Raw genomic sequence first — 144,179 nt, forward strand, 5'->3', positions numbered from 1 at the left:
ATAGTTTGACAGATACAGAAACAGTTTACCCTTTTGTACAGCAGAAAGGTCAAAATGCATGGCTTTCGGGAAGATACAAGCAGATGTATCTATTATAGATGATAACCTTTAGCTAAGTTGTAAACTTCATGCTTATTAAATAATTGATAGGACATCAAAGCTTCAGGAAAGCCATGTTCAACATTCTGACTTTAAGTAAAATGGCTTGTGACGATGATTTTTTGTACAACACAATATGAAGTACAAATATTGACACAGAGACCAATAGGATTAAACATTTCCATTTTATTAAACAGTTTATTATGTCTAAAATAGTGCTGAACCTCCCTAAAATCTCTAGAAGAGGGAAATTAACTATGTTAGCACTGTAAAATATCACTTCAACTTTGTATTTGCATCAGAAAGCTTGTTGAGGGTTTCTTCTCTTTAAAAATGCAGCTTAAATGCTGCGCAGAGTGCTCATAACCACAGAGTGACATAGGCAGCTTTAAAGGAAATGATGAGCTGATTCTTAACTGATGTAAATCACCAGAGCTCTGCTAGAGTAAGTGGAAATCTACTCAATGGACAATTTTAATTTTAAATAAGATACAGACTGCCGATCCACCAAAATAGTTTCCATACGCTTTCTTCAAATCGCAATGAGAAGAGGAAAATTCACTTCCAGTTTCCATAGGTGTCTGTGAGACTACATGCTCATTCAGCAGAAGGAAATGCAAAAAAGTTTCCTTGTTTTCCTTTCTGTCACGCTCAAGTAAATCACTGGTAAGTTTAGAAAGGTTGCACTACTGCAAAAAACACATAGTCAGTAGCAGCATGTAGTTAAAGGCAGAAATACCTCATCTCGGAGTGCTCTGTCTGCATCTTTTATGCCATGTAGGAGGGTGAAAGCAGTGCAAGTGCTACACTTCTGCCCTGAAAAAGAGTACTGCCAGCTGCTGAAGCAGAAGTGGGACTCCAGCAAGCACTTTTTTAATCCTTTCAGGGTTAAAGATAAGAAGCCACTACGGATATGAGGCTTATGCCAGGGCTTTACCCACCGCAGTCACCACCTGGAGCAGGAGTGCCCTGCACTTGTCCTGCCCTTCACCCTTTGGCCCCTTGAGTCCCTTCAAAGGCCACTCTAGAAACTGACCTGTGGGACTTAGGTACCATGTGAGTTTTTTTCTTCAAATGTGGAAAATCCTAAAGCAAAGGTAATATCCAAAGTGCTTATTGAAAAGAAATAAAGGCTAATTTCAGATACTTCTAAGATTATTTCTTGTTAACTGTTATAATCCAACTTCTTTCTTGTGTCAAAGCCTGTCCAGCTGTCATCAGGGTCAGCCTGAGTTTTACGTAGGCTCTTTGTCATAGCTGCAAACCCCAGCCTCTACCCAAGCACATATTTTCTTTGCTCTTAAATTGTTAACAATGTCGAATTTTAGACACAAAACCATTTTGCACCCATTAGAGAGGCTTTGTGCATTGAACAGGCTCCACATGACGTTCCTCGCCAACAATTCCAGACCAGGAGGAGGAAACCACTGCAATTCCCATTTCCAAGCTGTGAAGCAGCTTTCAGCACCACCAGCTGACTACTCTCTGCATTTGAATTAGCTCGGGAACGTTCCCAGGCCACCGCGTCGGAATGAAATGTGCACACAACTGAAATTGCTCATCAGCAATCAGATTTTAAGTTACTGGGCCTGCCAAGTTCTCTCTGCAGAGCAGAGCCGCTTCTTCAAAAGGGGTGATATTCCTCTAGGGGCAAGGGAAAAAAAAAGCTATATTTTTGCATAATCACAGCTTTCAGTAGTACAAAATTCACTGCTCTGTGGGAAATTGCAAAACAAAAAGTCTTAGTAAGTCTCAAAGCACAAAGTCCTCAGTGCTCTGACATGTTAATGCAAGGGAAAAATTGCCTTGCACAAAAGAGATTATGAGGGCTATTTGGCACCATTTTTCTGTTGCCAGGTCTTTATTCAGGGTGTCATCGCAGTTATGGAGCACAGCATCACAATCTGAAGGGCTCTGTGAGCAATATAGTTCAAAAAAGCGCTTTCTCCTGCTGCTCAGCCCTCCTTCGGCAGAAGTCTCTCCCACTCCCAGAAAACCCAGGTTATAGCATGATGTGTTTTAGCCCCTGCTGGCAGTCTCAGTATTGTTTTACTAAATTTTTCAAATTTATTGTGATTTCTTGCAGATCCAGCATAAACGCAGCATCTTGGCTACTGCAAAGCTGAAAATGAGAAATTTTGCAGAAAAAACTACTTGCATTTACTACCACTTACACAGTGAAAATATATTGCTTTTGTCTACTAGTATGCACCATAAAGAGAGGAATAATACATTTTTATTTTTCAGCTTGCTTGAATTTAGAGGCTAATTTGTGTCTGTCATGTAATTTTTTCTATAGATTTATTTTTATATATTGGCAAATACGGTCAAAAATTAGGCAGTTTAAAATCCATCTGTGTACAGGTCCAGTCTTACAACAGAGATTACAAGTAGAGGATGACTGCGTAAGACTTGCCTAAACTTTGGTAATGAAGAATACAGAAAACTTGAACTTGAAAATACAGAACTTGAGCTGGGCATGAAGAAGCCATCGATCAAAAATCAACTGATCATTTCAATCACAGTTTAGGGTGTGAGTGGTGCAGATCTTGAGCATGCTCCTCGGGACAAGCGTTAGCCTTGGCTGAGTCCCTGAGCAGGGCTGGGCGAGAGTCTCCAGGGGGGTCACAACACCCCAAGCTAAGCATGTACCGAAATTTCTACAAAATTCAAAAAGGCAACTCTCCCAGCAAGAGACCACAAATCAGATCTTCACTAACACAGCAATGGTACACTGAGAGCAAACGCAGAAAAAAAAGCCATTCTATAGCATGCTGGGTTTCAGCTGTATCCTCCTGAATTCAGCTGTATTTTCTGAATCACTCCAAGAAACTCAGGCATTAATTTGTTTTTTTTTCTTTTTTTAAAAGAGAATTTGGCCTGGTTTCTCAAGCCAAGTAGACCACAGTCTCAAAATGACGGGCCTCCAGGGAGCCAAGAGCAACTGAGCTAAGTCAAGAGACTAGCAAAATTTATTATTTTGTGGAGTCTTAAAGGTTTTCTCCAGATATAAGTGAAACATGTATTTATTCAATTTTTGTTGGCTCTGCCACTGGTGTCACAAGAAATTAATGCATTTTTATTTACAGCTCTGCAGTCACTGCTGAATTCTTAAAAGGAAGATGATCTTGCATTTCCTGTGTTTCAAGTAGTGGCAAAGAAAGAATTGGAGCTTGGTGAGAAATTCTTTCTCCTTATGAGCATTGCATGTGGCTATACAGCTTTTTTTTTTTATACAGGCACATTCTTTCCTAACTGCACAGCATTTCAATGTAATTAAGCACAGTCACTTGTAAGCAAGATCTTGAAGCATATAGCATAAATAGATCTCTGTCAACCTCTTAGGTCCACAAAAAATGATACCATAATTTTTAAATGGTTTTACAGAACCGTTTTCAAGTAACAATGTGTTTGGTTTAGAATATTTTACTGTCTCCCTGAATTATAAAGTTACTTAAAGCACTACCAGAAAGTTGTCTCTTGAATTGTTTTATCTCATTAATAGTTATGATCCCAAGCAGAATTAAGCAGAGTTAGCTGGCTTGTAGCAAGCCCAAAACCCACGGTCTTTTATTAAAGTCTTTTATACGTAGGAGACATATTATCACATATTGAGATGTAATTTCATCACCCTGTTATGCGTATCCAGAAGATGTACCCATTCATTCATTGCTGTCCCACTTTCACAACAACAGCTGACCTGGTTTGTATTTGGTTTACTTTCATTTTTATCAGTTTAATCAACTTAGTTGCAAACAGCATTTTTAAAAAAAAAACAAAACGTACCCAATCCTCGTACTCTCTAGCCAAGCTAGATCCAGGAAACCTATCCTGAATTGTGCTGCTTAACTGATATTTAATCAGGGACAGAATCACTGGAGACCACTACATAAATTACTGGATGGACAGGTAAGAGGAAACTTGAACGTTATTCCCAAATTAGGTATGGACCCTCTGGAAGGTCAGCTACGCTTCCTTGGGCCTCTATTTCCCTGTAACCTTGCTTTTTGGAAAGTGATCCAAAGCCTTCAGTTGAGAAATACTCTGCAAGTGTTATGTATCACTAATAAAAGTAGGCCTAATGACACAACTTCTTCCCTTAAATGCTCCCCATGGAGCCAACATCACCCGTGCAGCATTTCACTGGTGGTTTTGTCCTATGAATCATTGGAAGATGGGCTCCAGTTACTGGTTTATCATTATAAGCCTGTGCAGAGACTTGTGCATCTAAATACTGGTGAAAATCCAATCACTGCTGTAAATTTTCTTATTACCTGTGCTCTGTACATTGCCAAATAAGCATTTGCCTCCTGATTGCTGCAATGACATTTTTTTACAAGACGCTGCTGCCTGTGAGACCAGATGACAGCACTAATGACCCGTGTCCTTGTTCTCTGCTTCCTTTGCTTACACCTCTTGTTTCTCCACACTCGATTAAGGAAAGGAATTGAGGTTAATATTCCTGTCCTTGAAATTAAATCTATCTTTGCCCCACAGTGCAATTAATGAAAACAATTTGGATACAGAGCCTTTCATCTCTCGGTCACTGGCTTATTTAGTAGGAGCTGACAATGACTTATGCCATTAATTTGTCTGCTGGTGTTGTGGTTTTGTTTAGTGAGGGGGGGCCTAAGGTGGTAGCTTCTGTAGGAAACTGCTAGAAGTTGCTCCCCTCTGTTCAGCGGACTTGGCCGGGCCTAGGGCGGACTCACTGCTGGCCAAGGCCGAGCCAATTGGCAGCAGAATGTTCCGTGATAACGCCTCTGCGATAACGTATTTAACAGGGGGAAAACAGGAAAAAAAAGGAGAGAAGATGTGAAGCAGCTGAGTGGGGGCAGAGGCAGAGAGAGGGAGGCACAGGCCTCATGGGCCTTGCAGGTCTCACCCTCTGGCCTCTTGCCAGGCGGCTGACTGGGCCTGACTCAGCCTGGCCCAGCTGCAAGAAGTGGAGAGGAGATGAGCTGGATGATGTGAAGAGATTCTGAGAGGTGTCTGCCAGCCTGTTGTGAAGAACTTTTCTTGTGACAGGCTGAAAAGAACGGCTGCAGACGCCAAGGTCAGTTCAGAAGGAGGGGGAGGAGTAATGCGGCTCCTGGCCAAGATTCCCCTGCAGCCTGTGGTGATGACCATGGTGGAGCAGGTTGTCCCCCTGCAGCCCACGGAGGTCCATGGAGGAGCAGAGATCCACTTGGAGCCCATGAAGGACCCCGTACTGGGGGAGGTGGATGCCTGAAGGCAGCTGTGGCCCGTGGAGGGCCCGCTGGGACAGCTGTTCTAGAGGGACTGCACCCGTGGAAGAGATGACCCACGCCAGAGCAGGTCCACGAAGGACTGTGGCCCATGGGAGGGACCCCACGATGGAGCAGAGGAGGAATGTGAGGAGTTCTTCCCCTGACCATGAAGCAGCGGCATAAAACAACGCGTGAAGAACTGACCACAACACTCATTCCCTCTTCCCCCCTGTGCCGCTCAGGGGTGGGGGAAGGTAGTAGAGATAATGTTAAGCTTGGGAAGAGGGAGGGGTGGGGGGAGGTTATCTTGTTCTCTATCTCATTATCCTGCTTTTTTTTTTAGTAATAAATGAATAGTTTTCCCCAAGTAGAGACTGTTTTGCCCGTAACGGTAACTTTAAGGTTTTTCTCCCTGTCCTTATCTCAAACCTCGAGCCGTTTTTCCTTATATTTTCTCTCCCTGTTCTCTCGGAGGGTGGGGGGAGTGAGAGAGAGACTGTGTAGTCTGGTCCTGATCAGGGCTGAACTACGGCAGTTGGGTGGCAAACACAGAGTGAATCGGCAATGTTAGCCTAGATTACAACCACTCACCTCACAAAACCACTGCCACAACTTAGCACCCCTGCTGCTCTTTGAGGTGAAAAGTTGTGGTGGCTACAAGACCTCTCCTTGTATCAGAGGTCCTCTTGCTGCCTGCCTGCAGAAACACCAAGGTGCTGCTCTTGATGCTACCAGTTCTAGGGATAATTAGATAAACCTGGCGGTTATATGTCAAACATTAGCCTTGGTCCAAATAATAGGGCAAGTTATGCTACGCACTCTTGCTGTGAGAACTGTGTATCTGGCTATTAAACGATTTTACAGTCCAGAACATGTTCAGCAGCACAAACACAACAGATGGGTCAAAACGGGTGTAGGTAGCATCTCTGATTTTCCTCATTGGCAGATACTGACAAATAGGGAGTTCTGGGGGTACTTGCAAATACTGAACTTCAGGCATCTGAGAGCAATCTCTCCCAGATCCATCTGTGTAGCCTATGAGGATGCTGACTTGCAAGAGGTGTATGTTCTGCATTCTCCACCTCAGGAGCTTAAATTCAAGCTCATGGCTTGAATGACTGTGGAGGAAGACCTCTCCCTTGCCTGTCTTTGTGAATACTTCTACCACTGCTCCAGTTACCCGCTCTGAGAACGTGGTGAGAATGGGAAAAATAGTCATATACGGAGTAAAGACAGCATCATCCCTCTACAACACCGATCCTTGTTACAGAGAAGGCTGCCTATCTTCAAGCTCACAGCAACAGGAACTTCTTCCATCCGCTCCTGTCCTAGATACACTGGAGTAGACTTTCCAGCCCTGAAAAGCACACTCAGCTCTTGAAAATAAAAAAGAAAAAACTGCAGTTTTCTTTTCCTTGTCTCTTCAGAACACAACAAAAAAAGATCCCCAGAGTCACAGCTTACTTATAATAACACAGAAAAGTTTTGAACTCTGCTGTGCCTGAAAGAAAGTGGAGTCGGCATTAGTACATTATCATCACTCACACAGCAACCATTAGGTCTGGGCAGATCCCGCAGGAAACATTAGTCCAAGTGAATATCAGACATCAGATCATAAAGGTTCAGGAGAGCTCAAAGTGCTTAGTGTTCATCATCCGACTCTGAAGGGATTTGTGTTTATGCCAAGTTAATAAGTGAATGGCACAGCCTGCGATTCACTGCCATACTGTACAGCAATATTTTTATGCAACCGACTGCAAGAATGTTGATGTCGCATTCAATTTTTGACTGGTTTGTGGAGGCGCCCACTTTTCTTCTCATGACATGCTCAGGCTGGACCGCAGGGCAGACGATGGAGTTGATAGCATTGAGATTTGAGAAGTCTGTTGTGATGATCTTGCAAAAACCTTCACAACGTAGAGTGCTGCAGTGGTGGCTTGAATACAGATGAATAAATGCCTAGCCTGAAAGCTTCTGTATTTCAGGGGTATTTTAGAGCTACCACACACTTGTCCATTACACAGCGGGAGGGACACTGAACCAGAACATAATCAGTCAACGCTTCAGAACTTCTTTTAAGCACTTTTAAAAACATCCAGCTCATTCATCCTGCAAGCAAAAATGGCTCTTGGGACCTGGCAGCACCGCCTGACAGAGGGCTACTATAGATAATTTTATATTACACTGGCAGCAGAGACAGGTCTTTTGTTTTAACAAATGATCTAAACCCCAGATTTCTTAAATATGAATTTACCGATTACCTTTTAATTGATTCTAATATGTTTTCTTTAGGAGAGGGGGAAATAAGTAGTTATGAGAAGTACTGTCTTTCCATGCAAGGAGCCAATTCAAAGGAAGAAAGCTTAAGCAGCAACTTGCTTATCACTATAAACCGTTTGTAAAAAACTTGGCCACTGCAACTGCTGCTGTAATATTGGCAAGACTTTCCTGGGAAACGTGGAAGAACAGACCCTCTTCCGATGCCTGCACGCGCTGTTACGGATCAAGGATTGTACTGTCATGGGAGCCTGGTGTTTGTTAAGAGAGCAAAGAGTGCGATACTGTCTGTAGCTGTGACAGCGAAAGGGTCTCAGCCAGGCATGGTTTGCTGGAAGAGTAACAACCTCTCAGACCAACTGACAGAGCTGGAAAAAACCAAATTTTTTTGAGCACCATTTCCCTCCTGCAGGCGTAAGGGCAATACACCATTTGCTTCCCTGCCCAGCCAGTTTTAGACATACGGATTAACACGCCAAATTGACTGCAAATTAATTTTCTTGCTGGCATTCTCCTTCATTTTTCTTGCAAATTTTTGAGATTTCAGCATTTTGTTTGATTTCAGAAAGGGACTTCACAGGTTCACTTTCTGTGAACCCAAAGCTCTGCCTTCCCCCAGCAACTTCAACAGCCAGCCCAGAAGTAACCACTCAGGCAAACGAAGACACGGCGCTGCTTAAGAACCTGGAACATCAACACCTGCCATGAGACTGATGTTCTCTCTACTAAAGATATCCTGAAAATTACTCCCTTCTCTATTACAAAATCTGCTCCCAAATCAATCAAGTAAAGGCTAAACTTCTCTAGTGCCATCTCCTTTGTAATTAGATTTTATGATTTTCTTTAGCAACTGTTTAATCTCTGTATATGAGCCACTGACTTGGAGAAAAGTTGCTGCTGCTGGTAGCTCTCACAAAAGCACACCGGCTCCTTCCAGTCTTGGAAAGGCACAGACCTTTCAGCTGTACCTGCTCAAAGCCAGTGAAGGCTGAGGTTTGCTCAGGAGGTGCAGGTTACATGGTCCTAAAACCACAGAATTAAAGCAGCTGAGACTGAAAACTCAGTTTGACCTATAGCACTTTTTTTTTTTTGTGGGGGGGGCAGGGGGCATGCCATAGTATACAGAATAAACAAAAAACCAGCCACATTCAGATTGCCAGTCGTGTTGGTCTGAGAACTCAGAGCACTCAGGAAAGCAACCACGAAAGCCTCCACCAGCCAGCTTGTTTCACTGCGTAGTTCCTTTGGTAGAGCACTCAGAGGCAGGCTCATGCCAAGGCTACAGGTGTGTTTCCCTGATGCAGAGATGTGGGATACAGTGCACTCAATGACACTCACTGTCATGTTTTGTTTTTTTTCCCCTTTCCCCCAAAAACAAATAAAACAAATCCCTCCTCAGCCATCTCTTGGTACCTAGGGTTTTTGATGAGCATAGAAAGATCATCCCAGACTTCACACTTTGCTACAGTTTTGGTGTCTGCCAGCACTCAAGGGCAGCTGGAGTGGTGGCTGAAGACCTCTAATGAGAAACAGCAGCACAGCTCTCATCAGCAGTTCTGCTAACATTCGGCCATGGCCCTGTGCTCTGATGTAAAGCACAGCTGCACCGACCAAAATGGCTCCTTGTTCCGTCTCTGCCTCTTAGATCCTATCCAAGCCCTTTACTGACAGAAGCAGTTTGTGCCTGGCAGCGCCAGAGACCTCAGGCATCCCTCAGAGAACGAGCTAAATTAGCTTCACCTCCTACCTTGGGAACAATTCCCGGCTATGATCTAGCTGTGTTCCTAATGATGATGCAAGAAACTTTTATAAGAGTCTGATTTGCATGCACCAGGTTTAACTTTTTGGAGACAGCTGTTTGAGGAGTCCTCTGGTGACAGGCACAGGCAGGATCTTCTGCGGCCTGGGAGAACAGTTCCAGGAACACTTCCGCAGCGGCGGCTTGGCAAATATGGACATCCTCAGATGACAGGACAATTTATTGACTCTCTTAGCTGAATCTTTGTAACTTTGCTTGTTTTTGGAAGGGAATCTTAGTCCAGGGAGAGATTAGTCTTAAACATGTATCAACACCAGCAATGCTGCATAAAAGTGCAAACTCCTCTCCTCCTTTTCTTAAGCAGCTTTTTGGTCACCCCTCTTTTCACACTGCAGAAGCTACCAGGACAGTCACAGTGGCTTTACAAATCACTCAAAGATGGCTCAACAAGGGATGTCCACCTTGCTGTTCCTCATGAAAAAGGAGAGGAACAGACCCAGACAGAGCTTAGACATATCCACCTCATCATATGGTCTTTAAGTCTCCTACAACTAGGGATTCTTTTCTGCTATAAGCTAAAAGGGTGTCTCATCGCACGTGCTGTGCCCATAGGTCATAAGAATGCAAGTCAGTCCTTGGTCCTCTGCCTAAATACCACAGCAGAGCAGCCTACATGCAGCTGCTCCACAGCCTCTCCCATTCAAACACCAGTAGGAGGGAAAAACACGGCCAGGAAAAGGGAAGACCATTGCATTTCCACCAGTCTGCAGTGTGTTCTTCACAGGCACGGAGACAGTTAAGAGGTTGCCTCTGTCTGTGGTACAGCAATGGTAACTCTCAAGAAGTAAAATTCGTTATGAACAAAATAGAGAAGTTCCAGGGAATGGAATTTGTCTGAACTGAACAATGAAAGATGAGCGCTTATCTTTTTGCGGAGCATCCGTATGAAAGATGTGGCATTCTCAAAATATCTTGATACTCAGTTATGAGTAGGACTATTCATCCTACACCCTACTTCTGCACACAGGAAGGGAAGAGCTAATAGCAGAAGAATTTTCTTTCGGCAGTGGGAACAACTGCATGATGAATATCCCCCACCCTGTGTGGGATTCCATCAGAGATCAAGGATGCCCTGGCAAGCGCTGGGGCATTACTACATGTTTGTGGAAGTCTCTCAGCTTTTATTAATTAGATTCCTGACAACGCAATAAAACCCTGTAGCAGAAAGCCACACTGCTCATTCCTGAATTATATGAAATCATTCACCATTTTATGTACAAGTTTTGAATTACAGTCTTCAATTTCTCATCAGAAAAAAACCAAAAAGCCTAAAAAAAAAAGCATTTTTGGCAGAACTGCACAGGGTACAGAACCATACCTTCAATTACACAGTATCTTACAGAACATACACTATAACAAAAAAGCAGAGCTTGTTACTTTTTCTGAGAAGGTAGTGCCCAGACAAAACTAGATGTTTCACCTCCATTAGTAGAGGAAAAGCTTTAACTGGACAAAAAGAGTACATGAAAAAATTCCTGAACACTCCAGACAGTTAACAGAAAAATAAAAGTTTGTAAACAATTTTAAAACAAGAGCCTTATGAAAATAATAAAGGTCACTGAAAGTTAAGCTGTTAAACTCTTCCTTAGCCCAAACCACTACTCTACTCTTACAGAGCTGGTTTTTTTTTGGTTTTTTTTTTTTTTTTTTTTATGATACACAGATTTTGTCACACAGAACACTTCAGTGAGAAAACTCGGCAAATAATTCCACCAAAAATTTTAAAAGTAAGAAAGGGAGAATTTGAAGTTAAAAGGTAAAACTCCAAATTCCCTTTGAAAATTACAAGAGTAACATAAACTGACTACTGAATGGAGCAGAGTTCAACAGTGCATGGAAGCCCAGTACTTCTTTTACAATCTGAGACCCTTTTTAATGTAAACCCTGAAAACTCATAAGTAACCATTAGAATGGACTTTTGTTTATGTACCATTAAGTTAGCATTGCATTCACTTTCATTATTCAAATGTTGCCATAAAGTGACTTTTCAGATACAATACTGATTTACCTTGAGCATATCTGTTTTACGAGAAGGTAAATTGTAAAAACTGTCCTGGGAAGTGATTTTGCAATTATCAATCATGCATCTGAAGTTGAGCACTAGTATTTATGCTGCCCTACTTCAAGCTTCAGCATATGTTAAGTAAGCTGCTGACCACCAAGCGTGTCCATTTTGGTAGACAGACAGATGTATGTGAACAGCAATGCTTTGGATAACTTGTGCTATTCCTAATACTACAGTTATTTTCTCTGCCAATTACATTTTGCTATAAATATGTGTGCCCTTAGGTTGATCCCAATATCAGTTTCAGCTAACTAATCAAATTATCTGCTAAGGTTTTGGGAATGATAACCCTTTCTTTATTTAAATAAAATGAGGGAAGTGTTTCTAACTCCTAAAGGTTTGCCGACAATAGATTTATTTTCAAGATAGGATGTCACTGTTCAGTAAACTGTTTGTCATCTTTGTTGTCACAGGTAAGCACAATAGTATTCGTGGTTTTTATCAGGTAGGCAGGAAAGGGAAGAGAAAACACTGTGAGGTTTTTAAACAATGTTTTTCCAATTTCTGCTCATGGGCTCTTATGAATAATTATTCATTTGAAAAAAGGGTAAGTCGAATTTCAGATTACTTCTATATTTTAAGGGCTCAGTGGATAAATTTAACTTTTCTATTTTCCTTTTGCAAAAGTGTCATATTAAAACCCTGCCCACAACTGATTACACCAAGACCTTATGTAAGGAATAACTTCTGATTATATTTAGAAGTGCCTCATTTTTATACCAGCTAAAAGTTAATTCATAATTCAAACAATCAATCTGCAATGTAAACAAGTGGTTATTTTCTCCCATGTAATAACAGTAAATGACGACACCGATATTACATAGTATGCTTGAGTTCATTAAATGCAATTCTTCAGTCGCAAAGGCATTCTGTGATGGATTTCCTTTGAACTATGTTCAAATGATTGGAAAATCTGAGATTCCTGATGGAGATCTAAGCCATTTCCCTCATTTTCTTAATACCTTCCGCTACTTGCATACTCAACTCAATTTGCTATTTAAAATAAACTCATTTCCCCAAACCCTTCTCTCCCTATCTAAAAAACCCCAAACCCAAACTTATTTACACTTATAGCAAATGCTTTTCAGCAAATAAATTTTAAGAATATAAAGGGAGTAAGTATTTAAAGTTTTGTATTAATTTGCCTTCTGAATTTCCTTCCAAAGATGTAACAGGGACAAAAGTTTTAAAGGTTTAAAACACACTTTGAGACATTTTTGATTCTTTCTCTCTTTTACACAAGGGACCAACTTTGCCCAGTGAATCACCTTCATACATTTTTCCCAGTAACTAAATGAAACTGCATGTCATTCCCCCCAAGAAAGTAAAGAAAATACAACCTTTTACTTCAAATATTTTATGAATGTAAGATTACAAGAAATATATTAGTCAAAATGCAGGGCTATCAAGCACTGAACCAAGGATGCTGGCATCAGTTTGCCTACCATTTTGCATGTGGAAAAAATATACTATGTCTACAGGTAAAAGGCATCACTAATGCATCATGATTTACTCTGGTCAGCCAACATCACCTCTGCAGTTTGGCGCATGTTTAAGTCCTGAAAGTAATTGTCATATTAATAGTTTGAGATGAGACACTGGAACAAAACCATTCTTAAACAGGAAAGTTTCTGTTTTGCTCTTACCGAGGTAACACCAAAAACTAAAACCAAGATCTTAAAATTTAGCAGCCACTTTAACACTTGTTAGGCTAGCCTTCACACAAGGAGCATGCATACAGCCACTGTTCTTGCTTTAAATTGAGGGCTGTTGGTTAATTCAAGTCACTGTTTCCTCACCTTATTCAAATAACCTGTTGAACTGGATGTCCATCATAAGAAAAAGAAAATTAAATGATGTTAAGTGTAGCAGACAAATACAGATCACACCAAGAAGCTAACACTCATGAGTTGTCATACTAAGGGATAATAATAACAGTAAAAAAAAAAAATCAGTCTTTTCTGTGCATATTTTTCATTAGAAAGGTCCCAGGAAATCATGATGTGCCTGGCCGCTTCTGTTGCTGATTTCTGATGACCTCTAATTGTTTTTTGCATTGTTGATAGTAAGTTGAGAGACTTTTGTTTTCATCTAATAGCTTTTTATGTTCTTGTACCAGACGGGATGTGTTTTGCTGGTCTTTTTCATCCTGGTCCAGTTCTGCTATTAGTTCTTGTCTAAAACAAATTTAAAAAAGTAATTGTTATTTATAATCTACTTCTATTTGTGTGCAGATGACTTAATATGTTTCAAATCAGTATTTGATTATCAGTCTGAACTCATGGATAGTGATATTTTGTGCCAAAAAAAGTTGATTAAAAAAAAAAAAAAACAACAAACTTCCTCTTTACTGTATTCTGGGGAAAAAATACCGCCCAAGTCAAATCCACATTTAAACTTTAAAATAGCTGCAAGTCATAGCCTCAATTTCTAAAATTGTCTTTTATATAATGTGTTTCAGATGTAGTTCTACAGGTCACAGTAAAATATCTAAGGATCCGCACAAATTTCATAAACATATTCAACTCTGATTTTGCTTAACTACATTTAAAATCTCAAAAGGCAACTTAAAAGACAAAATTGCAATAATTTTGGAGACTTTTTAGTGAAGTTTGTCTTTCTATTTGGACTTGAACTTCTCAAAGCAGTGGAAAAGCAGAATCCAGCACATTATTTTGTAACTGTCATTTCACTTAATTTATATCATAAGTGTTCAATATGTTTTTCAGCAACAATTCTAGAGGAACAAACACACTGATAAACTTGCTATAAATTATCCCGCAAAACTGATGTAGCAGTTTGTTTTATTATTTGTTTATGAGGTGACAAGAAGGCAAGCTGCCAGCAATATTTTAGCAACAAAACAGTAGAGGAGAAAGTTCATGTTAATTAATTGTTGCCATATGGTTTGTAATTACAGATAAGGAAAACTTAATCATTCTATAAAGGCTGAACTAATAACTACCTTAACCAGCATTAAATTCATCAATCAAAACACTATTTCTTGTTTTAACACCTATGGGCAACTATGTTCCAACTAAGAAAAAAACGATTTGGGAGAAATGTATATGCAGACTTCCTAGGTAAAAAGATAAAGTAGGAATCTAAAGGTACAGAATTAACAGTTTTGAAACACAAACACATTTTAATATAATTTATTGACTCTTAGGGACAACAGAAATAAAACCAAAATTAAGATTTTTATGCTATCATGTATCTCCTTGTGAACTCTAAAAATTCTAGTTGCACTCATAAAAAAAATTGTTTTCAGGATGCTAAGCCAAAAGTGAACAGACGATAGGAGGTCAATCTTAATAGCAGCTTTTTGCTCTCTTGTGTGTGCTATTTCTAATACACAAGAGGTGTATACACACGTTTTTCTCATTAGCTCTTCGACAATCACCAAGGCAAGCTTCTTATTAACAACTGCTTGCCTGCAGCGGCTCAGACACTGGAGGCTAACAAGCTGGTTACTGGGTCTAGCATGGGAGTACATATGACCTCTCAGAACTGTTCCCCAGCGTCAGAAGAGAGAAACGATGAGAAGCAGAACACAACAGAATGTATGGCAAACTGAAGTTCTGAATCACAATAACTTTGGCCCTAATCCAGCAATACATGCAGTTGCTTTATTTATGTCTGTACCCAATATAGGAGGAACGAGTTTACTTCCAGTGCACAAGGATAAGTAGGTACAGAACAGCTTTTAAGTATTAGGTCCATCCTAAATCCTTGGTAAAAAAACCACAAGATGTGTGTTGATAATGCTATTGTAAATGTGATAACTGACAAAAGGCAGATATAAGACAAAAATTAACTACAAAATGAGTAACATTGACATATTACTCAAAATCCTACAACCCATTATCCAAGTGATTATCTACTAATTACAACTGAAAATCTTTTACTGGACAGTGTTGGAAATAAAATTCCAAGGTTCCTCAGCAGTCCAGGTCTTTCATTTGAGATGATACAAACAAACATTACTAGTATGTTACACACACAGACGTGCCACACTTTAAAGTAGGACTTGTCCTTGGTCTAAATATTTCACCTGTACTGACCAGCTCAGCATTTCTGAGAATAAGGCTTGAAATAATTATGCCCTATGAAATGTTACCTCATAAAGCCAGAAATAAGTCACAGATAACAGACTTTGTGTAAAATAAACATACAGAAAAACAGAAGAGGTTAAACACATTTCACTTACTTCCTCTGCAACAGCAATGCAATTTCTGTCTGAACTTTCATATATTCTTGTGCCATTTTGCAGTGCTGTTCAAACACAGCCATAGATTCTTTGGAGTTTGGGCATGGTGCTAGAGGCTGAAAATAAATCAGACATGTTAAAATCTAATGAACTGATATCTCAGTATATAGCGTGTTAAAATGTCTCTGTAGTGTATTTATAACACCTTTTAAAAGCCAGTAAGCTTTTAAAAATAAGTGTCAAACCATGCCCTGGAAAATGTTACTGCATTGATGTCAAAGGCAACTCAAGCCTCAAATTTGCAGTTATTAATCTGAAATTCTCTCTGTCACAAAAACCAAAGTAGTGTTTAATCCCCCACAGAACAAATAAAAGGAACACAACAATTTAATTCAGTAACACTCAAGCAAATAATGTCTTATTTTGACAGTCAAACTCAGATTACATTTGGTTTTAGGGATCATGTTTCCCAGACTTGTTTTTAATAGCTTGATCAAATCTGAGTCAACCAATCTCAGATTACGTAATATATTTTTTTAGCCTTGGTCAAAAGTTAGACAGAATAGAAACACAGGTAAATATGTGGCACTATATTTGGCAACTCCAAGTTCACACATTAGAATGAAATGTAAGATAAAGAATCTAATAAAGCATTTATTTATTACCTGCAACTGATGATCTAATGTGAGATATGCCATTGGGATGGAGTTATCTGACCCATTGGTCTCTGTAACAATACCAAGAAAACTTTCATGTATTTTCAGAGTTAGTTCTGTTCTTATTGGACAAAACCAAGAATTCTAAATCATTTCACAATACATGATCTGAATGTGGAAAGGCAAATGGAAATAGCAGCATTCCAATCCCAAGGCAGATGAGTAATTTTGTTTTTCTGATGAAGTTAAGAACTTCAGAAGTATGGTCTATCACACCAAGAAGAAATAAAGATTAAGGTTATCATTCTGCACCTCTAGAAGCCATGTAGAAGCACACAGATTTTAAAAATATTACTTTTGCACAGATTGCAATCATACTATTTATAAAAAAATTGCCATTTCATTCTTGTTTATGAAGGATCAGCCAGCCAGCCCATGCATCTAATGATTTTAAAATTAGAAGCTGTGCAAACCAGCTCTGCCAAAATAAAATAAGCACAACCTCCTGCTCAGTTTTGAAACCTGCTCCCAGTGAGGTCTGTAAGTATCTTCCTCACAACATGCTCTAGGGCATCTCCTCTGCTCTGTAGAGATACTTTGTGGGTAGCAATGAACCCAATAACCAATCTATCTCCTGGGCCTGGCTGTTCTCTTCTTACACTGCAATTACTCTGGATTTCTCTAGTGCTTTCATTCCAGATTTAACATGTTTCTGAATTCTTACAGATCCTATCTTTTAGTAGTCCATAATCTGGGGATCACTGCTAAGCTTTAAGAGACATAGGAGTAAAGACACATGGAGAAACTACTGATTTTATGGCTGCATTATTACTACTAGAGGATTATATGGAGGAGGGTAGGTGGGAGAAAAAAGGGGCTGCTTACCCATACCCCAAAAGCACCTGCCACAGAGTAGTCGTGGTAGAGAAACTAAGGTGTTGCCCTCAAAGACTATGCTATCTCCAAGAGCAGCTTCAAAAGGAAACAGAAATAAGAGGGTGGGAATGGAGAAAAAGTGGTTAAGTGTATGCTTGTAAGGAAACTGGAAGGTGGTGAAAAAAAAAAAAAAGAAAAATAAAACAACCCTAAAACCAGAGACTTAATCACCACAGTATCTTAAATCAGAACAATATAAAAAGTCCTTCCCTACATTAGACTATTGCCAATATGGAATACTGCTACAGTAAAGTCATTATTGCAATGTTTCAAATACATCAATACATGCACAATACTTCAGATTATATTCCTGAGTGTTTCAGTGCTTTGTCACAGAACTATAACTTTTCCTGTGATTGACCAGATTCGGCTGCATCCTCATTTTATCATTTTGCCCCATTAACTTAAAAGTGGACTGCATAAACTAAAAAGAAAAAACATACATGTGGTACATGCTGTATTTACCTGAGTATAAGGTGAGGGATTTCTGTGGGCCAGAAAACAGACCTGACTATTAGCTCTAGCGCTGTGCTGCATTTAAGGCCAAAGACTTGGGACAAACTGCCTTTGCATTGGCATATGATCAGCAACTTGCAGTTTCCAATGAACTATTGATGGGGTAAGAGCTTGCTTCCGTGGACGCAGCAATTCCCATAAGCGCTCACTGCCTAAAGCAACTCAGAACCCATGCTCCACAAAAGAGCGCACAGGGTGGGCTGTGGCACTGGGCAAGGGCTTTGGGAAACTATGAGTGACAAGGCATACAGTGTGATCAGGGAAAGTCACAGTGGACAAAAAGAAGAAAGCACAGAAGCAAAATACAAGAGTATGTTGCCCTCCTCCCACTATAAACAGGGGGAAAAAAAGTACAGATCTCACACACAGAGTCACTTTATATTGGGTAAAATACAAGTGTGCATATATGTACACACACATATATGTGTATATACATATGCTTCTGCGAGAGTCAGTCCACATGTGAGTTTCAATTTTGCAGTTGGTTACAGGAAAAGAATGAAAGTCTGATCAGCCAAAGATGAAACGGATCACAAGAAAAAGATTTCAGAATTTGAGGCACTAAGAAGTACCAGCTTGAGACTAAGTTTAAGATTCAACAAGTACATTTTGGTAGCAAAAATGGAATTCTTATTCATATTCTAAAAAGGCATTTGTAGGGATCCATTGTTTTCATGCAGTCCAGTACTGGTTCTATTCATAATAGAGTGCATTATGACTTTTAAAATTGAATTCAACTATTAAATTATGTTCATTCTTAATCCTATTTCATAACAAAAGAACAGTGATGCTACAGTAGAAGTATTTACAACACTTCCGCAGACACTTATGTTAGTTCATTAAAAAACACTAAGATTGTGTGCACATGTACATTCTGCATAAGTAAAATTACAACACAGATAAAAAATAGAATTAACGAATTTCAGCTGATACTCACCTACATAGTATTTCATTCCAGAAGTAAGAGCAACAAAAGCTTTAACTGTGCATTCACAATACAAATGCACAAGACTAAAATGCTCCAAGATGTCTATTCCCCTAATTTCCCCAAACCACACTACAGTCAAAACCTGGTACTATGAGATCTGCATTAAACACTGCTATCACTGCATATGTACAGTACTTTCTTACAAGCAAAATGCTTACAAGTTTATGTACTTTAATATAATCTATGTAAAAGAAGTTCTTAAAGCCGCAAAGCAGTAATGTAATGATTTAATTTAGGCAGAACTAAAATGGACTGTGGCTTTCACTGCTTAATTTTGTTGATGTCTAGGCACACACTCCACACCATAATCAAATAAATATTTTATATTTTCTACTGGCAAAAATTTAACTAATGAACAAAGGATTACCTGCATCATCAGGTGTCCATGGATTACGAGCTTGCTTTTCAGAGGTTGGTCCCGAGGTAGTGATCATTCTCACACTAGGACTAGATGATCTACTGCTGTTTCTACTCTCCTGAAATAATAATAATAAAAAAAAAAGTCAAGAAAAGTTAGCAGAAGATTTTTGAAGGGTTCATTTTAAAAAACAATATTAAAAGGAAAAATAAATGTGAAGAACCCTCCGAAATACCCTCCTCCCCAACCTTTTACCTTGAAAGCTCTCCAGATATTTTGATAAACTTTACATGCATTGCAGGGACAAGTTCATCCCCATTTCTACTCCACCTTTACTGTATAAAAAGAAATGGATATATTTTGGCTATTCAGCATATTAAAAAGCAGTGCTGAATAATGTGTTTGAGATATTTATATAAAAGTGCAACACTCTGTCTAGCAATTTTCACACCACCATTCAGCAAAATCTAGCAGATCCATAATATAAGGAAGAAATAAAGTTTGTTTCCAATGTTTCATCAATGAATGGAACGACATTCAACTAAAGGAATGCAGCTTAGTAACTGTACTAGACTGTGGTGTATTAATCTACAGTTTTCTTATGGTTCTTGTGTTAACTCAGAGGTTATGTGATTCATCTTCAGAAAACATGAAAAAAGCATATAACCAAAAAGGACCAATCAATTAAAGCAAAGCAATTAGAAAATGAGTACATTCTCTCTCACAAAGCAAATGGACTAAAACAGAGTTCTGTAGGAAGTTCCTTTATATACAGCTTGACTCCCCTAATCCTTTTGCTTACCAAAATACAAACACATAATACAGATCTAATTATTCTGCTGAGCTTCTTTTTCAGAATTTATATTTACAGTATCATAGAACAGAATCATAAAATAGTTTGGGTTGGAAGGGACCTTCAAAGGTCATCTAGTCCAACCCCCCTGCAAGGAGCAGGGACATCTCCAACCAGATCAGGTTGCTCAGAGCCCCATCCAACCTGGCCTTGAATGTTTCCAGGGACCAGGGCATCTACCACCTCTCTGGGCAACCTGTATAGGTTATTTTATTTCATATAACCTCTCACTGACATAAATTAACACAGTAAAGGACTTAAGACTACAAACCCAGGTGAGTTCTGCAAGTAAAAAGAAAAGATGCTATCAAAATACAACTATATTCAATATGGTGTATTTATAATGAAATTATTAATGAAATGTTCCTATTTTTCAAAAGAAGCACTCAAATATATGTTACCTGGAAATCGTATTTCCTTATGACTCTAACTTTCAAATATCCTATTTTAATTTAAGGCTAGGATTTCAGTCAAGTAAAAATCCACATAGTAACAAGATTCTAGACACTGAAATATCCATTAGTTCAACTGCATTATGTTTCTCCTGTAATTTTTATTAACCAATTAGCATTTTATGTTAGTAGCCAGAAACAGAGCAACAAATAAGCTACTGTAGGAATAATCCAATGGATTATGTTATCAGGATAGCATCGACATTTTGAAAAAGCTTTTGTGTTGGAGTCTTTGTTGACATTAAGCAAGGTTTAAGTTGCCCAGTTTACTGCTTACTGTTAAGTGTCCTCAGATATGAATGATAAACACACTGCTGATGTGAACGGTCGGAAGACAGAGCAAGCACTTTTAACAGCGTAAGTCCTTTAAGCAAAAAGAGATTTGTTGAGTATCTACAGTTGATAGCAAAGGACACCTGAGAAGTACTCTAGTTACAATAACATCTCAATGCTGTACTAGCTTGCTTGCTGTACCAAATTGTTTTGATCTATCAACAGAAAAAGACAATTTCCTTGATAATGTTATTTACAGAGAATTACTAGAGATAAAAATGAAGGATTCTTATCCGAAGCAGATCTAAAAAGCATTACGAAGTCCAGGGGAAGCTCCCAAAACTGAACACCTGTTAGATTGCAGTGTTTCAGTGTGTGTTGAGTGAGATACTTTAGGCCCCCTGGCCACCAGCCCCTCTGACTGGTAAACCAGTGACTGTTCTTTAGCAATCGGTTTCTGCTACCATTTGACAGATATCCTCTAATCCTTGCTTCCTTCAGGTACCTCAGTACGCTCAACAGACTTGTTACCAGGTTACTCTCAAATCATCTTTACCAGGTGACCAAATTCACATGGCACTGTTAGCTACTTAACTTCCATTTCTCAAAGACTTGCAGCTTTGAAAAGCTGGCATGCTTTGGGGAATAATCCCACCCTCAAGTTTAATTTAAATGAGGAACTCAATTTAAGCAAGTCATTGTTATGAGCCCTGTATGCTCATCTGTGGCTTTTATCTCTCTGGGAAAGGGGAGGAAAAAAAAAAAAAAAAAAGAAATGTGTATCTGTATCTGTGACCAATTTCACAATCTCACGGACAGAATGATTCATCTGTATAATACCAGATCTCTCAAATTATCACACTTAACTTGCATGCATGTGGGCACGTACATTCTGACCTTGCTTCTCAACTGTTCAATACAGTACACGGTTTACTTTAATACAGTAATTTTTTTTCCACTTCAAAGTAAACTGTAGGAGTTATGCAGTCCCAGCAACAGTTATATATAGAAAGGTTTAAAAGAGGTAGTTTTGATATTATGACAGCACTGTGAAGGATGATGTACTAAAACAACCAACCTAATAAAAGATACACATGGATACTTTACTAGGCATCCGATTGCAAACTGCAGTTCTTGAGTGATTATGCCAATATGCTTCTCAGTATCTGCATAAAATATCAAATTCTGTAAAGACTCTAGTCAGTGCAAATAGCAGGTTCGTTGTGTTCCTTCAAGCCCCTGGAAGTTTTTGTTACAAAGTTGTTTAGGCAAGAGCAGCAGTGCTGGACAGACAGCACAAGACAATGTTTTTAAAGGCATGTACAGGGAAATGGAAAGGCAAAAGAAACAATTCAGTGCAAAAAAAATTATGTGGAAAAACGAAGAGAGGATAGAATTATAGAATAGTTTAGGTCAGAAGGGACTTCAAAGCATCACAGTATACAGATGGAAACAAATGGAAATGTAGCATTTAACTGTACAGAGAGGGTTGCATCAGTGCCGCTGATGTCACTCAGAATAAGGCCCAGTCTAAGGTCACCAAGCATTAGAGAAATCCGTGAAAAATCAGACTTAAAACACATGTTCTCAACACCGAACCACTCCAACAGCTGATCCAATGATGGAAAACCTTTGGCTTAGCATATTTTCCTATCTAATCTATTGATGTGAATAGTTGATGTGAATAGTCAGTTGAGTAGTAAAATCATCTGCAAAGCACTATTATTGTCTGCTGTCGATACAATCAGTAAGAGCCATACTGGAAAATGCCTTAAGTGTCTCAACAACACAAACCAGCAATCATCAGCCATACAAACCACATCAAAAAAATCTTCTAACACTACACAGAAATAAAATACACATATAATCATAAAACATACAAGAAGTTCAGATTAAAACAGACCAGCAGTTAAGCAGGGAGACAAGAGTCTGGGTCTATGCTTCCGGGTAAGCACCTCAAACTTTGGTATATTTATTATTATGAAGTCCTGTGCTTTCCTCCACCTTAACAAAAATTCCATTCTGAACTGAATGGACCTTCTTGATTTAAAAAAATAGTTAGAACAATTTTCTATTGACATAGTGGCAATTTTCAGGAAAAACACGTTTAATAAAAACATTTCTGCTCAGCTTTAGTGTGGCAGTCAAATAGATTTAAAAAAAAAAGCAAAAAAAAAAAAAAGCAGCACTGTGGCAATCCTTCAATTTTCAGTGGAATAGAGGCTTACAAGGGCTGGGTGTCGGAGCGGAGGCACGCAATGCCATGGCAGCTCGGTGAAGAAGGCTGTGTCACAGGGTGGGTGTAAGACAGAATGGAATGTGGGGAAGAAGGATGTTTGCAATGAAGGGAGGGAGGGCGAAGGTGATTTTCACATCCGAAAGAATAACCTATATATGGTATGGTGCATATGGGGAGATATGATAAACTGACCAGAGTTACGCTAGTCACAGATATTTTTTTCTGCTTTGGCTGGTAGATCGCTTATGCAGATACCGGTTCAAGATTTTTAATAGAAATTCAAGGCAATGAGGTTGAGAGCTATAGACACTCATGGAGAGTAATCTTAAGTATTTCGCCATAATTATATTGTCCTTGCTTTCTTTTTTTCAGATTTATTTTTTTTAAATATGCAAACACATGTATGTAAAAAGTTAGCATTAGTTCAGCAAACTTTTCTACCTCTTCTCACACCAAAAATGGGATGAAAATTCATTATTCGTTTATATGGATAGCGCAAAAATTTCTTCCTAAGTGCATTTTTCATGCCTGTTAAAATATTACATTTTCCAGATTTTATCATAACGTTTCCAAAAACTGCTAGATAGAAGCAGATAATTGTAATTCTTCCACTTAGATTTCCAATACACAGACTATCAGAAGCAAGAAAGTAAAACGTGATTCTGGTACTTCTATAGATCCTCATCAGAAAATGGTGAGGTAAACAAAAACTTCTGTGTCCTCCTGGTCACAAGGACAACTTAGCTAGGACATCCATACAAGCAGCAAAACAGCTTTCAAAGAAAGAGTATTACAATAGTTATTAAAGATATGAAATAAATGCTGAAATTATCTATTTTTACATATTAGCCATTCATTAAAATGAACAGAATTAAAAATTTAAAAAAAAAAAAAAAAGCTATAACTAAATAGATTCATAAATCAATCACTGCAATTTGGTATAATTGATGTATTGGCACTTATTTTTTTTCCCCTGAAGTCTTGCATAATTTTAGTTCTACAATTAACTGAATAGGCTGATCTATTTCTTCACTAAATTTTGCATATTCATTTCTTTCTAACAAACCTGTCTTCTCTGAAGATATTAAAATGTATTTAAGACTCGTTTGTTATTTTTTGATAGATGTACATAGTAAATTCTACTAACAATATCTGGTGGATTGATGAGGCTTCTGTGGCTATCACATTCCATGGAATTAAAGAATGATCAAGTGTTGATCTCCCCAATAACTACACATTTTAAAAATTACCAGCTATTTTAGATTATTGCAGTAGGTTGTTTAATATGGAAACCTGATTAACCTGATGAATATGCTAAGCTCCAGTTTCCCACATCCAAATAGTAGGGATCTCAAAATTGCCAGTTCACCCTAACAACCAAGTAGCCTTTGTGAATTACTGAAACAGACAATGAAGCAATTAAAACCACAAACTAAACACATCTGAATCAAGCATTAGCTTGTAATTTTCCCATTTAACATGTTCCTACTTTAATTTCAATTTCATGTAGCTTACCACTGTGTCTGTTACCATGGCACTCAGGATACCAGATAAGAAGCTACGTTATTGTAAAATATCTTATAGAGATAGTATTTTTTTAAAGAAAACTTTGTGACAGCAGCCTCCTGTAAACCTTTCATAAGAAATGGAGATACTACTGTAAGTTTCTACTCAGGGTTCAGAGATTCATAATAAATACATTTATAATACTGATGCACATGCTTTGTATTTTTTATGCAAAAAAGTAAGTCTAATGTACACGTAACTGCCTCAGACAATCATGAGTAGTAATTACAATTGTTTTCTACAGATAGAGAGGTGAAAAGGCTTTCCTACGTAACACCTGCCCTCAACCAAATTAAGTGGTACACAAAACCTATGTGTACATAAAAATGACAAATGCTGCCTGAGCTATACAGAAAACACTTCTCAACTAGAGCTCATTCATAATTACCCTCATGGAATCTCTTTTAAAGGCAATACAAATGACACTACAGTCTGCCAAGCTTCCACACCGTTTCTATGAAAGCATCAAAGGTGAAGATTTCCAGACCAGTCTCCCTGTACAGATTTGGTGTCGACTTTACTGAAGGATAAAGGAGACTAGGAAGACATTACCTGACTGGACTCTGTTCCAGCAACGCTAAGGTCTTGAATGGATCTGCGCCTCTGCTGTCCGTTTCCTGCTGGGAAAAAAAACAAAACAAAAACAAACCAGTGAAATCTATTCAGAACAAAATAAGAAGGGTGCGACTGTTGCAGAGGAGCTTGGAATTTGTACAAATCCACAGAGAGAAAGTGAGAGAGGGGGAGAGAGAGAGACAGCTGCAGAATTTTAACTCAAAACATGCTGGCCTGTCAACAAAAAGTATATCCTAATACAATAACCACTCCTACCACATGAATAGCTGCCGCACTCTACTCCACCATCTTCTGTCACATGGATTTGGTCAGGCTTAGTACTTGGGGCAGGAGCTGGTGACGACATCTATTTCAAGTGCGTTACGTTATGGGGATTTCTAAAAGCTAGACCGTGAAGATAACAGGCTGCCAGCTTTAACCTGTTGCTCTTTGGCGTGCTCAAGGAACACAGCAAGGACTTCTGCCCACGTGCCACTCCCCTCATGAAAATTAAGAAGCGAAAGCGCTTCCTTCTGGTCTTTGTCTCCTTCAGATGAACAAAACTACACCCTATTCTCATGGTCTGAGAAGTGTGAAAAGGGGACTGTTCAGCTAAATCACATCTCACCATCAACCTACCGAGCACAATGCTGTAATCTTTTCCTCTTCTCCTTCCACCTGTTAGCAATTATCCACCAGTGACAGCTACACAAGACACTTTATATTTTAACACTGACACGCAATCAAAGGCATTTCCAGGAAACAAAGTCTCCTTAAAAATAAAAGGAGATTATGCAACGGAATCTCCCTGGCTACTTTGATTTTTATTACGGTGATTGTTTACATTGTCTCTTGAGAGCAGGTCAGCTGTCCAAAAGGAAACACCAAAATGTCCTGAGTAACAGCTGACAATGCTCAAAATTCTTGCTCTTAGCTCTGCATTACGTAACTTTTCTACTGGAGGGGAGCATCTGAAATATGTTCTGCATATGCCCCTCGCCCAGCAACCCTCCACGCAACAGCCAACCCAGCTCACTCAAAGCTTTCTAACAGGCATTACATTTTTAACCTTTTAGATACTTCTTATTCAGCATCATTTCCATGTGACTCCTTGACAAGTGGTTTGATTTGCAACAGTCAGTACAAAAATGTAAGATTACTTAAAAATTTTAAGTATGATACCATTTAATGTATTGATCAATATCAAATATAGGTACTATTACAAGTAGGAACACGTTACCACAAAACAGCAATATACAATTTAGCAATTTGTCATAACATTTTGTAGTCTAAAATCCATAGAAAGTACTATGGGAAACAAGCATATAAGAAAATCAAGAAGGATTCTAGAATGGGAATATATTCTTTACTCTGACTACACATGAATCTGAATTGCAACTTTTCTGTGGTCTTGATCTTTTGCTTCTGAAATTCAGGGAAAGTATATACTTACCTAAGGAACAAAGGCTAAATTATGCTTAATACTTCAATATTAGAGATTCTGTGAATGACAAATATGCACCAAAATTTCTGAACTTGTTCATTTGCAGTGAACTTTTTCACTACCTAATAATTTAACAAACAAAATTATACATTTAATAGAATACTGTGCTGTGGATACTTCATCTGGCTGCCACAGCTCATCTAAATATTCAAGATATGGGCAATCCACCCACAACGGATACAAAATTATGTGCACGTTTCATTCAACAACACTGTTCTAAAATTATCTCAGCTGAAACAGGCTTGCAAAAATATCTGAAATTCTCATTTCAGATTAGCAACATTTGTGAATTTAAAGAACCCGGCGCATGTGTCGCTGAAATATTAGAACATGGCTGCCAAAACATTAAAATAATCAGGGTGGGGTGCAAGAAGGAAAATAAAATGCCTTGGGGGGAGAAAGAGGGGCCAAAACTACTGTGTTGTAATAAATGAACACCTTTACATGAAATATCTTCAAGTTAGTAGCATGAGGGAAGAGCAAGCTCTACTAGGCAATGCCATTTTCATTAGTATAACTACTGCAGACATCTGGCAAATAGCTTAGACAAAGCAGAAACAGACTACGAATCAATAAATACTTATTGCTCCAGATTCAAGACGAATTTCAATTGAAAAATATACTATACCACATATAATCCTTATTTGAAATTATCACTGCTACTTCTCTATGCTTTCCTCTCACAGTGTTGATCTTGTTCTTACCTCTACATCCATTTAAAACTGATTTTTTCTCCTTATAAATACGAAGAGATTCTTAAATGCACAGAAGTTAACATACAATAGCTTGATGCACTGTGTCAGTATTTTAGTGCTTTACAGGATTTTAGGATTAAAAATCAAACATCACAAACATACTTCCTGGCCTCAAAAAAACCCATTTCGCATACTGTTGTTTAATTTCTAAAATTAAATTCAAAAGGAAATTTGACTACTTCCATCGTGTGCTGCCCCACATACCCCAGAAAAAACAAATTCTACAACTTACTAAGGCTTTTGATCACCCTCCCAAATACCCAGACCAGCTATGAACTCATCTCCCTGCCCTTTAGCAGATACTTGTGCCTGCTTTTACATTATCTTATTTGTGCATAGTACTCTCTCATTTGTGCACAGTACTCTGTTACACACCTACAAGACTCAAACCTCCCTCACAGTGCAGGATGATCAGTGAATGTAACAGTGCTAGAAGACATTTAAAGAAGTTAAGACATTGATCTGGAATTCCAGAAGAATTAAGTGATCTGGTGAGACAAAGGTGGGATTTCTGGCCTATATTTGTTTTAAAAGTAGATGAAAAAATTACAGACCTCAAGCATCTATAATTCCTATCTGCTTTCTAAAGACACTCAACAAAATGTGTGTATCCTTAAGTAATCATTTATGCAGTGTCAATGCTATAAAAATCTTTAACGCTGTGGCAGAGTTTCAGATGACAAAATTACAAAGCCAAACACATGCGTGCACACTATATGCATGAGTTGCCAGTGAAGAAAAGGCTGTACTTGAAGGTATGCTTGCTAGATGCTGCTTGACTAGTTCGTATCGAAAAGGTATGCTGATTATTTTTATTGATCACATTACAAACTATACTTAGATTTTTTTTTTTTGTTTCTTTAAACATATTGCTACTTAAGCTTTTTGTACTTACTAGGGTTTTTATTTTTCTCACATATATAAAAATGTTGGTGCTTATTATCTACACTATATATTATATATACTATAAATTTAAAAAAAAATATTGATACTTCACTTGGCTATCTGGTTGCAGGATACCACCACTGAAATCTCATTTGCCAAGCTGTTACACACACAAAAAAAATAGTTTTTTAATTTTCCAGTTTTTAAGTTTTGTAAGCTAGTAAGACAAAATAGCATCTTAAATTAAAGAAAGATTAATTCACCCTTATTTAAACCTATTTAGAAAGAAGAGCACATATATATTTAAAACTTCCACTTCTGCCAACATTTTACCTTCAACTGATAAAAATTTGTATTTTATGACCTCGGTAGCATAATCAGTTAACAGATGAAAAGCAGCCAAGGTAACACATTACGAAAAACCCCAATGATAGCAGATGTAGTACTCATACTATTAAAATAGCCCTGCCCCAAAGCAGCTGACTCATGCTAACATGCCTGCCTGGTGCCCTCCCCTCTCCGGGAAGCAGCTGCTTTACCATGTGCTCAGCAGAACTTCAGGCAACAGCATAGTCTGGGTCACACTGCTGCTGCCACAAGGACGGAGACGGGCTGCTCACCCTGCGGACGGACAGATGTACCCAGAGAAGTTTGGAGGAGCCCGGTACGTGGCAGAAGTGCTAAGGAACGCGACGAGTGGGATCGAGACAGAGGGGCCAGATGGGGATCTTGGAAGTGTAACTAGATGGGGAAAGGCGTGTTAAAAGGCCAGGACTGAAAGCCTTGTGCTGAGAGAGTAAGCAAACGAAAGAGGTGAGAAACAGGTCATGTTATATTGTCTTTAAAAGAATAACCAAGTAAGGTACTTTTGAACAACTGCTTTAAGTATAATTAGTTTACTGGGCAGATGATCATATCCCTGTCACATAATGATTAATCTCTTTTTTCTGTCCCTGTGATTCTTTTCTGGTCTGACAACCAGAAAACTTTTAATATATAGTCCAGACTTATTTGCATCCTTTTTAGCTTAAGTACTTTTCTCTTCCTAGTCTTTAGCTGCAGATTCACCTATAGAAAATAATTATTAATTTCTTGGCTTTCATTTGTGGGCTAAAAAACCACGCTTACAGATTCTTCCTTATATTCTCCATACCACCCCTAGTAGCTCTTCTTGCTATTATTTCAGAGCATACAAATGTTTCTTTTATATGGCTGCCCTGAATAGTCTGTTGAATTCCTGATTAAACCTCAACAAGGGCCTGTAAAATAGTGTTAGGACTTCCTTATCTTTCCTGGAAATGAAACTTAAGATTTCACATAGTATTTCACAACTGCATTATATTAGTGGCTTATACTACTTGAGATTATTCTGCATGCATCTGCTATGGTCCTTTGCACTCATCTTATTAAAAGAAATTGGTGCTAGAAATTGACCCACAGTGCATGACCCTGGATTTTACCCTATTTCTATTTTTTTTTATCTCAGTCACCACAAAATTCACCCTATATGATACTCTAATCTTCCTCTTTATGAATAGTCACTTTTGATCAAGCATTAACAGTGAACTTCATTTTTGCTCATTTAAGACTTAAATACCTTAAGAGTAAATTCTGAGAAAATTCATTAATATGCTTGCTCCAATCCTATACCTTCTTTGATTTCTACAGGTTGCTATTTTTCTTGTATCTATTCCAAATTCACCTTGGAATTCCCATCCTGTCAAGTTCAGCTAAAGTAGTCCAGGTGAAGAATATCTTACCGACTTCCTCTGCCTAAATAAGTAAAACCAGTAGGCTGGTACAATCTATTTTGGGAAAACCATTTGGCATTTCAGTTCACTGACTTTTTGATTAGTCTCTAGAATTTTCAAGATGTCTTGGAAGCCCCAGTGCTGTTACACGCAGACAATGTGCACAGATAAGAGGAACTCAGCTTCTTGAGCTTATTTACCAGGCTCTCATCACATGTCAACACTGCAAAACTTGACAGATCTCTTCACTTTCTCTTTCCTTGCTCTCTCAGGATTTCATTTATGTCATGACAGACCAGGACCATTTGAAAATTATAAGGGAAAGCTACACTAGTAGCTTGCTGGTTTCTTAGCTTCAATGCCAAATAGGTTTTCTTTTCATGGGCAGTGCTATTGTTCTTCGGAATCTACTTCTGGACATTCTGTATTTTCATATGTAAACTTCAATAAAGTTATTTGAAAGAAACTTTTGTACAAAATTATCTTTTACATTCAACTTTAAAAGACAGAAATCCACTCTCATTGCAAAAAATAAAAAAAAAAGTAATGGGAAAGGAAAATGATATGCTGCTAACTAAATATAGACACGGGATAGACGAGAATTATTCATTGAAGTCCCAGGTGGAATTACCAGATATGGTGCCTTTTTTTTTCCTGTCAGAAGCCTCTCCTAATAACTTTAGTTTTCATTAACTTAAACACAACAGAAATACCTCATGCAGACACATTTTAGCTCTAGAAAAGTGTAGTCAAATATAAGAATTACATAGATTAAATGTTAATTTTTTAAATCACAAGTGTCACATGAATTTGAAGTTCTGTATGTAGTGCATTAAGATTTTTATTCTACTAATATTTGGTTAGATTAAAAATGGGTGCTCAAACACAACAAAGGTCAGGGCAAGATAATTACCTAGACAGGAATTTGTCAATTAAGTCCAAATGATCCAAATATTTTCACCAAATGAGGTACTGTAATAAAAGACTGCATACATAGTTTTGCTCTATAAGAAGGCTCTTAACATCAAGGTCATAAAGGAAAAAATCCTTTATCAATGAAAGTAAATTTGAACTAGAAGATCAAATCCTTTACTGATAAAAGTAAGTTTGTACTACAATATCATGCTCCCCTTTACAGAGACATTATGAAAAAATGTTGGGATAATTTCTAGTTCTATCCTATAGCAACTGGAGCAAGAAGTATTTTTAGCAGTCTGATCATTATTCCGGCATCTTAACCAATTGACCCGTTCACCTGGTCTGCGATACCTGGTATGATGATCTCAGGGACATCCAGAATGTTGCCAAATGAAGCAGTTTTACGATGGCCTCGCTTAGGCTTGGAATAGGCTGAAAAAATACACATATACAATACACATGCAAAACACTAAAACGGCAATAGCAAAATTATTAAATTCCTAATATTGCATTTTTCAGAAGTTGGTTAAACTATAGTTCATGCAAAAATGTGTCATGCAGAATAAACTGCATTGCCTTCCACTCATGCTTACACATAGTAAAGCAACTGTTAAAAAGCAAAAAATGCAGAACTAGCCATCATTACAACACTGTGTAATTAGTTGTAGTTAGCAACACAAAAGTCAAACACAGAAAGCAGCATGGCAACAAGGAAGGGAAAATCAAATGTAATTTTCCAAACAGAGAAAAAATTAAATTATTTCAAATCACCTCTATATTCAGAATAAATTCTTGATTGCCTGAACTTATATAACATTTTCTTTTTAGAGTTGGGTACAAACTCTTTTATAAACAAGATTAATAGTTGGGTACTTCTGTTTCCTTAAATCATCTCCTTTTAAAGGAAATCTCATCTGCCTCTGAAAAAAATGCTTCCTCTTACTACATTTGACAATCATTCCTGCCTTCCATTCTTTTGTTCTGTTAGTGAAGATTTTTTGTTTTGTGACATGGATATCACTACCAACCTTTCCATTTTTGAACAATGTTCACATTATATATGATGGAATAAAATCTAATAATACATTTATTTTTATTTTACTACTTCTGTAGTTTAATATAAATAGTTCCCATTTAGAGAAAAGTCTGAATACATCTCCCAAGCGTAGAACATAGTAGCATATTCATCTCAAACTTAGTAAGTAATGGTGATGTGCATTACGTGATTTACTCTTCCACTTAAGCTAGCGACAGCTGGAACAAGATGATGAAATAATTCTTGGCCTGATTTACTCTTAACAACAACCCAATTCTCACCCAGCCACAAAATTTTTTTTTCAGGTTCACAGCGCATTATTTCTGTCACACAGTGAACGAGAACAAAAAACAAAGCAAAACCAATACAGTGCTGTTTCAGCTCTTTTTGAGTTATGATCAGATGGGTTTGACCTCATTTCTAGCAGTCCTCTACTGCCTAAACTGATTTCTTAAGAAAAACCCAAACAAACCTAATTCGTTCAATACATACTTTTGTTTCAAGAAAAAGAGACCCTACAGTCACAACAAAAAAAAAAAATCTTAGAATATTCTGAACAATTACTATTCAGAGCAATGTACTCAAGGAAGACAAACCAGAAAAATTAAAAAGTCACACAGAGGAGGGCCAGGTTATTTCCACTAATGTGGAAAACTTAGATTGACTTTAGAGTGTCAGTGACCAAAGTGAGTCCTGACGTATTTTAAAATAAACCCAGCATGTTATTATTATCAGGTAAGTACACAGCTGCCTTCTGTGTTAGGAAACCTTTAGAGATATTCAGGGTGAGATGTGCTACACAACCATCCAGTCAAAGACTGACAATACAAAAGACAAATATTGAAATAAGGCTTTAAAATAATATAAAAGTAAAAAGTACTTAGGGCAAGATAAATATTACTTCATGAGTAACTTCAGTATTTAGTAAAACAAGATCCTGGAGTAATCATAATACAATGAAGAACAAAAATGAAGTAGTCATGGTGCACAAGAAAGCCAGAATATGATGCATATTTCCTTATTAATTACAGTTACTCAATTATCCTAATTTTCAGATTGACAGAAAAATACTAGAACAGCTAAATAACCCGGGACTTCCCAAAGTTATTTTGTCTGATCATTTAAATCTGTGGTTATAGACCATAACAGAAAAAAAAGCTTCACATATGAAACTTAAAACCTGAAGTTTGCACAGATTAACAAACAAGATGAAAAAAAAGAGACAAGAAAGTGTTTGCCAAGTATACACATTTTTATTAATTTGCTCTTCTGGGAAGAACAAAGATTGCTTTCACCATAAAATTACGTAGTTATACTTACACATAAATTCCAATTCACTCAAGGATTCAACATTTAGACACAACAGTTTATAGCTACCTGAAGCAAACCTGGCAAAACACCTGTACTTTTTTTTTCCCCCAAGCAAAAGATACCAATGCTTTGTTAATCTGATTAAGAAAATCTAACTATGTTTCTCCTTCTGAGATCTGTCAAAGTGGATTTTAAAACTTACTTGGGAACATCTGAACTTTGGACTCACCTCCTAATTTCAAAATATTATAGGAATAACCTTGAAGGAAATGTTATTTTAGAAATAATTATGCTAGCAGAGATGGAATAATATTATTTCAGATGCAAAAAATAAAGTTGTGCATTTGGAATAGAATTAATATTGAGAAGCCTCATAATTTTTTTTTAAATGTAAAAGTCTAATTCAACAAAAGTAATCTCTTCCACAACCTTAAAAGTACCCAATTAAAATACTCAACTTTGTGAATGTACAACCATGAATGAAGCCATTTCCCCCCACAATTAATAAAAGACAATAAAGACTACATGAAAAGTTAAAGTATTTGCATACAGCTAATGTTATTAACCTTCTGTAAGACTAAGAATGTTTTATATCTTCCTTCCTCCTTTCCTTCCTTCTGATTCCTTAGTCTATTCCCCAAACATCCTTTAATTTTACCTGTGATGGAAGCTATTCTTGCTTCTATTTCAGACATATCAGCACTCATCCTTTTGGCTTCTCCTGAAACAAGGGCTGACGGTGGTCGTGCACGAACATCTGACAAGCTCTCCACACTGCTCCCACGAGATGGGGGTAAACTCAAACGGCCAGGATCACCCTGTTTCAACAATCACATTTTTAAAAAGAAAAAAAATTCTGCAGAAGCCCCTCAGGTATATATGACAATTTCTATTATTATTTCTATAATGTGCATTTTAAAAGTGACAAGATTTAAAATTTGTAATTTTAAAAAGGTAATAATTCAGCTATTATTGGCATACAAGAAACAAGTATCTGCAACTTTCAAAAGCATCTAACTTTACATAGGTAAAAATTTAACAGAATTAGACCAATATTGTCACACAAGAATCTTTGTATTTTTTTTCATCCTACTAGAAGCAAAACATAGTATTTTCAAAATTCACATAAATGTTTAATTCCTTCATGCATACTAACATTTTGGTTCTAAATTAAGGCAGCGATTTTCAAATATAATTTTTAAACCGAATTAATTATTTCAAATTAAATGAACTATTTTTTTTATTTCATTGGAGATCTTATTAGAGCCTTCCATTTGGAATTTTGGAATAATTCAGTATTTTTCCATCCCCTTTCATATTCTTTTCCTATAACTGTCTCCAATTTTGTACTTTTTTTGAAAGAAGACACTAATGTTCTGTAGCAGTTACAACAATTTTGACCATCTTTGTCCATTTCATTACTATGGTTCAAAATTGCAAACGCTGGCTTACCGGCTGCTTGGCTGTATTTTTCATTTGCTGTGCCAATTTTGACTCTAAACGTTTAATAGTGTCATTGGTAGAAGCTCCTTGGAAGTCACTTGGTTCCATGTTAGCATCACTCTTGTTACTTGTGTTTGTAGAAGTGATGTCCATGAATGAACCTAGAAATCAGTAACAAGCAAAAAACATTTGAGAATTTCCACTAAAAATACTAAAGTGCATCTCTTCATTTGAGCATTTTCAGAACCATAACTTTGCTTTAAATCAACTCTTTGGAAAACTTTTAACAAAAGGCAAGCTGCAAGATTGCAATGGATTAACGTAAAAAGTAAAAGGAGTGAAAAAGACAGAATGCACAACTAAGTACGACGATGACATTCCACAGTCAATCTTTAGCTTGCTCTGAAACTGTAGGGGTAGATTTTAGATTAACAACACAACCAGAAACCTCATTCACAATTAATGACAAAGTCCATCATTAACTATAAAGGAGCACAAATACCTGAAAAATAACAGACAATATATATTCACAGTTTAAATTGATAAATCACATCCTTAAATCATGTGCTGAGGGGTGGAGAACAGCTAGTAAAGTCAGTACAATGCTACAGCTGAAAAGATCTTGTAATATACAGGTCACTAAGTTTCAGAATAGCCAAGGAAACTTTATCCAAAGTAACAGCAATTTGTTTGGAGAGAGAAAACAAACCAACTAAGTAGTTGGTGAAGACACCTAAGATTAAAAACAACTATAGTTAGAAAACTGTACTCTAAAAAATGAGAAGATCAAATGATCTTTATTTATTGTTATTAAAAAGATTTCTCCAAGGGTAAGACTACCTGAAAGCCTAGCCCACATTTTGTTCCATTCACCTTTCTAGTGACTTCCTTGCTCTTAATTTAAATTACTGTATTAATTATTGCATCTTAACATAGAACAACTCCAAATTTAAATTGTGGAGATCTAACTGAAAGCAGGTGCAGCTTTCAAGAATAGTAAAAAATTTTAAAATGTCAACCCCTATGCATTACATATGAGTGAAAAAGTGTCAATTGCTATCAACCTTCGTGGGGAAAAAAGGAGGAGACCTTAAACCAGGACATCTGGAGACAGCTTTTATTATGTGCTTGCTGTCCATTAAAAGCACACTTCAGCAAAACCTTTTGGCTGAGAACACTAAACCTGATGTAGTATGAGACCTTAAGAAAAAAAAAAAAAACAAACAAACAAAAAAAAACAACAACTCCTGGCAATGCTTAAGATTTTGGAAAGGTTAACTTTCCCAATTTGAGTTCAAAATCAATATGAGAATATGTTTTACAATCCATCTGCATAATTTTATGTTGCTGTTCTTTTCTCTTATTTATACAAGTGTACCTGTACTAGTGGCAGAGTTGCTTTGGCCTTCATCTGAATACTGGCAAGGATACTGCAGAGGTTCATCAGCTCCTGGAAAGTACTGTGAAAAAAACAGCAATGATTTGACCAAAAAAAAAAAGTAATTAACAATTGTCTAAACAGTACCTCATAAAAGAATTTATAAAGATAAAATATATTATTTTTATAATAATTTATTTAGTAGACAATAAGTGCAATCTTTTTTAGTAATACATTAAAATACATCTATGACTATTTTAACTTATTTCACTAAATCTGTTGTGATCGTATACCTCTCACATAGGGAGAGGAATGATTTCCCTTCTGTACTGTAATAATTTGATAATCTTTAACACAAAGAGAGAGAAGGAGAGAGAATACATGCAAGCACACCTTTAGAGTGTCATAAAAGGCACACCTTTTATAATTCAATTTCCCAACTTAAGGGGTTATATTACGATACTTAAATACATTTTTATACCCGCATCAAGTGTGTCATTATTTTAACAATTTCCTCCATGGATGGTCGTTGTGAGGGATCCTTGGACCAACAACGGGTCATTAAACTCTCAATCGGTTTAGGTAAGTTTTTGATCAGTGGTGGCCGAGTACCTATAATTGAAATTAGAAAAAAACCCCTTAATTTCTTAAACAAACTAAGATGACTGACAGTGACTGGTCTCTCTCCAGTATTTTACTAAATAAATACAGGAAAACATATAGTTAATTGTAGTTTGAAAGAACTGGCCTGTACTTAATTTTCTATCTTACAAACAAAAAAAACCTGACAAAAATAGTTCCTCTGCACTATATACAACTGCATACAAACAAGTAGAAAGAAAATTAAACTTTTCCTTCACTAGTGGTTTGAATAAATTCACCAAATACAATGTATTACAATGGCTAACAAATATGTTACCACTTTCTGAAGAATAAAGCTCTAGACCAAACTAGGAAGCAAGTAGTAACAGTCTTCGTTCCTAATGCTGTACTCGCAAGGGGAAAAAAAAAAAAAAAAAAAAAGAAACATACATTTATGAGGGCTGATTTTGCTCTTACGAATGTTCTGAAAAGTTATTAAGCACTGAAAGCACCAATTTTGGGTGACTTTTTCACAGACTACACACATTTTTAATTACGTATTTTACTTCAACTGTTGCTGAAGTGTTCACCTGGTTTTTGGTTCAAGTTTCTACTCTTTTTACCATTTCAACAATGAGTAAAATTAATGGACATCCAATTGTGTTTAATACATGAGATGTAGTGACATTTTGCACAGAAAGCAGCAGGTATTTTAAAATGTATTGACCATAACAATTAATACATGAAATAATTGTGCCACAATGGTTCCAAGTGAGATGAAGTGCACTAACACTTCCTTCCTAAGAAGGAAAAGAAGAAGAAAAAAAAAATAGAAAAAAAGGAAAAAAGAGGAAAAAAAGAGAAAGACATTTTTAAAACAAAAGTAGGGACAGATAGGGAACTTGTCTTCCCCTAAAGGATACTTCTGCACCATACTGAGGCTTTCTGATTCATGACTATCATATTTACATTTACTTTTACAGTTAATGCTTTTATGTAAGGCACTCATCACTCCCAATCTCAATGACTTATGTCCTTGAAAAACTGAAATAGAGAATCCCTTTTCTCATTGAAAAATGCCATTTGCAAATATCTATCTTTGTGCATGATTATGACTATAAAGCTCACCCACGCTATCACTGTCTGCCCCTTTCTCTTCTTCATTGAAGAGGATGCCTGTGCTCACCTGAAGCTTCTATCACTTAGTACTGAAGCAATGACACTCAGGCAGAGTACCGGCCTTCATTGCTTGTTTGTTAATTACATCTTCCAAACAAGTTCATGCTTTCTTTGATGTTGTCTTTCACAAATGGCAGAAACTCTTTGCAGACATTCACTGAACTACTTCACTATCATTACTTTATTCTTCTTAAAATCTGCTTTGCCATGGTACCTAAAAACACACTGTTAAAAAAGTTACACCACTAGCATGAAGATACTATAGTTTATTATTCTGACCAATATTGTACCACTGCTTTCTTTTGTCTATTTGAATCCAACCATTGTCTCCTGTTTATACTGTAAGCTCCTGAGAACCTGTTCTGTATAGTACCTAGCACAATAGAGTCCTGCTCCATGACTGCAGATACCTAGATATAAAGGTAAAACAATTTAAACAGCAGAACAAAAAAAAAACCAAAAACAAACAAAAAAAAATCCCCTAGCAGATTAAAAATATAGTAACATTTTTAATGCCTAATGGTCCTGCAGGGATTTGTCAGTTTCTAGCATTTCTAAAGACAGGTCAAGTTACTGAAACTCACACATTTACTGCAGATACCAAATAAAAAAAGACAACTTGGGTAATAAAATAGTCATTCATCCAGACAGAAGTGTTGTGTGGTTTTTTATAGCACGATTGAGATCACACTTAAAACTTAGTGTCATAACAAAAGGAATATGGCTCTTTTCCCTTGTTTGTTCATATGCTAGTTACATGCAGCAGGAAATGCAAGCACTATAGCAGCCAAGTACCAGATAACCCACACAAAAGTGCCAGTGTCTACCATTAAGCCTTTATGACAAAAAAGCATATTTAATTAAGTATAAAATGGAAAAACTAGTAATTTAAAGCTGCACAGTTAAGAGTGTTTAGCAAATTTATAGGTCAAATACACAACTTCAAATGCAGTAAAGTATTTCCAACTCACCATTGTGAACTGCCCACATAATGCGGAAAGCTGGACCACCAATCTCATCAAAAGGTTTCCTACGGGTGATTACCTCCCAGAGAATAATACCCCAACTGAAAACGTCACATTTTTCACTGTAATTGCTACCTGGAAGAAAGCCATCAATATAATTTGTCTTTTTTTTCTATATAACACATTAAAAAGAAGTACAGTTTGAGCTGATAAATAACTCTATATGCTTCCTTTCACTTAACATTTTTTTTTTTTCCTGAGAAAAAAACATTTTTCTAAAGCTGGTTGATTCATGCTAACTTAAGTCTGAAATCATTCGACAGTAGGACTGTTAAGAATGTCTCTCTCTCATTTTCACTTGGAGTTGTCCTGGAATGATAAAACGCATCAGTTTTCTTATATAATACAAAATGCAATTTATTACATTTCAAAGATCTCTTGCATTCAGAATTTAACTGACTATGCTTGCTTCCTCTAAACATTCTTCTTCAACTCACTTCTTCCATGTTAGTCACACTATGCCAGTCAATAACATCTCTGTCATATAGATTGCTCTTTATTACTAACAGGTCTTTAGCAGAACTAGTAAGTTACCATATGAACTAATCAGCAGATTTCTCAATTCATCACCATTTTATTTCTTCCTTGTTTATTACTTTTGCTCTTTTTGTCACGTCATCATTAAGTAAAGTTCTTTGACCTAAGTTAAATACTTCTAAGACTCCTGTTAAAGTTACAGAACACATGTAGGTGATACGGAATAACGAAGAAAAGTGTTCAGAGACTGCAAAAAAAGTATGTAAGCTCCCTAACCATAAGTCATGCAAATACTAAAAAGAAATGTAAATGGCTAATGACATGAAAATAAATGATAGAGATTTGCTCATCTGTCTCCAAACAGGATCAAAACTGCCATTGAGTGGCCAAGAAATTTTTTTGTTAATACATAATCAGAAAGAATCGAGACAAATAATTTAATAAAGAGTGGAATTAAAGAAGCCTAGTTTCACGTGGATGCTCATCATATAGAAACCAGTTGCAACAGGTTCCATGAGCCATCTTGCTCTGCCACCATACCTCTGACAAACTGTGCAAGGAAAGCAGCATGTTCTCAGGTCAGTTCTTGCAGACCAGCCAGTTTGCAAGGCAGACAGGAGAGACAGGCTGCAGCATGAACCACAAGTCCTTTCTAAGTGAAGGCACTAATTTAGACTTCTCCTAGCTACTGATTTTACAAAACTCTAAGAATTTGTGATCTCCATAACTCTTTACACTTGTATCAAAGTAGCTGAATGTGGCTAACGAGTTCAGAAGTTACTGAAGGGGAATAATGAAGTCAGCTTTATCAGTCAGTTTATTTTCAAAGGTGCTGGGGAAAAAAAAAAGTATCTGTAAACAACGGCAGATTGCTAAGGGAAGCAAAACAGTCTATGCATCAACAGCACTTCTGTGACATACAGCCTATGACAGGGAAGTCATGTTATTCTCCTGTTTGAGAAAGGAAATTCTGTTTTGCAGCTGAGAAGTCTTGGACTAATTCTGAAAACTGACAGTCTAAAAGAAGTGAGAGGGTATGCTGTATTGTTTCACTGTGTAACAGACCAAGGCAGGATAACAGATGGACGCAGTCATTCCTTGATTTATTCAATTATCCCAAAGCAATTTTAAAATAGTTTATTCTAAAGGGAGTTCTGAGATTAGAGCACTTGCTCTCTTTATCCTGATCTAAATGATATTATTTTCATTCAGATGGCTTCATCTTTACAAGGCTTTAGGTACCCTAGTGCTTAAAATGGGGGGAAAAAAAAATCTTAATATTATGGCAATTACTTCAATGAGCACTCTGCCATCCACAACAGATAGTTCTTCTGCCTGTATTGTTCTAATCTAAAAATTTTAATACTAGAACAGTACTAAAATTTTCATTTATTCCATTGTTATATTCTGATGCAGCAGCATAAGCAAACAAATTTTTAATAATTTTGACATTTGACATCATAATTTCAGTAGTTTAATGGCCGTTTCAAGAGTAATTTGATATTCTACTTCACAGAAACTTCTAGACTCCTTTTCTTCCTTGATACTTGTTCTTTTATAAGATTTCATTGTTCTTCCTTGCCTAATTCATATATCAGTGGAATTAGGATACGCACTGTAAATCACTGCTACAATATACCTATTTCAAAAATCTGTTTTAAATTATATTTTTCACTAAAAAAAAAAATAGTTTTAACACTGACTGCCCAACTGATTATTTTTAAAAAATATATCTTATTTGTATAATTTCATTTAATAGTAAACAAACGTTAAAAAAAGAAGCATTCCTAGCCACAGTTAAAGAAATAGAGTAGGTGCCTCAATATAAAGTAACATAATGGAAAATTTTTAGGCAGCAGGGTGAAACTAATCAAATCAAAACAAAAGCTCCAAAAGTGGCGTTGGGAAGAAACGCCTCCTAAAATGTCCATATATAATTTGTTGCTCTTCTCTGGAATAAAACAATAAAAGAAAAGAGGCCACTTGGATCCAGAATCTGGGAAATGATTGCTGCACATAGGCACTTGACAAATGTATCAAAACCAGGACACTTGCTTCCTAAAGCAGGAAGATGACTTCTTCAGATCACCCTCCTAATTGCAATGATAAATTAAAGTAAAAAGCTGTTTGATTTCCAATCTAATATTGACTGGATTATTTATCTGATAACTGTGCAGCAATTATACCTATCTAATTATGAAGTATAACCAGTCTTCCCCACCTACACTCAAGAAATAGCTTGCTTTCCTACTTAACTAAATTAACTGTTAATACCAAATTCCTCAGAATAAGTACATAAAATCTCTAGATTACACAAAAAGCAGACGAAGATGGAGGTACAAGAAAGTGGGAGATTGAAAATGAAGGCAATTATGTTCAATTTAGAGACACTAACAGGGAAATGCTAAAGGTAAAAGCTGATCAGAATAGAGAGTGAAAGTAATAACAGTGTATTTAAATGTCAGAAGAGTTTGAAATGACTTAATCTCAGAAACAGAACAATCCTGGGGAAATAGCCCTCTGGCTGTGTTTTGGTTATAAAATAAGAAACAGCAGCTGTCTAAAGGTACTCCTTATGTAAATCTCAGAAACGACACAAGTAAAGGTTTCACTTAGGTAGTAGTCACCCAGGTAACTACAGGCCAGTCAGCCTCACCTCTGTGCCTGGCAAGGTCATGGAGCAGATTCTCCTGGAAACCATGCTAAGGCATATGGAGAGCAAGGAGGTGGTTGGTGACAGCCAACATGGCTTCACCAAGGGCAGATCGTGCCTGACCAATTTGGTGGCCTTCTATGACGGGGTGACGGCATCGGTGGACAAGGGACGAGCAACTGACATCATCTACCTGGACTTGTGCAAAGCTTTTGACACTGTCCCCCACGACATCCTTCTCTCTAAACTAGAGAGACATGGGTTTGATGGACGGACCACTCGGTGGATAAGGAGTTGGCTGGATGGCCGCACTCAGAGAGTGGTGGTCAACGGCTCGATGTCCAGGTGGAGACCGGTCACGAGTGGCGTCCCTCAGGGGTCCGTGCTGGGCCCGGCCCTGTTCAACATCTTTGCCGGCGACATGGATAGTGGAATACAGTGCACCCTCAGCAAGTTCGCCGACGACACGAAGTTGTGTGGTGCCGTCGACACGCTGGAAGGGAGGGATGCCATCCAGAGGGACCTTGACAGGCTGGAGAGGTGGGCCCATGCCAACCTCATGAAGTTCAACCAGGCCAAGTGCAAGGTCCTGCACCTGGGTCATGGCAATCCTAGGCACAAATACAGGCTGGGCGGGGAATGGATTGAGAGCAGCCCTGAGGAGAAGGACTTGGGAGTGCTGGTGGATGAGAAGCTTAACATGAGCAGGCAATGCGCCCTTGCGGCCCAGAAGGCCAACCGCATCCTGGGCTGCATCAAGAGAAGCGTGGCCAGCAGGTCGAGGGAGGTGATTCTCCCCCTCTACTCTGCCCTGGTGAGACCCCACCTGGAGTACTGTGTCCAGTTCTGGAGCCCCCAACACGAGAAGGACATGGACCAGTTGGAGAAGGTCCAGAGGAGGGCCACAAAGATGATAAAAGGGCTGGAGCACCTCTCTTATGAGGACAGGCTGAGAGAGTTGGGGCTGTTCAGCCTGCAGAAGAGGAGGCTCCGGGGAGACCTGATAGCGGTCTTCCAGTACCTCAAGGGGGCCTACAAGAAAGATGGGGAAAGGCTGTTTAGTAGGGCCTGTTGCGATAGGACGAGAGGTAATGGTTTTAAAATAGAGAGGGGTAGATTTAGATTAGAAATTAGGAAAAAATTTTTTACGATGCGGGTTATAGAACACTGGAACAGGTTGCCCAGAAAGGTGGTGGAGGCCCCATCTCTGGAAGCGTTCAAGGCCAGGCTGGATGAGGCTCTGAGCAACCTGACCTAGTCAGGGATGTCCCTGCTCCTTGCAGGGGGGTTGGACTAGATGACCTTTGAAGGTCCCTTCCAACCCTAACCATTCTATGATTCTATGATTCACATCTTTATGTAATAATTGTCTAATACTAACATGATAGAGACAATTAAGTGCTGCTCTTTGAAATTCTGCAATATTATTTAGCAATATACAATCATACAGATTTTAAAATAAATTTTAAGACTTCTGCCAAGACTCTTTCAGCTATTACCTCAACCTTTAGTACACTTATTGAAATAAAGATTACATGATGTTCTTATTTCCTATACCAAATTCAGTCACAGTTGCATCCCTGGAAAGAACACATAATACTGACACTGTAAATTATTGTTACCTTCAAAAACTTCAGGTGCCATCCAAGCAGCACTTCCCTTATTGTTGGTCATGTGTGTTTGAATATCACATGCTGTACCAAAATCGCAGATTTTTAGAACTGTCCCCCCAGCTACCAAGAGCAAACTGTCAGACAGAAAAAAAAAAAAAAAACGAACACATTAAATTGTAGGATGAAATAGTCTGGTAATAAATTACTGAATTTTTTTTAAATCCCAACAATTATCATTCTAATATAGTTGGATAGCTAAGGCATTGCTTCTCAGTGCTGTAGTTTTATAATTTCAGAAATAAGTAAGGTCTCTTGTGCCTAATCTGAATATATGAAATATTTTAAAATAATCAAATATATATTATTATTTAAAATCTAGCATGTAGAAATATTAATAAATTATCTTCAGTCATAGTAAAGCACTAAGCATATATTGACAAAATTAAGTCTTTCAGATGCCAGAGTCTGAAAAACAAGTGCTGTAACAATTTTACAAAAGAGGAATGATCAAGACTCCCATTACTGTCAGTCAACGTAGCAATTTATTTAAATGAAAGCACTCAAAGTTGCATGTGAACAGCTCTCTAAATCAAAATGAGGGATACAAGAAAGAATTCAAAATTTAAAGTGTGGCTTCATGTTATAATTTTATCTGGTAATAATTGCAGGCTACCACCAAAGTTCCCCTGCTGATCCCCAAATCTCTGTTTCCACCTGATCTGTGCAACCAGATCTGAAGCTGTAAAATGAGTCAGATCAACAAACTCACTTCACAGAAAACTAGTGGAACAGGCAGAAGGAGAGGATAGAGGATGATGGCCACATGGGGAAAGAGCTCTAATACACTAGATTAAATATGACATTAAAACCAAGCAACTAAACAAGCCTCCCACCTAATGTTCTCTTACTGAACACCAATAACACATTGTAAAGTATAAAAATTTAAATGCCTCTGATTAGAAGCCCTATCCTTATCAAAATCCTTTTCCACGATGCAGGGCAGGACTAGTATGTTTTTACAGTTTAGCAGAAAGTAATTGAGCACAGTTCATTTCCTGTAAGATGCACCATCATTCTGTAACTGAAGTCTCAAATGCACAGCTTTCATTTAGAATATAGTACATCCAATAAAGTTAGGATCAATTAAAGGTATTTATTTCAAATACAATGAAATTATTTTAAATGATCTTAAACTTCAATTGTAAGAAAATCTGAAATATGAGCCATAAACTTACTTCGGTGGTTTAAGGTCTCTGTGAATTAGAGCCTTTGGTTTCATACTGTGGAGATATGCCACCCCTTGGGAGCACTGTAAACACCAACTCATGGCATGTGCAGCAGTATAATGAGGCAGAGGTTCAGCACCATGCAGCACTGCAAAACAAAGGCACAAACTAAAAAGAACTTTATTGCATATTACAACAGATACAACAGAGTTAACAACATACCAGTCAGAAAGCTCTATGGAATCTAAGTAATTACCATGCCTCATCACTGCAACTGAAAATATCCTTCTGCAGACTGTTAAAAGAATGGAAATGTAAAAATATTTCAATTTTTTTTAGCATATTTTTCACAATGTTTCATGTTAAACTTCAATATGAAAGGTGCTGCTTGTTCTCAGCTATCCCTGGTAAAAGTCTGTGTCAAACAAATGCTCAGGGAATTTACAAGTTAACATCTTTTCAGATGTTCAACTGGAAAACCTTAAACGACTTGTATAAAATGTAACAACTTGATATCAAGAAACAAACCAGTGGACTGAAGTGTTTTTTAAAAGCACATTCCTTTCTCCTTAAATTTTTTTAAATAATTTCAAAGAACCACAGAACAGTTGAGGTTGCAAGGGACCTCTGGAGGTCCACCAAGCAGGCTCAAGCAGGCCATCTAGAGCCTGTTGCCCAGGACTGTCCAGGTAGCTTCTGAGTATCTCCAAGAATGGAGATATGTATGAAACAACTTTGTACTTCAGATCATGTTTTCCCTAACACTAGCACGTCAGCTCCAGGAAGACACTACGTCGAAATGATACTCACCATTGTATAGAGAACCTCCTTCAGCATACTCCATAACAAGACACACCTTTGGGGGTGGGGAGGGGACAAAAAATAGGGATGTTTTAAATGTAGGGGCGGAAAACAGCTTGTGTAAAATGAAAGGAAAGTTCTTCAAGAAGAACTGCAAAGTCTACATACCTAAGCTAATGGAAAATTTATCTATGAAATAAAGAATCAGTTTGAATGGTATATATTTAAGAATAAGAAACATAAATCAGTTTATACTTAGTTCCCACTGTAAGTTAGGATGACCTCCCTCCCCTCCAATCTTGAAAAGCAAATGCTGTCTTCAAACTGCAATTCATTTGCCTTTACTTTTTTTTTTTCAGTGAATTACAAAAAAATTTAAATGCCACATCAAAAGAATTTCACGAGTACTAAGAAAAAAAGGGATGCAGCATTATTTTAACCAATTAAACAGTCTACAGTAGTATTAGCTAAGCATATATTTGTTGTGCCACAGTACTTGCTTTTCTGCTTTGAGAATTTGTGGGACTGTTTGCAGCTGTGGCAGAAAAAAAGCAAATGCTGAAAATTGCCTATAGGAGAATAGGAACTGATTTACAAACTATGAATCACGTGCTCCCGATGTATTTTCTTTTCGTATTGCCGATTTGCACTTAATAGGACTGTAGATATGAATGACGCTACACGTGTAATATACCAGATGCCATTCCAACAAACTGAAGCATAATTGGTGTTTGGAAATAGCTTTGAAGTTATAATGAAAGAATTTATTTCTTATAGCGGGGAAAGAAAAAACGAAAAAAAAAAATCAACCAACCTACATATCTGTATATTTCCTTATTACAGTTAAAACAAAAAATATACTAAAATGTGTATTTTAGTATGCACATTTTGTGCATTGATGCTTGCATACATTAAGCTAGTCACTTTCTGTCATACTGACAAAGCTATAACTTACTGGGTTTAGACAGGCTCCATATAACTTGACAATATTGGGATGGTTTACTCGTGACAATTGTCGAAGCTGCAAAACAAATCATACTTTATTTCAAACCATGAGAAAAAAAAGGCTAATGCTTTACTTTCACATCTATAATTCACACACCCCAACAGTAATTACAGTTTTATATACCTGCATAACTCTAGATGGAGATTTTAGGAATTACAAGACTGATGCTCCTGTTTCTATTTTAATTTACATAATAAGTTCGTGTCTAACTGGAGCTGTATTTAAAAAAAAAAAATTAAAGAAATTAAATTTAAAGAAAGTATTGTTTTCATGGTGTAATAAAATTACTCAAGTCATAAGCATTGTGCAGCTATGACCTCTACAGGTTCCGTGCTCTTCCTGGAGCCAATTTTGGAATCCCCATTGTCTGACTACATAAAAAATCTGAATCATATTGCTTTATTCACAATAAAGAAAAGTACTGTTCTGGAAAAAAAAAATCTCCAAAACCACACACCCACAACCCTATAAAATAAGCCAGCCAGCTGAATATTAATGTGACATAGTTCCAAGAACCTAGTGCTGCTTGTACTAATTGTACTAATTGACAATCAGCCTATTTTGCACTGATTTTTTCTTTACTAGGAGGCTGCAGAAGAGAAGAAAAAAGGATTTTTTTTTTCCTTTACACAGACTTCTGAGGCAGCTTATGCTGTTCACCATCTAGGGAGCTAATGTTATTTTTCCTGTACATTTCAGAAGTTCTAAAAAATAGAATGGAGAATTATAACTGATGCTTGCACTGTGTAGGGTTTCCTGAATCTCACTAACTACAGAAGTATTTCTGGGATTATTTTCTCAGATTTCTTTCAAACACAAAAATGCTAAGAGACTGATCAGATCTACTCAGTATTAAATTAGACTCAGATTAACAACATTAAAAACTTTCCATGGGAACAAACAACTTATAAATATTTACACAGAGTGGCCTATTACAAATATACTTCCTATAACCCTTCAGCATGTTACATTTTTAGTTCTAAAATGAAGATACTTATTTTTAACATATTTTGTGTATCCTGAATATCCTACATTCCAACTGACTAAATACTAAGCACCATATCACAATATTTCTCATTTATATGACATGTCTAACTTTTGATTCAAGAAAATGTTATGTATCTTGGGAAGTTTTGTCAGTACATCTGAACTACTGAATATCTTTCTGAAGAAGTAGACGTTTAATGGGAAGAGTGATTGCCCTTAAATGACTTACATGTATTAATAAACTTATATGGAAGAAAAAAAACCCTGAAAATTGTTAGAACTGCTGGGAAAAAAAAAAAAAAAGAAACAGTTTCAAGCATGGGCCTGATGATATGAAGAACCTATGCTGTAGCCCCTGGAAGTTTTAATCAGCTCCAAGATTCTGGTGAGTCTTTCAGCTGCACCTTGACTCCACATCAGAACAGAATCCAGGAACTGGTATTTCCCCAACCTGTCTGCCCTCCTCTCTGCCCCCTTGCCTTCCAGTTTTTATCGGAAGCAAACTAAAGGAGCTGTAGTGTGCTCTGACAGGTGTCCTATTCTGCATGACAGGCAGTCCAGTCCAGTACCACAGGCTGCATTCACCTTGTAATACAGACACAGCTTTCAGTACACTAAATGCTTCCATGAATTTAAGAAAACAAGCACTACCAAACCTCATGTTTTCCAGCAAACTTACTGTACCTCTACAATGAAGGCTTTTCTTTCAGATTCACTTTCTATTTGTTTAATGGCTACATCTTTAGCTCGCCATTTTGCCTTGCAGACCACACCAAAGGCTCCTCTTCCAACAACCTAGAACAAGATAATATGAAACAACTGAGTTAAAACTTGAAATAGTTTCATTTGATGTGCAGGATTTCACAAACAGAGAAGAAATTTAGCTTAAAAAAATGAAGACACACAGAATAAGTTTTGCAGCAGCAATTTAATATCATGCCATCAAAGCGTAAGTGGTGCTTAGCTAAGCTTTCTCCGGAGATCACTTACAGAAGAATTGGAAAACACACATATAAAACATTTTACTATTAACATGCAGTAGCAGTATTTCAGAAAGATCTGATCTTAATTATTTCAAACAAGATTTGCTCAGAAGAAAATTAGGGGAACGATGGAAAATTTATTTTTCTAGATTTGATCAGTTAAATTATATCTATCTGCTGTATTCGTTTATGCTTGCTAGTAACAGGAATTCAAACTTCTGAAAGATATCCTTTCATTTTCTCACAGATGCATCAATAGTGCAAGAACAGTAAATTCTCCTGAGAGTCCTCCAAATAAGCACAGTGTCTGTATAAACTATGCTTTCTCTAGCTTTGTTGAAGTCTGCTTCCTAGTTTATTTGGAATTAACATTGCCTAAAAATACACAAAACCAGACAAGAATCATAACTCTTCACTGTAACTTCACCGAAGCAGTAGTAGCAGCTTCTGCACACTATATTATTCAAGAATCCTTTAACGTTTGCTGTGGAGATGCTCTAACACTATCATTATTTGGAGTAGTTCTTTGAAACCAAGCACAAAAAATGAAAGCAGGATACAAAGAAGTGTCCTTTTTCTAGGAGGTCACTTTCAGTTACTGGTGAGTTACAAACTAAGGCAGATGGAAATTTCACTTCTTTTAATTGCATTCTTCAGGAGAATGCAACATAACAGAAATAACAACAAAACATGCATATGCAAAGTGAAGTTGAAACTGGAAGGTCACCAAAACAGTGACTCCAGCTGCTACAGGAAAGCACAGATAAGCAAGTGCTGCACGCATACTGAAAAGAAAGGTGGAGAGAGAGGAAGAGGAAATGGAAGGCACACAAAGGCACAGAAGAAACTGAGGGACAGGACCTCCTCCAACTCCAAGAAATGCAAGGTAGGGCAGATAAGAAGGATGTGGTGGGGGAAGAAATGGACAAGGGACTAGGTGGGCTGGTCTCAGATTCTGTATTTGGCCCTAGGAGACTTTCTTCACCATTGGTTTTAACAGCATTCTGTGCTCATGTTCCTAGTCCTTGATTTCAAGTACCATCATATGTATCCTGAGGAACAAAGCAGACACTTCTAATGAAATAAACACTTTTTTTTGGAGGTGAATGAGAAAAGAAGGTAAAGAACGGGGAGTAGGGAGAGGGTGGAGTGAAAGCATTTACAGATGTGGTTACCATAGCAGTTTATTAATGCAAAAGTTAGTTTTACTGTCTTCCTTAAATGGGTAATGCACACACATGAATGTTATTTTGGACAGTATGCTCAACATTTTTCTAAGGTTACATATGGATATGAGAGTCAGCTGTTCTGGAATGGTGATCAACGGCATTTACCTCTTCTGGTTTCCTTAAAGCATACAAAGAAATATTTTTCTCTTTTATATTACAGCACCTGCTTAACCTTCTGGGATCTCCTGGCTTCTCTATCCTACACAATAGTGGTTCATAGACTGAATCTACCGGAAGATATCCACAGCAAATTGACAGAACATGTCCCATTCTGCCCCACACAGAAAGGGACCTGTTCATTGTGACCTCCTCCCCCAGCTAAAGTATAGGGCCTTGACTCTTCTCTTGATATAACAGACACCAACTATTTTATCTGCAGTACAGAACTGAGACTAGAAACACCAACCCATATGAATGGTAGTCAAGCAGCCTACGAAAATACTACATACAAACAAACTGGAAACAGTGAGTCACCTGAAGACCTAAAAGTCCCAAATAGTCTCCCTTGGTATTTCGTCTTCTCTCTCAGACCACATTTTGAATAAAATTTCCCAGTTTCTTGGAGTTGGCAGGCCTCCCTCCTTCTTTGACTGGCACAAGAGAGTTGTCCATTAAAATCATCCCTCTACCCGCCTCACACAGCACATGACCAGACCTACAGTTTAAGAAAAATCTCACCAGTCTGTGTGTGTGCCATAAGCCTGCATTTCACAGAAGTACTGACTTACTGAGCACACATAAACCATCCACTGTGCAAGCACACATAACTCAAATGGCAGCCTGCTCACACCTGAGAAGTACTAAGGACAGACAGTTAACACAGAGCAACTCTGGCAGGACAAACTGCACTGGCAGCAGCAACTCAAGGTCTGCTGCTCCCCTGCAATACGGAGGAACCCAAACTGGTTACGTAACTGGGAAAAACTCCCTCTGTTTAGGGAAAACGAGGTATGTAATGATTTCTCCTAGCTGGATACAAATGGCCTCATGGTGCAAGTCTGAGTGAGACTTCTTATAGAAGAATGTACCTTTTCTTACACTCTTTCATGGTTTTTGACCACGGCTCATGACCACATTTAATCCAGTGACACAGAAAAAAAAAAATTGCTATTTGAAAACAGTGCATATACATCAGTTAAAAGATTGGTCTTGGACACATCTGCTAAAATTTAATGAAGCAATTTTACTTTTTTTTCTTTGTTTACACTTTTTGGCTAGCCATATCTTTCCTTGCTTAAAAGACTTGTATGTGTCCATATGTACAAATAATATATGTATCACAGATATAATTTTAATATTATGATTATGCAATATATACTATATATATTTTGTATATTATATTTATTTTTCATACGTATATAAAAATAAAATTACATATATCACAAAAAAAATGAAAGCTCAATTATCTCTTACATTTGATTCCACATGGTCAAATTCAGCCTATAAGGCAAGACAATTACAAACTGCTCCCCTGAAGATAAATCCACAACCATTTGCAAGTTTAATGCCAAGAACTGGTACATGTATTTCCAGTTCACATACTAGAGAAACCATTATTTTTCAATCTTGCTGTATTTTTAAATAACATTTCTATTAAATTAAGAAACTAAGATAAACAAGTGTACCACCCAATGTGATGTTTTACATCGTGCCATGGATGTCACAATACTTGGGCTCTAGTTGAAAAGTGGAAAATTCTAAGAATCAGGTGCACTTTATGAAGTGCCGCTGATGATTTAAAAAACTAAATAAATAAATCAGTGTCAAGCACCAACAGGAAGAGCTTACCTGGCAATCTAAATCTTAATTATGTAACAGAAAACTGTGAGAGACCATCAGATATATGAATTGGTTGGTGAAAACAGTTTTATAAATGACTATGCTGTCAAAGTTTTGTAACAATTTATCAGTGACTTGGTGCCTGCTTAAGCAGAGGGTTGAACTTGAGAAGAGGACACGAATGCACTGAATATTTACCTAGGATACAGGGAAAACAGAGAAGAGCTGATCCTCTGTTAAAGCAGCTCAGCCTCTTGGACAGCATACAACAGGAGCAACCGTCAGAAGCAGTGACGGATCTGATACAAACTTGAAGTTTACCATATGTGACAGCCCAATATGTCTTTCCTACTTAATCTGGAAAAAGTATCTTACTCATCGTAAAAATATCCCTAATAATTGACAGAATGGAGCTTGTTGTGGATTCCACTTACATTTCATTTTCTTCCTTTAAGTTTTCACTGAACTCTAATTTAAAGGAGTAAGTCTTAGAATTTGTCAGAACAGTTTAAACACTACATAATTTCCCTCAACACTGTGTGCTGGAACTAAGTAACTTAATAGCACAGGAGGGAGGCGTTGCCTGAACTATAGTTTCTTCATGCTCATTCCTTCTTGTCCCCTGTTGTTGGTGCCACACCATATGTTTGGGCAGTAGTGCATATTCTGAATTATATGAAGCACTGTTAATGGAATTATTGACACAACAAATCAATAAATGGCAGTTGATCTGTAGCACTGTGTATGTTTGGAAAATGAGCTAAAAATAAACACATTCTTTTGGTAAAAGATTTTGGTTGTCTCAATATCTTCTAGGAGAAAAAAAGGAAAATATAGGGCAGACAACACGTTTAGAAATAGAACACCAGGGCTTCTACTTATTAAGTAGAAGTTTTAAAGAATTAAGTTTGCCAAGTATCAATCAGTTAATACATGATACTGACACATCTTAAACTGGCAGAAATGCTTAAAGAGCTTTAAAGATTAAGAAGTACATACAAATGTATTCCTCTCCCCATAAAATTCAAACCAGTAAAAAGTTATGCTTTACTGTGTGACAAAGCGACATGGCCAAAGGTAGTGCCATTTGCATGTTTTCCAGATAATGTACTTAGAGTCTTATTTAAAGAATATGAACCATACAAGAGCCCTGGAACAAACAGAACCTCTGCCTCTGTGTACAAATAGTATCAAATGCTGTACATAAACAAAGATACATGATACTGACTTGTTAAGTATGTAGACTATACTGACTGGTAAGTATGTAGACTAGAAATCAGGCAGGAAATAGAGACTGCAAATATGTTAAGCCTTTAAGGATGTATTTTGTCCTGAGGGATGCTACCAATAGTTTTTTTTTTTCCCCTCACACAGTAAACGAAGAAAGATGCATGTCTTTATTCAGCTCAAATGTCAAAACTTTGGAAGAATTCATTCCAACTTTGCCTTAACTGCACAGGTTTTCTATTCACTCAAAAATATATAGATACAAAGTTTTCATCTCAATTCATGAAGTTCCCACGTTAGTTTGCTCTACATGCTGGATATGCAGTGCTTTTCTTTCTAAAAAAGCCTTGCTGGCTATATACGACAGCAATAAAATATAATAGCTCCCTGGTTAGCAGATGTAGTATTCTTTGGAGAATTGTCTTCATAATTTGCAGTATCCACATGATATGTTTGTTTACAATTCTGGGAAGCAAGACAAGCAGTTAAAAAAAAAAAAAAAACAAAAAAAAACCCCACAAAAACAACAAAGCCTGTGCTTCCAAACAGACAGCAGTCTCTAAATGATCTTTAATACCTATGTCCCTTTAGTTAATGGCATATTTGCAAATGAAAGGCTTATGCAAACTGAACTTTTGGATCTCTCAAGCTTCAGTTGCAGTGCAAGTCAGGGGGGTGGAGGGAGGGTGGGAAAGAAGTTCTACAATGCTATGTAAACAGAAAAAAAAATAAATTAAATTTAGTTGCTTCTATTCTAACTACCAGAGTTCCAGCAGTACCAACAAAGCACACAAATATTTTCATTTTTTCACACATCTGCCCATATAACATATGGAAAGCACACAGATTAAAAAAATGAAGTGCCAAAAGAAGCCATGAACAACAGTTTATAGCCTCTAAAAATATATGCCTACATTTTCTATCATTCATTCAAGCAGTTTCAAATTCCAAGTTGCTCTGTGTGTGCTATGCTTTATTAAGCAGGTTGAAGCAAATCAGCCCCATGCCACAAATGACTGTGGCCAATACCCTGGCAGCACTTTTAGGAAGGAGTTCAGATCTGCCAGTTCTTACAGCTACCTTCTTTGACTGGTTGGTTAAGTTTATTTGCATTAGTGCTCAACTCAGTTCTAAATGTTGCCTTCCCTTTCTGGGATTCACATAGTAACGAAAAAAAAAACAACCCAACCAAAACCAAACTTCAACCTCTCCCCTCTAAAAAAAGCCCTGTAAGCAATCCCACTAATTTTAAGTAAACGAAGTAACTTTGTTTAGATTTAGTTTCCAAGTTTCAACTTAAATTAAAGTTACGTAAAACATCGTAAGAAAAAAAGATTTCTTAATGAAAAAATCAGTTATTAAAAATCAACTTAAAGTCTTAATAAATACATGGAACTTTGGCTTGCTACAAACTAACACAGTTGGTCCATATTTAGGGCATCATCAGTTAGAGCTGCACAACACCTTACAGCTACTATTTAGTGAATCGGCTCTCTGAATTTAGTTCCATTTTAATAAATCATTCTCTTTTCAACTTCTCCAGAATATGTTTATGGACTATCAAAGTACCATCATATATGTACCTAAAATTTTGCATGTTCCCAGAAATTCTTCCTTTTCTCTAAACACACAACCAACCCTCTTTGTATTTTGACAGCTCAGTCATTCTAAGAAATGCATGCACCTCAAGCAAAGATAACAGTTTATCAGGTTGTATTTTCATTCCAGCTTTTTACATACTGATAGCCTTTTACACATCTGTCTCAAGAACTGAACTTATTTTAGTTACTAGTAATTTAAAAACATTAACAAAACACCCGTCTGATGTTCTAGTATGAATCAATTTGTTCTGTTACAGCAGCCCAGACAGGCGATTCTAGTTTTAGACACAAAATGCTGGGTAATGAGGCACTTGGGGTGAAGGACTTCAACATGAGCTGGGCTTGCTGGGCTGGCATAGTCTAAAATTACTGGTCTTTGAAAAACAAATCATTATTCTGCAGTCAGTAAAGTACTGCTAGAATCCACGTGGTGGGATAAAAAAAAGGGATACGTGAAGGTTGTCCTGTTGTTTTAGGTTTTTTTTCTACGGCCATGAAGATGATCTAGGGCCACAAAGATGATCAGAGGGCTGGAGCACCTCTTCTATTGATGACAGGCTGAGAGAGTTGGGGCTGTTCAGCCTGGAGAAGAAAAGGCTCCGAAAAGACCTTATAGCGGCCTTTTGGTACTTTAAGGAGGCTTTTAAGAAAGATGGGGAAGAAACTCTTTAGCAGGGCCTGTTGTGATAGGACAAGGGGTAATGGTTTTAAAACAGAAGGAAGCAGATTTAGACTTGATATGAGGAAAAAGCTTTTTTACACTGAGGGCGGTGGAACACAGGAACAGGTTGCCCAGAGAGGTGGTAGATGCCTCATCCCTGGAAACATTCAAGGCCAGGTGGGATGAGGCTCTGAGCAACCTGATTTGGTTGGAGATGTCCCTGCTCCTTGCAGGGGGCGTTGGACTAGATGACTTTTAAAGGTCCCTTCCAACCCAAGCTATTCCATGATTCTGTGAATGGTCTTCCTCCTCACCCCTGGAATTTTTGATAACAGTTACACTGTCACCCAGTTGCAACCTTAGTTGCTGCCTTAGACATCGATTTTTATTATTATCTCATAAATAAGCATTTTGCTTTCATCACTGGAACAGAAGAGCCTGCATTCCCATGCATTCTTTGTAAGAGTAAAATAGAAGTTTACTTTACAGGATGCAAATTGATTCACTGAATAAATCTGCATGTGCAGAAATAAGTGCAAAGTTTTACATTAACAGTTTAACTAGCTTATTAGCCATTTTTTAACACTTACTGTACACTAAATTTCACCCACATGAAATTAGTGTTTTTTAACTTCTGCTATAAATTCACACTCCAGCTTACACTTCAGCTATTTTCTTATACAGATGAATGAAGATAATCCTTCACTGGTATAATTAAACAAAATTAAAATAGTGATTTGATTTAAATCAGACATGTATTTACAGTAAAATCACAGAAATTTTGGCTTATGTTTTCACCATGTACTAATATTTTGTCTTCGCTTCTGGATGCCCAACTTTGCACTTTAGGCTTACTTTCTGAAAAAGGCTAAGAAACTGTAGATGCGACTGACTTCAGACAGATTCCTAACTACCACCTTCGGCTCTTGAGAACCAAGCCTTTCATATGCACATCAGATATCCAAGAATATTGTTCAGATCTCAAGTCAAATCTGTGGTTCTCATGCAAATGCCTTCCAATTTTGCAGATTTTTAGAATGAGTATTCTACAACAGGATACAACCCCCAGGACATAAAAACAAGGATGTTTAATATTTGGAGGTAGTAACAATTCCATGTTCAGTAGTAATTTACACTACAAAGTAAAGCGGACTTGTGTAACGGTTACTGCACCTCATTCACTTTTTAAAAGTTAACTACTATAAAAGGGAGCAAAAACCAGTTGTTATGCTGTATTCCTCATTGTCTCGTCTCTGAATTGCTCTGCTCCATAGTTGTAAGGAACATATGCAATTCTCAGCACGCTTCTCAGGTAGTTAATCAAATTATTCAACTGTTTCAAAAATGTCTACAGTAGGCGAACATGCCATAAATTGCAGCTCCTTGGTTGCTGGCAGCTTAAGTAGGTTTTCTAAAACAAATATTTAGAAAGCTGACTTGTTCACCTTAAAGAAAACATTACCCTAAAATCCCCCTAGAATTTACTAATGTTGCCCAAATAGATTGTTGAAAATAAACCTCAGTGTATACTACAGTGTATCAGCAGAGCGTTAAACAACAGTTTTCAAATAATGTACACTTTCAGACTGTTAAAAAGTAACCTGCAAGTACACAAATATGGCAATGGTTTTCAGTGTGGCTACATCAGACAGCGGCTGGGCAGGGGCACAGCATACATGACCAGACATGCATCTTTTGGCTGGCCGATCCAAGGCATACACACATCATGTGATGAAGAGGTCTGCGTTTTGGTCATGTATGGGACTGTTATCAAGTTACACGTCGGAGGAAGGGCTGTGGGATTTTTAGGAAAGAGTGGCAGGGAGCAGGTTGCCAGAACAATTCAAAACCAAAGTCTGTTCCATTGCTTAGATTTGAAATCTCATCTGGGAAGAAGAGACAGCAGTATTTAGGCTAGATTTAAATATGAGATTTAAAAATGGGGCTATTAGGCTTTTTATTTTTAAGTTGATTTAAGTTATATGAAGTTTTCAGATAAATTCTATAGTTTTATTTATGCATTTTCCAATTATTTGTCTATCTAACATCAGAAAACTTAAGAGGGGGTATTGTCACAGTCAATTTCCATGGTATAGTAGGGAACACTTTTGTTGAACCTAAGTTTTATGTTGTTTTTCCCCTTGTAGTTTTGAAGATGCTCCCACTGTGTCACACCAATTCTGATTTGACTCCAACTCATTCATAATAATTACATCTGTATTTTAGTTCAATCTTAGCACTTTAAATAACGAAAAGGCAGCTTAAAGTTGGAGACATGTTTGGCTGGTGGGAAGTAACACTACAGTACAGTTAGTCATGTGCATGGTAGCTAGAATAAAATACAGTATATTCTTGGTATTATCCAGTAGAGTTCAGCCAAACCTAAATGAAAGCGCACTTATAGATCTTACATTTATTAGCAAGGACTCAGGGCCTGCAAGTATTCCAGAACTTCAATATCTATTAATAAACTAGTGGCAGAGTGGGACTGCTATCTGCTGACAAGACAGCCTTGATAATACAACAGCAAAGCTATGATTATACAAGCATTCGAGTTCCCAATGTAGATCTGTTGATACTCCATTTTGAAACATCTGAAGTTTACCAAGCAAGTACATTAAAATTTGACCATTTTGAACCCTTATGGCCATTTAAAAATCCTTGAAAACTTCTGAGCCTGTAGTGAGAGTACAGAAAATCCTCAGTAACCACATATGCTACGACTGCAGAGTTGACTATTTGCTCTGAAACTGCATCACGAGTAAGAGGTTAACACCCATAATTTAGAAAAGTAAGGTCTAAATATGGCTTCTAATTCACTTGTCTTATTGTATTTATCTTCTTTCTTTATCTACGCAATAATGTTCAGACTGTGTTCAGCACTGTGGTATCCCCATTGCCTACAAGAATTTCTGGTAGGACAGGTACACAGAGCATAACTCAAAATGATACACCGGCTGTCATCAGATTTTCTCATGGAAAGAACACTTTCAGAGCTCCCTTGTTTGTAGCACCTGAGTTTTGTCATCTCCAACGGAGATACTACTTTGAGGACAATCCAAGAATCACATTAAAGTATAAATAACTGCTTAGGTGTTGCCTCTACATACATTTTTTGCACATACAGTCCTGTCTCCGTGGGTGCTGGCAGGTACGTAGGACACAGACAAGCTCCAAACACTAACCCTTAGAATGATAAATTCCAGTTACAGCAATTACATACTATGCAGCTCCACATTTCCTACACGTAAAATAGCAATATAATCCTTGCTAATGGCCTTCCCAAAGGTGTTGTGAGGATTAAAGACTTGTATAGCATTTTATTCATTCAAAGTGCTCTGTCTAACAGATTACATGTGCTGCTCACTTCTATAAGCCATCACTGGGCACCTCTTTATGGATGGATACATTTCTATAAACTTTATTTTCTATTTCTCCCAAAACATGTGATTTGATCCCTGTTCATTAGTAAGGGTTGTAAAAACATCAACATATTATCAAATGCAAAAATACTTTCACTGTAAAATTTTTTCACTTCAGAACAATTAAATGCATAAAGGGAGGAGGAATGGTTAGACTTCCAGAGTAAAAAATCTTCACAATTGCCATACTCAAAGAAATGGGAAAAGGCAATATTTTGTAAGATATTGTCTTCTGAGAATTTCCAGTGTCTGCTGCGGCAAAAGCTGAACTTACCACAACACTACTTGAATACAGCAGACAGTACCCTTGTGTTCTATGTAAATACCGCAGATTTTATGGTCCATGAACTCTTCCAGGCCACAGGAGCCCAGCATAATAAATATGAACAAACCAGTATCTAGCAAACCACTTTAAAAATGTGAGATGTTGGTTGTCATATCTGTAAAAGCTACCACACAAAATCACATTCATTTTCACATAAACTTATTGAGAAAGTAATTATTATTGAAAGAGAAAGATGTTAATCTATGAATAAAAGCACAAAGACTGTTTCAGCAATCTGTTAGGTCCAGACTCTACAAGCTGGCCTCATCAAATTCAGTATGCATCTGCACGAAGCAACTTCATTCCTGTAGAGACCTTAGCAAGGGAGGAAGAAAAAAAAAATCCAACAGCAGCAATATTTTTGTGTGATTCTGAGAGTTAAACAATATTGTGGCATATACATGCTACTTGAGCCCTTTAGTAAAGCATGTATGCTATCCTACATCACACCCATCCTACTTTCACAGGAAATCCAGACAGACGAAAGGTACACATGAAATTCTGTGGAGAGGCCTGGCAAATTGATTACATCACACTACCACCTTAGGCCCCCCTACTAAACAAAACCACGACATGTACTTTATCCATCCCATTCCAGCCTCAAAGAATTTAAGGCAATAATTTTACTATGAAACTTCCTACAGAAGAAGAAGAAATACTTGCTTCCAACTATGTTATAAGATAACAGAGTATCACTTCCGCGGCAATGTACACAGGTCACAAATGAAATGTTACAGATCCATAAGCGCAACATCACTACCTATGCTAAGAAAAAAGAATAAGGAAAAAAAAAATCTGTATGCCCTGACAACTAACAGAGCTGTAAATTTAGCACATAATTAACACTGGTATGATGATTATATATACAACGGTTCACTTAGGTGGCAGAAGGAGAAAACAGGGGCATACAGCAATAGAGACCCGAAAGAAAAATTCAGAATTAACAGTTCCCTCTTGTGACAATGCTTGACAACTGTATTTGCCACTCATACTAAAGTGGGTGGCAAAATGGGCGGCGAAACTTGAATTTTAAAGTCCTGAATAAATCTATACACGGTTAAACAAAACCCACAGCGCAGCGCTCACTGCCAGGTTTGGTATCAGTAAGCCGGCACCTCCGCTCCCAGCCATACCGCCTTTGTTCTCCGGTGCCAACCGCTGCAGCGTCCAGACGAGAAGGGAACCCCCGGGCAGGTACACCGGGGGCGGAGGAGGAGGGGGTTCCGGCATCCCCGCGGACCCAGGAAGCTTCCGCGGCCCCTTCCGCCTGCGGGGGGACGGTACCGACGAGGGGAGGGCAGGGCCGGGGCCCAGGCGGGCCACTGCAGCCCGGCAGCAGGCCGCGCCCGGGGAGCGGGGGTGTGGGGGAGGCCCAGCGGCGGGGCCCTCGCTCACCTCTTCCACCTCGATCTCTTTGTAGTCGATTTCTTCGAAGTTGAGAACCGGGGGGGTTTCAATCATTTCAGCGGAGGCGGCAGCGGACATCCCTCCTCTTTCGCCTGGGGGAGGAGAGGCCGGGGCAGGCCGGGGGCGGAGGGCTCGGCGCCGGGCAGCCGAGGGCCTGGGCCGGGGCTACGCGGGGCGCGGCGGCGGCTCCTGCCCTGCGCGCGGGCGCAGGTCGGGGGGGGCCTGGCCGAGGCGCCGCCTGGGCCGCCGCGCGGGGCGAGGCCGCATCCGCGGCGGCCGCGGGCCTCAGTGGCGGCGGGCGGAGGGCCCGGCGGCGGCGGCGGCCCCGCCGCCGCTCCGCATCCCGCGCCCTCCCGCAGCCCCGGCTGCCCTAGGCCGCGGCCTCTGCGGAGCCTGGGAGCCGCCTCGGCCGCGCGTCTCCGGCGGAGGGAAGGGGGCGGCCCTGAGGCCGAAACCGGCCGCCTCCGCCAGCCCCGGTAGCAGCAGCAGCAGCGACGGAGCCGCAGCAGGGGTCGGGGAACCGCTCAGAGCCGCACCGCGGCCGCTGCCGCTGACATCAGAGCCGCTTCCTGCTGCCCCGGCCGGGGAGGCGGGGGGAAAGGAGCGCCGGGGGCGGGAAGGGGAAACGCGCCAGCACCGGCTGCTACTCAGGCGGCTGCGCCGGGGCCACGGCCTGGCGGCGGTCGCCCCGCCCCGCCGCCCGCCTCCGCCAGGGGGAGCGGCCGCCGCCGCGGGCCCGGCCCCGCTTCCTCTTCGTGCTGCCTCCGCTGGCCGCGGCAGGGCCAGGCTGAGGCCGGGAGCCGCTGGAGAAGCGCGGCAGCGGCGGGCGGCGCGGGCCGCCCCCGAGGCGGGAGAGGCGTCGCTGTCTCAGCGGCGGCGGATCTCACCTGAGCTGGAGGGGCAGAGGCAGGCGGGCTTCCTCGGGTTGCAGGCAGCCGCCAGGCCCGGTGCACCCCGGGGCCCTGCCAACTCCCCGCAGCCACAACCTGATCTGGTTGGTGATGTCCCTGCTCCTTGCAGGGGGGTTGGAGTAGATGACCTTTAAAGGTCCCTTTCAACCCCAAACTATTCTATGATTCTGTGATTTCCCCAGTGGAGAAGGTGTACGTATGGGGGGCATGCGTCTTGGGACGCGGTTTAGCTGAAGGCAGCGTTGGGTGGCCTGTGTCCTTGAGCGTGGGGGAAGCCTGTGTGTAGGAGGGTAGTTGGGGAGCAGAGAGCAAATAATAAAGTAAATGATGTAAACACATAGCAATAAGGGGATAGGACTTGGGAATTAACATATACCTTAACCGCTCCCTCTCCAGTCCCCAGCTAATTGGAATCTTGGCTACTCTTCCAACACCTAGCACCAGCTTCCACTTTCGGCTGGAACAACGTATCAGAGTTTTGGCGGTAAATCTCCCAGGCTGAGGCTTCAGGGTGATCCACGGTGTGAAATGAAGGCTGGGATGAGTGGGTATAGCTGCTGTGCTTCACTGAAACAGCTGTGCTTCATTTTGATATGTTTAGCCTCGGGGCTATATATAAAAAGTTATCTTATTGTACAATACTATTAATAGTCTGTAATTTTAGTAGATCTAGTAAGCTTTCCTAGATCTTCTTCTACTAAAATGCTAGTGGATGTCTGTACCTCACAGTGAAGTCTCGTAAATGGGAGACAGAGCTGGTTTACAGAGCTAGCCTGAGAAAGCCGCTTAAGCAATTCACAAGGAAAACGAAGATCAAGGATGAGTATGGGCAGTGACCTACTCTTGTGGTGGCTCAGCTGTTAGAAAAGCCGATGTGAAAGCACCTCTCTCAGAGCTACTGCAGTTTGTGACAAGCTGTCATTTTGGGTTCTTTCCTCTCTTACCTTTTTCTGTCAGCTTTAGTAATTTGTTCAGGCTTTCCAGATGTCTAGCAATCCAGAAATCCCAGACAAGCAGTCATGGTATGTGTACCAATTGACTGTGTTGCATGCAAAATGAAACCAGTCTCCAGAACAGGTTGGATTGGTGCGATGACATTGCCTGAGCAATCTGCATGTGTGTGGGGAGAAGACTTGTATCCTGAACGAGTTGAGTTCTTGTTGCTTTTTGATTTTCTGATAAGACTTGGTCTAGAAAGATCTAAAGAGTCTTCTGTTAGACATGAGAAGGCTCCAGCTACCACAAAATCTGGCTGATACTTGCTTCATTCAGCAATGGGATTATTTAGAGCCCCTAGTTTCTCAGAGGTGGTATATAGATTTGGATGTTCATATTGACTGGTGGTTTCCAGATATGCAATCTCTGTATGATTTGGATCTAGCACCCATCTATAGCCAGAGGTGCATTTGAGTTCCGTTTTTGTGAAAGCCACCATTAGTACACATCTTGATTATACTATGACATGGAGCACAAAGTACCACATTTGTACCTAGACCGGATGGCTCCTTAAAGGAAAGCCTATCACTTGTGTAAGCAGCTGCTACTGTCTCAGCTGTTGAGTGTGCAATATATTAGTTTTAGGAAGATGAAGAATGGATTTCTGAGGTATTGAAACTGCAGGTCAGACCAAAATTAGACTCCTGTCAGATAAGTTCATAGTGCTGGATGAATTGCTTCAGTTCTCTAAACACTTTTAACACTGGGATTCAAAGCAGCCAACACATAAAATCAAATGCAGACAAGGAACAGGAATTAATGAAAAAAAAGAATGTGTGAAAATCTGTCACTGCTGGTCTTGATACCGAGTTGCAGTCTTGAGCATGGTATCAGGCAGAATCCTGAGCTTAAAATGTTTCTTGTTTTTAGACTGGTATGTTGTGCATTGGGGAAGGTCAGCTACATCAGTGCTTTTTAGAAAGGTGACCAGGTAGATGGTGGTACTTTAGGTGGCAGTTGGTGATCTCTAGTAAAAGTAACTGAATATTTGGGTTTTTGTTATGTTTCACAGACTTCTCTTGGGGATATATATCAGGCAAGTGACAATTACAGTCTTCTATATTTTAGTGGTGAGATTTTTGTGTTACTTTTTTTTTTAATGTTGTTGATGAGAATTAAGAGCGCAGAGGAGAGCATTCCAATTGTAGTGGCTTGTAAGGTTCATTTCCTTTCAGAAACTGGTGTAGAAATATGTATCTCAAAAATAACGAGCTCTCTCTTTGTGAAGGCAGGGTCATCGTCATTAACAAAATGTCACTGTTGTGAAGATCAGGTGGGGTTTTAAGCATGTGGTAATTTTGATGTTGCTTCTTTTTGTTTTCTGACTGAAAACAGTCTTAATTAGCTGTGTTGGGAACTGGGAACTGGGAACCTGTACACCCCCAAAATAGAATATTTTAAATATTTATTCAACAAAGAGATCTGAAGGGTGAAGGGAAAGAAAAACTGCATCCACCACATGCTGTGTTTATCTCAGAGAAAAGCTACTCTTGTGTTTAGAAGACAAACCTAGAACCTGGGAAGCCCATGTTCTGGCTCTCAATCGCCTGTCTCTAACATCAGAAAGAGGTTACACTGCTGGGAAGGTGACCAATTAAAGACTGTTAGAAGTCTCAGGATACCATGGTCAGAGCGTGCACAAATGCTCAAACCTGAGATAACTGCTGTGGAGCTGTTTGTAGCTCCTGTTATAGAGCACACTTAAGAGCGATATTTTTTTCAGAAGATGAGGCAGTAGGTCTTCTGCAAAATAAAAAGTAAGTCTCCATGGCCAGCTTAACAGACTTGAGACTTAGCCCTAACATCTGCGTATCTTAGCTAAAATTTATCCAACATATGCAGAATCTTATAGTTTAGAATTTGGGCACATTTTCATAGGCACAGACAAAGGTGCAGATATAATTCTCCTGGCTACCCTCTGTCCAGCTTCCTTAAAATTATTCCATATAAAAGTTGTAGGAGTTTTTTTAAGAACAGCAAACCAGCATAATTTTTCTCTAACTTAATTTGGAAAAAAGCTGAGTGATTTCTTCTTTCAGAAGATTTCAACTTGTGTCATACTTTCAGTAGATGCAATTTTTTTTTTTCAGTTTGTTAAAATATCTCATTTTAAGCAATGGAAACAGAAGGTATTGGATAGTCTCAACAACTGGCATACCTACAACAAGAAAGGTTCCCTTCTAGTTTTAAGCGCAGGAATAGTTCAGGTTTCTGACAAGACTGACTCTTATTTTTTTTTCTTGTAAAATACTGTCTTGTAAATATGAAGTTATGTCATTTCAGTTTGTGGGAACCCTGTGTGATTAAAGACCTTGACACCAGCTGAAAGAACTGGTTGCGAGTCATCAGCCTCATCTCACCTTTGTGTTGGAAAGTGTCTGGATACCTGCTATTCATAGGAAACCTGCAGGTATTAAAATGAGAAGAATTAACCTGTATGACTGAGTGACAAGAACTGTTTTGTGCATTGCCTTGCAAGTGTGAGGTCAGAGCAGGTCCCTGGTGACCAGTAGTATGGAGTTACACCATGAAACACATGTGCTGTACAAATTCAGGTCCCAGCCAGGAGGGACTCTGGAGAAGCCCACTTCTTGTTCCAACGCAGGTACAGTGAAAATATCTCATGAGGACAAATCACTGTGATGATTTTGAAAGAATTCAGTTGCTCAGCATGGCAGACTTGTTGCCTAATCCACTTTTCTTATGTAGCTCCTTTGGCTCTTTTGCTTATGTTTCCCAAGAGCAGGTTGCCACATTTTGTGTGTCAGATTTCTCTATGAATCTCGATTATTTCACCAATTCTGTCTTGCATTAGTGGTTTCCAAGCTCTTGCAAAGCAGCACAAAGGGTGTCTTCTGCCAAATACACTGGGACAACAGCCCCAACATGCTTTGTGTTTTATTACTTCTTTCCCTTTCTGGGAAGACTTCCCCACTCTATGTAAAGTCTTGTAAAAGGCTATGAATTCCTTCAGTTGCAGTGTGCTTTATAATTTGTAATAAAATCCATGTATTAAAAAAAAAAAGCCTTGTGAAAGAAATGCATGAGGTGCTTTGCTAAATACCAAACACAGCTGTATGCAGGGAACTGTATTCACTTTGGTAAAAAGAAAAATAAATTCTCTTGTATGAATGTTATAGGAACTCAAATGGTTACAGTTGTATCTGAACCTTATTTTGCCTCCTGATCTGAGGCACGTTAGATCTCAAAGTTTTCCAGCAGCTGAAACCACCAGGAGAGCTAGGAAAGAGGTGTAATGCAGCCACTGTGCAGTAAGGGCAAAGTAAAGGTGAGAGATGATTTAGATGCAGTCCTGAAACCAAACTAACACATTTCCCCTGTTGCAGCTATCAGCAGCTGGGGTTGGCTGACTTAAGTGGGAAAAAGACACTGAAGAATTTAGCACAGGGAGAAGAAAGAGAGACAGGTGGCAATGGACTGGATGATCTTCAACTAAGAGGTCTTAAAGATGTGGTACGTGAAATTTCTGATAGAAGATGTGCTAGAGAAAGGCAGAAATGTTACCAGGTAACTGGAAAGTAGCAAAGGAATTTTAGAAATGATCCAGACATGGGAGTATGTTTTGGTCTGCTCTCCATATGTTTTAAAATAAAGCGAAGGAGAGAGTAATAAAGAGCATGGAGGTAAATGGAATGAAATGTCACATCTTTTTAATCAAAGGTAGATTATCTCAGATTAACAAAAGATCATTTTTGATAAATTCTGTGATATTTTTAGGCAAAGGGAATTGATAGAACTATTCTGTCTTGATTGTGTTTGATATATTGCCTTGTGGGAAATTATTAATTAAGTTGGACATGATAAGAATCATTAAAGGAACTGAAAGTTGGTAAGGAGAGTAGGGGAGTAGTCAGAAGACAAAGGGGACTGTCAGAAGGGAAGTATTGGAATGAAGTTACTAATAGATTTTTTTTTTAAAGATTCAATTTTGAGAGCAACCTTGTTAATCTTAATAATTTCATTAATGATGTTGATAAGAGAATTAGGAGAGTGACAGTGATTCTGGTGACACAAGTTTAGACAGCATAGTTAATGGAGAGGAGGATAAGAATATCAAATGGGAAAAATTAGATGACTCCAAGGACAAGAGAAATAAAGTGACTAATAGTTAAAATATTAGAGTGCGAGTTCATGAATTAATTTGCGAACTCATAACATCTTGTTATCCTATAACAGACTTATTGGGAAGAGATGAAGAAGAATACAACTTGCATATTTTAACTAGTTTTAGGAGGACTATGAGTCTTGTAGATAATGCGCCTAGAAAACAGTGCAAGCTTATATATCCTGTATGATACATCCAATAAAGCTATACAAGGTTATGCAGACCTCACCTGAAAGACTCTAGAGTGTTGGTTATATGCATTCCAAAAAAAACAAATTGAGACCTAACTAGTTGCAGAGAAAAGCTACAAAGATGGTCAAGATAAGAGAGGGCTTGCCACAGAAGGGAAAATAAAACAACTTGACTTGTTTCATCCTGCAAAGCAAAGACAGAGAGTATATATGCTGCCTCTTTTTAAAGAGATTGGAAAGATATTAGCAAGGTAAACAGTACTGGTGGAAAAGTGATGTTCAAGCAAAAGGAAACTTCTTTTGGCACAGGAATCCTGCTAATGCATACAGATTGGAAACTTGAAAGATATTTTTGCCATCAGAGCAAAAGTTTCTGCACTGGGTGGTACCTGGTCAGTGAAATAATTTATTTGTCGTGACTACCTGTGAGAGCAGAGTACTATATTAATTGTCTGAGGAGGTGTCTTCCGATCATATGTTGTCCAAACAAGAGCTATTAAAAGTGTAAATAATATAATGAATTGTTATCATGGTCTTTCTTTAGCTGAGTATGTATTGAAATGAACTGGTATGTTCTTAAGATGAAGTAAAAATTATATTGATAGAAGTACATGAGTAAGACCTTATTCTGACATACAATGTAAAGTTTGGAGGGAAGGGGGATTTTTAATTTTTATTTCTTTTTAATCTTTTAAAACTTCACACTCAGGAATTGGAGCAAGAAGAGAGAATCTTTTCAGCTATTATTTTAAAGCAATATTAGAAAAGGATGAAGGCCACTTTGTATGTTCTACACAAGACACGCAAGTGGGTGGAGTACCACAAAGCACTGGAGCAGTGGACTGGAAGCAGGAGGGGAGACTGTTCATTACTTTTATCATGCAGTGAGGATAAAGACTAATGTAGGCTGAGTGTGTGTACACTGGGGCTTCTGTGGATGAGGCATTTGTATTCAAAATTTTTCCATTCTAGAAGATCTATTCTGCTATCTAAATGAGAAACAGGAATAGGTGCTCTATGTGCTTGGTTTCTGGTTTTGTACCACCTAAAACTGACAGAAACAAGAAACATGTAGAGCTGTCGGTCAAATGGCGGACCTGCCCCATGTAGAAAATCTGAAGGAGCTGGGTCTTTTCTCCCTGGAGAAGAAAAGGCTCAGGAGAGGACCTCTTCAGAGTATTCCAGTACTTAAAGGGTGGCTACGAAGAGAATGGAGGCATTCTCTTTATAAAGAGCCATGTGGAGAAGATAAAGGGCAACAGGTACAAGTTGCACCAGGAGAGGTGTCATCTTGATACAAGAAAGTAATTTTTTACAGTGAGAACAATCAATCATTGACTGGAACAACCTCGCCGGGGGCATGGTGGAGTCCCCATCACTGGAGGTTTTCAAGATATGACTGGACAGGTTGCTAGATAATCTCATCGAGCCTCCCTTTGCAACACAAGTTTTAACTAGATGATCTTTTGAGATCCCTTCCAACCTGGGCTGTCCTGTATTTCTAGGAAATATGCTAGTGGGCTAGAAACATTTCTGAGAAGGCAACCTGATTATTGTGCAGCTTGCAGTCATCAGTGGTGTGAGCGCCAAACACAGACCTGCAGCTCCAGCCTGGTTCCTTGTGCAGGAGTGCCTTGTGCGTGGCTTTGCCTTCGGGTCTCTTGTGGATGTGTTTTTGGCTGACAACCTCTGTATGCATGTAGAGGACTCAAAGATGCCACCACATAGCCATATTTCTAATTGATATCTGATTCACGTGTTATATAAGCAATATGCTGAAAGTCAGTGTTTTATAATGTACAATAAAAATCACAAAGCTCTGACTCTTTTTAAAGAGGTACTTGTTAACATGCTTTGCCATGCATTGTTAGGATGGTATGTCTTTCTTGAAGGTATCTTAAAAAATGGTCAGTCAAAATAATCTGTAATCAAGAAAACACATTCTCACCAATGGAAGAATAAAGCAAATACAACCACAGAAGAAGGAAGTAAGTGGTTTATATCATTGTATCGCGTGCTTGGTAATGAAATACCAACGTTGTCTTGTGATTTACTGGGAGCACAAGATGCATGGTGCTCCCAATTAAATGAGATCAGATAGGAACAAAAGTCACAGTAAAACTGGAAGTGACAAATCACCAGAAATTTTCCTGTCCCCTCTAGACACTTCCAGTCAGGTGGTATTTGGCCACTGTCAGTAACGGAGTGTTTCATAAAGACAGTGGTTCTTCAGGCCATTACTTCAACTGCCAGATCAGTGTAATAGAATTGCTGAGACAATTAACTTGCAAAGGCCTAATTTCTGGCATAACCTCAACAAGTTCTAGTATCTAAGCATGTAATTCTTCAGTGATCATAAATATATCCATCTCTTGGTATCAGACCAGGAGGTTAAACGTTAATGACACTTGAAAGAATTTCTTCTCAGCATAGGTCAAGCTTCTGAATGTAAAATCATTACTCTCTTTTATACCTACTAGTTCATAAATCTACTCTCTGCAACAAGGCTCAATGTCCTTAAAATTTGAGATAATTTTAACCTATAGATGTTGCCTTCTAGTGGAGAATCCATCCCCAAAGACACTGAATGTTTTATGTGGGAGATGCTCTCAGTCACTCCCCTTGATGCTCTTTGACCCTGTGTGAGTTGCTGTTTATTGGAGCAAGGGGAGGAGTCCAAAGAACACGTTATTACTCCTTGACTCAATTGATTTTAAAGTATTTTACACAAAGTGGAACAAGAGAGGATGAAGAACACTTAATTCACAATGCCCTAAAAATCGTATTTAATGACGTCTTTGGGAGATGAGTGTTTGATGAATGTTTGAATCACCTTAGGCAGAGGAACGATTTGAATGGTGGCCTGTTGAACAAGAACTGAACTATTAGATAAGAAGGCCTTGTAACAGTGATACTTGTTTCTCTTCCATCTCCTGTTGGTCAGTCTAGCGTAGAATTTGGTTTGATTTTCTTGCAGAAGTCCTAAACTAGAATATTAAAGAAAATAAAAAAGCTGAAAATAACACAGCATGCACATATTTCAGGTCAGTGGCTAATTTGTCAAGTTGAGGAGCTTGTACTGCCTCACATTGTATGATGGAGGAGTGGAGGTGCAGCTGCAAGCCCTTTTGCTACTGCTGTGGCTGTATGGCACTGCAACTGTCCTCTTGCATCTAGTCTGAGTCTACACTGAAATGCAAAGAAATACCAGTGCCCACATCACTTTCTTTTGGAGTCAGGTAGATCAAATTCTCAAATACGTTTCATTGTCTAGTTCATAGGTTTCTCATAGAATCATTGCAGAATGGTTTGAGTTGGAAGGGACCTTCAAAGGTCACCTAGTCCAACCCCTCTGCAAGTAGCAGGGACATCACCAACTAGATCAGGTTGTTCAGAGCCCTATCCAACTTGACCTTGAGTGTTTCCAGGGATGGGACATATACAACCTCTCAGCAACCTGTTCCAGTGTTTCACCACCCTCATTGTAAAAAGTTTCTTCCTTATATCTAATTTGTTTACTTTGATGAGACATGGAGGCCTATGCCATCTTGGGAATGCAAATCTCTGTTAGCTGGTCCCTACTTGTGAAGACGAAGGAATATGAACTTTTGTAAAAAAAAATTAAATACATAGATCTCATGATTGTGGAGGAAAACTCCAAACATACCTGATGTCTAGATTCACAGCCAGCCTGAAATGGTAACTTTGAGACTTGCATATTTTTTCTCTTGAGAAAGACTCTTGACCTCCTGGACTGTGGGGCATGTATGGCCAGTGGCACAGCAGGCACTCCAAGGTAAGTCTGCCAGGTGATGGCAGCAGCCGTAGCTCTGCATTTTGTAGAAAGATATCTGCTTGTGAGATGTGTGACAGATCCACGCTGATGGAGATTATCCAAATTGTGTGTACCATGTGCAACCTGGAGTATATTATCAGGATGCAAGAGAGTCTGTAATCTGTTGTACATTAGATTTCGAATTAATTTCTTAATGTGATCACCTGAAAGTTAGACATCTGGTTTCCAAGTATGTTCTTTGGTCAGTAAGAAGAGATAGGCATCTTCAGAGGGTATTTCTTCCCATCTATCATAGACGTATATGTTAGGACGTGATGAATTACTATTTGGAGATGTCTTGTTCTCTATTGACTGTAGATGGAACCTATATGACAAACTTCAATTAGACATCTAGGGCTTGATTCATCTTCTCACTCTGCAGGGTGGTGACCCTGGCTGGACACCAGGTGCCCACCAAAGCTGCTCTGTGACTCCCCTCCTCAGCTGGACAACAGAGAGGAAATCTAAGAAAGGCTCGTGGGTCGAGGTAAGGATACAGAAAGATCATTTAGCAGTTACTATAATGGGCAAAACAGACTTTACCTGGGGAAATTAGTTTAATTTATTAGCAATCAAATGAGATTAGGATAATGAGAAAAAAACCCAAATCTTAAAAAAACACCTTCCCCCTATGCCTCCATTCTTCCTGGACTCAACTTAATTCCTGATTTTCTCTACTTCCTCCCCCTGAGTGGAATAGGGGAACGGGGAATGGGAGTTACAGTCAGTTCATCATATGTTGTCTCTGCCTCTCCTTCCTCCTCAGGGGAAGGACTCCTCAAACTCTTCCCCTGCTCCAGCGTGGGTCTCTTTCATGAGGTGCAGTCCCTCAGGAACAGACTGCTCCAGCACAGGTCCCCCCACGGGGTCACAAGTCCTGCCAGCAAACCTGCTCCAGCATGGGCTCTTCTCTCCACAGGTCCACAGGCCCTGCCAGGAGCCTGCTCCAACACGGGCTTTCCATGGGTCACAGCCTCCTTTGGGCATCCATATGCCCCAGCATGGGGTCCTCCATGGGCTGCAGCTGGATCTCTGCTCCTCTGTGGGCCTTCATGGGCTGCAGGGGGACAGCCTGCCTCATCATATGCTGCACCACAGGCTGCAGGGGAATCTTGGCCAGGAGCAACATTACTCCTCTCCCTCCTTCTTCACTGACCTTGGTGTCTGCAGAGTTGCTTCTGTCACATATTCTCACTCTTCTCTTTGACTACAGTTGTGCAGTTTTGTTTTTGTACTCCCTTATCTGTCCCTTAACTATGTTATTCTAGAGGTGCTACACCATCACTGATGGGTTTGGCCTTGGCCAGCAGCGGGTCCGTCATGGATCCAGCTGGCACTGGCTCTGTCAGACATGGAGGCAGCTTCTAGTAGCTTCTCAGAGAAGCCACCACTCTAGCCCCCATGCTACCAAAACCTGGCCACACAACCCAGTACACACCTGTAGCCATCTGGTGACTTTGCAGACCCCCAGAGATTTCTGAAACCTCTGCATGGGGCTGGCAAATGTGACGTAGGTCATGGGCTGAAGGTCCAGGAAGCATATCCAGGGGAACCTGAGATGACACTAGATACGTATGGACAGGCAACTGGACTGATTACCTAATTTCTGGTTACTTAAAGTGAAGTGAAAGGAGTCCCACCATCAGGATCTGACACCAACACAGCCAAAGCCAGCACTGATCTTTCAATAGAATATAGCTGCAGGTGGATCAGCCCCCAAACTGTAGATGTCTATATTCACAGCCTAGCTTTCTCTGAAGTGTAAACCTGAATACAATTTTGTTCTGTTTCTGATGGGTTTGATCCTGCACTGTTTCCATTAATGTGAGGTTTTCCAAAACATGAACACAACTGGGTTTAAACTTTATTTTAACATTGGAACAAAATAAAAAACAACCAAACAAAAATCCCCCCAAAGAATAATTCCTCCCCCCCCCAACAACAATGTTATATTAAACACTATTATACATTCTTTGGCACAGTTTATCCCAATTTGGCCCAACTATTGGTGTCCAGCAAAGAATACTCCAGAATGAAATGTCAGGAAGAGCTGATATTAAGAATGCTGCTCATTGGTAAAATGCAGAGAGAATGCTGCTTGTTGGTTTGACCAGCACTCAGACCACTTAAGAAAGAAAGAACTAGTTACTCTGCTTTATTAGGAGCATTAAATTCAGAGATGCCTCTAAGAAGTTATACTTGAAAGTGTGAAAATTACATTTAATAGAGCTCTTAAAATGTGATGACTGGGCAGCTGTTTCTTCTGACAGCCAGCAATTACTTAATCATACAAATTTCTTTCATGATGTGAAAGAAATAGAGAAAAGCAGGTGATAGTTCCCTTTGGGCATCTGAGGACTTGATTACCTTATTTCTTCAAATGTACTCAGGAATACTACTGTCTCTAATCTCTATATCGGTTACAGAAAAGCAATAAAAAAAGTAATCTCAAAGATCCTGGCATTAGTTTGTTTATGTCATAGCCTTTAATTTTATGAAGCATTTTGTTGGGGTGGAATTTGACATGCCTGCTGCAATTGTTCTCCTGATTCAATGTTACGAGAGAAATGAATTTGCGGCAAATGGGAGTCAGGAAAAGAATGCAAGCAAATGTAGAAGGAGACATTTTTCTTCCAGGAAGTTTTTACATTAGACTTCTGAAAGATTTTGAGGGGAACATGGATACTTCAAAAAAAGTAATGTGACACTGGGAGAAATCATGCCGTGCATACGTTGCTGGTGCCTGAGTCTGTTTTATTTGTCTTAGTTAGAATGTTTTGTTTATGTGATGGGTATTTCCTGAAACTGTGCAGTGGAAAAAGTCAATACCGAGGCCCCTTTTGTTTCCCCACAAGGTGGTACTGTGGTACTGACTATGGAACTCTTGGCTGCAGTTGATTTATTTCTGTAACCCTTCTGCAGATGTTTGAAAGACAGATTTTTGTCTGCGAAGAAGGCAGTTTTGGTGTTAGAATCAAATTTCTTAGCAGAATGGTCTGAAGTTTATTTTTTTTTTGGTGTGTTTTCTTTCCCTAACTTTTTTTGTCTCATTAAAAATAGGTTTAATTGCAAGTTGCAATTGTCAGAAAAACTCCATTATTTTTCTACCTTTTATTGCATTCTTTAAATCTGATGAGTGTACGTCAGACTTCCTTGTTTTTCAAACTAAAACAATAACTCTTTTAAATTTATTCAGAAATTAATCTTTTTTCCCCCCCTTCCATCACATCTAAGTAAAGAGGCACCTACAATTAATTACAGAATTTAAAATAAATTTAAAACATTAAATAGTCAGGACAATGCAGGTTTTCCCCTGGAAATAAACCTAACCACTGTCAAGCACAGAAACAAAACATGATTAGCTGCTTAAATCTGTCGCTGTGGCAGTACATGGGGTTCTTCCAGTTGCTTGTAGAGGACTGTAAGATCTGTTGTGTACAGCTCCATGCATTTGTGACTGTGCATAATTTCCTTGATCGTGCCTATACTACTACACTACTGTAGCTGATAGCTTATTTTAGAAAACAGAATCAGGCTAGGGTAGAGGCCTGAGCCGTAGTCCGGGGGTCTGCGTGCTGTTATATGGTCAGCGTAGTCCTTGGCAGGGCTTTGGCCTAGGACACCAAGTACTCCCCTAGACAGAGATTATCAGGGTTTGACTGTGGCCTGTGCTTTACAGGGAAGAGAATTAAGCTGTATTGATATGTGCTGTGCTGTAATTATAGGTCTCAAGACTAAAAGGCAGGCTGTAGTCCACTTTATTTGCCAGTATCTATGTAGCCCCTAGGAGCCACTGAGTCATGCTTGTGCTCCAAGCTACGCGTGCACTCAGGCAGGTTTGGCTCTGCTCAGTTCCAGAAATGTTAGCTCCTATTTTTTATGATCTAGCTTTTACATCCATTATTTTCCTGTGTGTGTTCTGTTTCTATTCACCTAATGTACATGGATACACCATAGATACCCTGAAAAAGCAGTTACTCTACAGATGCTGGTTGTATAAGGTATGAAGTGTCATGCGCAATCCATAGCTAAAAACAGAAGAGGACATCAGAATGGGGTCCAGTTCTATAAAATGCAGCTTTTTAATGCATTTGGAGGCTCACTTTTGACTGTTATTAAAAAAAAATATTAGAAAACAGTGATCTATGCTTTATTTAGTTATATCTAATGGCTTTTTCAAAAAGAAGTTATTTAGTTTTCGATAGGTTTTCTGTATAATCTTCATTAGTTCAAGAAATACATTTGAGAGCTGTGTGTGGCCATTATCTTTCAAACTTTCCTTTCAAATAACAACCCACTCCAGGTTCTTGTGCTTCATGGCGGGCCAGGGACATGCTTCAGGCAAGTGATAGAGAGACCCCAGGCAGGTCCCAAATTAAAGGTGTGCATCCATGTTGCACTATACAGTCCTTTATTGAGGCAGAGTGAATACCTGGAGGCCACAAGCAGACTAGCAGGCCTTGTTTGCCAAGGTCCACAGCCTGTACTTCACGGCCTCTAGGTCAGAGGATAGAGCTGGTCCTGCTGAGGTGAAAATTGGACAGAAGATACTTATTTTTTTAGGAGTATATGATTTATCAACACTGAGATGTGGACCTGGGAGGCATGGGAACAGCACACCAGGGCTAAAAGAAGAGCTGAAGGGCCACTAGTCCCCTGGCAAGTAATGCTTGCAAAGCAGATCACTGGGGTCTGCTGTCAATATTATGGTCGTATTATCCTACTGTTTTCCTCCATTACAAAGAAGTCTCCTATATACTGGGACTTTCCTACAAATGTGTATGCTTAAAATAACACTTTCGGTGGGTTCCTTTAGATCTCCATTTTTTTTTTCTTCATGGAGATAATGAATATTAATTCTACGTGAGAGAAAAATATACGCAATGCCCTGGGAAGGTGTTCTGGACCTGGGAGCAATGTCTCAAATGTGTTTGAATGAGATCTAACAAAGAAGAGTAAGCATGTGTCTTAGGAAAGCTCTTGAGACTTCAGGATGGGAGAAATATGCCTGAAGGGATCACACTGAAGTGGTTTGCCAGTAGAACATAGATAGGATTGCCGGTAGGGATATTTAGTAACATGGGTATGTTTCTAGGGCTAAGAGTTTGTAAAAAACAAGTGAAGAGAGATTAAATGCTTCTCTGACATCATTTTTCCATGTCAAAATCTGCTGTTGGTGCCACAAGTCATCTTTGCAGGGGGAAAAGTGAGCTACATTGCTGGAAGCAGGAAAGGGAGGTGTGCATATACCATATAAACTGGGAATCTTGTTTCCCATGACACTGGATCTCCGTAACAGTATTTCTTTGTTATAAAAAATGCACTTCAGAGACTGAATTGAAACCATACAAGACAATTTTAAGAATCATACTGAAAGCAGAGGAATATCACACAAAGAAGAGTAGCAGACACTGAAAGCCATAGTTGCCCTATGGCTTCCAGCTTTGGCTTCTGTTCCTAAATGCTCCTTTTCTGAAGCCTAAGAAAACTAAGCCAGACTCACCCCTTCACAGGCCAGACTGAGCTCACATGCACTCTGAAACATCTGCAGCCTCTGACGTAAAGCAGCCAGAAACCCCAGTGTTTTACGAGCCATTTTAGGCTTTAGGAAACCTTGACTAAATCGCAGCTTTGGTATTACTGAAAGAAAGCTAAGGGTCACCAATTTGAGGTGGCCATCAAAGGGGACTGTAGGATCAAGATTATAAGAAATCTTTTCGGAATGCATTTAAGAGGCAACAGAGCTGAGAAAACGACCTTTGGAAAATCTCTTATTCTCCTGTAATTTCTTTGTCAGTTGTTTTTGCCAGGTATGTTTACATGATGCTCAAAGGTGAAGTAGCTGACCCTCAAAGCTTGGGAGTCTGTGTACTATCCTCTTCTACTGCTTTATCTTTTTTTTTTGAAGAATTCAAACATATATTCTAGTCACCCACTGAAGAATGGATTGTAGTTTATCTAATAAATTATATAAATTGCTGGTCTGTTCTATCTGGACAAAAGAAATGAAAAAGACCTCAGATAAAAGCCTTTCTTTATTAAAGAGCCAAAGACATTTTAGATCTCATTTGGCCTTCATGCCCTACTCATTCCTCCTCTCTTTATCTAGTGGTGCTTTGCTGATACAGTTATTATCCTTTTCAACTACTCTAAACATATATTATTAATTCTGCAACTGGCTTTCTACCCCCAGCCCTTTTAATGGTAAGCTCACTAAAATCCTGTAAGGCTATATACCCTAGGGACACCCTGGTGTTTCTCACCTGAGCATGCATACTCCAGTTCCCTCTGAATGGCCCATTTGCAACATCGCCTTCTTGCTCTGTTTTGTTTCCTTGCCTTCTCCCTTCTCCTTGCTGTGCTTCACTATCTGCATCCCTTTTTCTCCTGTATCAGGAAAACCTTTTTGTCCTCATTTTATGAATGTTTTGTTTTTTTTTTTCCATTAACCAAAAGCCAAAAAAATATCAGGGAAATAGGCAGTAAGACTTGGAATTGAATCCCACCTGTGAGGTGGGTTCAGGACCTAGATTGAAATATTTCAGTGAGTGCCCATTTTGATATTATAGCCAGCTTTTTACATTGTGTAAAATGGTTGGCCTAGACTATCATAATGGTTATATTGCCTGGTTTTAAAATCCATGGGTTCTTCTTTAAAGGCTCACTTAAATAACCCACCGCTTCAAACAATTACTTCTCTCTTTCTTTCTTCATTAGTAATCTCCTCACACGCTCTTTGCCACAGTGTTGTTTCATCTTGTGTTTGTTTGTCCTAACTAATTTAGATATTAAGTCCTTGGTGACTGACAATGTGTCTATCTATGCAAAGCACACTTAAATAAATAAATTTAATAATAATTAATAATAAATATGCCAGCTGAAAGCTATGCATCTGAGCTAGCAAGGACGACACAGACATTGATGTATTCGATTCCAGGAGCTGCATTTGCAGTTCACCTGCCATGGCTCCTTGGGAAGGGTTGTTAAAGGCTGCTGTGCTCTGAGGGATGCCAGGTCCCCCTCTCAGAGAGGGGGGAGACTCTCCCCATTGGAGAGTCACTCAGAGAGTTATGCCTTGACTGTTGTCCCTCACCAATGTGAAATCCAGCCTTCAGAGAAAATACTCTCCTAAAGGTGGTCAAAATAGAAGAGGAGAGCATAGAATCTGTTTTGGGAGAGAGGATCCTGGAAATCCCTAGCATCTTCCAAAAGTCGCTATTCACAGCTAGTACCAGTCTCTTACAGACAGTAAAATTTTTATATCTTTATTCATCCTTCCGTGTGGGGCAAATTATTTTTTTTTCTCTTCATCCCTCAGTTTCCTATAGGTGAAAGGCTTGCAAAGCAAGTAAGTGCTTTTGTGAAACAGGCTTTTTAAACACTCAGGCAGAATCACTGAAGCTGGCAGGAAAGAATTCATGTGGTGTGCATTAACAATCGTCTAACCTAGAACATTTTAATCTGGTATTGCTGGTGGGCACTACCTTGTAAAAAAATAATGTTATTACAGATACAATCTTTCAGTTAGTAATAAATCTCTGGAGTGGTCTGGTGGAGAAAGGGGAGAATTGAGTCCTTCCTGAGCAGAGGTAAACTGGGCAAAAATTGCCCTTTGTGTGTCTACTTGAAGAATTATGAGTTCTGGTAGAAGCAAGTTGGTCACAGTATATATTGCCATTTAATTTCATTATGGGAAGAAGGGATTACTTTGCCTATACTTTCTCTGGTCCATCCCATCGCTAAACCTGCAATAAAAGTCAGGAAAAGAATAGCTGAATAAACTGTAGCAAAGGCAGAAGAATTGTTGTAATTTCTATTATTATTAATCCATCTGAACATGACAATTGTTATCAGAGATGGCAGTGCCTAGAATGTGTCCACTGTAGTTTTACTGCCATCAAAATAATAAAATATTTACTGGCACAAGTAACGTTTATCACTTGGGGTTTATTCTCCCAGTTCACCCCTGGGGGAGAGAGGTGAGTGCTCATGAGCTTTGGTTTTTGTAGAATCTTTAAATTTTTACGTAGGGATAAAATGCAGCTTGGAGGAGGTGGGGGGATGCTCTGTGGGACTGAGGAGCCGCAGACTAGATCACAAGGCAGTTCTTTCTCAGGCAAATAACTTTTCTTCTTACCCTGTAAGGCTTCATTGTGATAGAACTTTCCCAGGTCCAGGGAGTACTTTGAATGTAAACACTGCAATCTTGAGCTTAATTCAATATTTTGTGAAGTCAGTGGAGAAAGTAATATGATTTGTTCACTGTAATCAGCTAGTAGATGTCTCTGAAGGTCTGATTCCTTCATGTTCAAATAAAATGCACTGTTACAATCCAGATGGGAGTTAATGATGGCATATATAACTAAGATGGACTTGCTTAGGATGGAATCTGTTAACCAATCAGAGATAAAAGAAAGCATTATTGATGGATATGGCTCCTTGGGAGCTTGGTGTGAATGAGAAATCCAAACCTAAATTAAATACTGTGGGCATGCAGTGTCAAAGGAAGGATATTGCACAGGGACTAGAAACTTTCTGAAGTGCACTGCACATCCTCCAACATAACCTCTGTGTCTTTGAGGTTCCAGGTTATCCAGTCATTTTTCAAATGTTAGCTACTTTTCGCTCATGTGGTGATGCCAGTATATCCACCCTCCCCTCCCCTTTTCTCCATCTTTTCCCTTAACAATAGCAAAGATGCGGCCACTTATGGTGTTTTTTATACTTTATGGTGGTGTATGGCTCATTACCAGTTTGGAGATACAGTCAGTGGGCTCAGGCATCACTCATGTGCAGCTATGATTTGAGCAAAGTTGGAGGATAATGAAGGCTGTGCAGCACTGCGTGTCGTTGCTGGATTGTTGGCATTTCAGTCCATATTGTCTGACCCTAACATTTCATGGCTGCACGTAGATGCTGGCAAGGCCTTGAGAGAGAATTGTTTCTTGCAGGACTCTGTTTTTAAGAAATCTGTTGACGGTCAAGCATTTTTCTCATTAGTACTTGTTAGGTGCTTCTAACCCTGAAATAAGCAACTGTTTTAGCCTATTCCTCCTGATGACTTTCTGTTCTAGGCAGGACAGTAATACCTGTCAGACCCTTTAACAGGTTACGCTTGCAGCTTACCCCAGGATCTCATAGTCGCTATATTGAATATCCTCTGAGCTTTATGTGAAGCAGAGAAATGCTACACAATGGTCTTCTAATTTCTGTTTCTTTTGACAGCTAAATATCAATTCATTGTGAATGAGACATCTGCCCAAATGCAACTGTCTGTAGCTGAGCTAATCATCTTCCTTCATTAAGTAATGAAGAAAACTAGGCATTTCTGGGATGCAATTTGTTTTACACCAAAGGAGACACCTCAAACATACAAGAGATGTTAAGACCTGGAAGTTTCAAAATTTGTGACTTAATTAGGTCGCTAAAATTAGTTCAGGCCAGGGAACAGGCTATTTAGGCTTAGCAACAGCTGACTATTTATACCTTTATTTATTATTATTAAGAGGAGTCTCGGTAATCAATATTCCCCTGTTTTGCAGTACTTTACAGGAATTTTATTTCTCATAATTCCTCCTTTTTTTTCTGTTTCTAAGACGAGAGCCAGGATTCCTTTCTTTCCAATTCAAATGCGACTTCCATTCGTAGTTTTTGAAAGGCAATTCTACCCAGGGATCCCTTAGAATGAATGAGCTGAAACTGAAAGATGTGTGTTATTCAAACAAATACAATGAGCTCAAGACAGGACTAACAGGACTATTTTATGAGCAATACAGGAAGTCAGATTAAATGATTCAGTAGTCCCTTCTAGCCTTAAAATCTATTAAAAAACCTGAACAAGTTCAATAAAAATGTAATAGCTGTTTTACAGAAATTACTCTAAACCCCCTAAGAATTAAACAATAGTCATTAATAGCCTTTTTATGATGTTTTCGCTATATATTTCTAGAGCAACAAATCCTATGGAGAGGGATATGTTTCTCTTTAAATTGATGATTTGATGAGGAAAAAAAAAATCCTCACTCGAACAATCAGCCCTGGTATAGCAAAAAGCTTATTTCCTAGTATGGATGCTTCATATGCATTTGCAAATAGGAAGAACAATACTTTAGAAATGAGAGAAACATCTCATTTGAACGTGAATTTTCAAAGCATCACTCTGTGTATCATTTAGGCAACCCTTGGCTCTGGCTGCTGCGTACAAATGCATGAGCCAGTGTGTGTGGGCAGTGTGAGTCATTCAATTTCCCTACTATATAATAATAAAAAAACAAATGGTGTTGAAGGCAGCATTTAGGTCTAGAGAAGGAAGCTGTGATAATGCCATGAATCCTTGCACTCAGGGATCAACAGTGATGGCATACAAAGCAGACACAATGACAGGCAGTTTCTTGCTTACCGGGTGTTGATCTGAGCCACAGACATAGATTTATCCAATCTTATTTTTATCTCGCAGCTCATGTACCCCCAACTAATACCTTTGAGAAAATGAGTGGTGCTTTAAAACATGGTAACTCAAGCCTATAGGAATTAAACACATTTGAAAACAACTTAATTCATCCTAGTTAATATCAGAGATTTCTGGCCTTTCTTCCATCCTCTTATTCCCCTCAGTTATACCTGTTTTACATTTTAATGTAATATATTGTACTGTAGAGGCAGTAGTTTCAATTCATGCTAGTGAAAAAGAATAGAAACCCAGAACTGCTGCAATACCATGTGCCTTCTGGGGATCTCCGTAGCCAAATGTGTCTGGAGAACTTCCCTTCATAGGATATAGCTTCTGCATCATCCCTAGTAAGAAACATGATTACATGTCCCATAATGTGGTTAAACACCTACTTTGCACACAAACCCAAGTTTGTCATGACAGAAAGAAATACATTTTATTGCTTTTATTAGCATTATTGCACAAAGACTAGACTAAGAATTGTTTTTACAAATTTCATTTATGGTGAGGCATGGGTATTTAAAGAAGATCAAGTGTGGAAAGAGAAGATGATTTCAATAATTTTTAATAATGGGACCATCACATTCAGGTTTACAGTCTGTGTGGAGATAGTGTGATGGTCCAAATTAAGAGAATTGAAAATGATGACTGTCAGAAAGGGAGTATTAAATAGATGGGGAAAGAGTCAAACCTCTAATTCCATTACAATATTCACAGATAAAAAAATAGCCAATTCAATGGCACATAAAACACTGAGATGGTGACTCTGTAGAAACTTAGTAAGGCCATTCACATGAGTAAAATATTAATTCTGATGACAGAAATTCTGTATGTAAAATTGTCTCAAGAAAAAGTTTCCGAACTGCTCAAGACAAAAAAAAATTGATCTAAAGTGCTTTAAGGGTGAAGCGTTATTTTTAGGAGCGTATAACATACTGAACTACGGAGACCCTAAATGGTAGCAAAATGTAAGTATCTTTTAGTCATGGGATGATGGTGATACTTAGTGATGCAAAGAGAAATGTGGAAGTGCTCATAATGATATTCTTGCATAATTTTTTCTCTATTTAAAAGGGACAAGGATGTGAACCAGAAATGTGGGTATCTAATAGCGATATCCACAGTTCCTTCTTAACCCTACTGGGTTTGGAATACTGTAAATATTCCTGTGACATTTTGGTCCAAAATGGAGCACAAATTATAGGAGGACTGAAGATTGTTTATTGTTGCTGGAGCAGTAAGATACAAATTAATAAAGAAAGCAGCAGCAACAAAATGCTGCCGGTCACAATTTGTGATATAAAATTAAAGTAGACAGCCCAAAGGAGCTAGTGACAATAAGTAAATAACATTTACAAATATGCTGGAGGGGAAAAAAAAAAGGAAAAGCAAGAGAAGCAGTCAGTCTCTTGATAGATGACAAGAGTAATAAAAACCAGAGGGATGAGGCTTTGCACAATTCTCTTATCTTTCTGTCCTTGTTCTCACTCATGCATCCTAAGCTGGAAATGGGATCCTCTCAAGTCTAATGGGAAGGGACATGTAGGATAAAGGAAATAAGAAGAGCAGACATGTTCCAGTGCCTCCACTGCTGCTTGTGTGAGCTTATCACCATACGGGGAACACAAAATCTTCAACCTTGCAACAAAGCTCAGCCCGTATGTCTGGTAAGGCTCACAACACTGCAAAGCAAATCCTACCTTTCCTGCTTGGTCTTCGCATCTGGCCTCTCCATCTTCCCTCAGCACCTCCATCCTGGTATGGACAAACCCATCGCAACCCTGCGTGGGTGTTGTGGTTTTGTTTAGTGAGGGGGGGCCTAAGGTGGTAGCTTCTGTAGGAAACTACTGGAAGTCGCTCCCCTTTGTTCAGTGGACTCGGCCGGGCCTAGGGCGGACCCGCTGCTGGCCAAGGCCGAGCCGATTGGTAGCAGAATATTCCGTGATAACGCCTCTGTGATAACGTATTTAAGAAGGGGAAAACAGAAAAAAAAAAAAGAGAAGAGAAGATGTGAAGAAGCTGAGCGGGGCAGAGGCGCAGAGGGGGAGGCACAGGCCTCATGGGCCTTGGAGGCCTCACCCTCTGGCCTCTTGCCAGGTGGCCGACTGGGCCTGACTCGGCCCGGCCTTGCTGCAAGAAGTGGAGAGAAGATGAGCTGGATGATGTGAAGAGATTCTGAGAGGCGTCTGCCAGCCTGTTGTGAAGAACTTTTCTTGTGACAGGCTGAAAGGAACGGCTGCAGACGCCAAGGTCAGTTCAGAAGGAGGGGGAGGAGTAATGCGGCTCCTGGCCAAGATTCCCCTGCAGCCTGTGGTGATGGCCATGGTGGAGCAGGTTGTCCCCCTGCAGCCCATGGAGGTCCATGGAGAAGTAGATATCCACTTAGAGCCTGTGAAGGACCCCGTACTGGGGTAGGTGGATGCCTGAAGGAGGCTGTGGCCCATGGAGGGCCTACTGGGGCAGCCATTCTGGAGAGACTGAACTCCATGGAAGAGATGACCCACGCCGGAGCAGTTTCAGGAAGGACTGTGGCATATGGGTGGGACCCCACAATGGAGCAGGGGAAGGAAAGTGAGGAGTTCTTCCCCCAACCATGAAGCAGCGGCGTAAAACAACATGTGATGAACTGACCGCAACCCCCATTCCCTCTTCCCCCCTGTGCCGCTCGGGGGGAGGGAAGGTAGTAGAGATAATGTTAAGCTTGGGAAGAGAGAGGGGTGGAGGGAGGTTATTTTGTTCTCTATCTCATTATCCTACTGTTTGTAGTAATAAATGAATAGTTTTCCCCAAGTCGAGTCTGTTTTGCCCGTAACGGTAACTTTAAGGATTTTCTCCCTGTCCTTATCTCAAACCTCGAGCCGTTTTTCCTTATATTATGTCTCCCTATTCTCTCAGAGGGTGGGGGGAGTGAGAGACTGTGTAGTCTGGTCCCGATCGGGGCTGAACTACGACAGTGGGCTCTCCAGGACTAGACAGGCCAGGAGGAAGAAGCTCTGGAGCTTCTTTCTGCCTCTGCTCTAGTTCCTCAACAAAGAGTTTATCTGCCTTTCTCCTACCGTGTGCCCCTGCACTGCTGGCTGTCTAAAGCTCTTACACATCTGCTAGAGACGTGCGTCACACGAAAAGGACATGACATGCTTGAGTGACTTTTTTCAACTTCCCAGTTTTGTTTCTAGTCTAGCTGAGACTTATTCAGGGAAACAAACTACCAAACCAGTGCTCTGGTCCTTGTATTTCCCTACTGTGATCTCTCTGCGTGCCTTGACCTCAGCCACCTACTCTGGTGGGCTCTGCCAGGATTCCTATCACAGCACTCCCACAAAGCCTCCTTCACCAGTCTGTCTTCACTCCTCGCTTTCCCAGCTTTCTCCATTACTGCTTTCCCAGGACTCACATATTTTTCAGCGCCGCTCCTCTCTCCTCCCTGCCCTCTTCACTGTCCTTTTTTCCCCCCATTTTCCCAGCAGCAGCAGCCCCTGAATCCCTGTCAGGCCGGCGCCTCTGCCTGAGTTCAGTTGTTAACAGAAGTCACTGGCATAACATAAAATTAATGGTTATGGATTATGGGGCTCTATTTAGTAATCAAATCTTTGCTTTTCTCCAAGTGGCAGAATATAAGTAAACCTGAAGTTTTATCTTCTGTAGAAGTTTAACGACTGAGGCAGGGAGCCACATCTGTGTGGAAAGGAAAGATTTATGGAAGGAAGGTAACGAGAGCTTGACAAATAGGGGAATTATCCCGTGGAGGATCCCAGTGCTCCTCAGACTGCCTTCCTCGGAGCCAGAGCAGCGCTGGCCTCCAGAGCTGTTCAAAAGGGGTCTACAAACCCTCAGCACTGCGAGAGCATGAGAAATGCAGCCAGAAATGTGCTGGCAGCTGAGATCTCCCCGGGCCTGTAAGCTGCTTGTAGCCAGAGAAGAGCGGGATGGAAGGGCAAAGGAAATAAATTAGGGGGGAACTTCAGGTGAAGAAGGTGCCCGGGCTGGCTATGCGCTGAATGCTGGCACTGGATACGGACAGAGCCCAGGCAAGCTGTCCCAAATGGGATCCCCAAGGAAAGGGGTCGAGCCAGCGGCTGGGCGTGCTGGGCTGGCTCTGCAAGGGCTGGGTCCCCGTGGGCAGTCAGGAGGGAGCCGGTCACGTGCCCCCATGAACCTGAGCCACTGCCCGTGGGGACAGCCCCCAGGAGACTTTGCTGCCCGCAGCCCAGCCTCAGTGGACATGAGGGAGGAGTAGTTTTCCACACTAGCACGCCGTGTACACAGTTTATCCCTCTCTAGCTGCTACTAGCATAGCATGGATATGCTGCTCTTGCTAACATAGCAGATTTATTCAGAGCAGATTGCCAGCGCTGCGGCCTGGGTTAGCCTTAGGAGCCCACTCAGACAGTGAGATTTAGGAGAGCAGTGAGTGACCCTGGCAGCTGGCTGTTCATGCCTCCATAGGCTGACCCTCTGTGGCCTCCATCACCTTCACTCAGGGCAAATCTCGCAATAATCAGCAAGTAAAACCTGTAACACACTGAAGTAGATTAACTAAGGCAAAGTGCTTTTCCACCCCGATGCAATTATGAGCTATTGCTAGTTCTTCATTGAAATAAATACATAAATGTTTCCCCACTAACATGCAATACCTACAATTGCTTGTATAAAAGCTCTGGTTTGATCAGACATTCATATTCCTCGATCATGTGTTCAGAACATATATCACAGGTACATTGCTTTTGTCTTTAGAAAAAAATAAATGTAGGGAAAGAATTGTAGTGAAATGCAGCGAAGAATTTCATAAAGTGGAATTCCCACAACAACGTTGCTGAGCAGGACTAAGAGCACACACAATGTAAAAACCATTCCAGAAGAAAAAGATGTCACATGTATTACGCAATATAATAAAGCTAACATCTCTCTTGGAATCTTTAGTTTTGGACCTCGACATTTCTGTGTGTTTAGCATTTTCAGACTGTGTTGTGATAGCAATGTTTTACATTAATTTGCCATCTAGTTGAAAAACAAAGAACTGCTTTTGTTTTATTTGTTTACATTTTATTTGCAGCATTCTTGCTTTACCAAAGGTGTGTTAAATTATTAACAGGTTATGTCCACGTTCACAGAAAACCTAAACTGAATCTAGTACAGTGTGGGCTTATTAAAAGACTAGCCAACAGATTCGCTTTGCCCACAAAACTGTGCGCTGTGGTCCGAAGTATTCCTTTTCCAATTAAAGCTATTTATTTATTTTGATTTCTAGCAGTCATGGTGAATTCTTGTCAGTGGTATTTTTTTTTTCCACAGAAATGCCCTGTATTTTTGCAGGAGTAAAACTTCATGTTTAATTGGTTATTTTAACACCTTTAGTGCAATATCTCTGTGCTTTAATAGGGCTATAATTTTTAAATGTAGGTCTGTTATTTTCTATGGCACGTACATTGGCAGACTTCTCAAGTGTCTTGCTTCTCACTGCTGTCTCTGATTTCACATTAAAATCCCTCTTTGTCTCTCCTTAGTCCCTGCTGATGACCCTTATTAACCAGAAGGATTTCTAAAGCTGAAAAGCTTATCAGGTTAGAAAGGGGCATGTAGAAAAATGTGGGTTTGTCAGAACTTAAAGTAACTATCAGGATAAAGAAAGAAAATCCTGTTGTGTTGCACTGGGCTGCATAAAGATAAAGATAAGTATGCTGTAAGTTAGCTGATTTTTTTCTTAGTATTTTTTTCTGCTATGATGGGATGAAGCGTTAGGCAGAAGCATGTAAATTTTATTCCCCTAAAGGGCATCGACTCTGCAGTATCCTGCTTACCTAGCACTTGGCTGAGCCTTCAAGTTGGCAGGTCAAGATGGTGACAAGCAGGTGATCTATGTAGTTTCCAGTTGTGTTTGGAGGAAACTCAGTTGAGCTCTTGCCCCTCTTTCTGTCCTGTCTGGTAGGAAAAGGACGTGAAGGATTGAGGGAGAATATATGAATGGCTGTAAAACACCTTGCTGTGCTTATGCTGAACATGTGAGGCCAGATCTCAAATTGGTGTCAGCTGGTGTCATGCCATGGGTTGGCAAGGGGAACTCCATTCATTGAGGCTGTTTGGGACCTACCTCTCTAGGTAGCAGAGTTTCGTTGATTTAATCAGAACAACTCATGTAGCTTTGCACAGCTTTCTATGTGTAAAGTTGGCAAAATTGGGCTAATTATGGTAAGAAAAATCAAGTGTTATATCCTAAAATGCAGTGTGACTGAAAAAGGCTGGGGTTCATGGTATGGTAGCCATTGAGTGGGGAACTTGCTGGGAAGTTCTAAGGACAGAGGGCAAACACAATGTTTAGGTGTGTAAGGAAGGAGTATCGAATATGAATGGGAAATAAATGTTCCACATTGTTCAGTGCTGGGGAGATACTTACTGGAATAATAAAAAATCAGGCCAGAATATCTTTGAGAAGGATACTGAAAACCAGGGGAATGTTACTGCCTCCATCACAAATCTTTCACAAAGATTTACCAGAGGTAGTTTCAAGTCTATAAATATACCATAAATTTAGAGATGTAAGAAGCTTGATGTATTTTGATTCTCCAAGAGGAGATTAAGAGGTGAACTGATTATGATTTACACTTACATAAGGAAGATATTTGTGGAGATAGGTCTTTAATGCAGTGGAAAAGCCATAATGGGATCCAATAGTCAGAAAATAAGATGGACAAATAAGATGTGTGTTTTTAGTATTAAGGGTGATGAATCCATGAAACAGTTTAACTTGGAATATGATGGCTTTTCAGTTGCCTGATGTCTTTGAATCAATAGTAGATATTTTTCTCAGAGATGGGCTATAGCTCACTGAGACATTATAGACTTGACGCAGAAGTCACTTGTTAAAGTTCTGTGGGGAAAGGAAAGGTCAGACTAACTGGTCATATCGTACTGATAATATCATATTGTATCATATCATATTGCCTTGTAATTTGTGAATCAAGTATGTAATCTTGGCCAGCTACACTTTTTGATTCCTGTTTTTATCTGACTTAAGTTTGGATATAGAAGCTTTATGACCAATAGTCTATAAAATCAGGGAGAGGGTCAGCAACATTTATTGGGAAAATTTGTGATCTGCTAATTTTTCTACGTTTCCAAAGCAGTCAAGATTAACTGTAAAGCAAATGGACCATGAAACACTTAGCTGTTGCTTCCTGCTGACCTGACCAAGTGGTCGGCTGGCATATGACAACTTGCAGCTGGGTTCAGGGTCCACTGTCTCAGCCTACACAGAGATGCGAAGAAGACATTTTTCTCAGCCTGGACCCCCATGAGAGTAGTTCATTCTGAGCAGAATATACAAGATATTTGCTTTTCTTCTCTATTTAGCACTTTATTCACTTTAACGTATGTCTTCTTTCAAATAATACTATAAGGAGGAGTGGCAATAGAAAAGACCAATCTTAGGAGGGTTTTTTTCCTTTGTATCCATTTAAACCAAGAACATAAGTGAAGATTAAGCAATCTGAACAAATAGAAGGCTGATTCCCCGTAAGTTGAGACATGAATCAAAGCAAAATGAAAATACGTCCTTTGTAAAAGTATGTCATTATGTTGCTGGTGCTATTCAAAACATTTGTTTTTTTCAAAAGCTTTGTTATAAAGCCTTCATGGGAGTGAAGAGATGGCTGAGAAGCAGTCCCCGTAAGCCACAACTGGAGAATCATAAATGTAACAATTATTCTTCTGCTCCTGGAGTCTGCACAATTTCTTTCTCTCATCAAGGATTAAAATAATGAAAAATTTACAATCGTGTTGTCAGAGCCTGGTTCATATTTTAATTCAAAGTTTGTGGGCTAATCCTGGCAGTGGTATAACTACAGTGGAGTTTATTGAAGTTACTCCACAGAGGGATTAGATGCTGTTTGTCTCCTGATGCCTCTACTTTCCACTCTGATATGATACCTTTATGTAATCAGTCAGGTTTTTCAACCATGGGTGAAATATTGACTATAATATTGTTTTTATCACTCCAAGCTGCAACTTAATTTTTATTTTGGTTCAGTAATATCTCTGTCAATTAGCAACAAACTGTGGTGAGTATGATAAGTTTGTGTTTAGGCTGCAAATGTGTGATGAATGTATACTCCCAGAATAATCAGAAGCTGAACTCCAGTAATTCTGATTAATACTGTTTGGAAATAAATTGTGTTAATTTTAAGTTGGATGAAATTTCAATAGTCAATTTTACACTAAAAATTATGCTTGCAATATCTTGAACCAGACCCTATCTGTGATGAATGCTTTCACATCACAGTGCTCTTATTTGTGAGGAATTCTCAGCTTTATTTTGCTATGGAGTGTAATTTATGACATGAAAACTCTACGGTCCAGAACTCTGCACTCCTTCTTTTCAAATGGCTAATACATGATTCTTGACTTGCAAGTAATCCATTGCCTAAAATAAGAAGGAAAAATGAAAAAAAAAAAAAGTGAGGTTATTTCTAATTCTGAAGGCTTTGACATATCATCAGTGAAGAGAGGCAATGTATTGTTACACAGCGAGCACAGTGATACCTCCTGTGTCATCACATTCAAAGGCATTACATGTATTTAGATATCCTGTATGGAATTAAAGAAGAATTGCGAGGCATATATCATAGTAGTCTTAACCCTAAGATGCAGAAGCCAAACCTATAGCTGTGTGCATTTATGTAGGTCTTCTGATGCTTTGTCAGCTATGGAAAAGCACAGCACAGAGTGAGTTTCCTAGAAAACAGAAATCCCCTGAGCTGTTCCAGTAGTAGCATGGAGTGTTTGCGCACCCTCTGAGGACTGTGTGCAGGAAGTGAAATGGCTTTTCTGGGGCAAGCGTGCAAGTATTTGCTTAGAATCATAGAATCATAGAACGGTTAGGGTTGGAAGGGACCTTCAAAGGTCATCTAGTCCAACCCCCCTGCAAGGAGCAGGGACATCCCTGACTAGGTCAGGTTGCTCAGAGCCTCATCCAGCCTGGCCTTGAATGTTTCCAGAGATGGGGCCTCCACCACCTTTCTGGGCAACTTGTTCCAGTGTTCTATAACTCGCATCGTAAAAATTTTTTTCCTAATTTCTAATCTAAATCTAGCTCTAGGGCAAGTGCACAGTAACCCACTAGGGTGGCAAGAGAGGAGGGAAGAGAGGAGGGATACAGCCACCATGCTGCCCGTTTATGTGTTACCTTCTAGAGCCCTAGCTGTAGGGTGTCACAGCCGTTTTTCTTGGAGCAGCTCTAGAGCACACCAGCCAAGCAGGAAGGGGAGTGTTACCTGACCATGGAGGCATTTGCAGGGGATGGTCCCTCCATCATTTGCAGAGAAATAGGATTTCCCCCAAGAGCTAGTTGTTAGTGGATGAAAAGTGAGATTTCTAGTTATTTGACACTGTATATTTCCTTGACTAAATATCCTTTAGTTTTGACCTAAGCAGGATCCAGTTCCATATTTGTAACACTATTCTTGTGGCAATTAAAGTAGTTAAGTATTTAATTGTATAAAGCTCACCTCAATGAATGGCAACACTCCCATGGGTGTCCATAGGATCAGGTTATTGCCTCCTATCCCTTGGATGTTCTCAGTCAAATGTGGCTCTTATTTTCCTGTGAGACAGCTTCCAGGCTCTAATGGTTACTGTAATGGCTATTGAGCATCCTCCACCCCTGGAGCATTACTTACCCTTCCTGCCCTTACATCCTCTTTGACAGTGCTGTCAGCTGGTGTGGCTGTGGTGTTTACTCTCTTCTGTAGTTCCCTTTGGAAAGAAGAGAAGGGATTGGAATTTAAGTCATCAAAAACATGATGTTGACAATATGAAAACCTTCATGTAATAAACTGTATGGAGAATAAAAATAAATTCAATGCAGTAAGTGAATGAGTGGAGTTTTGTGTCACTGGGGAAGTATTCTGTAAAAGCTGTAACAGAGATGAGCAGTATTTATTTTATTTATTCTCACGTTTCATAGTTTCTCAAACTGCAAAGCCAAAAAGGCCTATTAGGATCTGGACCTATCCCGCATATATAGAATTTCACCCAGTAATTTCTACATCAAGCCTGATAATTTCTTTCTCTGAAAATGTATTCTTTTAGCAGTGTTGTGCTTCTTAATGGTTATTGATTTAAGCATCCTCTATCCTGCTCTTAAAAATGCTTTGTTTAGGGGAGGAAAAAGTACACTTTGTTTCTTGTCTGAATAAAATAGGCTTCTTTACTCAGCTTGGCATTTCTCTCCTTTCTCTATAACAAGAAACTTCTGTATAGCAGCTCAGGGCATTTCAGAGAATATTCTTAATTGGTGGTGGAAAAACCCTATTGATTTTAGGTAACAGTTGGAGGGAAAAAAAAGAAGAAAATAAGAGAAGAGAAAATGTGAATACCTGGCATAGGATCAGCAGATTCAGCAGCTTCACTCACTTTTCTAATTGTTTATAAACTGAAGGACGGGTTGAGAGCAATCACTCACTTTTTCCAAAATAATTATATTGTCCGTGTCAGCTTTGTTTATCCTCCCCAAACAGTTTGAAGAGCTGAATCCCTGAAATATATATTCCTCAGTCCAAAAAACAGGAAAAAAAACCCCAAACAGTGATGGTGGTATGGCAGGAATTTTCAGAAGTGTGTTTGAGAAACAAGCAAGATGAACTGGAAGCGTTGGTCAGCTCTCAGGAAAGTCCTGATTAACTAATCTGATATCCTTCTATGATAAGGTGATGCACCTAGTGGATGAAGGGAAAGTGGTGGATGTTGTTTTTCTGGATTTTAGTAAGTCTTTTGATACTGTCCCTCACAGCATCCTTCTGGACAAGTTGTCCAGCTGTGGAATGAGTGGGTTTACAGTGTGCTGGGTGAAGAATTGGCTGAAGGGTAGAGCTCAAAGAGTTGTAGTGAATGGGGCTACATCTGGCTAGTGACTGGTGTATTGGGTTTGCATGGCCAGATTTTGGTACTGGTGAGGCTACAGGGGTGGCTTCTGTGAGAAGCTGCTAGAAGCTTCCCCTATGTTTGATAGAGCCAATGCCAGCTGGCTCCAAATTGGACCTGCTCCTGGCCAAGGCCAAGTACTGTGTGCAGTTCTGGGCCTCATAATTTAAGAAGGATGTGAAGGTCCTTGAATACATCCAGAGGAGGGCAACAAAGCTGGTGAAAGGGCTGGAAGGCATGTCCTATGAGGAGTGGCTAAGGACTTTGGGCTTGTCTAGTTTGGAGAAAAGGAGGCTGAGGGACAACCTCATTGCTTTCTACAGCTTCCTGAGGAAGAGAAGTGGAGAGGGAGGTGCTGAGCTCTTCTCCCTGGTATCCAGTGATAGGACTCATGGAAAGCTTTAGACTGGACATTAGGAAGCATTTCTTTACCAAGAGGGTGGTTAAGCACTGGAACAGGCTTCCTAGAGAGGTGGTAGATGCCCCACACCTGTCAGTGTTTAAGATGCATTTGGACAATGCCCTTAACAACATGCTTTAACTTTTGGTCGGCCCTGAACTGGTCAGGTAGTTGGACTAGATGTTTATTGTAGGTCCATTGCAACTGAAATAGCCTGTTCTCTTCTATTTGAATAAATTGGTTAGGCAGAGGGCATACAGGACCTCCTGATAGAGATAGGGAAAGGAGTGGGCAAGGAGTCTCCCATGTGTATCATGTGCTTGGCCTAAGGAGCCACAAAGTGTGAGATGCTCCACTTAGAATGACTTTTTAGAAGGTTTTATACATGCTACAACACTGTTCCAGCAAGGCAGTGCATGCACCTGCAAGGTATTCAATGCTTTGCATACAATGACAGTGACAGGAGTGGAAGTTAGGAAACATCCTTTCTAACAAAGGCCCAAGACTGGTAGGACCAAGCTAATATGCTTCAGCAATCTAACTATTTCAGGTCTGAGTTTTACATTGACCATTATTTGTGCTGCTGGTTCCTGTTCCCTTGTAGACTGGAGTTCCTCTGGCAAGAACATAGAAGAGGAGAGGAGGTCCACAGTTCTAGCTAAATAGTCTGAAAGGAATAGAAAAGGAATGGAAAATGTGCATTGTGAATGCTAGAGGCTTTTATAGTAACATACATTTTCTTACAGTTCTTTATATTTCAACTCTCAAGTGGCATAATGCTCCAAACTAACCCGTTTTAGAGTTAGGGTAAAAAAAAATGTAAAACCAAAGGAACAGAGAAATAAACAGTGCGTGCTTACTGGACAGCTGTACTGCTTATGTTGACCTTTGGTTTTACTTATTCAGTTACAAATGGGAAGAGAAAAGAACATAAGGGATAGCTGTCGGTATAAGGCACACTGTCCTCCATTCTTCGTTGCTTATTTCATGTCTCCTGGGAAGGATGCAGCAGGCTGGGCTGGACCTGATAAGCAGGAGCCCTGTACAGCAAAGGAGCCTATGAGAAGTGTCAGCACTGCATTTGTGGCTGAATATCGGTACATGTGCTGTCATATTATGGGGTGAATGCTGTTCTGCAGGTTCGTACCTAACAAACAACGTGAGAGCAAATGGTTGCTGCTAAACACATCTTAAAATTAAAAAAAAAAGCAAGTATTTGTGACATTTAGAATTTGATAAAAATTATGTAAAGAGTTTGACACAAAGGATGGCTCCATAATGAATGTGAGATTTTATTTCTCTGGAAGGGCTCAGTTAAGTAAAAAACTACAGACTCCCAGTGTAAATGGCTTACGAATGGCCACAGAGCTCTAGGAATGAGTTCATTTGTTTTCCTTCTGGGGCCATCTGTTGTTATTTCTAATATATACTTCTTAGCTTTCACCTTTGATCTTTGCAGTTTCCAGATTTTAAAATTTTTATAGTTCATTATTATATGTTTTAGTGATGTCAGTGAAAGGATATTATCACTTGCAGTGACTTAATGGGAGCTTATTATTAGTTTACTACCCTGAGAATTTGAAATAAATAAGCCAGTAAGTAAATATTATAGAGAGATGGTTGTGTCTCCATAGTCAGAGGTTGTGACTAACCCTGTGTTTCAAAGTTGATTGTAACGTGCTCCCTCACAGGAAAGTTCACTAAAAACAAAGCAAGATGGCTAATAAATCACATGTGAAATGTCTTACTGGAGGTTAATTCACTGTGCAGACTTTGAGGATGCTCAAAATAGAGCTGTACTGGAGTGCAGTGATAGTATTTTTTTCTCTTCAAATACTCACCCTTTATTTCTTTTTCTTTGAACCAAACTTTCAAAATGGTTTTCATGAGTAGTGCCAAATTTATGCATGTAAACTAAAGCAGAATGAGTCACTCTTGCAGTACTGACTGGGGCACAAAATAATTGGTGGGATAGCAGTTAGCGCTCAATCTTTTCTTCTATCTGTCAATTCCCACACTTCATTATAAACTAGTCATAGTCCAGAAATGAAAAACCTATTCTCCAGGAAAGGGCAAAGCGGAAGAAGATAGTATTTATCTGTCTATCATCCTTTCATTGTTTTTTCTTAGTCCCAATCTTCACTAGAGCATATTTCAATATTCCTTTGTCATTAGTTTATATTCTCATTCACACCACTGTGCAAACTTAATGCTTCAAATGCTCCTTTTTTTTTTTTTGCCAAAGAAACTCCCTTTTAACCAAGCCTAGCCCAAGCGACACCTGCCCAGAAAACCTGCAACCTGGATGAACCTACACTGAGAACATCTCCCTTTCTTTTCTGACCTCTTCCTGGGTCAAAATAAATTTTAATTCACTGCATGATGCTTCAAGACTCCCCCCACTCCTCGTTAGATTGCTTCTCCCCACATTCCAACACAAGGAAGCAGGGAGCGGGTTTGGAAATCAGAGACATGCTGGAAGAGATTCTTCTGGTCAGCTGTACATATCTGCAGCCCAGGTGTCTATACTTGCCTTAGCTGTGTAGTCTACCTTTACAGGCAGCAGGAAGGTGCTGCTTATTTTATCTTAAAATAGATGAAAAAATAAGTCAGAAAACTCATGTCTGAAGGGGGCCTCCACCTAAAAAGAGATTGGGGTGACTGGCTTGGACGTGCACAGCTGCTGTAGGTGTGACAGCAGCCGTGGTCACTGGAATATAAACACAAAGCTCCACGGCTCAGATCACCCATCACTCAGAACAATCTAGTTGGAGATGTCCCTGGTCCTTGCAAGGGGAGGTTGGACTAGATGACCTTTAAAGGTCCCTTCCAACCCAAACTATTCTATGATTCTAACAAGTTAGAAGGCACCGTTTTGCTGTTATACCTTTGGTGTGCCCCATTTTTGACCATTGTGAGCAGTTATGGCCCTATATCAAGAAGGGCATAGGGGAGCTAGAGGAGATGCAGAGAAGGGTGAGTAATTAGGAGGGTGGCAAAGCTGCCTGATGAGGAGGGCTTAACAGATGCAGGACACTTCAGCTGGGCAGGAGGAGGCTGAGGAGGGATATGACTGAAGTTTCCAAGTCACCAAAGTGCTAGATAAGGTAAAGGCAGAACTGCTGCTACTCACCAAACCCTGTGCTGTTGGATTTGGAGGACAGTATCAGAGGCAGGAACGTACCTTCCAACATGCTTACAGCAACAGCTGTGGGTGCTGGGGGTACACAAAGAAGAGACTGTAGAAAGCAGCCTGGTTCGTGGGCTGTCCTTAATAGTGTCTCTCTTCTTGTGCAAGTCAGAGGCATGGTACTGGGCTAGACGGATCTCTGGTGAGACCCAATGGGGCATGTCTTAATGTTTCCCTCCACTAACTGTGTAAGAAATGGAGAGTAGCTGTGCTCCTAATTCGTATTTCTTGACAATTAATATTGTCTGGCATCAGTCCCAGGTGGGGTGCTCTGGAAGCAGCTACCTCTGATGTTGGTCTGGCTTTCTGGAACCGCAAGGGTCCATCAAGAGCTCTATCTCTACTAGTGAGGTTTTGTTCGTCAGCCCAAATGACCTGGGAGAGAGCAAGTTCTCTCTCCTCCTAATGAAATCAATGAGAGTTACAGGCACTGAGTGTATTTCAGCAGGTGTTCAGCATCCCACAAGGTCAGGCACTTGGTTAATAGAGTGAAGCTGTATAAAATGGTGTATGCTATTAGCAGCCAGGGGAAAAAAATCAAAAGCTAGGAAAGGACATTGGGTAGAGCTGTCAATTACATATTGGAACAAGAAAAGAGAGAAACTGTCTGTAGTGCTTATAGCAGAAGGGTTAAGACAAAATAGGAAAAAAGTGCTAATATTTATTGCTATCAAATTTATTCTGCCTTTCAGAATACTAAGTATTTTTAGTAATGAGAAAAATTCTACAGCTTCAAATGTATTATAGAATCACCAGAGCACAGTCACATTGCTCAGTGAGACTGAATCCTAACTTGCCCCCAAGTTTGAAAATATTCAGGCTCAGATTAGCCTTATATATTTAGGTAAAGTTGACTTGATTTTGAATGTTTACTTACACAAAATAAGCAAGTCCAAAAAATCTGGTCAACTCAGGTCAAAACAACAGTCCATAAAGCTTTTGAAAAGACTAAAGGAACTTCATGGAGCTGGTAACCTCCATTTGACCATTCACCACACCAGTCGTATTTGCTATACTTAATTTACAGCATCTATACAAGCCTGTGTCTCATAGTAGTGTAATTAAATCCATAGAAGCTTGTCATACTTTTAACTTTGCAGTTGAGAGTAGCATTCAATAAATAATACCAATCTCATACCACAAATTGACTCTAATGCAAACAGATACAAAAATCAAGCCTGTTCAGAAGAGGCTATTAGCCATATAATCGAAACAACTGAGTTAGAATTGCTCAGCTAATCAGCACATGTTTTATTATCCCATTGCTTTTTCCTCCAAGTTCTAAGAAACCAAATCAGAGGTTAAGTTACCAAGTTCAGTTTAATTTTTCTTCAACAAAAGCTTCACCTCTGAAGGACTGCGAAGACCCATTCCACACCTTGTAGTCTGGAGGAGGCTGTGTAACCTTTGCAGTCGATGGGAGCTCAATGCAGTTGGTAGCATGCTGGGGCGCTCAGCATCTGACAGCAGCGGTGGAATGCTGCCGGCAATATTGTTCTCTGAGAATCAATTACACAAGAAATTCTGGCAATTAGTAACACAAACCCTGTGATACTGCTGTAATTGGTTTGGCAAGATATTAACATTGGTAAATTCATAGTTCCTTCATTAAAAGTGGCTGTGAAATGCTTCTGCATCTTCATCAGAACTGTAGTGGTGGGTTCTGGGCTGCTCCACTCTTTTGCTGTGTGAGGAGGAGCGTTTTCCACCCATCTCAAACCCTCTGGGCCAAGAAGGATCTCCCTCTGATCTCCTTCCTTTTAAGTCTTACAGTACTCTTTGCATTGTATTGGGGTAATGTAGCTTCATAGTTTCTCAAGATCAGGCAGGTATTCCGTTTTCACATTTGATTACTGAGCCTGTGAACACTTCAGGGCATGCAATATCCATTGCCCTAGGACAATGGTTTTCTCACCTGTGCTGAGACTGCTTGGTGCTCCTGCAATAGGAAAAAGATTATATTTTTCCAGTTTTTTAATCATCTGATATTGCATTCTGGCATCATAACCCCCCTGAAGTAATTGTTCATCCTTCTGATCCCTAATTGCATTTATCAACTCAGTATGAAAACTATTGCTACCTGGAGCTTTGTGTTCCTTTATCCAAATATTTCCTCACAACTATTTTCATAATCTGTAAAAGCACCTACAAAATATATCCTCACAGGAGGCATTGTTAGTATTCTTCTTAACAAATACAGAGAAAAAAAAGTCATTGAGTTTTTATGTTACATTCAAAATTACTATTAATATGAAGGAATATTTTTTTTCAGCATACTAAATCCCATGCAGCACTATAGGTTGTGAGATAAAAATTGTTTGTATATCATTAAGTTCACGCTGTTTTGAACTACAGAATCACTTTGGTAATATTTTCCTTGAAAAATCAATTATATATGAAATTGTGGTAGTAATTTAGTAACATAAACCTAGGTAATAATATAATTAAAAAGAAAATATTTACTTGCTGCACGGGGTATTTTGTTTGCATCTTAATTATGTGCCTTTGCTTGCCAGTTTGTATTATGTTTATAACCTTTGGGTAGGTTTAGCATCAGGCAGATAGGAAAATAATAAAAACTGATACCATAGTTAGGCTTTAGTTGTAATTTGAAAAATGATTGGTGTCTAGATCTTTTCTGCCAGTGGCACTGTGAATTGAGAAAATGGATAGAAAAAATATTTCTCAGCGTGAAAATCTTACATGATAGTGTGAAGAATCAGACCCTAAGCATCCAACTGACCATGTTTTAAGTATTTTAGACCAGATTCGCCTGAGTGGTGTAAATAGTTTGACTCTAGCAGAGTAAAATTCTTCATAATATTTATCTACTGTAAGTCAGCTCTGAATTTGATCCTTTGTTTTATTGTTCATTTTAATTAAAAGTACTTTGGGAAATATTCTTTCCCCAATATCTTACAACTGTAGGCTTGTACAGTGAGAAATTCCATTTTTCTTCTCTTCTCAAAAGTAATTTCTTTGGTTTATATATCAGAAAGATCCTCTTTATAAATCTTTTCGCTTGGGCTAGCTCCTTTATTAGGAGTTGAAGATGATGAAATCACCACAGTCATTCTCAGCATCACTGAAGTAAATGAGACAAGATTTAGCCAACTAGCCAAGTGAGGATCTCAGGCTGATATATCAATATTCGTCTAAGTATTTACAGACTTTTAGAGTTTTAATTAGCTGTTGCATGTTGAGGATTCAGTTCAGTGAAGACAAACAGACTGTATTCCCTTCAAAAGCTGGATGAAGTTTACTACAGTCCTAACTTGAGGATTTGTTCCATTTTGCAAAACAAATCAAGCACACTGTGATTATAGCTCCCCATTAATCACTTTCTGCATTGTTTCCTTACCAGGCCTAACAAGTTTTTTTTCTCTAGGGCTTTCAAATTAAGCTTAAAATCCCTCAAGAGCACGTCTCCACTACTCAGAGAGCTTGGATACTTCTTTAAGAGGACTACTTCACTAATTTTGCCTGATTTTAGGAGGGAATGTCCACTGCTGAATAGATGTCGAGTTTCCTGTTGTGGTCGCTGCCAGTCTAACCAAGACTGTCAATGTTTATTCACCTGATTAAATGCAGGCCAAAGAAGTTTCTTTCTGAACTCTACTGTTAAACTCAGATATACACATCTATAGTGTATAGACATACATATGAGACAAACACCACTTTTGGTGCCTAAAATGTAGGTGAAAGTCAGATACCCAGGTTAGCTAGACTTGATCACCATTAAAAGAGGCAGCCTGTTGTTCAGAGATAAATGACGTGTGCTTCATGTGGCAAAGATGTCATGCACTTTTACTAATTTTAAACCTTCTGTCTTTTAAAATCTGTGTTGTAGTTTCCTTCCATCCCTAGGAATGACATTCCTGGTGATGAGTGGTGTTCCTCAGGGCTCAGTATTGGGACCAGCGCTGTTTAACATCTTTATTGGTGACATGGATAGTGGGATAGAGTGCACCCTCAGCAAGTTTCCTGATGATAGCAAGCTGTGTGGTGTGGTCGACATGCTGGAGAAGTGGGCCATCCAGAGGGACCTTGACAGGCGGGAGAGGTGGGCCAGTGCAAACATCATGAAGTTCAACAAGGACAAGTGCAAGGTCATGCACACGGGTTGGGGCAATCCCAAGCACAAACACAGCCTGGGCAGGGAAAGGATTGAGAGCAGCCCTGAGGAGAAGGACTTGGGAGTGCTGGTGGACGAGAAGCTCAACAGGAGCCAGCAATGTCCACTTGCAGCCCAGAAAGCCAACCACTTCCTGGGCTGCATCAAAAGAAGCGTGGCCAGCAGGTCGAGGGAGGTGATTCTTATCAAAGAGAAGGCTCTGGGGAGACCTTATTGCAGCCTTCCAGTAGCTAAAAGGGGCCTAAAAAGAAAACTGAAGAGGAACTTTTGACAAGGGCGTGTAGTGATAGGACTAGTGATAGGGGCTTTAAACTGGAAGAAGATAGGTTTAGATTAGACATAAGGAGGAAATTCTTTACTATGAGAGTGGTGAGGCACTGGAACAGGTTGCCAAGAGAAGTTGTAGATGCCCCATCCCTGGAAGTGGTGGGTCAGGGAAGGCCAGGTTGGACGGGGCTTTGAGTGACCTGGTCTAGTGGAAGGTATCCCTGCCCATGGCAGGGGGGTTGGAACTAGATGATTTTTAAAGTCCCTTCCAACCCAAACCTTTCTTGATTTTATGATTCTAGGAGTGACAAGCCCTGCAGCTATCTTGCTTTTTTCACTGATAACATTTATTTTATTTATGTGTATATGCAGCACTCTGGTCTGAGGCGTATCACTGGAATTCTACTTGAGAAATATCTTCCAGTTTGTTTTAACTGTCACCACCAGTATCTTCCTAATAGCTGTTGGCTTGAGCTGTGGTCTGTAATGTTTTTCTTTAGACTTTAATATTTGAAAGGACTAAGTAGAGCCCCAGATCTTCTGGATGCTTTTTCTGTTGTAGGTATTGCAAGATAAATCCTTCTTTCCCTGCTAGTCTCAGTCTTGCTTTGATTTGGTGTTTTTTCTCTTCACTAAGCGTAGTATATCAACCTTAATATCCACCTCCAGTGGTACTATTTTATTTTTAAGTGGACATTATTGAATTTTCTTCCTTTTTCTACAGTGCAGGCTTGTGTACTTTTTTTTCTACGCATCTTACTCCTTTTTTAAAGTCACGTAACTGCTGGATTCTTTTCTTTTTCCCTCTTGCTTTTGAGTCAGCATTAAGATGCTCTTTAAGATCCATAATGGATCTTGAATTGAGTCAGAAGGAAAGGAGACTGGAAGAAAAAGAACTCACTACTGCAACATTTTGGGTAGTCAGCTTCCTTCTCAATAACCACCTACAATATAGCATCTCTGTACTTAGTCTTGTAACTCTTTCTGCTACATATACAAATAGATGAGGATTGGTTAACCAATTGTGTATGCTTAATGAAAAAATGAATGACCCTGCCACTATATAAAAAGGAGAGGTACTCAATTTTGCAAGTGGTAGTTGTTCATCTTTAAATCTCTATTTTGATTCCTCAGCCTATTAGAAAAAGCAGCCAGATACTGACTTTTGGTTAAGGTAACCAAGTACACAAAAGTATTCTTTGTCTCTTTGTATCCACAATCAAAAATTCATATTTGCAGATAATAGAAAAGCTCCACACAACAACCTGCAACAACAAAACTTGCTTTTTGGCCAGTAGAAAATTAATTCATTTTTCTGACCCAGAGGAAAGAAGAAAGAATTAATGCAACCAGGACAGATGCCAGGAAATAATTTAAAATTCCAGGACATCATTGAAGTTCTTCAGATGCCACCTGAGTAAGAAGAGTATGATGATAACCTGTTACTCTGACCTAAACTAGAACACCAACAACTGTAAATTCCCATCTGCCCCCATTTTCTGTCTACATGAGTGAATAGGTATTGAATATGTTTCAAGCGGTTCTCCAGTTTCAGGCAGTTGGGTAGCCCACTGCAAAATCACAAAATTAGGTAAACATGATAGATTGATACTGAGGACGTTTAGGGTGAATGTGATCTTCTAGTTTATACATGAGGCAGCCAGGTAAATTAATAAGGGAAATTGGCAATCATTTATACATGCCAGCATCAGCAGGCGTCTCAGCAAAACTGCCGGTGAAAGGTTGCAGCTCATCTGCTGCTGAGACGACCAGCAGCCGGGATGAAAATTATTCATTTTCAGACATTGTTTAGGTACTTTGTTCGCCATGAAGGCAGAAGACCTTCTTTTCCTTCTTAGTTTTCTCTTTTTTTTTTTAGCAGGCAGAAGCAATAAATCAGCTAGTTTAAGAAGACCCAGCTAGCTCAACACAGATCGATTTCACAGGGAAGTCGATGGGCTGCTAATAGAATTACAACTACCTGTCAAAATAGGGAAAACATATCTGTGACAGTGACGAAGGGCAAATCAATTGAAGAAGTGTTGTGGGTTCTTTTTTCCCTTTTTTTTTTTGTTGAGATGTAGATGCAAAGTACATGTGTGTCTTTCAAAGCCTGCAACTGTGAAAAACAGCAATATGTTTACCCCTTTACAGGAGCCACCAGCCCTGCAATACTGAATTCTGTGGTCACTTTATTTCTGCTGCAATCACTAGGCTGCTCCCAGGAGACAAAGCTAAAGAGCTATCCAGAACTATTTGAACAGTTTCTCATGTATTATGAAGGCTATTTAAATAGGTTTTATTAACAGCTGTAATAATTTGCTCCAGGTGAAAAATCTTGGCGCATTTTGTTTACCGCAAACTGGTTTTTTTTTAATTACACACATAAGCTTGCCAGTTTCAGGTGGTTTTTAGTGTTTGTACAGCTCAAGCAGAAAATCAGTTACAACAATGTTGTTGGCTCAGAAATTATGTTATAATTTGTGATAATTAAAGAAAAATTGAGTTATTGAACAGTGGAAAGCTGCCATTGTGCTACAACACTGTTCTACTGCCTATATATCATGTATACAGCCTGTGCCCTTAGTACATTGCATATTTACATTAGAGATAAAAAAGGTTCTATGTAGCTAAAAACGTAACTAAATATGTGCATTCCTATTCATGCAACAGTTTTTCATGGCCCTGCAGATGTCATGATTGAGTACTGAGGTGGTAAGACCCAAGTCATGCCAGCACAGGCTTCTCCTCTGCTGTTACGGCTCCAAAATACTGAAGAAACACTACAGTAAATTAAGTAGGGTGCCACTCCTTATTCTCCTCCCACTGCAGCCATTCCTGGGTCTAAAGCTGCCTCTGACTTTCTATGGAGAAGACCACATATCTTTATGGATTTTGTATACATGTGCGAATAAGAACTTGGAACAAAACTGTAATCAAAATTAATTATCTGGGAATCTTCCTTTTATCCTATTACTTGGGTATATAAACCAAAGAGATATAAGCCCTTTTGTTTCATATCTTAGTGCATGCCAGTTTGGACAATGATTGGGTGCCAGAGAACTGTACTGCCAAAATTTAAAAAGTAAACAGTTTTATTCTCCAAAATTAAACCAGACTGTAAGAGGAGTCAGGGTCAAAATTTTCAGACCTGAATATCTTGCTTTTCTTGCATTTCTTCACTTGCTTTGCCTATACGAAATCAGTGCCCAGCTGTGCTCTTTATCATATGCTGCAACTTCTGTTGACTTTGTTGGGTCCTTCAGGCTTACATGAGCATGGCGACAACATCTCTGGAGGCGGAACTGTGTTTTAAATTCTTTGGAGCAAGGAATAAACCATAACATTAATCTTTTTGTACAGCATTCTATGCATTTTTAACACTGTGATTTTTAATAGATAGTAATAATAGCAATTTTGAAGTACCCTGCAGATTCTAGTAAAGGAGTTTCCTTCAGAAACACTATCCCCTGCTGCTAGTTTGCAAATCTTCTAATTCATTGCCACATGGAGCGTCCTCCTGTGTGTGCAACATTTTTTTACTTCAAACCAGATAAAGCCGTATATTTTACCGACAAAGGTTCCCTGACAGCATGTTACCATTTCTCCTGTGTGAGACTACAGCTACTTTAAATTATTTCCAAATATTTGCAGTGGATAGTTTAAAGATCATGAATAAGTCATTTATTTAAATTAAGCATTTAGATTAGCCATCTGTATTTAAAAGCTAATAGATCCATACTAAACCAGTATATTTTTCCTGAATAGTGTTTTCATCATGTAGGTTATTCAGTGACTCACAGTATTCCTCAGAAAGTCACGTCATCCTTAAGTTATATATATATCTGTGAGAAGTGTCTTCCCATCCCTGACACAATGTGGATGTGGATCTTTGTGCTGTATAGACCTCGGGAACCCAGTGGGGAGTGGCTGGGCTGGCAGTTCACAGCTTCTACGGCAGGGAAAACAACAGGGAAGCTATTGCTGAAGCTCTCAGAACAAAAGGTATGAAGTTAGATCCAAGCACTGAGTGATGACAGAGTAAGTGTCTCTCTGCCATAGAGCACGGCTCTTTCTGGAGCCTTACTCACTTCAAAAGCAGTGGGAAAACTCCAAGAAAGAGGACAGATGTTCCTGTTAGTTTCAAACAGTTATGTAAAAAGCTGGGTGGCCGAAAAGAGTATAACAACAGCTCTGCAATGAGGCTCGGAAAAGAGCGAGTGGCTAGGGCTTTGTTATCGTGGCTTCACAGCACATCTGGTTTATGCAGCCCAATTCAAATCGCGTACGCCACTTTAACTTTGATCCAGGTTTTATACAGTAAGGCTTAAAACTCAAAGCCTTAGGCAGAAGAGTTGCCATGAGCTTTTAATATCTCACAAATAAAAAAGCTTGTGAGAGGGTTTGTCTGTCCAGAAGTGCTAGAAAACCCAGTTGTATGTATCTGAGGAAAATGTGTGAGGGAATGGGTTATGGAAACAGTGAATTTTAAAACACTGTCACAACAAATACCCTGCTGCCAATGGGCTCTGCCTTAAAAACTTGGCATCTTTGTGTAAGGTTGTACCTGGGAGATAAAGCTACCAGGGACAGAATGTGTAAGCACTGCTTTCTGCTCAGCACTGAATCACTCTCACGGTTGTTTGGGCCACTTTTGTAAACTATGTGTTTTAATATGCATTATGGAGACTCCACTAACAAAGGTATTCGCTTCTCTTAAATAGAATTTCAGTGAAGTATGTCTTGAGAGGATATATGACCCTTTTAAGACAGGAGCAACTATTAGTTACTATAGAAGCCTAGAAAATATTTGTTCAGTGCTCTCTTAAGCATGCAGCCTGAATGCCTCGCAAAACAGTGTCACCATTATAAATTAAGCAGAGACAAAGTGCCTGACTGTCTTCTATCATTCCAGTTTGATACACAAAGTCCTGTGAACTCCAGGGCTTTTCAGTAGCAGCATGTCAGTGTAACACAGTGGAAAATCAGACTGGAGGGGTATTCCTGGTTGGTTTATCAGCACTTTTGAGAAGAGGTCGTGTTTCTCCTCCTTTTGAGGATCGTGCTTACTAGGTACTGGTTAAAAAGGGCTAGTATTTTAACACTGGGCTTTCCGTGTAGAGCATATACTGATAATATTCTAAAATACTGAGAGGGAAAAAACCAGCTTTTCCAAAACATCCCTGGAGCCCATTCTTGCACCATTCAAGCCCCTGAATGATTAAAGAAGCATCTAACTCTCACTGCAGTGCAGTGCTACCAAAACTGCATGTTTCCACTGCATTTTAAAGGAGCTGAAGAGCTCCATGTCTCCTCAATGTTGGCATTTGACAGGTGATCTAAAATGACCTAAGCATTAAATAATGTAAAGTATATCTGAAGAATTTTAGGCATCTTGTCTGTGCACTCAATTTTTGATGAAAAGAAAATTAAAGAAGGTGAGAGCAAATGAGGAAAGAATTAATTTGTTGCTATATTGTTTAGCTTTAGTGCTACTTACTAGGAAAAAATCCCCTCTTCCACTGAAATAAAATTTAAAACAAGCAAAAATATATCAAAATTTAAGCAAAAATAAAGTACTCCCTCCCAAAAAGCCCAAGACTCAAACAAGGCAAAGTAATTCTAATTAATGTAGTTTAAGGTCTACCCACAATATGGAGGATTTATCTTCTGCAAAGCTTTCACTCTAATTCATTAGTTCCTTCATAGAGTTATAAACTGCATTAACTCTCCTGTGCAGAAATGAGCACTGTTACGGAGCTCTTGAGCAGATGTGATACAAGAGAGCCTTTTGATTTTTTTTTTTTTTAACTCAAAGAGTAATGACACTGCAATATCATGTGGTGAAGGAGCAATAATTTGATAAACATTGTCTTTCCATTAGATTAGAGCAATTAATCTGATTCTAATTTAGCTGAAACATTACCATACTGGAATCCCTAGAGCCCTATGAATAATCTCTAAACACATTGACACACTCAGCAGACAAACATTATCTCCACTCATACTGTTATTCCATATGGTCTCCTCCCATTCTGATGGAGGGCACCCTGCTGTTTCAATCAAATAAATGTCAATTATCTGAGATAGATTTTTTAGTTCACAAACGCGGGCTTACAATTCGGCAATGGCAGCTGTGGAACAATTGTCTGCGGCTCTCTCCCCTGATTGCTGCCGCCTCCTTTTTCAGCTGCAGACCTTGCCGGATTGTTGTCAAACTTTGTTGCATCATACAAAGTTTCAAAGGCTATCTCTTGAAAACTGTAGGCAGAGAAAGTCCCTTGTACCTGAGGAGAAAGCAGCAAAGCATGGAAAAAGTGGCAGAGGGTTTACCAGGTGAACTTCATTACTCTATTATTTGGGATGGTCTTTATTGCCTTTTCTATTTGTTGATCTAGCAGGGAGCCAAAACCCTATGTGACTAAAGGTTGCTTAGACAACTTGATAGGATCTTGCTCTTCTAAGGCAATGGCTCCCAAGCCTTTTGCTTCAATGGATTGTGGTCCCACAGACTGCCTTGCACTTTTAATTGGAAACACTGTAAAGGAAGACAGGCTGAAAACTGAAAGCCCTTGCAAGCCACAGTTTTGATCACTGCTACATGGTTCAGACGTTATCCAAAACATCTATTTGGTATGGTAATCAGCCTACTTAGTGTATTTGTCTAATGTGAGCCTTACAGTTAGCATGGTGTCTAACACTGAGGGAGCGATGTGCAATTCAGGTTGCTTGCCACCTAATGCTGTCAGTAGAGAGAAACAGCCAGGGCACCCAAGGTGGGTCCCTCTCAGTGGTGGTCTGGACAAAGCACCTTGAAGGCTGAACTCATTATTATATTGCATCATATATGACCCCTGTTATTTAGGGTAACAGTTTTCTTCTCTGGATGTGCCATTTTAGGCAAATACACCCAATGGGAAGGGAGGATGGAGATGGAAGATTTCATTGAACTGTGCTTCCCCCAGCTTTCAGTTGTTTGGATACTGAAAGTAAAGTAGCAGAAGATACTCTCTTTTCATCAAAACACCATAAACTATGTCAGATAATCCTGTTGCACCTGCTCGAAGGTATCTGGCATTAGTTGATTGGTCATATTTGTTTATTTAGATATGCTGCTTTAGGTCGTGTCTGTATTGGAAAGATCACTTGGCAATCTGACATGGAGAAAGTTTTAAGAATTAAATATTCTGCAATATTTTAATGATGCTTGGCATTCAGCTTGACCTAAATGACATGGACGTTGCAAGAAGAGAAGTTTGATGAATTTAGCCTGTGATCTCTGTGAAAAACTGCTCATTAGATCTACTGCTTAGAAAGTCTTACTTTTCAAGATGCTGTGTACTTTCCCCTCTTCCTAACATCAAATGGACTCTCGTATATTTCCATATCTCAGCAACAAATTCATTCATCCCCTTTCCACCAGGTATTCCTCTTCCCTAGCACAGGCAGCTGGCAACACAGAGAATCTGTCAATAAAGTGGGGTGATTTGAGTGCAGCAGTTATCCATACATTTCAACAGAAGATAAGGCTTTCAAGCAGAGCCTTATAGTTATCAGTTTCTAATCTAGAATTTTAGGCTATCTGTAATTATATGTTACAGAAATAAAAAGTGTCTCTTACTCTGGATTTGGACATTCTGTCACCATTAATGTGACAATAAAGGCTTTGCTTGAGGACATTGTGGAACAACACACTTCTGTTAATGTTGCTCAATAAAACTATTAATACGATCAATTTGATTTGAAATGTCTCTTGTCTTGTAAAGTATCAGATCGTTAACTTTAACAATGTCAGAGAGTTCTGACTATCGTATTCAGGTAAATTAATGTCCAAGGAATAGGTAAGAGCTCATTTTGCAGAGTGGGAAGTATTAATGTGTCATAGTGGAAAGTATTAATGTGCTACTGAATGTAAATAAACTGAGCAACCTTCAAATGTTTCAAGAAGGATGTAGGCTTGCACTAGTACATGCCATAAAAAAGAGGCAATGAGAGACATGAGGCACAGAAGGAAACAATAATGATTCTTGAACTGCAGGTATGAGGTAAAGAAAAAAGGTGCTGACGCCTGAAATCCACTTGTAATCACAGGAATATATTGGTTCACAGGGACTCAGAGTAAGGCACACTATATGCTACTGAGAGATAAGAAGTAGGGTCAGGAAGTGCACAAAGAAGAGACTGCAGGTACCTCTGCATTAGCATTTTCATGCAAATCAGAAGAGCACTTCTGAACCACAAATCTTAATCTTTCCAGTTTATGATACTTTGGTTCACATTGTAGAGAGGTCTTGGAGTACATGACAGTAAACTGAAAGTTATGGTCTCAGCTTGTGCCTAATTCACTGTGTTTGTGGCTGGTCAAGCTCATAGGAACAAAGTGGAGCTAGTAAAAAATAAAATGCCCTGAAATTTTAATGAAGTGTATAGTGAGTCCCCTATTTCACTGAATAAATCCACCTCTGTTGGGCTGCACTGCTTGGTTGTGTGGACATAGCAGGTGAAACTGGGGACTCCTTCCCCTGTTCTCATGTATGCTGTCACCCATGCACCCAACACACATAAATATTGACCAAGCCAATAGCAATCACCCTAATTGTCTTTGAGAAAGTAATGATTTTAAGCCTGATTTTAAAAGCATCTGTGGATGTTCTTGTACAGGCCATTCTGACAACTGAATTTAATCATAACATGGGACAGATTCTAGCACTCACACTGAGTGCAGAATGGGGAACTAAGGGGATAGTGAGAGTTGGACATATTATTTTTGGGCTCCTATGGATATACAGTGCTGTGTTTGTTTTAATTCTTTCTCTGGTCCTCTGCCTAAAGTAAACTCACACACCAATAATCCTGGGAACTGACTGCCTGAATGGTGACTCTGCTGAAAAGGGCCAGGTGGATGCCAAATGAAATAGGATCTAACAGTGCACCCTCGTCGAAAGGGAGGCATGTGCATATGGGGTACCTTAGGAGAAGCATGACCAGTGGACTGAGGAAAGTTGCACTTCCTGACTCCACACAGGTGAGGATGTACCTGGAACAGCTCGAAGGTCATTCACAAAGATGACATGACTGCAGCTCTTCACAGTGGTGTCAGGTCATACAACAAGGGGCAACAGCCAGAGACTGTATTCAGGTTTGTCATTAGGAAAAAGTTTTTGCCCTAAGTGCAGCACTGGAGCAGGTTACTTAGAAAGATTGCGTAATCTCTAATGTTGGGTATTTTAAAGGCACGGCTGAGCAAAGCTCATCTAGTGCTTGTGGTGGCCCTGCCTTAAGTGGGAGGGACATTGAACAAGGTGACCTCTGGAGGTCCCTTCCAACTAACACTGTTATGATTGTAGAACTGGACTTAAGTGTACATTAGGGAGATGACATAACTGGTAGATCTGTTAACTAGAACGTTTGACCTAGCCTAGCTTTGCAGAAAGTCATAGGTAGCTTAACCTCTATTACTCCCTGGGACACCAAAAGTCTCTTGCAGTTACCTGGGGAGAGTCTGTCTCTTTTTGTCTGAGATATCTTGGCAAGTAGAGGGGTAAAACTAAGGCAGATAAAATAGAGGGTGAGCCTTGGAGAGTCTTGAGGAGCCTTGGAGAGCCTGACTTACTGTTGCTGAGAAGAAGGGGAGGAGCAGTAGTTGCTTCTTGGATAAAAGTCCTCATTCTCCCACCCAGATGTAGCTGCTGCCCTGCACCTTTCCAGCTGTAGTGACAGCAATGGCTGATTTCCACCCTGAGGCAGCTGCCTACACCACCTCACCTCACCTTGATGACTAGCTCTGATCAGGACTTCCAAACTTGCCCTAGGGAGCAAAGCAGCTGTACTCAAAACATTGAGCAGACGTCTTCATCTCCACCTCAATACTGAAGGCTTGTTTGTTCCTCCCCATGGGGTGACTTAGTGGTACAGGTTAGGCACAGAGACAGGTGTGAGCACGGCCTTAGTCGGAAATCTACATTTTCACAGCTTTACTGAGCTACTGGGAGATAAAACCACAAGCTGGCCTCAGAAATGTCACACATATGGAACAGCAACTAGACGTTACTCACAGAGGCATAGCTGAGCAGGTGTCTGCTTAAAAAGCAGCTACCTGGGTGACGGCTTTTCTTTGCTGCCTATGTCACTTTTCTCATCCAAAGTCAATGGGATCAGTGACATTGAAATTACTGAGTATATTGTTTCAGCTCCAATTTAAAAATATAAACTTTTATAACTAAAACCTTTTTCTTTCAAAATATATTTTTCCAAAGTTGGACTTTTATTGATGATGTATTTGCTTAACATCGCAATTTAGATAATTTTTCGTAGAAATCGGTGACTTTATTTTGTTTTTGAGTTCCTTTCTGATAGTTTTAGTAATGCAAAAGAAACTTTCTGGGTTGTGAGGCTGAAGAAGCAGGCTTCATTCACAATACAACAGTCTTTTAGCGAATGGTAAATATGACCTATGGCTGTAAGAGTCTAAATGGATTTTTTTTCCCTGCTCTATTTTCAAGATGTGACAAAATTACTAGGTAGCTTATGTATCCAATGTCAGAAACACACTGGGAGCTGAATCCTGTCAACAATACCAGAGAAGCCTGATTTTAGCTCCATTGCCACATTGCAGAGTTCTGCTTTCACGGTGCATTAATTCAACACCTGCAGGCACTCTCTTTCCTTGCTGAAATTACAGGCTGTCTAGCGAGTAGTTAAGGCTTTGGACTCAAGTGTGGAGTAAAGTCGTGCGGTCTTTATTGATCCACACAGGGCCAGACCCTAATAGCATAATGTGAGTTACAGATGCTCCCTCATGTTGCCTGAAATGGAGACAAAGGACGAGACATAGCTGAGAAGTTTTACTGACATGTTTAGTTTTTAGAGTTCTTCACCTTTAGCCAGTCACCATTAAAGCAGCCATTTCCTTAAATTCAAAAGAAAAAAGAAAATCATGGTGCTGGAAAATGGTCAGTATGCAAATCTGTTTATTTATTTATCAGTTGAAAGTAAAATTTAAAATTCACCTTAGCCTCTCAAAAAGTATTTTGAAGCACAGGACTGCATAAATTAGAGAAAAGCCAAACAAAAAGCTTTGCTTTTGTTGTGTGGATTAATACATTAAATTAGAAGTGTTAGAGAAGCTTAATTTATTTGAAACTAGGCAGTTGACAGCATTGTTTGGCTGATTTGACTGTTGAACCACTCTGGTTCCTGTGCTGGCAGGAGGGGCTGGAAGTAACAGAGGGGCTGGAGGGCAGGGCATGAATAAAAAAGACATTTATTTTGGTGTCTTGGGTAAATGTTTAACAGTCATAATGAAACTGCTGTGGGGCATGTTAATGTGCTCCAATAGGCAATGTGTTACTGTTGTTTCTTCAGTTTCCCTAACATGGCAGTTGCTTTATAAAGTCTCTGCCCTGCAGGATAGGAAACGGGGATGTTTCTGAATTCAGTGGAGAGCAAGAGCTGCTGCTTTGTACCAAGGGGGATCCCACTCCTCTCTGGCACCTGGAGCAGTGGTGCTGTGGGGTTCCCAAAACGCCTTGTACTACACTGAGTTGCATCTCTTGGCTGGTTTCTCACCTTCAGGCAGACAGTACCTCTCCAGGCACTGTGCCTCACCCAAGCTTTGAAATGAGAGCTGCTGTGTCACCGAGAACGGGTGATTGGTGATATCTGGTCTCTGTGGTGGAAGATCATGCCGAATTCCTGCTGGTGTTGGTCGTGAACCAGTTACCTAAAATTAAGTCTTGATGTTGTTCAGTTTATCAATGGAGGTATGCAGATAGCAGAGTTCCACTCTGAGTGCTGGACAACTAGTTGTATGTTGTAAAGTTAGGACATAAAAACACAGACTGTATGAGCACTGAATGGGATTGTTCCACATGGCTGTCTATCTCTCTGTCCTGTCCCTGGTGCCTTCAAAAGGAGATGTCTAGGAAAGAGTATAAAACATGATACATGATACTTCCTTGGATACTCTCCCTGCTTCCAATCATTTGCAGCTCAGTGACTTCCTGACCTGGAGATGTTTCTTTGAATTTATAGCATCAAAGTATTTCTGATCTGTGAACTTGCACTGCCTCTCCTCTATCCATAAGCTTTTAGCATCTGCGACATTCTATGGCATGAAGTTCATCAAATACATGTGCTTTTCAAAGGTCACAGCCTCAGAGGTCAAGCTGACTCTTTGTGTCAATGTGATTCAGTCCCCCACTGCCATCGCAGCAGGACTGGGCTCCAAAATCAGCTTTTCTTCAGTACCCTCTCTCTGTACCTGTTAATACATGTTAATATTGATTAATGCACTCGCCACATATGGTGTAGGCACTTGTCTTACTCCCCATCCACCCGGAATACACATTAATCAACAATACAGCATGGTATATTATGTCATGTCTCATTGCTTAAACATTTTCCTACTCCCTTATGTTGTTATTAAATTGAAGAAAACTAAGTACTCAGACAGAAGTAATAGATCAGTGTAACTGGATTTGTCTTAATATACCCCAGATGAATTTGCCCAGAAGAGCTTCATGGAAAATCTTTTTGGGCATACAAAATCTTTTTGAGGAGTTATATCACTGAGGATTGCTTTCTGCAACTGTAGTAAAAATGAAAAAGGCCCTTTGTTCTGTTCCCGTGTCTCCCATAATATAAATATATAATTTCTCTCCCTCCCCTCCTCCATTAAAAAAAAATAATCAGATTACTGGGTTGAGAAAGACAGCATTGCAGCTTCCCAAACTTTCAGTTTCCCAAACAGTGTCCTGTTAATAGGTTATGGGTTAAGTACGAGTCTGCTGTAACTTGGTTCACTGGAGCCTAATGATGGTGGCACTCGGTGTCCATGATGTTAGTCACCAAAAGTCGGGCACCTGATCTGAGTGGCCAGCTCTGTAGTTGACAAAGGAGGATGGGTGCCTCCTGAGAAAGATTTATTTTACCCTGTGGTAGGTGTTTAAAATCAACCTCTAGAGATACCTCTATTGATTAGAGGTTATTGATGCATTGCAAACTAGCTTAGACTACATATTTCCTCTGAGAAAAGTTAGACCCTGCGACCTCGGGCTTAGAGAAAAAAGTAGCATGAGGGAGAGTGATTTCAATTGTATTTGCTATAACAGACTTCAAATATCTAAAAAAAATTCATATTCTGTAAACATAAAAAATGGAAAAAACCCAAGTTTTCATAGAAGTGTAATCCACAGAACGGAAGCCAAAGGGGTCCTTTGGCAGCAGGTCCTTCCAATATGAACAATTACTCATGTGAATTGCTCTGTTATAGGCCATATGACTAATTTGTATGTCTAACTGATCACTAAGTCAATATTGTTGCTGATCTTAGTCTAAAGCGAGGAGCCACTCACCAAGAGCAGGAATTGGTGGAAACTGTCCTGTAATGTATATATTTACCTGATGTGCCAGTGACAATAAAGGAAGAGCGAAATAGCTGAAGATGATCAGCAGAGGTTTTGCACTCTGTTCTGCACTGTCTGACCTGCCTCTAGGGTACATAAAATCTCTTTGACATTTGCTTCTGAGATTATGGACACAGCTGTGTGTTTTATTACTTAAGAAATTTCTGAGCTCATATACAACCTAGTAATTACATGCTATATTTTAATGTGCTTACACAAAATGACCAGGTTATTGTTGCTCATGCAGTCCTTACCGTACCATTTTATCACTTCCAAATGCAGGTTCTGTGGTCCATTAAGGTAGTTTATGAAATTTTTTAACAAATTCTGTCAAATAAGCCTAAGCCCACAGCTTCTGTGGTGTTTTTGTCTTCTAGATGTGTGAAGACCATTATCAATATGCCTTGCAGATTATTGGTACTATATTAATACTAGGTAGAAATGATGATGTTCTTACATTGACTGCATATCAGCTACTGTGAAGTAATGGATACAGTCAGACCTTCTGAGCTTTGCAAATATAGCTTGTGATGCGAAGAATAAGTCCAGAATAACTTTGATGCAGGAAGGATTTTGATGCATAATTGAGGGCTTTTTCATGCAATGGTACTTTCCAGAATATTTATGCAGTGCTTTACATCTTTAAGCAACTGTATGAACAATAAATAATCCTCCTCATCAGTGTCACTACATCCTATTGAATAAGTCCCGAGGGCACTATAAATAAAGGTTATCTTGCAGCCATCAATAACAAGCAGAAGAAAGACTTCCTCACTGTCTTTTATGAAGTCTTCAGTAGTGTTTTGATTTGATTCAGTGCTTCTGATAGTGGTGTAGTGTTTGCCTGCCTGCCTGAAATGTTCAAAGGCAAGCAAGTTTGTTAGGTTCACAAATCCCACAAGCCTCTGAAAGACTTCAGGAGCTTACTGGGCTGTTTGGTAACTTCATTGCCATACACTGCTCTCCAGAGTAGATTTGAAACTGTACTTGTCTTGAAACCTGTGTCAAGAGTGTCCCTACACAAGCCTATAGGATCAAAACAGGCCAACCCGCTCTTGCTTTAGCCAAAGGTTAGTTGCTCAGGTTCAGGGCAGCTTCTGTGGCTTTTAGCCAGCTCAGAGCATTAGGAAGCATAAATTTGTGTCTGACTACCCTCACCTACTTAGACACTTCATATCTCTAGATAAGCATACAAGCCCTGATCAATGTACAATACGTACAACTCCAAATGTTAAACTATTACTCATTACAAGGTCGCCATGAGGTAAGAAACTACTGTAATCCTAATTTTATAGGTAAGAATCTGAGGCTCAGGGGCAAGATTCTTAAGGATACTTTCATATCTTTTTGATATCCATAGAATGGGGGTCTCTGAATGCTAGTGAAACTCTTATGCTAAGAGATGTACGTAATTTCACTTGAAGGAGCCTGTTAGACAATGTCAGGGAATGATTCCTCCTTACTAGATATCTGAGATAAAATTTATTATCCCTTTCTTGCCTTCAGCTTAAATCAATTGGAAGGAAGGGGGGAAACTTTTTCAGTAAAAAAACCCACATTCATTATAAATCCATTATTATTCCTCTTAACCTACTTTTTTTTTTCTTTGATCTGGAGATGCCTTCTTGCACTTACAAGTGAAAGAGCTGAGAACTGACTGTCTTGTGTGAGCACCTTTTGGCTTCAGGGCAGGGGGTGATAAGGGAGGTGAGTGCAGTTTTCAGGAATTAATAAGGAGCTCTGGGCTCAAGTGACATGGACCCCGCAGATACCTAAATCGCTTTGGAAATGGGACTTGGGGTGTGAGAGTCAACTGAAATGAGTGAGGCTTTTCTGCCTCAGGCCTCTTTCAGAGTTTGCCACTTGTGTGACAGTGATTAGTGGACTGCATGTTAAACAACTCTGAATTGCCTTGGTTTTCAGATCTGTATATTTAAATAGGCAAAAGTTAGTTGTTTGCTTTGACAGCTTTTCAGTGGCAATCCTGGCAATGGCCATAGCAGCCGCAGCAAGAAAGGTTATAATCTATGTCTGCGAATAGCACCACTGGCTCCTAAACTGGCTCTCAGTTACTTTGCAGATCCATCCTGAAAAAGCCTGAATCTTGTGTATTTTAAAAAAATGTTGAAATTTGACATTTAAGAGTGTAAGGGCAGATAGGCAGTGCCTCTGTTCACCGAGAATAGAAGTTCAGGGTGCATGGTGCAGAGACCCATACTAGCAGGATAAGACTCAAATCAGAGCTGCGCCTAATGTGATCAAGGCAGATTGATTTGGGCCAAATGTACACTCAATTTTGAGCACATCTGGTACAACAAAATAACACCCAGTGAACCAATCTGCACAACAGATCCTCTGTACATCCATGGGAACTCCCGTTCCCTTCAGTGGAAGTCCTCTTATGCAGGTTATGTGATAAGACAGGGTTTTGATGCCACATGTAGGTGCTGGGATGGTTCTTCCTAGTGACGACCCTCTGTTATCCCTCTCAGTGCTCCAGCTGAGCTGCAGCCAGTCAGCAAGAACTCTCCACACTTTTTACTTTTCCCACCTCTCTGCCCAGGAAAAGAGAGTCTCACTTACACCTGATGGTGGAAAAGAGGCCTGTCTTTCATGCCTTTTCAGTAAGTAAATACAGAGGAGTGAAATTCAAAATTTCTAGAAGACCAAATAACTCCTGAATCATATTTGCAAATATTTTTTATCTATCCTGATTTCCTTACTTATTCCTATGGTTCACTCACTCACTGGTGAGGAAGCCCCTTATTACATTGGATGTAAGTTGTCATTTGTCTTTTAGGATCATGCATGCGATGATCTTTGTGAAAGGCTTTCCCTGGTCCTACTTGAGCAGTGACTTTGAAGTGCGATGGTTGAATCTCCAACATTTGCCCAACAGCACACTTTGAACAAAGCTTTGCCATTCTTGTCACTGGGACACAGTACTTGTTCTATTTCCTCTTTATTTATGTGTTCCTCGTGATGGAGTATTTTGTTTCCCAGCTATGGTACATGCAAGAGAAACTCAAAGCTCAACCAAAGGAGAAAACTGAAAAAGCACACAATGATATCAATCAGAGAAGACACGAGTAATTTAAGAGGTGAGTTGTAGATTTCCTTATTCAGAGGACACTGCTTGCCTTGTACCTTTCAAACTTGTTAGTGTGGCTGCTGATTCAAGCAGTATTTCTGGCAATTCTCATTAGGGCTCTCTTGCCCAAAGTCAATGGAGTCCTTATATCATACTGCCCAAGGACTAAACTCACCTTTCCACTGCATATGCTAAAAATGTGGCTGAAATGCTACCCATTCATGAGAGCAAAGGAATCAACAAAATATGCTGTGCAGGACCTAGTCTGATATGAACTCCTTCCATGACCTTTACATCATGAAAATCTGATACTTCTGAGAAAAATAATTCCTAATATTTCAGAAACATTTTTAGGCTTTAATATAAGAGGCATAACTTTTCAAGGGCTCCAAACATCAGTCAGTCCTGTTAGCTTTTATTACCTCTGAAGGAGAATTTTATAGTAGGCTTTTACTTCTAAATTGATAATATTTTTTTTTAAGAGAAAACAAAGCAAAACATGAACAGAAACACTAAGTCTAGAAATGTTCCATTGTTGCAGCAGCAAAGACCTCCTGTGCTTTAGCAGAGGCCCATCTTGGGCTGTTATGCTCCATGCTTTTGTCATGCTTTGTCTCTCTCTGTTTAAATTAAATCCCAAAGCTACTGTTGGGTCGATTTCTGGTAGAGCAGAAGTGGCATAAAGCCAGTTTTTCTTGGTTGAGAAAATACGTTCCCTCTGTTATAGTGTTTTTAAAAAAGAAACTATCAGTAAAGTAATCAGTAAAGTAAGAAACATCAAGGTAGATCCAGTAGTTAAACCAGAGAGTCTATTCATGTGTAAGAAACCTGCCTGCTTCTCACAACACCGCTGTAACAGACTGTGGATATTTTTTGGTTTTAATTTTATGGCAACATGAGCTCTGCTCTCTATATGCAATACAGCACTCTTTGTACAGACAAAGTGGAAATGACATCTATCCAAATACACTAGCTCAATTAGCCTTGGTTTTGATGACCTTATGCCTTTTTGGTCTTCTGTTTTAACTGTGGTACTTTTATTGTTGACTTTGAAGCAGTTAAATGTAGTCTGAAACCTTTTCTTATTTCCTGCTTCTTTTTTTTTTTCTTCCTCTTTTTTTTTTTTTCTCATTTTAGAAAAAATACTGACTATGTCAAGGAAAAACACTTAGGTTATGGATTTTTTTTTTCTTTTCTATTACTGTTTTTATTACAAAGCAACCCTGAAGTCCTTTTAATTCTCTTGATTGTTTAAAGAGGCTTCATGAAAACGTGACATCTCAGATGTGGAGATAGATATAATTGAATGCAAAATTCTGTTTGCCAGGATTCTACTACAGTAAGATCCAAAGGAATTAAACAAAATGGAAAGGGTCAGTAAGGGTTTAGTGGAATTCGATAGGAGGCCCCATACAAATATCCAGATGAAATTATAGCCAGTTATTCTGTGCTGAATATTATGCCCTGATGAAAATAAAATACCTGAGTTTAATCTTTCATTCAGAGTAAAGATTTGTAGTATAATGACCTGATTTAGCTGAAAAAAGGAAAAAATAAGTAAGTCTGACAGCTGAGAACAGAAGGGGTATTAATCTCAAAAGTTGCTAGTCTTTGCTTCCTATCCTTTCATTATTGTGCAATCAGAGCAAAGGAAAAACTAGCTGCCCTGACACAGCTCCAATTGCATTGCTCGAAGAATGGAGGAGGCATGGTGGAGAGAGATTTTCCATTATTTACAGACAGAGGAACTGAGACAAAAATGGAGAGAAATGGAGCCAGTCGGTCCACCTCTTGGTCTGCCTAGGGCTTAGGGCAGAAGCAGGCTAACAGTGCCTGCATTCATCACTAGGCACATCAAGGGCAGCTGCAGGTAGGTATGACAGGGTGGGATGTCTCACAAGGTGCAGTAAGCCCACTAAATGCGTAATTGTCCCATTTTGCAGTCTTACATTTGACCTCCAGTGTACCCGAAAAGAGCAGAAGGAGAGAGATTATGGTGTGGCATACGTCAGAGTGCTGTCTGCTTTTCCACTCTCTTTGACGGTGCCTCTTGGCATGTGACATGATGCCAGCTCTCATTCCACTTGTGAACATGTACAACCGCCAGTTCCACTACATACCACTAAATGCCAGTGGTTGCTGCAAGGCAGACTGCTGTGGACCTACTTGCTCCAGCTCACCAGAATTGCACTTGAAAGTACCACAACATACCTTGTACTTCTTACACCAGCTCTTTGAATTAATGCTTGAGTTCTCACATTCTCAATAATGACCATGTTAAAGCAGCAAGGGACAGAAAGGCTAGTACGAGAACTTTCCATGTATATTAGAAGCAAGAGAAAGACCAAAGAGAAAACTGGATTCACTATTAAAAGAATAATAAAATAAGCTTCCAAAAGATGCGGTTGAGATGGTTACCTGTTTAGTGCTTTTTTTTTTTGTGTCAGTCTTCAAGAAAGTGGTCAGCTATGCTCTTAAATCTAACAAAGCTAACCTCAGAAGAAAATAATAAGAAAGAAGATAGGGCAGTTCGAGAATATTTAGCTCTTGGATGTTTTCAGGAAGAAAACAGGTTTCATGTATCAGGAAGTTCACTGTAATGTGCAGCCCCGCAGAAGCAAACTTAGGGTTATTAGTGGTTACCTTTGATAATTCTTGGAAGAAGACTGGAAAGAGAAGCCATGGTGTCTGCCACGAGGAACTAAAATTCATAGAGTGGTCTGCTTAGCTTTGATTTTTGGAGTAATATTAGAACAAATATTCAAAGTATTATTAAACACCTGGAAGATAATAAGGAAATTAGTTAACAGCCACCATGGATTTACCAAGAACAAATTGTATCAGTCACCTCATTTCTTTCTGGAACTAAATAATACCTGCCCTTATGAATAAGGAAGAAACAGGCAATGACATGCTGCTTTCTCGTGATAAATTCTGCTATTATCTCTGATGACATTTTATAAACTAGCTAAGAAAACACTCTGTAGATTTAATTATCCTAAGACTAGTGTGACACTGTTTGGAAAACTGTATTTAGAAAGTAGTTATCAAAAGCTCACTATCACTTTTCAAAATTTTCATGAACTTTCAGATGATACCAGCATTTAAGAGCCATAGTGGAGGACAGGGTTAGACTTCAGAAAGAGTTTGACAAGTTAAAGATGCAGTCTAAGGTAGCACAATGCAGTGCAACAAGAAGAATTTCAAGATATTAGGCTTGGACAGGAATAACTTTCTTACATCAACACAGAGAATAAGAGGTTGGAGAATTGAGTATTCTCCTTACTGGAAAAAAAGAGGTTAGACTGGGTCTCCTGTCACAGTGAATCACATACAGAACAAGATTAAAAAATGTAATTTTGTTGTGAGTTAATAGGATAGTTACACAGGAGTATTACCTGTAGGGTATGTAAAATCATCTCCCGCTTTACTATAAAGTTTTGGTAAAGACTCGTTTGGAATATTATGCCCAGTTTTGGGTACTAACTTTTCAGAAAGACCTGGTTCAACCAGAGAGATTGCTGAAAACAATAATTGTAGGAGCAGAAAATCTAATTTATGAAGAAAGGCTTAAGAAATTGGGACAGTTATGTAAAGAAAGGAGACTATTAGAGGGAAACATAATAGTCTTTACACAACTTAAAGGAAGGGGAAAACTGTTCTTTTCGTGTTCTATTTGTAGAATAAGAAATAACAGTCTTTAATTGGAACAATGAGGATTTATGTTGAAAGTTTGGAATAAATTAATGAGAGCCAAGACAGGAAAATTGTAGTACAGACTGTGAAGGGCTGTAGGATCTCACCTGAGGAACTCTGTCAAGCATGGCTTGGGTATAGTTCAGTGGTGTCATGGTTTAACCCCAGCCGGCAACTAAGCATCACACAGCTGCTTGCTCTCTCCTTCCTGGTGGGATGGAGGAGAGAATCTGAAGGATAAAGTGAGAAAACTTATGTGTTGAGACAAAGACAGTTTAATAGGTGAAGCAAAAGCCACACGCACAAGCAAAGCAAAACAAAGAATTAATTCACTACTTTCCATTGGCAGGCAGGTGTTCAGCCGTCTCCAAGAAAGCAGGGCTCCATCACGCGTAACGGTTATTTGAGCAGGCAAATGCCATAACTCTGAATGCCCTCTCCTCCTTCTTCCCTCAGCTCTTTGTATGCTGAGGATGACGTCCTATGGTACGGAATATCCCTTTTGTCAGTTGGGGTCAGCTGTCCTGGCTGTGTTCCCTCCCAGCTTCTTGTGCATCCCCAGCCTACTCGCTGGTGGGGTAGTGTGAGAGGTAGATAAGGCCTTGACTCTGTAAGCACTGCTCAACAGGAAATAAAACATCCCTGTGTCATCAACACTGTTTTCAGCACAAATCCAAAACATAGCCCCATACTAGCTACTATGAAGAGAATTAACTGTATTCCAACAAAAACCAGCACAACGAGGGAGAAGGATTAGGTGTGCTGTTGAAGTAACTTCCAGTCTGATTTTCTGTAACTTTTTGTCAAAACTATTTTTATTTTCCTTTCAAGATGAGGTTCACCCTCAAGAGTGACTGTGAAGTGAAACACAAGTTATTTAGCAGCAAAAGACTAAATGGACTTGATAACCACTTAAGTGCTCAAATATGTGCTTGTGACCACTTCTTACAAGCTCAAAATGTTTTTGTTTTTTTTTTCTGTCCTGTATGAGCCTGTGATGTGGGATGGACCGAGCACGTAGATTTCAAAATACTCCTGAACTACTTGTAAATGCTCAACAAGACTGATGAGTTTTGTTTTATACATGAGACAGTTCTCAATGAGTTAGAAGTCAGATGTACTCTTTTAAAAAATGTTCACTATTTTAGAAAGCCTTAGGCTTTGATTAATCTTGAGACACACAGTTGCCTTAAACTAGGCTCTACAGCAAAATGGTGCATGAAATTGGTTGCCACTTCGGTAAATGCTGGCTTTGCTCACTGTAGTTCAGCTTCCAAAAGAAAACTTCAACTATCCTCCCTGTAACTTTCTTATTGTTACAGATGTAGGCTATGAATACATTGGCACCCAACCCATGATCCAAAAGGGTTTCTTGTTAATAAGTTCTCCTGTTAAATTTCAGGGCTGTAAGGTCAGGTTCCAAACACTTGGGAGTTTTTCTGTTTCATGAGAAGATGCTGAGCTCTGTTATTAGGATTGTTGATTTTGGCTTGAAATGGCAATCAAAGCTGAATAATTAAGAAAAAGCAGCAGTGGTTCAAAATGATTGCCAGTTGTAATTACAAACCAAAATCAACAATCCTGCAGCCTACTGGCACCGTCTGCTTTTTTTTCTCTGCTCACTGCAGCTATACTTTCACCATTTCCTCCTCTCACTCAGCACTGGACACCTTCCACTTGCTGCTTTATCCCCTTGCAGGGCATCAGAGCTGGAATTTTACAGGGGGCTGTTAGCAGGGTGTCTCCTGTTACAGGCATTCTGTCCATGTAGAGGGGCTTTGTCATCTCTTCTCCCAAGAACCTGTCATATGAAAAATGCCTCTTGTTGAAGGAAACATCAGGTAGCCAACTGAATTGATTAAAAAAACTTTTATTATTGTTTGTTAAACTGACAGCTGGAAAATTGATTCTCAGTTAACAGTTCTAATTTCCATTACTGTGTATCTAACTCCTTCTTGAAAAGAATTCAGATTTCTCATTTAATAACTTGAATATATTCTTTTTCCCTATGTGTCATATCCTGGATTTGCATAATGAGATTTGAAAGCATGTCCAGAGGTAAAGAACCCCTAAAATAACCTAGATTATGTTGAAGGAGACAAGGAGACATTAACATATAGAAGCCAGAAGAGGATGAAGAATAGCTTTTTCATGGCTGTTAAATATTCTCCAAGTTTACAGTATCATCTAATATGACATTTCATCATGGGCTACAGAGGCAAAACAATTACAGCACAGGACATTACGAACAAATGAGCCCAAAGTATAAATACAGAAGAAGCAAAAAGGAAGATAGTTTTGAATGTTATTCTTCACGCTGGTCAGGGGCCATAGTGTAACCTCCTTCAGCTGCCCGAGTATCCCATTCCTAGGCCTGTACCTGGTTTGAGGTTCAATTTTGTGCTTTCTGGAAAAAAATATTGTACTGGTTTCCAGTGATTTTTCACTAACTCTGGTGATGTAAGAGAAAGTATATACTTTTAATCATGTTTAAATTCTTGCAGAAATGTTCAGAATGAAGTGACCGGAAAACCACTTAGATGTTGTGACATTCAGCCCCGTGAATTTGAGTACTGCTTATCAAGGAGCTTCTTACTGGTCAAGACTTCCCTCTCAGGAAAAAAAGTAAGTAAAAGGCTTGTTATTCAATGTAGCCTATGCAGATATAATACCTTAGCTGTAAGCTCTTCAATTTGAAACTGAAGAAGCAGTGATGATCTTGGAGGTCTTTTCCAACCTTAAAGATTCTATGATTCTATGATTCTAAGCAGATTACCAAGCCCAAGCTGCAAGGCTGCAAGTGGTACTGAAAATCACTTTCTTAAGATGAAAATGAACTACAAAACTGAGATGCTAATGGGGTCAAAGGAACATCATCTGCTGTGGTGTATAGAATTTGGGAGGCATCTTTTGTAATCTTTAATGAAATATCTAACGCTATTGATGCCAAGAAGTGACTGACCAGCTGGCAGAGCATGAATATATAAAAAGACCAGACAAATTTATGTGTATTTAGTGAAGACAGTTATGTGTATTTCAGCTGTGTCACCTTGCTGTTGTGAAAAAAAACCCAAACAACAACCAACAATATTTTCTTAGGATTAAACATTCTTACTAGCTTTCCCTTTTATTATATGTTAGAAATTTGAACTTTATTCTTAAAATCCCATATTAAAGAGTTGGTCTAATAATTTTAATAGCATAGTAGAGACTGATTTATTTGATATATTCTGTGGTACTTTGTGTTCAAACATTTACATAGTGGAGTATTTTCTTTAGTGTTTGCTTTTGTGGGGAGAAGTCAAAAAGGGTGCATTGTGCTTGTGGGAATACAGAGTTATTTTCTGTATGCATGCTTTATATTTGATGTGATAGGGAAGAAACAACAATAATGATGTTAGATTTGTTAATTTCACATAAGTGATGATAAGGAGCCCACATACTTTCAAAATAAAACTGATTGAAATTCATCCTCGTTGCCTTCCATTAATCTTAATTGTAATTCCATATTTCACTTTAATAGGTTGCTAAATTTTAGGAAACTGTGTTATTGTTCTTATATACTTGGTTAATTTTTAATTCACAAAGTTTTCCTGACTTCTGCATCTGGAAAGGAATGCCAACATTTTTATTTTTTATATGGGTGTTATATGCCAAGCAGCGTCTCTCTAATTCAAAGCAGCCAGAGAAAATGCAGAAAGGGCAGACTTTAAGGACAGACGTCCATACCTAGGATAAATTTGGTGGAAGACTTCTTTTTATACTTCGGTCTTTAAAACAAAAATAAATCTTTCAGTCCTCAAGGAACAGGGTACTAGTACAAGAAACCAACCATATAGCACATGCGTTGCTTCGGAAAACTGTGCTCAGTTTTTTAATGTCCAGAAGGAAGAGCTGGCATTTGTAACACAGTTTCTGGGAGGACAAAAATCTCAACCTTTCTGCTTTTGCTGACTTCAAGGAGAACTGAGTGTTCTCCACACCTTGCAGGATTTAATCCTTTGTAAACTTGCTCATGATTAATATATGTTATGAATATCTATTAAATGTTACAGTAGGTTGATAACACCCACCCATATCACTCGTTTATTAAAAAAAACTGTTCAGTCACAGTCTGAACAGGGCAGTGAGAGAGCAACTCAACTGCAGTTAGATTGATGACACTTCTAAAAATTGTCCAAGCATGTATGCAAGAACCTGTCAAAATAAGAGTTTAATAAATGAGAAAGTGAAGGACAGGTAACTTTCCCAATATACAAAAAGCTGTGCACATGCATGTGCATGCTTCATTTATTCCCTGCTCCCTAACAGGTAAACAATACAGAAAGAGAGTTCTGTTTGCCATTTTTGAGCTAGATTGTCTGGAAAAGAAATTTGCCAAGTCAGTTATTACTGGGGTTACAGCGGCATGCAGCATGGTATCAGTGAAGACTGCTTTTGCATCAGCAAATTCCCACCAAGCTCAGTGTAGCAGTTCTTGCCTGTCACTTCAAGAACCCGTGCTGATCTTCTGGGCAGCACTGGTAACAGCAGGATTTGCCCCCCTGGGAGGACAGGCTGCTTCTGCAGAGGGGATAGGGAAGGCAGGGTGATGAAGCAGGAGGAGATGCAGACCTGAGATTGGAGAGAAACTGAAGCTATGGAGTTGCCTACCCTAGGCAGCTTCGTCTTTCCTCTGCAGCAACAGCATCAGCCCCTGATTTCATAGGAAATTTGCACTTTGCAGAGGTCTGTTGCCCAAGTTAATTGCTGATTTTACCTTTGTCAGAAGCTGTCCCTGTTTCCACCAGAATTGATGAGGTAGCATGGTACTATAAAACTCTCAAAGGCAACAGGAGATGTGATAAATTAAAGCATTTTCCTCCCTACTGATAATCTGGAGGTGTTTGTGGTGAAAATCTGGTAAACTAGATGAGGAATACATTTTGAAGAACAATGTGCCTAAATACAGGGATTGACAGTTATGTTTAGGCACTTACCTGATGTGGGACAGACACCAACATCTTAATTTTAGGCTTTGATTGTATAAGCCTCTGACAGCAAAATGTAAGCACTTGGAGATGGCACCCAAGCAGAAAAGGGCTGTTGGCTGAGTGGTTCTTAGCGCCTGAACACTCTGTAAAGTGGGTCTTTTCTGTGCAGTGATCTGCTCTGATTGCTCTCTCATAGCTACGGAAGTTATTCCATTTATGATTACAGTAAGGGGCTTGACACAGTCCACATTTCTAATAAACTGCTACAATACTTTATCAGCTAGTTTTATTCATTACTAACCCCTTGTTTCATAACATAATTCATATGTAAAGCTGCTGAAAGGTTACTGAGTAAATATCTGAGAGTACAACCTCCTCCGTATTCCATGTTTTGACATTATTAGTACTTATGTGATTGCAGCTCTGGCATCTTTTCTTAGTAAGAGAGTTATGGATCTTTTATGGTAAAATGCTGTATTGTTAACTTTTCGAGTTCCAGGAGTTTGCTGGAACAGAATTGTAAACACTGAGTGAACTTATTCTTTGCTTTAATATCTTTCTGTTCTTGAAGCTGTGGTTGATACCTGGTGTTCGATCTGTTATGATGTGATATGTAGTTGAATGAATGCCCTACTCTCTAGGTGTTTGTGACTACCTGTGTTCTGGTGTATGGACACTAAGAGAGCACCTGGGAAGCTGGCTGGCTAACCTTGATATTTACTGCCCTTTGAAAGGGGAAGAACTCTGTCAGGGCCATAAGGGCACCCAAAGGCTTCTGTTGCCGTCACCACCCATGCACTCCCTGCCTGTGGGCAAGGAGCCCCATTTCAGCACAGATACCCAGTCCTGGCTGAGACATGTTGGGAGTAGCTCTGTCTTCTTCTGTCTTGGCTTCCTGATGGGACTTTCCAGAGGGACCCCAGACCTATGCTCCAGTTAGGTCCCCATCTCTGCCTCTCACTGTTCCCAAAAGGTCTTCCTGAATGGACCCTAGGCCTGACTTGTTCACCTTGTTTGATGGTCACCAGCTGGTTGACGGCTCTCACAGTCACCGGGCTCCCTCTTCTCAGATGTGGTGGGTCAGCACCCTGGTAGGAGAGAGAACTGCCCATCCTGTGGTTCCCTTGGCTCCCGTGGGCTCCTCTTTCCTCAGGAACAGCCCAGTTTCCCCGAATGCAGTATTTTCTGCCTCAGTTGGCTCAGGCAGCTGGTTGTTACATAATGACCTCTTTGAATCACCTGCCCCAAGTCTCATTGGCAGGAGCAGGAGCCTTTGATGATTTGATAAATCCAAAATAGATAAGGGTCACTTCGCGGTCATGGTCAGGTTGGCTAGGAACATCTGCTTCATCTAATGGCATTTGGTGCCTTCTATGGGAAGGTGGATTTGTCCAGGCATGTGACATATTTAAAGAGTGTGAGTCACCAACATCTGAAAGGACTTTAGGGCCCTCGTGCTGTGTGCTTGGCATTGGTATTAAATTTAAGTGAAGAGAGTATGCTGAGCCGTGCTGGGAACACTCACTCCATTGTGCCCACAGAAGCATCGGAATAGTTCAGCAATCACTTCTCATGGTTCAGTTTGCCCCTCTGAGAGTGAGAAATAATAACTTATTATCAGCTTCTGTGCAATATGAGTAATGTGCTGTTCTTGCCTGTTCCCTGCATAATTTCTCCTGAAATTGTGCTGTGATTTCTGCTGCACACTTTAATGCATAGTAAATTAAATATATTTCTGAGAAAGGAAAAACAACCCCAAAATGAACCAACAGCCCTCAAACAAACTAAATGAATTGTTTAATAATTTACCTTGATGGAAGAGGCATATGGACAGAAAAAAGTTAACTCATCAGGGAAATACGATCAGCAGTAAAGAACAGTAATCAATGTGAAATAATCACCACAGTACCTAAGTGCTTGTTCAAAATCCAAAAATTTACATCAAGTCCCAGCCTCGTCCTGGCAGGATAGAGGTCACAGTGTGTCACTTTCTGTCATCTTGGCATGACTGCATAATATGAGTCAAGAAATGTAATAAGAAAAATATGGCTGAAGTCCAAGTTTGGGGTATGCGCCATTCGTGAAGAAAGTATCCTGTTCAGAAAAATGACTCCTATTCATGAAAGATTTAAACCATCTCTAGATGGATTTTTAGTGTTGGTTACATAGAAGGCTGTACAATACGGTTTCCTCTCCTAAACTGAACAAACTTTGCATTCATTAATATGGGTTTCTTGGCACGCAAGTGGTATTCAGGAGCGCACAGGGGAGGGGAAAGGCGGGCCAGAATAAAGGTGAAGAATGAGGGGAACTTGGCACTGACACAAATGATACCAGAAATGCTGATTTAGGGAGGAAAAATGTAAATCATTTTTAATGTCTTTTGAAGAAAGGTGCCCAAGTTAAAGTTGCCTTGAAGGTGTATGACCCAGCCTGACATTGCTTTGGCAGCAGAATGTGAAGGGTGTGTACGCAGAGATGAAATGTCCTTTGATGAAGCGTGCTCACAAATAGCCTTTCTGACAATGACAGCAACGCGAGAACCTTTGAAGCTCTGGTTATTTTTTTCTGTCTCAGGACAAGGAGAATCAAGTATGATTTATTAACTATCAAGCAAAACGTATTTTATTGCCTCATTCCTTCAAAATCAGGTAGCTAAACCTAGCACAAAGTCTGAGCTGTACTGGTTCAAAGCCCTGTTTTTTACTGGGAGAGAAAGTGACACTGAACCATCATTTAAAAATCATTGTTGTACCCCGTTTGGGATTGAACCAGCAAACAGTTACCTCTTCAGAATACTGAGTTGACCATAAAGTGACATCTCTGCTGGGGAGCTATTGAGTGTGGGGGCTGTCTGTACCTTGTATGATGTACAAGGCCACATCACATTGAGCATTTCCTGCTCCTACCCCTCCTCTGACTGTCCCTGACCCTGGGTTTCCTCAGTGTGGGCAGGAGAAGCCTTCCTTTCTGCACCACAATACCTGGCAGATGCTAGCGAGTCCTTGTCAGTGCAGGTACTTTTTGTACTCGCCTAGCTATAATTTTTGGTCTCCCTTCTCTCACAATGAAGAGCAATGCGTTTATCTACAGCAGAGCCCTTTGTAGGTCTTTTGGACCTTTATAGTCTTGTGGGGTGCATCACTGAATAAATTCATATAAGTTTCTGTACATCTGGGATGTAAGCGTATAGCAGAGGGTTTTTTTTTCCCCTCTCTCTTCTGCTCCACTTCCATAGCACAGCAGCACCTGCTCAGCGCCAGTTTCTCTCCATCTTCTCCAGCCAGATGTGAGGAGTAGGAGGACCCTGTGGTGGTGCCAGGGCTGCTGGGGGAGCAGGGACTGTCCCTCTGGCTGAACTGCGCCCTGAGGTTTTGCCTTTGTCATGCGCCCATTCCTGTTTTTAAATACAGTATTTTTTTCAGTGTTAAATGCTTCGAGGGGTTGCTGGACCTGATCATGATCTGTTATGGGCCTGAAGTGGGACCCAAACTAGAAGGACTTTAGTCTCAGTTTAAGCTGAACCAAGGCTGGGTTGGAAACATGCTGATTCAGCTGCCACCCGCAGGGCTGTTTTCGTATCTGAAATCTGTGTCCTGCTACACATGCTGAAATCTCCAAAGGCTGGAAAGCAGCTGCTGGTGTTGGATGGGTTGATTATATTCTGCAACAGCAGTTCCAGCCTGAAGAGCTTTCATTTCTCCCGGTGCTCTTTTGTGCAGATTGAAAGCTTCATGGACTATCATCACCATCCGCAGCTGTGGGAGCAGGAGAATTAGAAATGAGTTCTTTACAGAGGCTGCCTGAGTCCTGCTGGGAGAACGGGGTAATTTCAAGGTGGAGGAGAGAGACTTGCTAGCTGTGTTTGGGAGATGCTCCAAGCCTAGGACTTGTGGCAATTGTCTTGAAGGGCAGGACTTTGGTTTGATTTCATCTTACATGAATTAGAGGTGTTCTCTTCACTAATTCAGAAAATTCAACGTTGCCAAGTTTACCTGCGAGTGAAGAGCTCCCTAGAGAGGCTTAAGCCTCCTGCTCACCGACACACTGTTTTGTCTTTTTGGGTCTATCCTTTGCTGTTTCTTCATGTGCTGTGTTCTGGGTAAAACTGACCCCTAAGGAGGTAGCTGAAAGTCCATGCATAGCTTACTTTATTTAACCTTGTACTGACCAGTTAGACAGGAGTAAATTTAATCCCTCCTGACTTCTGCTTTCCAATATGCGTTTTTTAAAAACCCAAATGAACTGAGACCTTTTCTCTTTTGCAGAAACCTTAATAACATTTTGTAGCCTTTACATTCTTGGCTCAGAAATGTATTTTCTTTCTGAAGACTTTTCTGACTTTTAATAATGAAGGAACTGCCTGCCCCAAGCAGAGAAATACAGCTGTGCTTTTTTTTTTTGTGGTTATTCATTAAAAACTGGCCTCTAAAAAAAGGGGTTAATAGCTTGTGACCTGGATATATCAACAAGGAAGCTTAGTACTACCATTTCCTTAGTCCTATATGGAAACATTTTCTTTGTCTATTAGTATTCTACAAAAGGGAAATTTGTAGAATCTGCTTGGAGATTTAGGGAGATGTTCATTGCTTGATTGCCTATTTAACATTACCATTTAATGTACACAGTATGTGGGCTTGTCTTCCGTATTTTGCAATGGAGGCAGCGTAAGAATCATAATATATCACTTTCACAAGCAATTTAGCACAGCACAAGGGAGGAAATGTAGCTGTACTGTCTTACTACTTATTTTCTAATAAAATTCTAATACGTTTTAGGTTAATGACATAGAAGATGACATTTATGTCCTAAGTCTTTTTTTTTTATTTTAAATCTGTAGCAGCAGAGTGAAGCAGGAAGTTACAAGACTAGATGACAAGATAATGCGCTCCATGCTTGTGTACAATAAAGTACCCTTCTACCTCGCCTTTGACGCTTAACTAACGTCTCACTGTGAGATAGTACTTGGCAGGCCAGAGTCAGTCAAGCTAGTTAGGCTTTCCTTCACTAGAGATTGATTTGTTCCTGTCGTGGTTTTGTTTAATGAGGGGGGGCCTAAGGTGGTAGCTTCTGTAGGAAACTGCTAGAAGTCGCTCCCCTTTGTTCAGGGGACTTGGCCAGGCCTAGGGCGGACCCGCTGCTGGCCAAGGCCGAGCCGATTGGTAGCAGAATGTCCCGTGATATCGCCTCTGCGATAACGTATTTAAGAATGGGAAAACAGAAAAAAAAAGAGAGAGGAGAGAAGATGTGAAGGAGCTGAGCGGGGGCAGAGGCGCAGAGGGGGAGGCGCAGGCCTCATGGGCCTTGCAGGCCTCACCCTCTGGCCTCTCGCCAGGCAGCCGATTGGGCCTGACTTGGTCCAGCCCGGCTGCAAGAAGTGGAGAGGAGATGAGAAGTGAATGAGATGTAAAAAAGATCCTGAGAGACATCTACCAGCCTGTTGTGAGGAACGGCTGCAGACGCCAAGGTCAGTTCAGAAGGAGGGGGAGGAGTAATGTAACTCCTGGCCAAGATTCCCCTGCAGCCTGTGGTGACGACCATGGTGGAGCAGGTTGTCCCCCTGCAGCCCATGGAGGTCCACGGAGGAGCAGAGATCCACTTGGAGCCCGTGAAGGACCCCATACCGGGGGAGGTGGATGCCTGAAGGCAGCTGTGGCCCATGGAGGGCCCGCTGGGACAGCTGTTCTGGAGAGACTGCACCCGTGGAAGAGATGACCCACGCCAGAGCAGTTCCACAAAGGACTGTGGCCCGTGGGAGGGACCCCACAATGGAGCAGGGGAGGAATGTGAGGAGTTCTTCCCCCGACCATGAAGCAGCGGCGTAAAACAACATATGATGAACTGACTGCAACCCCCATTCCCTCTTCCCCCCTGTGCCGCTCGGGGGGGGAAGGTAGTAGAGATAATGTTAAGCTTGGGAAGAGGGAGGGGTGGATGGAGGTTATCTTGTTCTCTGTCTCATTATCCTGCTGTTTGTAGTAATAAATGAATAGTTTTCCCCAAGTCGAGTCTGTTTTGCCCGTGACTGTAACTTTAAGGATTTCTCCCTGTCCTTATCTCAAACCTCGATCCGTTTTTCCTTATATTTTCTCTCCCTGTTCTCTCGGAAGGTGGGGGGAGTGAGAGAGAGACTGCGTAGTCTGGTCCGATCGGGGCTGAACTACGACAGTTCCTTACTTGAAAGAAGATCTACTTTAACCCCTCAACAAGTATTATAAGACTTTTTAAAGAGAAAGGTAGAAAAAACAACAATCATTTTTTTTCCTGTGGTTAATAAAGGAAGAAGATTAAAAAGACTCCCCTGTTGATAAAATCTAACCATTTATGTTTCTGCGTGATAAAAGGTGAATATCTATTTAAGATTTATTTAGTATTTTGTCATCTATAATGAATCTAAAGGGCACAACAATTTGTCTTAACATCCTGTAATGCAATGAAGCTCATTTTAACAAACAACTGTATAAATAACACATTTACTAAGCCCCTCAGTTGACTGATTTTGTGCTTGAGCTGTAAAACATTTATAATTGATAGCAGAGTGAAGATGAAATAGCAGAATGGATTATTTTCTGTATAGAACAATCCAAAAAAAGAGTGTAAGGCACTTGTAGCAATGTGTCCGTATTTCTGTAAAACAGGGTCTTACTCAAAGTAACTGTGAGTATTATCACTGATTACTTTGAATGTGACATTGGACAATAACTTGTTTGAAGCAGAGGCCCTTCAAATTCTTTACAACTTAAATGAAGCAGGCATCACAATATTTCTTTGAAATGCCATAATACTTTCTGATTTCCAGAAGCAGAAAAAATAATTATATTTTTCTGATCCTTTGGTTAATTTTTTTTACTATAAGCAAATCCTGTCACTTGGTACAAAATATGATCATCTCTACAACAGAAGTAAAATAATATTGTGGGTGGATTTGCTGTTTATAGGATTGTGCAACCAATCAAAAAAATTGTGAGACCTTAGTGATATCACCCATTACTTTCTTTTCAGTTCTCAATGGCTGTGTTTGACACCTTCTGCTGTGCAGTGCCAATTAAATGTATGTGATCTTTCAAGAGACTTTTGTCTGTTTTTGTGAGCCACTCAGCTCATTTTTGGACAAATGAGAAATAGCAAATCAATAAGAACATGAGAATACAGCATAAAAGTATGCCCAGTGGAAGGATTAGTCAAGCTTCTCACACAATTGCACCAAACCATCCCTTTTCTGAGCTGTGCCTACCTACAAAATAAGTGTGTGAGTAAAAGATTGGAATTTTAGTTTCTGGTGCAGAGAATATGCTTTCTTCAGTGGTTCAGTTTGGCTGCACTGGAGTCTAGAAGGAAGGAGCACAGGCACTAGGCTATGATATATGATTTTTTTCTTCCAGGGGAAGCCCTGGAGGATTGAACAAAGGCACCGTTCATGTGTCAGTGAGTTTACTTTAGTGAAAGAGGTCAGCATGCTCGTATTTAGCTTGAGATATCTGAAGAAAATCTAGTACTGTTACTTAACTTCAGTTGGCTTTGAGCAATAAATAATTGCTCTAAATAATTTTTAGGTGCGCAATACTAAAAAAATTCAGCAACATTCATGCTGACCCCTGAGGATGGTAGTTCTGCAGTGTTATCTGACCTCTTTTATACCTCTTCCTGAATATGAAAGGAGTTGCGTCCATGCCTATTTCTCTCAACAGACTAAGGAGTCCAGGCAAGGAGCTCAGATGTACATCTCTAGTTTCTGACACCTAATGTTAGATGTCTACGTTATAGGTTCTACTTAGCAAGTCCATTTTGCTGTAACTCACTCTTAAATTTGAACTCATCTAGAGCTCCCTTTCCGATAAAGCATTGTTAGAAGTAAAATACATGAAGAAGAGCTGGAGCTACAGTGCTGGAGCAGAGGGGGTGGGAGTCTTCTGTGGTGGGACTCTAGGGAGTCGGTCCTCTAGGGATCTTCTGCTCTGCTCCTCTACATGTTCCCTTAGATGATGTATATGCATTTGTTAGAAACAACAAATTGAATGCATTAACCAGGACCTTTTCACTCAGCTTATCTAAAAGGCTTTGTTCTCTAATGCTGGTCACAGTTCTTTGCCTGCATCTGTGCAGTGTTTTTTTTTTTTTTTTTTTTTTTTTAAAGAATAGAATACAGTCTGTGTCCAACTGTATAAATACTAAGATTTTGTCATAAGATATGTTGAAAGCTTTTCAGATGTTTAAAGGAAATAATCAGAATTCAGAGTGTATATTAAATTATCAACTATCTAATAAGTGTGCTGCTTCCCAGCTGGGATCCTTCTGGTACATTCATTCATCTTCAACCAGTGTAATTAAAGATGAAAGGTGTAACACTGATGATCCTTCTCTAGAGATCTCATCAGATTAATTCTAGAACTATCAATGGAAAGGGAATATCATATAAATTGTTCAGGCTTAATTGGACACCTGCTGGAGGTCAAGCAAAACAACCAAGGTCTAGTGAAACAGGGATCGCCTTCTATAATTCAGTAATTTGGTAGGAGGGAATTTGCCGAGGCAATGCAATCTTTGTCTCATATCTGCTAAAACCTACCTGGATTTGGCTAGTGAAGAAAACACTAGGAAAGAAGCAGAAAACAAGAATAGCAAATGGGAATATGCTTAAAATCTCACCATGAGAACTGCTAACTTCATGGGTGCAGCACATGAAGCAAAAACTACAGTGTAGGGTTGCATTCAATAGGTTCCTACTGGTGCAACAAGGGTCTGCAGAACTATTTCTGGTGTAACACAACTTCCTTATAACCTTCTACTCAGAAAGTAAGCCATAGCTGATGAGTGAAAGAAGAGTATTTTTTTTTCTCCATTACAATTTTAAATCACATCAGTGCATTTGGATGTAGATAGAAAAAAAAAAAAGAGGATAACTTCCTTTTAAAATAATTTTTCATCTGATGCTGTCAAAATTCATTTTTCATTGTGATGATGTCACCAGACCCACTTGATCTGTTTATAGCTGTTATTTAAATTGTTGTCTCCATAAATGTATATGACTGCCCTGAGGGTGTCTATATTTGTTACAGAAGGTGTCTCAGGAATCCTGAAGCAATCTCCCAATGTAATTAATAGTGCTATAATTACAGCATAAAGAGCTGTGTTGCTAATACTAAAGGTTCAAAAATCATGAGTCAGGCCCCATAAATTGAAACTGGCCCCCAAATGTGAATGTTTGCTTTTAAAAATAGTATATTATGTTTTGGGCTTGTTTTTAATTTTTGAACTCCCTCTGCCCCTTGCCACAGTTTGCATGTGTGCATGCATGCCTGCGTGTGCACACGTGTGTATGCTGTTGTAGTTCTACTAATAATGCTACCTCCTCACTGTATATTTAGGATAAGCAGTGCTGGTCCCTACTCTCATTCCTGCCTACCCCCTTACCTTTAAGCCCCTGCAAGAACAGTTACTCTGATTCTTCTACAGTACCTCGTGTTATTCATTCCTTGAAAAGGGGACAAATTGCAGTGTTCTGTGTTCTTCTTCTGAGGCCTGGAAAAGGTACAGAGGGAGCCTTCCTACATGGAGGGAAGGGATGAGTATCTTGAGCTTCCAGTCTCTTTTTGCCTCTTCCTTTTTGCCACTCAGGTAAAAAGTTTATTTCCCTGGCTTTCCTTTTCCCCAGAGGTGGGAAGTACATGGCAAATGCAACAAGTTGTGAACTGGGACCACTCTGGTTTTATCTAGACATTAAGCCAGGACCTTCCTTGTTCCAGCTGCAGGACAAGGCTAAGAACTGGTGATAATGGTTTGAGCCCATGTGCTGCAGGAAACAATACTTACTATGCAGTGTTTTGCTTCTGTCAACATTGTATTCAAGTTCTGTACGTACAAAAATGCTCAACTACTACACTGGTGGGTGTAATGTATGTCAGTCTTTCTGAAAAAAACAGAATGGAGGAACCTCTACTTGGGTAGACTGATACAAGAGTTAATCTCTGCTTTTCTTATGAGTTTGCTATAGCTTAACAAATCCCTGGAATAATTTACTCCAGTTATCCCTGGATTTTCAATTAGTGGATTACCATAGAGCATCATCGTAATTTGCAAAGTAATTTGAAAGTTTTGCCTCAGAAATGGCTGTGTTACCACTTCATATAGGAGCTGCTGTCTGCAGATGGAAACATTTTTAATTGCCCTCCTCATGGCCATGACATAAGTAAAGAAATCATTCAACACTCACCCCACACAACAGCAGGGAGCTGCCTCACCATAAAATGTTCTTTGCTTTGACACTTCAAAGCGGTATTGTACTAATTGAGATGGATTTTTTTTTTAAAGGATAAGAAGCTTTCAAATATTCTTTTAAGTTCCTCTAAATGTTTCCTCATAGTTCAGCCTTTGCCTCCTCCTCTGAATTGTATGGTGTCATTGCATATGCTCTTCTACTTGTACCCTTCCTTCAATGATTTATCCTCTTTGTATCAGCTGACTCGAGTTCCCTGGGTGCTTCGTGATGTTGGTAAATTTCGAAGAGACGATGTGACTAATGAGAGATGTGAAGTTTGGCAAGACATTTTCTCATTCTAATAAACACATCTGTTACTTGATTTTCTCTCCTCAGTTTTGACTCCACTGAGTGGTGCTTTTTGTATATCATCTATCCTTGATAACTGGGCCAACCACAAAGATGACATACCCCCATTCTTACCTCTTGTTTGCACATCAGCTACATTGCACCCGAGCAGGGAGGTTCTCAAGTAGCCTTCTCTAATTATTAAGGACTATATTTTTAAGCTGGAGAAATTGTCCTCTGCAGGTACCCATAGTCCTTCCCTTGCATCCAGGGGAACCACAATGTCTAGTTTGTACAGCCTATGCCTTCACTATCTCCTTTTCCTACACTGAGCAAATCCTCACTGAGCGTAATGGAGCACCAAGACTGGGATCTCTGCTCCAGGTCTAGCTCCTCCCTCTCTTGCTGATGGCATGCATCAGGTTTCTGAGAGATGTTTAGGGTGGCTTACGGCCTGAGTTAGTCAGTGCTCTGGAGCCTGGAGCTTCATATTGTTAAGAGAAGAATATATTTTACCTGGAAATATTGCTACTTATGTTTTGTTCTTTGTTTAGGATGCAGATGTCGAGTGTTAACGGTATGTCTTCATCGCGTGGGCCAAACACCATTCCTGTTTCATCAGCCTCCTGTAGAATGGCACAGGGATGCTACACAATTCCCCCAGGTTCAGCCAGCCATAATGCCTCAAAAGACAAACCATATTCTGCTACAAGTTCTTTTTCTTCAATAAACATGTCCAAACCCTGAGAACTACGTATTAATATATTAATACTAGTGGGGCGATTGTATTGCTAAGCCTTAGCAGTGCATGAACTGTGATTAAACCTTTTCTGTTAAAATTCCTCGGCTTCAGAAATTTTCCTTCTACTTAGTTTAAGAAGGTGAATTTGTCCTTGAGAGGACACAGTTCTTCCTTCCAGACTTCATACATTTTTCTAGAACTCCCCTACATTATACTTAGGTATTTCAGTGTTGCAATGTATAGCATCAGCTCAGTTCAGCAAAGCTATTGAGTTATTGTACTGGTTAATATAGTGAAATTTATACAAGCTTAATCACATTTATTGTCCCTGACAACAATGCAGATGTTCTGAATGCTAAGTGAATTTTTTTTATAAAGAATATAATTAATTTTTCTAGCCCTGTCCAAAAATGCTTAGTGGTCAGTTCTGCCACTGAAATGTATTTAATAATATGTAAATCTGGCATTTTGGGAAGTAATTAAAAATAAAGTTGCTGTAATTTTAAATCCAGCTAATATCTGTATTGCTCCTATCTAAAGTGGTACTAGGCTAAGTGCTTGAACTAATCGATTTTTAAAAGGATTTGGTTAGTGATCTCAGGAGAAATAAGGTAGGTTGTATGAAAACATATTAATTGTAGAGCCTTCTTTTTTAATGATGCATGCCCTTTTTAGAGTACAATATATTGATGTAGCAACTTCTTCAACTTAAATCATCCAACAAGCCTTTCTAGTTTTGTCTCATCTATCTTGATTGTTAGCTACATTTATTACAGAACGAAAATAAGATTTTAGATTTTTAATTATTAGCTATAAAGGATTCCAGAGTAGCTCAATGAATTAATTTCTTTGTAAAAAGTATATAGCTTCAGCAAATTTTTGCTGAGTAGGAAATTTGTCTTTCTCAAAGGTAATTATTTCTTTCCCCTTCAGTATGTCAAATTTTTCTCTCAAGTGTACAGAAAGCTTATTCATGAAAAAGTTTTTACTCTTCTAACAGTATTTTTAATTACTTTTAGAAAGTGCCTGTTGCAGTCTTGTTCAAAGTGAATCAGTATTTTAGGATTTTTTTTCTTTTTTAAAAAAATAAAGCTGTTGTGTTTAATGCAAAGATAAATGCTACATCTAGCTCCCAGACTGAAGCGAAATATCAGGTTATCTGGCACAGAGAGGCTGGTGCTTTACCTGCAGAATGCAGGGCAAGGCTGGAACTGCTTCCAGGGAATGGGGGCAAAGTTGTTCCTTGATGGGCAAGTCCTTTGCCGGAGGAGGCTGACTGCTTGCAGTCACAGTGAGACACAGCAGAAGCTGGTCTGCAGATGGAAGGATGGGATGTCAGGATTTAGTGTGACTGTAGCATGGATGGTTAGCAACGGGCACAGCTTGCTGATCTAAGTGTGACAGGATGCACAGTGAGCCAGAGCGCTGAGGTGAAGCTGCCTGCACCTTTCTCCTCCAGTGAGCCCAAAAGGGCATTGAGTATCTAAAAGCTCCAGTTTACTGGATCACAGCTTTGAACACAGTAGTTTTGAAATGGGGATAATTAAAATCTGCTGCATAAGAACAAAAATGAAAAGCTTTGAAAACAACTATTTCTCTTAACCATTACTCTATAAAGGACAGATCCTTTCCTCCAGCTCTGCTTTCAGTTTTAGTGGCTTCCCAGGTTACAGCGAACACTATATAAAATGTCTGGTCTTTGGTCTGACCCCTGGTCATGGGCTTGCCCCTGCTCCTCAGGGTCTCTGTTTTCCCCAGTCTGAGATCTAGAAGGTTTTCCCAGCTCACTGTGCTTGGGGGCAGATCTCCACTCCCTCCAGGGAGTTTTGTTTGACCCAACGAGCACCTCCTCACACAAGTCCAAGGACAGCCTTCCCCTCTAACTTTTTAATAAACAAAGCATGAAATATAACAATTAGTGAGCCGTGGACCAACAGATAAAAATGAATCATAGAATCATTTAGGTTGGAAAAGACCTAAGATCATCGATCAATATCCGTAAGTTCCACATTTACACGTCTTTTAAATACCTCCAGGGATGGTAACTCAGCCACTTCTCTGGGCAGCCTCTTCCAATGCTTGATAACCATTTCAGTGAAGAAATTTTTTCTGATAGCCAGTCTAGACCTCCCCTGGCACAACTTGAGGCTGTTTCCTCTCGTCCTCTAACTTGTGACTTGGGAGAAAATACCAGCACCCACCTCACTACAGCCTCCTTTCAGGTAGAAATGCTGTAGAGAGCTCCTCAGCCTCCTTTTCTCCAGACTAAACAATCCCAGTTCCCTCAGCTGCTCCTCATAAGGCTTGTTCTCCAGACTCTTCACCAGGTTTGTTGCCTTACTTTGGATGTACTCCAACAACTCAGTGTCCTTCTTCTAGCAAGAGGCCCAAAACCAAACACAGTATTTGAGGTGTAGCCTCTTATACAGGGACCAGCTTTCCTGTTTTGTATAATAGATGCTGCAGTAATGATCGAAGAGTGTGTTTTGGTAATACTGTTTCTTCAAACTAACTCACTAAAGTAAGATTCCCTGACTTTTTTTTTTTGTGTGTGGGGAACACATTTCAAAGAGAGTGTTTGTTTATGAATATCTGCACTGCTAGGTGTGATCCTGTGCTGTCTTTGTGACAAATGAAACCACTACTTACACAGGTAAGACAGTATTTGGCAGATATTTCAAGTATTTTTAATGATCTTTGTGGCTAAGAAAGAGGCTTTTGTGTGATGGGATTGGTCAAATTCTACACAGACCATCAGAGAATGTAGCTTTCAGCTAAATTAAAATTATTAGGTGAATACTTGTATCTGACTATCCTGTCTGAAAGGGAGATGTCAGAATTATGAGTAGATCAGTTACAGATTAGACAATACAGTTTTGTTGGTATTTACATAATCAAACTCTTGAGGCATTTGCCTGAGTTTAGCAAGGTGGTGTCAGGAGAGTGGAGTACCTGGAGCTTATCTGAAGATGCCCATATTATCAGTCCCATTTTTAATGTTGGGATGTGGATGACAACAAATGTGTCTTTCAGAATATGCTTGTGCTAATTTGTCAGCACAGAAGATCCTGTGCCTTCTTTCCCCATTGCACTGTGACTGTGTGATCCTGTCCATTTTCTTTTGCTGCTTCTGGAGCCTGTCTGACCCCTAGATGAGACATTTCGGCTTATTCAACAGGCAGAAAATTATCTCCCTTTTTTTTGCTTGCTGAGTGAGCTGAATTGACTCATCAAACTGCTGGAGCTAGCACAAAGGAAGTGGTAAGTACACACAGCTGGGAGTGAGAAAAAGGGGAAAGCTGAACCATATTTTTAGTGGTAGGAAGCTGTTAGACCAGCTCAGCAGTCTTGTGAAAACTTGTTCTTGGTGAAGAACTCCTGTGTCATATTCACTCTGCCTCTGGTCTGGTGAAACCTGAATATCATAGAATCATAGAATGGTTAGGGTTGGAAGGGACCTTCAAAGGTCATCTAGTCCAACCCCCCTGCAAGGAGCAGGGACATCCCTGACTAGGTCAGGTTGCTCAGAGCCTCATCCAGCCTGGCCTTGAACGTTTCCAGGGATGGGGCCTCCACCACCTTTCTGGGCAACCTGTTCCAGTGTTCTATAACTCACATCGTAAAAAATTTTTTCCTAATTTCTAATCTAAATCTACCCCCCTCTATTTTAAAACCATTACCCCTCATCCTATCACAACAGGCCCTACTAAACAGCCTTTCCCCATCTTTCTTGTAGGCCCCCTTGAGGTACTGGAAGACCGCTATCAGGTCTCCCCGGAGCCTCCTCTTCTGCAGGCTGAACAGCCCCAACTCTCTCAGCCTGTTCTCATAAGAGAGGTGCTCCAGCCCTTTGATCATCTTTGTGGCCCTCCTCTGGACCTTCTCCAACTGGTCCATGTCCTTCTTGTGTTGGGGGCTCCAGAACTGGACACAGTACTCCAGGTGGGGTCTCACCAGGGCAGAGTAGAGGGGGAGAATCACCTCCCTCAACCTGCTGGCCATGCTCCTCTTGATGCAGCCCAGGATGCGGTTGGCCTTCTGGGCCGCAAGGGCGCATTGCCTGCTCATGACCAAATTGGTCAGGCACGATCTGCCCTTGGTGAAGCCATGTTGGCTGTCACCAATCACCTCCTTGCTCTCCATGTGCCTTAGCATGGTTTCCAGGAGAATCTGCTCCATGACCTTGCCAGGCACAGAGGTGAGGCTGACTGGCCTGTAGTTACCCGGGTCTTCCTTATTCCCCTTTTTAAAAATTGGGGTTATATTCCCCCTCTTCCAGTCATCGGGGACCTCACCAGACCGCCATGACTTCTCAAATACGACAGCCAGTGTCTTGGCAACTTCATCCGCCAGTTCCCTCAGGACCCGAGGATGGATCTCATCAGGTCCCATGGACTTGTGCACCTTTAGGTTCCTCAGATGATCCCAAACCTGCTCTTCAAGTACCATGGGCGGTTCTTCATTCTCGCAGTCCCTGTTTGCACCTTCTACAGCTTGGGTGGTGGGACAAGAGCTCTTGTCGGTGAAGACTGAGGCAAAAAAGTCATTGAGAACCTCAGCCTTCTCCATGTCCTGGGTAACCAGGACACCAGTTCCCTTCCGGAGGGGGCCTACATTTTCCCTGGACTTTCTTTTGTCCCCTTCGTACCTATAAAAGCTCTTCTTGTTGCATTTTATGTCCCTGGCCAGATTCAGTTCTGCCAGGGCTTTGGCCTTCCTTACCTTATCCCTGGCCACTCGCGCAGCCTCTTTGTAGTCCTCCCAGGCTACCTGTCCCCGCTTCCACCCTCTATAGGCTTCCTTTTTTACTTTCAGTTGGCTGCTAAGGCTGGTGGCTTTGCAGAAGTGTTTGCCAGAAGAAAGTCTGTTTGATTTAAGTGAGTCCCTTGGTGGAGATGTCATTGGCAATGAACACTGATGGATAGGAGCTAATTACTAAGTCTTAGTGCGTAACCTTTTAGTTCTTATATGTATTTTTATAAATGTAAAACTGGCTTTAATTTGTTGACTCTTGCAAAAGATTTTGTGATTTGCACTTCAAAAACATTAATGGAGCTCCAGAAGTTTTTGTTAAAACTACAGATGTATCCACTTACTGTATCTGTTAGTCACATGAACAGGATGGGAATGCCTCTGAATCTGCAATGCTAAATAACATGAGACTTACTGTAGAGAATGCTGGAAAAATACAAAGCCACAGAGAACTGAGCATATTGGAGAGGTTTATTTTTGTCACTACGGACGAATGCTAGTGATTATGTCAGGATTTTCAAGTTTTACAATGTTGTTCAGCAGCCACTGTTTAAAAAAAAAAAAACCAAACAATTTTCAAAATAAACCAGCTCCTGTCTAGGCATTAAAGAAAGGGACAAATTCTTGAAACTATATTCAATACCCTCATGTATTGTTCTTCTGGGCAGTTTTCAAACACGTTCAATGTTAAGTTTTCAAGCTCTTCAGAAAATCTGGCTTAAGATCTCCATACCACGCTGAAGAGCCTCCACACAGAAGTACGGCAGAATCGACTACCAGTTTACCACAATAGAACAAATGGTATATCCAGATCCAGGCTGGAATGGATCAAAACAATAAAAAAGAGGAGACTTGGATGACCATTTCAGTGAAATGATTAATTTCTCTAAATGAAGCTCAAGGAATGACAGAGTAACACTGATCAAATAATGGATCAAAGACAGGTGTTTTAAGAAGGTTTTTAAAGTTCAATCCCAATAAGACAGTCACAGAAAAATACTTTTCTTTGTAGATGGATTTCACCAAAGCAACTGGGCTACTTAGCTTCTGATTTGTGAAAATGATAGAAAGGTTTTTGAAACTGTAAAATGACAGAAGAAAATGACTCTGAGAAACTTGCATAATCTTTACATAAGATTATTGTTACTACAATAATTTATTACAAGTTTCTTATATGGATAAATGGATATCAGGAAGTAGGAAAATAAACAAAAGGAAAAGGAGCTATTAGTAGGTAGGCCTTAGGTTGAGGCTGGCCACAAGGGAATATGTGAAATAGCAATGCAAGGAGTGTGGGCCAAGAAATTGAGGCATTAGAACTGCTAATGTACATAATCAAATTGCCTATCACAAAGAGAAGAGTGGTGGCCATAGCTGGAACAGTGAACGATATGAAGGTCTAAACCATCAGAAAACTCAGAATTAAAGAATTTATAAAAGCCGTAATATTAGCAATGAAACATCAGGGCTGGATTTGGTGATAGCTGTGGGTTCAGTAGTGACTTTAGAAAGATAAATAGCACTGGAAATGTATTTATTTAACTAAATCTTAACTTCTCCAGGATAAATTAGAGACCAAAAGCTGTGAAAAAGTGCATCACCACCTTATTTCTAAGAGTGGTCTTTCTAATATTTTCACAAATAGTCACTGAACCAGCAAATCCTGATGCTACTTTAAGCTTGATTTTGCATGAAGGGAAGATGATTGAGAAAGAAGTTGAATAGAAAATTACTTTGTATTGAGGGATCCTGCTGCCTTTCGGTCTGAATGAAAGGACGAAGGAAAATCTGCAGAGTTCTAAGTCTGAATGAGAGAAAAGGTCTTTCAATGAAGGGGATTTGGTCAGGGAGAGAATCAGAGGGAGATATTCATAGACTTGTCTGTGGAGGAAACTCAGAAATAGGTTGAGCAAGGAAAATGAGTTTAGAATTTCAGTCCCAAGCAGAGGGAAAAATATATTGGAATCGCAGCTGTGTTGATGTTCACTGTAAGGGGTATCCTAGGAATGTCAAATGGCCTCTATTTGTCAAATGGCCATGGACTTATAATGCCGTGACTTCTAAAGATCAGCTAGTCCAATCCGCTCTCAAAGCATGATCAGCTACAGCAGGTTGCTCAGGACCTTGTGTAGTCAAGTTTTGAATGTCTCCAAGGATGGAGATCCCACAACCTTTCTGGGCAACCCTCCCAGCAATAAGATTCTCTCCCTTAGCCTTCTCTTCCTAAGGCTAAACAAACTCAGTTCTCTGTCTCTTCTCCTACCTCACGTGATTCAGATGACTAAAAAGAAAAAGCCTACAAATAAAGAGGTCTTGGAGCTCAGAAAACGTAGAAATAAAACACCAATTTCCAGATGTCAAGGTGAAGTAAACCTTGCAAAGTATATTAGAAAAAAAAATTGTCAGAGGATATTAATTTAACCATGTATGGAGATAAGCAAGAAAAACAGAATCAAGGCTCACAAGGCACAATGAGGAAATTAAGATAACAAAAATCTAATGCTATGCCCTCAAAGTCAGTTTAATATTCAGTTTTCGGTTGGTTTTTTTTTTTGTAAAGACAACCTAACATGACTATAGAGCTGGATAACTAAGAGGAGCTGGATATGGAATGGACTTTTCCATTTCCAAAGTGAAAGACATTGTTAATTTCAAGGCAACAGAGAATTGTTATTGCAGAAATGTGAAAAGATTAACCCATGGAATCACAGATCCACTATAAAAATTTTTAATGGTTTTCTTCATTTTGCAGTGGTATCTGTTTATGGGGAAAATTAACCAGAGAAATCTGTATCTCTTAGCTGAATACTATATACAATTCTGAACATGTTTTGAGGTAAGGAATAATTAAGGACATCAAAACAAGTGAGAAACTGGAAAAAAAAGTCACAAAATTTTACCAAAATGGAAAACTGCAAACCTATCCTTTCATCTTCTTTATGAATAAAAATTAATTATTTTCTAGACAAAGGCAATATAGTATATTTAACTAATGAGAATTGCAGTAAAATAGCATATAGAGGTCCTATTAGTTAAACTGGATAATGAGGATAGTAAAAAGACGTCCAGCTTGTCAGGAAAGGAATTGGCTAAAAAAGGAAATAGTAATATTTGTCATATAGGGTAGAGGGAGGTTACTGTTTTACTTCCTTTGCTGAAACTATTGCAATAAATCTCCTACAATCTTTTAATGTCTATGTAAAGACTCAGTGTTTAGATCACAAATGAATATTGCTGATGGTATAAATTGGAGATGCATCATTAATGCAGAAGAGGATCATAATTTGACACTGGCAAGACTGTA

The 144,179-nt window shown here is 39.6% G+C and overlaps 1 protein-coding gene across 8 annotated transcripts; it reads right to left on the reverse strand.

Annotated features, from left to right (window-relative positions):
* Positions 1-10,614: 10,614 nt before the first annotated feature.
* On the reverse strand, positions 10,615-60,896 carry MAP3K7 (mitogen-activated protein kinase kinase kinase 7). 8 transcript variants are annotated; one of them, XM_086743293.1, is made up of 18 exons: positions 60,246-60,885; positions 59,984-60,117; positions 48,308-48,418; positions 46,586-46,651; positions 45,640-45,685; positions 44,839-44,977; positions 43,613-43,737; positions 38,807-38,935; positions 36,556-36,686; positions 36,075-36,156; positions 34,706-34,857; positions 33,912-34,071; positions 31,258-31,338; positions 25,091-25,158; positions 19,165-19,273; positions 16,367-16,428; positions 15,702-15,817; positions 10,615-13,668 (listed from the first exon to the last, which is right to left on the reverse strand). In XM_086743293.1, the coding sequence occupies exons 5-18, from the start codon at positions 45,671-45,673 to the stop codon at positions 13,488-13,490; spliced, it is 1,569 nt and encodes a 522-aa protein (XP_086599419.1). In that variant the 5' UTR covers positions 45,674-45,685; positions 46,586-46,651; positions 48,308-48,418; positions 59,984-60,117; positions 60,246-60,885; the 3' UTR covers positions 10,615-13,487. The 8 variants fall into 8 exon arrangements, 7 of the variants coding, with proteins under 7 accessions (XP_086599419.1, XP_086599416.1, XP_086599415.1 ...); XM_086743290.1 differs by lacking the exon at positions 59,984-60,117 and having other exon boundaries at positions 25,091-25,155; positions 60,246-60,890; XM_086743289.1 differs by lacking the exon at positions 59,984-60,117 and having other exon boundaries at positions 60,246-60,890.
* Positions 60,897-144,179: the final 83,283 nt, after the last annotated feature.

This window comes from Chlamydotis macqueenii, chromosome 3, assembly GCF_036417535.1.
Source record: "Chlamydotis macqueenii isolate bChlMac1 chromosome 3, bChlMac1.mat, whole genome shotgun sequence".
Classification (NCBI taxonomy): Eukaryota; Metazoa; Chordata; class Aves; order Otidiformes; family Otididae; genus Chlamydotis; species Chlamydotis macqueenii.

Coding starts and splice junctions, on each gene's coding strand:
- MAP3K7 (XM_086743289.1), bottom strand. CDS start 60,335: ATGTCCGCTGCCGCCTCCGCTGAAATGATTGAAACCCCCCCGGTTCTC. Junction 34,858..36,074: donor CAACTCTGCCACTAGTACAG/GTACACTTGTAT, acceptor ACTGATTTCTAG/GTTCATTCATGGACATCACT. Junction 13,669..15,701: donor GCATTGCTGTTGCAGAGGAA/GTAAGTGAAATG, acceptor AATTTGTTTTAG/ACAAGAACTAATAGCAGAAC.